The sequence below is a fragment of the Battus philenor genome, unplaced genomic scaffold (genome assembly GCF_028537555.1).
Source record: "Battus philenor isolate CCGP_79_NKW_IND1 unplaced genomic scaffold, ilBatPhil1.0.hap1 SCAF_14, whole genome shotgun sequence".
NCBI lineage: Eukaryota > Metazoa > Arthropoda > Insecta > Lepidoptera > Papilionidae > Battus > Battus philenor.
In genome coordinates, this window is record NW_027181676.1 from 8318384 (window position 1) to 8450872 (window position 132489).

At 32.3% G+C, this 132489-nt stretch overlaps 11 protein-coding genes across 21 annotated transcripts; 5 read left to right on the forward strand and 6 right to left on the reverse strand.

Moving 5' to 3' along the window:
* Positions 1 to 12733: 12733 nt before the first annotated feature.
* LOC137918530 (uncharacterized) lies at positions 12734 to 15376 on the reverse strand. Its single transcript, XM_068761351.1, is given in 4 exon segments — positions 12734 to 12799; positions 14201 to 14336; positions 14468 to 15287; positions 15290 to 15376. Coding segments are annotated over 4 exon segments (1065 nt in total). The 3' UTR covers positions 12734 to 12777.
* A 3878-nt stretch (positions 15377 to 19254) lies between these two features.
* On the reverse strand, positions 19255 to 22785 carry LOC137933773 (ribonuclease H2 subunit A). 2 transcript variants are annotated; one of them, XM_068777821.1, is made up of 5 exons: positions 22586 to 22785; positions 22260 to 22489; positions 21678 to 21821; positions 21026 to 21173; positions 19255 to 19743 (listed from the first exon to the last, which is right to left on the reverse strand). In XM_068777821.1, the coding sequence occupies exons 1-5, from the start codon at positions 22728 to 22730 to the stop codon at positions 19469 to 19471; spliced, it is 942 nt and encodes a 313-aa protein (XP_068633922.1). In that variant the 5' UTR covers positions 22731 to 22785; the 3' UTR covers positions 19255 to 19468. The 2 variants fall into 2 exon arrangements, with proteins under 2 accessions (XP_068633922.1, XP_068633924.1); XM_068777823.1 differs by lacking the exon at positions 21678 to 21821.
* A 756-nt stretch (positions 22786 to 23541) lies between these two features.
* On the forward strand, positions 23542 to 33185 carry LOC137933774 (protein FRA10AC1). The gene is made up of 5 exons (XM_068777824.1): positions 23542 to 23655; positions 26452 to 26736; positions 31054 to 31213; positions 31886 to 32116; positions 33115 to 33185. Exons 2-5 carry the CDS (start codon positions 26464 to 26466, stop codon positions 33183 to 33185), a joined length of 735 nt encoding a protein of 244 aa, XP_068633925.1. The 5' UTR covers positions 23542 to 23655; positions 26452 to 26463.
* LOC137933772 (zinc finger protein 596-like) lies at positions 23674 to 26331 on the forward strand. The gene has a single exon (XM_068777820.1). The coding sequence runs from the start codon at positions 23757 to 23759 to the stop codon at positions 24729 to 24731; it is 975 nt and encodes a 324-aa protein (XP_068633921.1). The 5' UTR covers positions 23674 to 23756; the 3' UTR covers positions 24732 to 26331.
* Positions 33186 to 33226: 41 nt separating the features above from the next.
* Nt5b (5' nucleotidase B) lies at positions 33227 to 61995 on the reverse strand. Of its 4 annotated transcripts, none has more exons than XM_068777672.1 (13): positions 61812 to 61995; positions 61051 to 61273; positions 45562 to 45635; positions 45252 to 45369; positions 44893 to 44988; positions 44658 to 44804; positions 44280 to 44556; positions 39796 to 39970; positions 38615 to 38837; positions 36895 to 37042; positions 36115 to 36269; positions 35161 to 35254; positions 33227 to 34454 (listed from the first exon to the last, which is right to left on the reverse strand). In XM_068777672.1, exons 2-13 carry the CDS (start codon positions 61239 to 61241, stop codon positions 34341 to 34343), a joined length of 1812 nt encoding a protein of 603 aa, XP_068633773.1. In that variant the 5' UTR covers positions 61242 to 61273; positions 61812 to 61995; the 3' UTR covers positions 33227 to 34340. The 4 variants fall into 4 exon arrangements, with proteins under 4 accessions (XP_068633773.1, XP_068633775.1, XP_068633774.1 ...); XM_068777674.1 differs by lacking the exons at positions 61051 to 61273; positions 61812 to 61995 and adding exons at positions 52684 to 52924; positions 53955 to 54029; XM_068777673.1 differs by lacking the exons at positions 61051 to 61273; positions 61812 to 61995 and adding exons at positions 52684 to 52924; positions 53941 to 54022.
* Positions 61996 to 62584: 589 nt separating this feature from the next.
* On the forward strand, positions 62585 to 65898 carry LOC137933671 (BRISC complex subunit FAM175B-like). Of its 2 annotated transcripts, XM_068777677.1 has the most exons (4): positions 62585 to 62643; positions 62754 to 62843; positions 62930 to 63913; positions 64803 to 65898. In XM_068777677.1, exons 2-4 carry the CDS (start codon positions 62760 to 62762, stop codon positions 64908 to 64910), a joined length of 1176 nt encoding a protein of 391 aa, XP_068633778.1. In that variant the 5' UTR covers positions 62585 to 62643; positions 62754 to 62759; the 3' UTR covers positions 64911 to 65898. The 2 variants fall into 2 exon arrangements, with proteins under 2 accessions (XP_068633778.1, XP_068633777.1); XM_068777676.1 differs by having other exon boundaries at positions 62632 to 62843.
* Positions 65899 to 69445: 3547 nt separating this feature from the next.
* HPS1 (Hermansky-Pudlak syndrome 1 protein) lies at positions 69446 to 81169 on the reverse strand. Its single transcript, XM_068777851.1, has 11 exons — positions 80938 to 81169; positions 80685 to 80831; positions 79843 to 79955; positions 78712 to 78933; positions 78131 to 78261; positions 76659 to 76794; positions 75648 to 75771; positions 73996 to 74276; positions 73206 to 73353; positions 71220 to 71419; positions 69446 to 69912 (listed from the first exon to the last, which is right to left on the reverse strand). The coding sequence occupies exons 1-11, from the start codon at positions 81031 to 81033 to the stop codon at positions 69735 to 69737; spliced, it is 1776 nt and encodes a 591-aa protein (XP_068633952.1). The 5' UTR covers positions 81034 to 81169; the 3' UTR covers positions 69446 to 69734.
* A 716-nt stretch (positions 81170 to 81885) lies between these two features.
* Positions 81886 to 83764, forward strand: Dhod (dihydroorotate dehydrogenase 2). Its single transcript, XM_068777670.1, has 5 exons — positions 81886 to 81985; positions 82057 to 82266; positions 82338 to 82732; positions 82803 to 83140; positions 83476 to 83764. Exons 1-5 carry the CDS (start codon positions 81962 to 81964, stop codon positions 83685 to 83687), a joined length of 1179 nt encoding a protein of 392 aa, XP_068633771.1. The 5' UTR covers positions 81886 to 81961; the 3' UTR covers positions 83688 to 83764.
* Positions 82103 to 85298, reverse strand: LOC137933819 (ATP synthase subunit s, mitochondrial). 2 transcript variants are annotated; one of them, XM_068777880.1, is made up of 4 exons: positions 85211 to 85298; positions 84964 to 85144; positions 83967 to 84230; positions 82103 to 83800 (listed from the first exon to the last, which is right to left on the reverse strand). In XM_068777880.1, exons 1-4 carry the CDS (start codon positions 85220 to 85222, stop codon positions 83778 to 83780), a joined length of 480 nt encoding a protein of 159 aa, XP_068633981.1. In that variant the 5' UTR covers positions 85223 to 85298; the 3' UTR covers positions 82103 to 83777. The 2 variants fall into 2 exon arrangements, with proteins under 2 accessions (XP_068633981.1, XP_068633980.1); XM_068777879.1 differs by having other exon boundaries at positions 82105 to 83800; positions 84850 to 85144.
* Positions 85299 to 86159: 861 nt separating this feature from the next.
* Positions 86160 to 89167, forward strand: LOC137933700 (ras-related protein Rab-4B-like). The gene is made up of 4 exons (XM_068777723.1): positions 86160 to 86319; positions 86390 to 86470; positions 86557 to 86889; positions 87255 to 89167. Exons 1-4 carry the CDS (start codon positions 86304 to 86306, stop codon positions 87467 to 87469), a joined length of 645 nt encoding a protein of 214 aa, XP_068633824.1. The 5' UTR covers positions 86160 to 86303; the 3' UTR covers positions 87470 to 89167.
* Positions 89168 to 90042: 875 nt separating this feature from the next.
* Positions 90043 to 116965, reverse strand: Hex-A (Hexokinase A). Of its 5 annotated transcripts, none has more exons than XM_068761386.1 (9): positions 116514 to 116965; positions 102470 to 102632; positions 102086 to 102267; positions 101835 to 102008; positions 100597 to 100696; positions 99871 to 100060; positions 98872 to 99077; positions 97343 to 97569; positions 90043 to 92901 (listed from the first exon to the last, which is right to left on the reverse strand). In XM_068761386.1, the coding sequence occupies exons 1-9, from the start codon at positions 116538 to 116540 to the stop codon at positions 92812 to 92814; spliced, it is 1359 nt and encodes a 452-aa protein (XP_068617487.1). In that variant the 5' UTR covers positions 116541 to 116965; the 3' UTR covers positions 90043 to 92811. The 5 variants fall into 5 exon arrangements, with proteins under 5 accessions (XP_068617487.1, XP_068617485.1, XP_068617483.1 ...); XM_068761384.1 differs by lacking the exons at positions 100597 to 100696; positions 116514 to 116965 and adding exons at positions 101421 to 101520; positions 115836 to 115903; XM_068761382.1 differs by lacking the exon at positions 116514 to 116965 and adding an exon at positions 115836 to 115899.
* Between the last annotated feature and the right edge of the window lie 15524 nt (positions 116966 to 132489).

The window sequence follows — 132489 nt, forward strand, 5'->3', positions numbered from 1 at the left end:
ATTAAAAAAATTCCATCGCTAATAGTTATAATTGTAGGAATGTTTATTATGACAAAAGTAACCTTTAATACACTTAAGTTCTGATAAAAATCAGTATGTCGAGCATGTTAGTCGATAACCCATATCAAACAATTAATTGTCATAAGGACAATTATATCACAGACTCTATTCACCGAATATAAAATGAATACAAACACACACACACGTATATATCTTTATATGTATATCAATCGTGTTCAATAATACGATACTTTGTTCCAAGGATTGCAAATAACCATTGTAAGAGTTCGTTGTTAATTACTAATTTGCTTACTCTTTGGATAAGTGTAACATCATTTAACAGTCACAATAATTAATTACTTCCAATCAAACTGATATTTTTATGTTCATCCAGAACAATTCACTTGTTGTCACAACTAAAATTCCACGGTATATATGATAATAAAACGCTACAGTGGGACATGATCAATCAGAGAAGAAGGAACCTTTTCCTTATAATCGTTTCGATGGTGATCGTGGTACTAGTGGAGGGCTTGTGTTTTAATGTGTTGGTTGTCGCCCCATGCGTTGCGAAACTCAACCCCTTTCAATGTTGTGACCTTTATCGTCTGGTTCTGTACTCGGACTGACATGATAGCATTAATATATAAACACTTCAACATTTCGATATACTGATAACCAACTGGGCATCGCTAGAGCAACTCAAGCACTGCACATGTTGCGACCCAATGAAAAGTTTTCTTACGGTCTACAAATTAGGCATAACGGAAAGTTGTAGCCTTGGGTTGTCTTAGTTGCTATAAATAGCCTTTTCGGAAACTGATTTGCCCACAAGGCAGGAACAAAGTTATCAAACCTGCGTTTGTGACAATTCGCGATGACCATTGAAAATAGGTTATAAATGTGGCTCTGAAGCTTTATGGTTTCTTTGATTCTTTAATAAGGTTTTATAATCTTTCTTGAAGAATAACACTCGCTTCTATTCTACGCTGCTATTGAAGACTTTTGAATGACTTTCAATAGTAGTGTTCCGCTCGCTTTCAAAAGTTAATGTTATATGCTAAATGTTATCCCATCATTACTCGACATCTTGTTATTTTTTAAGTTGTTTGATCATCCTAATCTTGTACAGACTCGTGGCAGGGATATCTTTGGTATAATTTCGAGACAGCTTGGCTTTTGAGTATTGGGCCATGCTGACAAGAGGCTTAGAAACCGATGTATACGTACAATTGCCCATACAATCTTTGGGCCTCTTTTGGCACCCCTGCTTTGATTGACTATAATATATGAAGTAATTAATAATTATATGGATTAAATACATGCCTTTGATGGCGTCAACCGCAATTACATATTGGGCAGCATGCTGATGCTTGGAGTACCGAGCGAGATAGGTTGTTTGATAAATGCGACTATGCGGGACCCTCACCGTAGATTTTTACGGTGGCTATCCAAAATGAGCACTCTGGACCTTTCTGCATATACTTTAGAGTAAAACAGGGAGATGCCCTCTGGACAGTTATCTTTAACCCACTGCAGGAGGCCATCACACGAAGACTCAATCTCAACGATTTATAAATTATAACACATCCCAAATATCTGCATAGACGTAGGACGTAGTAATAACAAGCCGATCCAAGCAAAGCCTGATTAACCACGGAATATCGCTGAAATCTGAGTCGGCCAAGTTTGGGTTACAGATGAATACTACTAAAATCAAATACCTGGCAACTAGCCGCCTGCCCATAGTAAAAAAAACATCTTCATGGGAAAGAATGAGATAAAGGATGTGACCCAGTTTCGATACCTAGAATGTAATCTAAACACCCAGAACACCATGGAGGAGGAGATCATGGCTCGCATAGCCGCTGGAAACAGATATTTCTACACATGTGAGACTACCGTATACAGTAAGCTGTTAACTACCAAGTCTAAGCTAGCCATTTATAAAACCATAATCCGCCCAGTTGTAACCTAAGCTGGTCAAACCTGGACAACGACACAGAAAGACGAAATAAAATCACCAATGTTCGAGAGGAAAATCTTAAAAACTATTATATTTTCGAGCCGGCACGACAAGATAACGGTGTGTACCATGGAAGGATGAGTGACGATTTGATACAAAATTAAACGATTATCAGGTTCTGCTAGTCACAAAGGCCACTTCGAAAGAATGAACTACACCAGGGCTGCTAATACCTGCTCTAAGTGCGCATCGCAAAAAAAAAGACTCAGAAGAAGACCTAGGAAGAAGTGGCTGGAATGACTAGAGGAAAATCTCAGGAGTATCGGAAGGAAGATTTCTTGGTAAACAACAGCAAAAGATAGAGCGAGATGGAAGTGGATCGTGGAGGAGGCCAAGACTTATAAAGGGTTGTAGCGCCGTAGAAAGGAAAAGAAGAAGGTATTAAATATTGTTTTACGGTTAATCATTGTCCAATAATTTGAATGGTATACGTAAATTTGTGGCGATCTTTGGGAAAGGCCGGGCAGTAGACATCTATCGGCTCTATCGGTCTTTTGGCGGATGTTTTGATGCATACATGATTGTAACCTGTTTTGTGTTTAATAAATATGTAATAATTAAGTTTTATTCCTTACATGAGGGGAGATTAAACAATCAATTGTTATATTATTAGGTAATTTAACATGTTCATAATAGCCAATAAGAAAATAACTAATTATTGCAGTCATTAATCTGTAATAATATTTAAATGCGTGGAAATTATTTCTCAAAGTAGGGACAAAGAAGATCCTGTATTTTTAATCTATGCGTCTTCGTATCCACGTTTATCTAAGACAGGCCTCGCAGTTATCATTTTGTTGAAAGTACGATTACTCCTTGTCAGTTGTCTAACAAACAAATAACCTTCTCGTTCCACCGGTTGCTTATATAGGATGCATTAATAACGATTTCTTGCATCGGTCGGGCGAAACACATCCTTCCGAAAAAAATTATCGAGATCCCTTCGACGTCTGACTTTGCTAAACTTTATATAATCATTTTTCATCATTTTTCTAATAACACAATTGTAATTGAACAATTCTTAAATATTTTCTTTACATTTTATATTATTGCAGTAGTTTGCGGAACACGATTAATAATTAACAACTTAATTATCGAAACGCAAAATTACAGACGTCATAAAAGTGTGTGAAACAGTAGCCCAGTTTTAAAGCGTGTAATATCCTCAAAACATTTTGCTAACTACAGACTGTTAAGAATGTGTCAAGTAACTTGAGACTATTACAGATTTGCGTACATTTTGTAATAATAATATTTCTAAAACACATAATGCGATTAAATCTTTTATACACCATCGATTGAAGAGACATATAAGACATACGAGACATAAACGACAAATATCGCAAAAGTATTAATTTAGTTTATTCAAAGGATATCGTATCAATAAAATTTGCTTAACTTATTTCTATGAATTACCCATACCTCTTTAATATTAATAATATTATATCATTAGTATTGAACCAAGATGCATACAACACCCGACATATGATTTGGCCGTAAAAAATTTCTTTCGTCGAAATATCTTTATCAAAATAAGTTTTAATGAACACAATCGACTTTAACTGCTCTATATCCATAGCATGTGGTGCCATAAAAATAATACTCTTAAATAAATACAAACAAAATTGCTCTAAATAAAATGCTGGGTGCATTATTATTTCGCACAGATAAAACACTATTAGTAGGTTACATCACATTACTAAAATACTATAACTTATTAAAACAAGATTATAAATTGTTTTTATGTTTCAAGAGAAATAACAAACACGGTGCTGCATATTGATTTTCTAAATCCTTAAACAGTGCGATAAAACCATATTAGTTCTTTTACTATGAACGTAACGACATTCTTGTAATGTTTTACTAAATTTTACTAAATATTTTATTTGCCGTTCAAAAGAAAAAAAATTCACTATACTCATAAAAGTTCATGTATGTGTTGTGTTTGCGCGAATAAGTTGTCTATTGGTTAATTTATATCGAATGAATAAGTTTTTGTCTTACTCTATTGTTTGTTTATGTAGTTCACCACGAATTACAAATCGCAGTAAATATTCAATTTACTGCGATTTGTGTACACTTTATGTGAAGCGGTTATATCGGCCCCTTCACCATTGTTCGTCCAATTTCATAGTATTTTGCAATTTTTTGCTATTGTCAGCCGAACTATATGAATCAAATATTTCGGTGGCAATATCTACTTATCTCTTTTCTATTCTAATACTATAGTTGTATGGAAGAAATTGTCTCGTGTGATAAGACTTTTCATTGTACTTTTTCTTTGCTATTATGCAACTGTGTATATATTCTGTACTGTGTACAATAAAGAGTAGTTAATTAGATTAAAAACTCATAGCTAGATGAGAGAGAACGAAATGCCATTAAGTGATGCTTAGGAGTATTACTTTGCTATTTTTCACAAATAACGTGGTTCGATTTTAATGTGGGAAATGTATTTTTAAAAAAAATCACTACGGTAAATAAGTATGTAAATTAGGGAGAAATAATAATGTGTACCAAAATTAGCGACTACCGGCATCCGAGCGATGGCCGACCCATATTTTTTTCTTCCTAAGCGAACGGAATCCAACAGTTTTAGTTGGCACAATGCCAGGAAAGACAACGTTCCCTTTCATGGATGAATCAATGTTTTTAATTGCCATACAGATTTATTTTTTATTTAACAAAGACCTATATGCATGCATATTATAAGATTATGCTTTATATTTGTAATTTAGCGTACTACACATTTACAAAAGTGTTAAGGTTAAAATTATAAAAAGATCCAAAAAAATTTACCAAATATATGCTTGTAGTTCGTCCTCGTATGATCAAACATGAATTGGCTTTTGTTGGTAAAATTTTAAATATAACTTTTCACTTATAATTCACACACAATTTTTCATATTTTATTGAACAATATCCTTACTTTCGAGTACAATAAAGTAAACTTGGTAGCAAGACAATGTTATTACAATTAAGTTAAAGTCTCACTCAAATATAAAACACGTTTTTAAACACACAAAATCAAACAACTACGTGAACAGCGTTCGCGTAAACCAATGAATTTTATAAAATTGCCACATTGATAAAACGATAAGGAGATAAAGATAGGCGAAGATGTTTATTTTCACGTTATATCAAATCCAATGTACTTAAAAAGTCGGTCGGTACGTTCCATGAATCATCCTTGCGTTAATTTAGAGATTTAATAAACTTGACCGATTACAGACAACTGTTCTTTGATTTAATGAACAAGGCTCTTTATTTTAAATGAACCATTTACATCGCTAATTAAAGATTTCACTAGATACCTAAACAAAGATAGGAACAAAGAACAAAGAGAAAATCTGTTTTAGATGCCTAAAATTGTAGAAAAGAAAATATTGTTTTTGTACATAATATTTGTCCATAACGAATTGAATGCACGAAAACTGGAAAACTAAAAGAAATGTTGTCTGTGTAAATTACGATGTAAAGCCTTTACACCGTCTCCTTTTATTACATAGGTAGACAATAATTATTTATTCATTATTTATCTATCTCCATGAATGAATGTTTCGCCACTACTACGAAAAGTTTGTTATTGGCGCTTCGCTGAGCATGTAGGTCTAATGCTTTAACACTTTTATCCAAAATAGCTGGGAACCCCCTTTCTCTTTAATAAATTTTTATATGAGACTCACTCAATTATCAAGAAATGCTTTAAACTCAGTAATGAATGAATATAAAATAATAATAAAAAAAATTCTCACACTTTCATCGTGATCATATAATAAAGCTTTTAATGAAGAATTTAAATTTAATGGTACCCATATAATATAAGACAAATTCTAGACAATCACAAATTAGTATAACAAAAATTATTTCAAATCAGGATCTTTTTTAATTCAGCAATCATATAATATTTAGTAAATAAAGTACTATGTACTTACATCTGTTATATTGGCGGCCATAATATAAATAACTCCACAATCACATCCACGGAAAACTATATTAATGGAATATCACTGAACTGTAAGGTGGGTCGACTAGTTTAGTTGTCGCTAAAGGGCCGGGCACACTCGTGCGGGATCTCTGGACGCGATGGCCGAGGTGCGTCAGCAAACACGTGTGGCAGCACCACGTGCGAACTCCGGAGTGAGGTGGCGCGTTCCAGACCACTGCTCCTGCACTTGACTCATCGCCAGACTAGCCCATTCTGCTACAATGGGTTAAATAGAACATCCACGTTCACCAAGGCTTTAAAAGTTATGTATTACTTTAATAGGAATGATGTAAGTTACACCTCTTTTGACGATTCAAATTAAAAATATATTTCAAATAGACATTTACACGCACTTTTAAATAGTCAATTTATTTTAATAACAGAAAGATGCTAAAAAAAGATGAGTGTAGTCAGTTCGTGAGTAAGCTACTATCGGCTCGAAATGCTGATCGTTGTTTCCACGAACTCATGTCAAAGAAGCTGTAACATCCCGCTTGGCTGTCAGCGTCGACTTCATCAGAAATAATGGGTTGCTGATCTGTTGAGAAGAATTGGCCAGAATCTGAATAGGTTCTCTTTTAAAGTAAATTTTATCATTTTTTGTTTACATTATAATATCATCCCAATTTTTCAAATTGCAATTAGTCAAATTAAAAGTTTTATTAAAATAGCAAAAACATTGAATGATAATTTTTCTTTTATTAACAGTCTCCGTAATAATATGAAATTATATGTCATAAAAACTTAGAATCGTATATTTAAAAAAAATATATTTAAATTTATTGATAGTATTTAATGTCCGAAAACTCGCTCTCTGTCTATCGTATTATATATCTTATCGAAGTAGTTAGTATTAGTTACATAAAATTATCTTCGCCGTATTTTAGTTGACTGTTTAAAATAAACAAATTCTATGCACGGTTTTTAAGAGCGCTATATATAATGTTAGATGAATTAACTCAGTTTACTTTGCAGCGTTAACTAGAGATTGTATAAACCTGCAGCCTAACTCTATGTATATTTTATTTCAAATAGCACTAAATGTTCGCTCATTTACTAAGCAAAGGGAGACAATATTTCCTTAGTGTTACATCCAAACTTTTCTTCGATATTAGTATTAGTAATGAACAATCTTACGAAAGAGATTTTACTAGAGATTGTCTTTTAATAGCAAACTTGATTAAAAGAGAATATCATTTCAACTGTAAAAGTCCACTGCTAAACATAGACTACCACTAGCGATTTCCAATAGGACAGGTTGCAAGCGGTCTGCATCCTTACATTAACAATTTTTACACTTGTGAGATATATAATGCAAAAATGTTAAAAATGAACTTTCACTAATTTTGTTTAAGCAAAATTTCAGAAAATATAGCCTTGTTTAAAATAGGTCTATGTTTAAAAAACCACTAATAAGTGAAAGATAAAGCTTTAGGTTGTATACAGAGGCGATTTCACGTTCCATTTAAAAACTTCCTTCCTCGCTGTGTTAATTGTTATTTATCAGTATTTATTTGTGTCGGCAACTAGAGGGCATTGTGCGTGGCTGCAGGCGTGACAATAGTTTCCGCTAAGGTCATTGTCGTGCAACTTCGATATTGCTGTGCTGTTGTCCTTTACATGTCTTAAAAATACCAAAGCAGTTACACTAAAAGCTTTAAAATTATGCGCAAATAATTAGAGAGTAGTTACCCTATTCAAGTCGAAATGTCCACATTTTCTGAGACGTCTACGAAAAATATTGTAAACAATAATCTATACGGAATGCTACCTACTAACCTGTTGACTAACAATAAAACCCATATATTGTTTCCCAGGCGATAAATATGTGTATTTGAATTGTATAAATAAATGTATAATTAAACTTACTCCTGTTTTAGATACGACGAATTAAGAACGGCTTTTCTGTGTAACGGTATATTCTTTAACAGTAACGGTTTAAGAAAATAAGGAATAATCGTGTGCACTTGACTTTACAGTTGATCTTAATAAGGGATGAGAATCACACTGGCTGGATGATACTAGTCTAACTGGAACCGGTAACCATTGACGACTTTATAATAACAGTCTTATATCTGTCGATGTAACTGATTAAATAAATTCTATAAAAGAGCCGCATGCATCTCTTCACGAAAAAGTAATAGCCATGTAAAACTCGACATCCATTATTGATATGATACATCTTAATAGATACAAGATAGTTTTTATTTGGTTACTACATCTTAACACGCCTGCTTTGGTCATTAGACTTTGGAGAGGCTATGCCGCTAAACTAATTACATACAAAATTCGGTACAAGGAGGAATTATATATTAGGTACATATAATCTGGATGGTTATATGTGCAAAAATTTTAAAAAGCGATTAAAGTGAATGCATTGTTTATTTGACAGCAAAAACTTTAAATCTTTTATACCTATTTCCAAACAACCTCTATAATGTAATAACTCTGTAATATATTACATCTATTAATTTTTTTCCATTAGATTGAGACAGTGCAATTATTTCTGGCCGTTTAAAGTTTGCACGGACAGATCGCAAACAATAATTCATTTTAATATGTTGAATTCAGCATTTTCAAACCGCTTTTTCTTACTAGATGTTTATTTCTAAAATCATTTTTCTTTAGAAAGTATGTACCACTTATTGGTTGAAAGAAAATTAAATATATATTGATATTTTTAAAGCTGTTACACCTATATTTAAACATCGTACAAAAGTTGAATCTTTATTTGTAACAAAGTTACTGCAATGTAGGTTTGTTTTTTTGGCGTTCAAAACTGTAAAAAATAATAATTTCTCGTAGTTATTAATTATATGACAACAGTTAGTTCGGCAAGAGTTGATTGCTAACATAATAGCGGAATAATTTATGAAGGTCTTTATTGGAATACCGATGTGTTATTTAAAACCTTTCGATATTTCTTTTGTGACTATCATTCAAGTCTACGGTCAATGTCCTATAATTTTGGAACATTTTCAAATAGTTTATAAACATTGGAAAAATGTCGTTACATCAAGAAAGAAAATAAACTCGTAAGCATTTGGCGTCAAGAGAACATTTTATCGCGTGTTCTTTTTTTAGCGAAATTCACATATTTATAACACATTATTAGGTCAAGAACTTGGCATCTCACTGCTTTACATTTTGATACAAATAATTTATGAGGAAAATTTTAAATAGCTATTAACGTTGATTAAAAATTAAATTTTTTGTATAACTGAACTCTTTCTCCTCATATTTAGTCTAAAATCATATTAAGGTCTAAATATAAATTAAGACTAGAATTTAGAATGAGGAATACTATATCTTGGGAAGAATAACATAATTTATGCAATTTTTTTTTTTAAGATTGTTTTTAAATCTGACCAGCCGTAGATCTGAAATTGATTGTGTAATTTTATTGCACATATTGTGTACACCTTCTACTATATTTAAGTTTTGAAGACGAAACTAGGAATATACACCTTATTTTATTTCTTGTATTAACACCTTGTCTATACCACTTTTATGGATGTTTTTGCGGACAAACAAAACATAATTATAGATTTATTGCGATGCATTCGTAAGAACACCGGCTTTATTAACATCTCGCAAAGAACCTCGAGCTCCCATGCAATAAATGGCCCCATTTTTGCTCTTTTTTGAATTACAAACATTGACTAAATTTCTGCCGCGATGCCTCAGAGTAGTAAGTCATAAGACAATACGCTATGAATAGAGCCAAAATAGGCGAGTCTGGCTGTATCAGCGCCTGTAAACTGTCTGACTTTTTGGACAGCGTAAACAGCTGAGCTCTGTCTACTGGCAAAGGAAGACGGATGGGCCTCTCATTGAGTCACCCGTGGATCCCTGAAGGACTTTGGGACCCTTTGCTTCGGATAAACTTTGACTTAAACTCATTAGTTCAGTTCTTAATCAGACGTATATTAGTTCATAGTAATTAATTATTCAAACGCAACGCATTTCCTGTTCTTGCAGCAAATTGTTTTCGACGTTGTACATGATGCAAACTCAATTTTACTGTTTCACCAATGCCATTTAAAAAAAAATGAAGCTAGTTTCGTTATAGATGTTTTATTTATTTTAATTAATATTTAAGCTTCTTACTTTTTAAATAATACTAATACAAAAACTTAAAACATGCTGCATATTTATTACTATTGCATTTGGGAAATCGCAGCGAAAAGAGTTGAATGCTCTTTAAACAACAAAAATAACGTTAATAAATTGTTTAAAGTCAAATATATCACAGATAAAGCTTTAGGTTTTAACCAGGAAATAATCATCCTTCCAAAATCGTGTACTGCCCGCTGCCTGTGTTCCTCAATTGTCTAAATTGGCTTAAATTATCCCAAAGAGGGACATAATGCTATGTATATGTACATCGTTTTTATAATAACAGGGATAACGTCTCGCTATAGTTTGAGAGCATTTGTTTTTCAATTTTTCTAGGAAATATATTTAGAGTAACTATTATTCGCCTTACTTATTAATTGGTGTCTAGACTGAAGATATATTTAGATAAAGGTTCATATCGGTGTTGCAATTAAGAGGAATGATATGAACTTCAGTCACCTTTACAGACATTGTTAATTATGAAATTATTTTTGTCCAGGAGCAGAAGAGTAAATTTCTTAAAAACTTTCGTCTTTTTTATTACAATATTCAAAGAGAAAGTTGGTGTTTTGTTAAAATACTTTTTTCATTATTATATCAAGGTAAAGATTGTTAATTTAATATTAAATAGTCTTTCCAATATATAATAAATATTTTTTGATTTCATATCACAAGAATTACAATTCTACACACAAATTGTATAAAAAATTAACACTACTAAAACAAACATTACACTAAAGACGGGCTGTGTTTAGTGTAATGTTTATTTTCTCGTACAGTGAATTTGATTTAGCATTATATTTTGGGCTGGTGTGTTAATTTAGTCAGTAACAAAAGAAAATTTAAAAAATGCAATAGCTTATTACCAAACATTATTTTATAAATAAGCTACGACTTACAAATAAGTCTACTAACACATTTACTGATTCGACTAGCCACCACTACTCGGCGGTTGAAATAGTCGCGACGATAGCATCTATAAGATAATACATAGTAACATATAGATATCCAAAAAGGAAATAAGTTTGTAATGGAAACAAAATTATATTAGTAACCCTCTCCCGCTCGAAATTTATCGAAAACATTCGATCACGAATAAAGCATAATATAGCCCAGTGGGTTTGCAAGTTATAGTGGCAGAACAGGTGGATTGATGGGATCTTAAGGTTTAGAAGTGGAGACCAGCACGTTCCGTTCCAACAACTTTAACAACGTCGCTTCTAAACGATTCTATTGGAAATATAGAGAGAGGCTACATCCAACAGTGGACATCCTTTAGCTGAAATGATAATGATCATATAGAAAATTCCTGAACATTTTTAAACACAACATAACCGCTTCTAAATATTCCAAAAATACCCAAGTCATAAGTAAATAAAGGAAGGCATTGAATTTTTGATTATCCAAAATTTTATTCAACAGTTACGCATCAAAATTATATTTTGTTTTGCTTTTGACAAAATATGAACAATACTATATTTTCCTAGTATTATCAAAAGTTAGTAAAAAATTACAAAATTTATTAAAAAATTAATAAATCTTATTATTTTACTTAGGTATTTTTCTATTGGTTCTCGTCATCGTCTATCAAACAGCTTCGTCTCACACAAAGATTTTTTTTTTCGATTACCGCCATGTGTTTATTATCAATGTAAGAAATAATTTATTCTTATTTGAGAAAAAAAATCATAGCATACGGCTTAACGAATCGGGTAGTATTATATGTGATACGGCCAAAGCAAAGATTCCCAAAAAGCCTCCGAGCTATTTACTAGCTATTACGCATTCCGTGTTTTTAACCCTAAACTAGCGATATCTGTATCTATCAATAAGGCATCAAAGTAAAAAGGAAAATAATCGAATTAATCTCTAAAAAATAAAAAGAAGACTGGTGAGTAAAAACATTTAAAACAAAAGATTAAATCTATTAAGAAGAATGAAGTATGAAATATGGCTAATCGTCTTCCTTTAAGCATGTTTTTAGTAAACCGTGTCACTATCCTTCAGCCTAATTTTAGATTTGTTTATAAGTAAAAAAACAAAATATAAAAGTCGAAGGATCGATTCATTAGTATGTACAGAAGGTCGCTTACGGGACCGTGTGTAGCATTGTTAGCTTCGAGGCCTCGGTCTTTGATCACCAAAGTGATAGAGGGAAAGTCGCATTTCACTAAAAGAGTGAAACTTCTTAATTTTATGTACGCATGTTTAATGCTCACGTAACTAGACAATGCGTAGATTAGAATTCAAATGGTATTGTCGTTTTACATTTAATTGTTACCATTTCGTAATAGAAGTAATTTGAGACACACATTTCCTTTAACTTATAATATTAAATTTACTGTAAATGAAAGCAGTAGTTATTAGATACTTAAAATAACAAGACAGTCAAAGGCATTGTGTAAATCATTGGTGCCGTAATGAAAATATCGAAGAATTTTTACCTTCAGCAATAAATACCAAACCTGTATTATGAATAGGTTTTTTTTTTCACTAACAAGTAAAAAAAAACGAATTATAATAATTATGTTCTTATATTTATCTAAAACTTATAAGCTTCGTTAAATACAAATAAATAGTGTAATAAATAGCTTTGTTTTGTACACTTATGTCAAATGGCACTAAATGAATAGGAGAAACCGTTCTAATCTTCAGCTGCATTTATTCTGGAAATAAAATAAAACAAATAAATAAAATTGATTATACATAGTATGATTAAAAGCTACTGTGATACAAAGATTTTGTTTTGTATGGAATATGCAGGTTTTAAAAATAAATTTAAACATTTTGTTTCTTAGTTTTTACATTACGATTGTCTGTAACATTTATATTATGTACAATAATATATAGAACTTAAAATCGATTAACACTTATTAGCAATCTATCGAGAAAGATGATTTGTTGTCCATAGTAGTGTAACGCCTCAAAATTCAAAGGCCGTCTCGCGTTAGGTTGGTTGGATCAAGTGAAAGCTCATAAGGAATCACTTATGAATCTATGCTTACGACATATCTCAGTGAAAGATGACAAGACACTGTAAAGGCCGTGACCCTCACGGCTCTGCCAAGAGCAAGCGACTATGTTGTTCCATGTACCACGGGATAGATATACCTGACTATCGATGTAAAAGAAGAGGTTTAAACAAACAAATTCACCCAATTTTTTATACCGTAGATTTCTATCTAACACTAGATAAAGAGGAGGTTCCTAAAAAAAGCCGCCAAAATTCGTGTAAGAAATACAAATGACCTGAGGTATAGTCTCATATCCCCTGATTTCAAAAAATCGTTTAGGACCAAAAAACTTAATATTTTCGCAAATAAAACTGTGAAATCCATATTACAAAAGTATTTATAAAAAAAATGTCATTTTTATTACTAATAAAATTAAAATTATTTTACAGTGAAAATTCAAAATCCGTGAGTACATAACTAATGAAATTGAATAAAAATCTATTTTGCAACTATTGATCGCAACTTGATAAAAAGCGTGCACGTTTATTTCGGACTGGACCCAAAATGCTATCATCAATAGATACGTCAGATATACGTTAGATGCAGAACTGTTGGGCTTAAAGAATTTATTTCATTATTAACGGTCGCTGTAGGTTTTTGTTATTATAAAGTCTGTCTTATGACTCTTTTTTTGGTTTCGCAAATTGATTACATAATTCTTGATATTCTGGGATGTATAAAACACCAAACATAACATGACATTGCATTTTTAACATACGTTTCAAGTTAATTTTTAAAAAATTAAGGAATTCGTACAAAAATGTATTTTTCGGAGAACTGCGTTATTTCAGTCTCGTAAAAAAATTCCATACAGAAAAAAAATTGGGTGCACACAACATAAGTCATAAAAAACGACCGACGGTACAAGGAATCTCAATTCTCCATGTTTCAATTATCTATGTAATTCTCAACTTCAATCACAATTTTATAGTTATTTAATGACAACGTGACATGTGCAAAGGTATTAGTAAACTCAATGCTGTTTGAATTGTAGCTTTTATAACAAAGCGCACATGTTTCCTAAGGGTATTGTAAGATGATTCTCAATCGTACCTGAAGTAAGGTTGAAATTCATAGATATCATCTATAACTCTCCGTACGCGACACGTGACGCTGCAGTCCGGCTGCTGTCGCGCGTATACTGCTATCGCTCGCTCCAACAACTTGTGCGCCGAAGTAATTTCAGCAACTATCATGTAAACAAATATAAAGCATTAGTTAGAAAGGAGACAATTTATATCAAAAGTATAGTATAAATTGTTATATCGGTACTGTTTGAGTGATTGCAATAAATAGACGATAGAAATAATTTTGATATACCTTTCTTATGTCCAAACTGGCGGTCCTCGTCGTCATTGGTATTGCCACTTGCCCCGTCGTCTTTCTTAAAAGATATTAGTTTCGGTATAACGAGCAACATGCACACCACGGCGATCATGGTAACGATCTTCTTGAATATAAGGAATTTGAGCATCAGCTTGGCGATGGTCAGGATATCCAATTTCAAAGACAATTTGTCAAGAAAACCAAGACCCGGCGCTGTGTAGGGAATACCGTAGGAAGGTTTTAAAGGCGGTCCGTAAATTGGGGGAAGGGGTTTATGAACAGGAGGTCCGTAAGAGTATGATGGTGGTCCATAAGTCGGTGCAGGAGGATACGGTCCCCCAGTGTGTGTCGGCGGACCATAGCTTGACGATGGTGGCCCATAACTTGATGAAGGAGGTCCGTAGCTAGAGGAAGGTGGCCCGTAAGTGTTCGAAGGAGCACTATACGTGATATCTGACTCGAACTTGACGGGCGGTCCATAGTTGGACGGCGGCGAGTAGCTGTTAGATGCTGTAGGTGCAGAGTAACTCGATCCCGGAGAACTAAAACTGCTACTGTCACTGCTAGAATAAGGAGGAGAATAATCGTACACGGACTGATAACTGTCGTCGCGATTTGTTATCTTTTTCTCGCCATCCTTTGCCGTTATAATGATTACACCCTGTTTTGATTTTTCCGCTTCGACACGAGACTTCGAATACGCATCTAGATATGTATCTGCTTTAGATTTACTTGTTGCATTAGCAACGGGCCCTACAATAGCTGCCGCGCACGCACTTAAACATAATATCGACAAACTCAATCGAACTGCTGCCATTTTTCTGTTATTCCTTGAGCTACCGTCCGAAAGAAGTTGTCTCCATCGATCGCGAGTGACGAATGACAAACAGCGACGACTCCCATTCAGTTTTCACTTTTGACTTACCGTAAAAGAACCTAAATATGATAATGAAACACAATTAAATTCTCCAAGTGACCCCGTGCGCGTTCCGCATTGCTCATGGTAAGTAGGTGCCTCGCACCGCAACGTGCATGCTAATGGACCTCGGAGACACGCGCCCGCCTCAGCGATCCACCTTATTGGATGAGCTCCATAAAGACTAACTATTTGTCATCAAATTAAACCTTTATTAGATCGTTATTTGTTTGTGAAAGTTGTACGCCAAGTAATACGTTCAATAGAGAGTGTGAAACGATTGATTTTTAAAGTAAGAGTACATCAGACCAGACCAGATTAATCCAATATTTCTAATATCTGAAGCTAACGGAAATTTAATATGTAAAGCAACGGACACCCGATTTCGCAAACCGTCCAAATATTCTGTACTGGAAATACGCCAATCTAATGAAATTATTCACACAATTTATAAATAAAAGACGACACTAGCATAAATGCATTTAAATCGTAATTTCTACTACTCAGTAATGCATTTTCACTTCCTTCGTGAGCTGAGATTGCTAATATATCAAATAACTACGTTTAGTGACATAATGTTATTTCTCATTTGGAAACATTAAAAAACACCTTTTGTAAAATATACAAAATATACATTTACAAAATATTTCTTTTTTCTTTCGTAATACATTCGTTTCGATTAAATCATCATGCAGTAATAAACTTACATCCTAAGTTTAAATTCTTATCCTTGTGTTAATATTTTGAGAGTTCGTTGCTACCACGTTAAGTACTACTCCAAATAGTTAAATAATAATAAGTAACAACTAACCAATGGATTCCAGAATCCTGTACTACGAACGTATCCAACATTCAATATAAACTCTTATAGCCGATTGATGACATATTTTATTGCTAAAATTATTTTTACTCAAAAAAGGAAGTAGTCGTCGTTTCAGCCTTTCGACACCCACTGCAAAGCAAAGGCTTCTCCAAAAAATATCTATAGAGGTATATATCACAATCGCAACGCTTGTCAAGCCGGTTGGCGATCGCGGTGTGGTATTACTGTACGTAGAGGACACTGCTGCCCATTCCTTGGAAACTTTTTTGGAAACAGTGGCAATCGTATATAATTAATGCAAAAAGTGTGGATTATATAAGATTGAATCCCGGGAATCAAACCCGCAACCTACGATCGCACTTCTATCCTCTACGGCTTTGCTACTAAAAAAAATTTTAAGTATATATAAATAAATAAATAAACAATGTATTCTTCCAGCGCCACACAATAAATTCACAAAGCTCTTATTTCTATTCTAGTCTCGTCTATTTTTACTTTATTAGTACACTAATGTTTCACAACGAAACGTTTCCGCTACTTTCGTATGCGGAATTCCGAATTTAACAACAACATAAAGATCAATGGCTAAGTTAAACATCTTTTAAACTATTAACGCTATTTTATATTATGTAATGAGTGACAAAATTGTAATATGCATGATGAAAATGAAATTAGATTAATAGCCTATTACTTAAATTAAGTTTTGTCACATAGCCTTGTTAAGTCTTAAATCTTTTTTGAGGATATTGTAAATAGTGAACAAACTGGCATCGTAATGCATGTAACGAATTGTCTGGTTTAAACGACGTAACAATTAAGATTGAAACGACGTTAATTGAAGAAGAAACGTTATTTGGTTTTAAAGTGGACGTATATTTTTTTTTCAAAATTTGTCAAGCACTATATAATACATACAGGTGATACGAGTACATTAAATGTAACTAGTTGTTGGTGTCAAATACAACTTTTTATATGCTTTTGATTTTTTGTGTCAGTTTTGCAATTAAACAAAACGAACATGTTAACAGTCCTTTTTTTCTTCTTTTCTATTTCAAGCCAATGCGAACTTAATCCATGCTGTTCCAAGTTGATTTGACATTTTTTATTTATTGTGCAGAAGTTTTACGTAGTATTTTACGCGGAGTTTCGTATCATCTTTCGAGGGGGTATTTTGACAGAACTCATCGGCACATAAGGCTAAGAATACTACTAGACCTCATACAAATTTGAGGAGTCTGAAATCATTTAGAAAAGCAGTGATCGAAGTTGTGATGAATATGTTGCGTGCCGCGGACGATGAGCGGGAGGCACAGACTAAAGGAATTTGTCAATAATAGAGAGACAGACACTTTGAATAAATTGTAACTCGATCTTATATTGATACATATGTAAAGGCAAATGCATATATTTGTCTTTTTACTAACTATCGCGTACAATGTATACATCGTATATTCGTTTCTTGTCCTGTTTAAGGTTGTTTGTAAGAAATTGTCTCGAGTGATAAGACCGCTCCATTGTACTAATGTTACTCGAATTATAAAAGAGTATTAAAAATGTGTAAATATACTTTGTGAATAATTTAATATCACCATTACCCTTTGAAAATTAACCTTGGAAAAAACATCGAGAAATATGTACATCCACTAACCTGCGCTAGGCAGGCGGGGGTCGCCGTGAACCCCGTCCGTCTCGTTTCTCGCGTTTTGTCACCGGTGTGTTGCGCTTTCAATAAGAACGTAAGAAGAAAAGCCCAGGGCCTCTCTTCTCAGCTGTGTCATTAAAGACCCACCTTAAGAGTTAAGGTATCTAGGGGTCTGAACTCGGAGGTAACCAGAACGATATATTTGGCGCTGTTGGAACCGATCATTTAGTACGAAGCGAGTGTATGGGCGCACACGGTTAAGAAAGCTGCTAATCCCCAGGCAGTTAGGCGCAGCCCAGCGGGGCCTCGCACAAATAATTGTGTGGACCCACTGGATCGCGTATTGCACTCGGCCCTGATACTTGCCGGGCTGCTTCCTCTGGAAGCGGGTCCAAGAAGCAGCCCTTTTATTTGAGATTAAAAAAAGCTATTCCCGGCGGATAGTAGGGGACTGGGCAGCTACTAGAGACTTCCACACCCGTCTGGACAGCTTGGTGTGGAATTCTCCTACCTGGAGGTTGGTTAGAAAGCGGCCCGACTTGTCGCAGCTTTCGATCTTGTGATGTACACACATGGATTCTCTTAGGGAATGCAATAGGTGGTATGTGGAAGGCGAGACGGCTTCGACGAGAAAATTTTTCCCTACACGTCGAGGTCTACGACACATTGCGTTCCCGGGGCACGGGGATTCTCAGAGTACCTTTATAGGTTTAAGCTTAGGGAGAGTCCCTCGTGCACATTATGCGAAATGGAACTAAAAGAGAGGGAGAGAAGTAACACTGTCGCCTCCCTGATGAAAGATAGAGAACACCGTCATATCTTAAAATATTGTAACAGAATTCTAAAGGTGACTAATAAAAATAAAAGTTAATAAAGTAAAATGCAATAAGAAAAATAAACAAAAATAGAAATACGTATGGGAACAAATTGTAACCAACTCTGATATCAAAGAATATTGTGAAGAAAGAGAGGCGACGTGTAAGGACTGTGAATGAAAGAAAATGTAAATGAAAAACAATGATTAAAAATAATTTGTAAAAGACCCCTCTCTCAACAATAAGAGGGTGGGAACTAGAGGCCCAAAAAAAAATTATTAAGAAAACACTGCACTGGTCCTTGCGAGTAAATTTTGGTTCTCTCTCCGGATCCTCTAGAGGTGACTTGCTACGAAATGTGCTAATCAAGGTTTCTTTGAAATAATTAAATAAATAAATATATTATTACAGAGATTTAATAAATAAAACAGTGGACGTTTTTATCTTAATTTTTATTTATTTCTAACACTCTCTTAGCATTATTTACTATCAGATACTTGGATGTATATCAACCAACGGTTTAAGAATTACTAATTATGAAACGTAATTTTGTCTCAAAAAAATTTAAAATTCTAGAGCGGGAACTATACTTGTTTATGTGCGTTGGAACACTGAAAATAATTCATTTTATTAATATATTTGTTAGTAACTGATCAAAGATGCCACAAAGATCTATAGTAAAATATGCACAACTACATTTAGTCAATTGGCAGAATATGCCTTGTTTTATAAAAAATCATGGCATGGATTACAGTCACCATCTCAATAAAAATTAATATAACTTAATCTTAATATCACATCACTCAAAAGCATTTGTCATTGAGATCTGTCTTTCCTCAAAAAACTTGTGTCTTTTTCTTGATTTTTTCTCTTCTTTTGGCGAAAAGAAAGTAGTGATGGATTTTGTTCCTGCGGCCTTCTTATTCGGACTGGCTTCATCGGTTTCTTCAAAGGTACACATTGCAGCCTTCTCTTGAAGCATATTCTCTGCAGTGGACCAACTAAACCTTACAAGCAATGGATATCCGAATACATTGTCTATTTGCTCACGAATAAACTTCTTTGTCAATGGATCTGTAAAAAAATCATTGTTACATTTTGTCATTACAGTCACCAAAAAAAAAATTAAATTGAAAATGCTTTGACGGATACATGCATGTACCATGGCAATTTTGATATAAGTATTAATATAAAGCACTATTTTATCATACTACTATTACGATTATGAATATGTAAATGTTTAATTATATGACTTATATAATCATTAATTCACTCTATTTCCTACTTTCAATCTTATGTAGTGATCAATTGTGTATATCAAGAGAAAAATGGCAGAAGAACCCAATTCAAAAAATAATGACAATCATCAACTCAAAAGAAAAGTATTGGAGGGTGCTTAACTGAGAAAAGTAACAAACTGGGGTGGGTTTGTAATCAATGTCAAATTTATTTTTATTTATATAAGGTAATAATAATAATTAGATTTTAAATTTAACCATTCTCAAGTAGTACTAACACTTAAATGTACATGCTGTATTAAGAACACACTAATTTGTTTCTGATATTTGTTTAAATTTATTGCATGGTAATTCTAATACAAATATACAAGCCACAGAGAGGCATGATGGGTATTTTACTAGGAGATTCAAGTAGAATCAGTGGACACGCAGGCTTGTTAAGGTCATCCGGGGAAGCTGAATGTGGCCTTTGTATGCTGCTATGGAATTTATAGGCATATTCAGGAGTGGACATCCTACAATAAAATGACAGGTGAGTTTATTGTCAAATCATACACAGTGCAACAAACATCGCTATTTTTAGTGCTAACTAAGGAAGGTTCCAAAATTTGATGTTGAAGAAAAATGTTACACATATTAACAAGCAAGATGCACCAACTATTCCACTCCCTAACAACTCAAGATTAAGACCAGCATCTCTGCTAGGTATTACCTAAGAGTCCGAATTATATTAGCAACATGGTCTGATCAAGTGAACTCTACATTCCTACTATGGAATGAAATGGTTAATATGAGAATAGCTTGTCATTGATTCAGTCTAGGTGTTCTTGATGGACACAAATGTTAGAAATTAAGTAAAGACTGAAAAGAAGAAACTTTTTACTAAAATTCTTCAGGTATGAGGTATAAACAGTCCTCTTCTACAGTAACAATAATCATCCCACATTGCGCTTCCCATCGGCGGCCGAGTCCGCCTCGCACGCGTTCATGTGGGGGTTGACAAGAGAGGCTTGTGTTGCTCCCAACCACCAAGTAGACCTCGCTTCGCTAACCTGAATACTTCCCAACTTTTATGAAGCCTTAATTTTATTTATTATATTATTTTAACACCTATTTACCTCCAGGGTATCCACTACCAAACTGTGTACTATCCATATCCAATCCTTCCTTGAAATTCCATACTTTGAGTGCATGATCTCTTGTCACTTTTGCAACAATACTGGCTGCTGACACAATTGGATATATGGAGTCAGCTTTTTTTGCAACCTTTAACATAATATTTATTTGCAAATATGCTATAAAATGGTAAATTTTTGTTATTTTTGAACTAAGTTTTACTACCAAATAGTAAAATTAAACAACTTCATTACTGAGCCATTGTTCTTATAAAAACCATAAAGGCTGTTGATTGAAAAATTGTGACAATATGTGTAAAAACCAGAAACTTTTTTTTATTTTTAATAATTATTGCAAACCATTATTATGACTAGTAGAGATTGTGCTCAAAAATATTTTCAGCTTCACAGGCTTCAGGTTGCAATCTTGTCTTGTCTCAATGGGTTAGTTTCTTCAACTACAAAGCTCTCATTTTACATTAGGGCAGATGGCACGGCACCAAAAGCACTTAAGCCTTACTTTTTAACTGAGCACAAGAGTGTCCTTTGGGTCATTATTTGTGAAAAGTAAGCCTTTCTATTCATTTCACTGGAATCCTTATAACTAGAAAGATGGTAAATGTTACACAGCATAATAAATTAAGACTGAACTTACTGTAACTTTAATATCAGGGAATATCTCCGAAAGCCTTGCTTGGTACTTTTCTGGTGGGCCAACTGTATCTACATAAATTTCTGCCACATTAACTCCTTCTTGGAGTACCTTTTTTATGAGGCCTATTGCTGAACTCATTGATACCTAACAAAATATTTCATAAAAATTGTAGACTTCAATAATGATGTATATTGGCATTTTTCAATTATCTTTAATTATGAGTGTGAATGTGGAAGTGGTTGTAGGTGTGAGAGCAGGTTTGGGTATGAGTGTGGGTATGGGTGTAGCATGAGTGTATGTGGAGGTGTGGGTGTGTATTATACATATTACAACTTAAAATATTCAAGTTAAAAAGTAATAAATTGTCAATATTAATTCAAAAAATTATTGGTGAATTTTTATTTTCTAATGTGGTTATTATACATAAATAATTGCAATATAATTCTAACGATCTCCTGTTATTGATTAACCACCACAATGAAGAATAAAAATGATATACTTTATAATTAATGTTTCTATATTTTTCTAAAGTAAAAATATTTCTTAAAAAAAACCTTGTTAAGGTTAATATTATAGTCATACCTCATTTAAAGAATGTTTAGCTCTTCTATACATAGAGTTTGATATATATTTAGGTGATATAATTTCTGCATTCCAACCAACATTTGAAAGTGATTCTTCATCAGTTAACATTTTTGTAAAAATTTCATCTCGTTTTTCTTCTGTCAAAGCTTTGGAATCAGCACATCCTAAAGTTTGGAGTATAGTTTCGTTGCTTAAGGGACAATAAGCAATTCCATACACCATAGGGCCTGGGAAAGAAAGTGAAAAATATCATTACTATTGTTACTTTAACTGATTAATTTGTTGCATCTCATTATTTTTTTAAACTAAAATTATTAACTTACCTAAAACAGGCCCCCGGCCAGCTTCATCTACTCCAAGTCTACAAGGTTCTGTTTTACAAATAGAAGGAATTTCCGAACAAGTATAGAAATTCGTAGTGTTATCCTTGGACCTAAGATAATCTTGTAAAGAATTTAACGAATACATAACGACTGTAACGAAGGTGATTTAATGACTTTATAAAACCCGCGAAATTCATCAATAACACGATCACGGTTGTATCATTACACAGATGACAACTTGACAACCAACCATAATAAAGAACAGTTTCGTATGTTGTTCAAAAATTAGTTTTTAATATCTAGGTTTGAACAGACTCAAAATAAATATAATACAAATTTAAATAATATAATTGATACGAGATCGTACTTTACATTACTTTATATTAATATAAATGGATAGATTTTAGAAGATTTTACAAAACTTATTTTAAAAGAATATGATGCATTTACTTTAATTGTACTTGTGTATAAATCTATTCAAATTGTAAATAAAGTTTTGCTACCTAGATTAAAATAATGGATTTGAAGAAAGAAAGCATTTGAATGTTAATTACTGAAAATAAAGAGAAGCGGAAATAAAGAGGTAAATTAAATCTTTTCTAAGCGTAACTTATTTATTAACTAAAGATTTCTTAAGATTTCTTTCATTTCTAAGTAGTTAGTTATCTTTGAATTTATATTCTCCATAACGATTTCTATAGAATATTATGTCAAGTTTATATAGACTTGAATACGCTAATACAAATGAATATTAACTAATAATAAAGCACATCATTAATTTATTATATTTGTTTAAATTCAAATAAAAGAGCCCGAAAATTATTTAATTACATTTTCTAACGACATAATTATGTTAATTAATAACGGTTAAACAAACTTAGAGGACTTTTAAGCGCCATAAGCGCTGCAAAACATTTTGAAGCTTCAATACATTTTCAAATTCAATGACAAAGACGCATCCATAAACAGCAGTGCAGTGCAGTGTATAGCATAATATTTTTAGATGTAGAAAATAAGTGACATCTGCATATTTATTTAAACCTAAGTTGTATATATCGTGCATATAAAAGGTAATATTATTATTATTTTTATTATCACTTTAAATCGTATTCATCATTAACTGTAGTAATATCTGAAAACTCGTTTGTAGGTTAGAGTAGTGCGATATAATATGCAGAACAACCCCCAGGAGCTTTCATGGCAGGCGATCCAGACTATTGTTGGGGTTAAACTACCACCAAATGTTTTACGATTTGATGATATTGGATTCCATTTAGTCAATAATTCGGTTTCTAGCGCCGAAGATTCTGACTCGGATGTGGAAATTGTTGAAAATGATTGGGAGTCTGACAACAACGTATCTTCTAAGCCTGAAAACTCGGACAATGAAAAGGCATCTCCAGACAGAGAACAAAGCGTATCGCCCGTACTTCATCTCGTAGAGCCTGATAATAATAATTCGAGTAAAATTACATTAGATTACAGAGACTATTTAGTGAAAATGGATACCAAAGATAATCTGGATAGAGACCAAATAACGCAACCGCAAATGGATGATGCTGATAGTTCCAATGGAAATGTTATGTCAATTGAGAACTACCTGGAAGTTACTCTGTCAACCGACTCTGAGGCTAGTCATACCTGTAATCAATGTAACCAGATGTTTTCCAGTGAACAATTACTCTCTTCACATGAATGTAGTGCAAGACCCACCGAAGAAAAAAAATACCCATGTCATGTGTGTTCAGAAAAATTTCCTAGTTACTGGGAACTTAGAAAGCACATCAATAGTCATTTCCCTGGAATGCTAGACTCAAAATCTAGCTTTTGTCACCTCTGTCAAAAAGATTACACCAAGACAGGTTTCATGAACCACTTACGAAAGCACACAGGGGAGAGACCATTTGTTTGTGAACTTTGCCATAAAGCATTTTCACAATCAAGCTCTCTCTCTATACACATGAAGTTTCATTTAAATGTGCGTAAACATGCTTGCACTGTTTGTGAGAAAAAGTTTGTAACTAAGAGTGAACTCTCCCGTCACATGACAGTACACACTAAACAGAAGTCTTATTATTGTGGGGTGTGCGATAAAGCTTTTACTCGCTCTGATAACATGAAGAAACATGAGAAAACACATGGTTGACAAATTGTCTCAAGTTTCTTATTTAATGTTAACAGTATCACACACCACAGAACTATGCATTTATGACACATTGAAATTGTTGCTGCTCCATCCTTGAATGTATATTACTCAAACTGTTGTGTGTGTTACTCTTATCATGGAGCTGTTGTTTCCGATTCTCTAATTGCCAAAAAGTTTTAGTCATATGATTTTTTATGAAAATTTTCATTGTTTTATACCAAAATTAAAGGTTTGATCATCTAGTTCATAATTTAGTCATTATAGTGTGTTAATGTGAGTGTTTCACTCATGGTGTGCCGCTGAAGTTGCTTTTGAGTTAAGGAATTTATTTATGCGATATATAAATGCATGTTTGGGATACATCTAATGTTAGTTAATGCCTTCACGGGTGCTTTAGTATAGTCACACATATCTCAACAAAAGTTGCCTTCTAGATATGATAAAGTGGATTATTATCTTGTGAATATAGGTCAATTGTCCAAAGATTCTTATAGCCTTGTTTGATGAAGAAATTGGGGCTTTCACATTTGACACAAACTTACACTAAAGCAAATAATTGTTCCTGCTTTTCTAAAGAGCTTTAATATAAATATTTATATATATTTTTGTAAACCTTTACTTCAAGGTAAATGAATGCCAAGTGACCTTTTGCCAAATTTTAGATAAGTATTTGAAGTGATTCTTGAAAACTACTTTGTAACCAAAGCAATAATTTCTTATGTGCCTAATCATTGTTTTATAACTGCAACAAATACCAAATAATTTTCTAGATTTTAGAAATTGCATAGATGTTAATTTAGACATACCAAATTGGAATTTTAGTCAGTAATTTAATGTTTACAATAATTATTATTATGCTAGCTCTATTTCATAGCACCAAAATTATTTCCTGTCTAATGGTCTCATAAGCAGAGTATAGTTTAGCCATTTTGAACAACTAGTATACCTTTAAGTGTAGTTAGTAATATAGACAATTCAATTAAACAGATTGATTTATGATCAAAACATCACAAATGTGTAATGGTGACAATTTAATTTTTTTATAGTAAGTTTTAGAGAAATAATAGTTAATAATAAATGACAAAGTCAAATATTTACTATCATTCTGTATACAAATGTTAAAAATTGCATGATTTTAATTGTGTAATATTTTAATACAAACAATTTTTATCATTATATAATGTAAATTTAATTTAAAGTTGACATATTATGGCTATTAAACCAAAGTTGTATTTATTGGCAGTACCACAAAAAGAAAATAAAAAGCTGTTTGTCAAAACCACAATATTTTATGACAAGTTTTATATACTTAGGAGTTTTATATACTTAGGCAATAACAACATTTTATTATATTTATTATATATTTAAACATTTAGAGGTTTAGCTGCATGACCTGTTTGTAGAATTAAGTATTTAGATTGAGCCAAATAAAAAATACACAAAAATCTACAAGACTGACATTAATATTCAGAGTAGATATTAACTTGTGCACAAAGAAAACCTTATATTTATTGAACCCATAAATGTAAAACTGCAATTATTTATCAAAAATGCACCTTGTTATAAACTCATCATGACAATTAGAATAAGACCCTTTTAATACGAATATTGAACTGTTTTATGAAAGAAATGTAATTGTCGATTTTATTAAAGAGTTGTTTGTTGCAAGCCATCTTTTATTTATTTTGTAACTAAATAGGTTATTTTCCCTTTGTTCTAGGTTACGCTAACGATGTCGGCCAGGTTGCGTAATCTTAATCCATATGAATTACATAAGCATTTAGTTAATATATATTGTTTGAATAAAAAAGGCTCCACTGCGAATCTTAAACGCGACAGTTCCAGAGATCGCACTGACCTTGACATCATCAGAGAAAACCACAAATTCCTTTGGGAGGATGAAGATACAGCTGATACTTGGGAGAAGCAACTAGCTAAAAAATATTACGATAAACTCTTTAAAGAGTATTGTATCTGTGATTTAAGCAGGTTTAAAGAAAACAAAGTAAGTCCGATATCTCTGTTTATGGTAGAACGATTGCTAGTGCAGAGGTAATGTTCACCACAAATACGTAGGTTGTTAATCAGCAAGTTTATCGCGGATCCATACACGAGTAATAATAACGGTCATTTCTAAATACGCACTGGTACTATTTTCATTCAAATAATGCGACATTGGAGATGAAATTTATGTTCGTAACGGTCTCCCCTAAGCGGAGGTTAAGCTGGGGAGGTTCCCTCGTGGAATTCAATTAAGTTTTTTTTTGCGTTTGAGACCTTCCTTTGTATTATATTCTGGGGTGTGTAACAATATAACCATAGTGCCTTTTTAGGCTAAATATAGCCCCTGTGCGTTCACCCGCACCGTTACGTAGTTACAAGAGCACATCTGCCTTAATCTATTCATATCATGGTATTTTGTATCAAAGACAAAATTGTGGCAGCGTTACATTAAAGTTAGCGTTATATTAAGGTACTGATTACCAAACCAGAATTGTATTGGGGAAATCTAAATAATCGAGGAAACGTAGTCAAAAGTATATATATTATTCAAAGCATAGGTGAAAATAATGCGAAAGACTAATTAAATAGATTGGCCATAGTAAACGTTAAAACGAATAAAATATCACTTTTCAAATTGGGAATGTCAATCGAATTAGAAAATGTTTTCTCTTTTCGGAGCCAGTGTGTCCAAAATATTTTTGTAGTATTAAAATTGAATAGGGTAATAAAGAAAACCGAACTGCAGTAATAGCATTACACAAGTAAGAGCCAAATGCAATTTTTGAAACGCACACGTCCGCTTGGTATTAGTCGAATGTTTGTATACCAGTCTATTAATAAGAATAGTGAAACCTCTGTGTGAGACAGAAAAAGATCTAACCTTCTACGTAGTATTCGTACAACAAAGACGTGGAAGAAAAAAAATCGAAATAATTTCTTTTCGAGCGCAAACCATTTTATTTTGAGAAATTATATTGTGCCTAGAACTATGACACGTATTTTTAGAGACAACTTGGGACTTGCAACCTATAGGAGACGCACTGGTTTTATTACCTAACTATCTATATCATTTAGCTAAAAATTTTTAAATGTATAGGTAAGTACTGTTTCAACGAGCAGATTGACCGAGTTGTCTAAAGTTCTACAGAAGCTTCCCTTTTAGTCATTTAATTATGTGGGCATATTACCTCTCTAGGATTGATTGACTGTGCCGTATTTTTGTAAAAATAAGGTGACAAAATAACTTCACATGTGTATAAAAATAGATTTGTGAGAATGTGGTTGAGCATCCTAACAATACAATGTTCTATAACCAATTCCATCAGTAGCATTCAGCACCAGATTATAAAACTCAATTTATTTAGGCGTGGTCGAAAAACTAGCGTTTCAGTGTTATATATAGATGAAGTCTTCAGGGACTATTTTGGATCTTAATCTGCTGGATTATAATTCATGAACAGTTTCAGAGAGAATGGCATGCTCTAAACTCCATGATAATTTGAAGTCCCTGAAACAATCCATAACATTGGCAGTGAAGAATTTTCCCATTTAGAGAGAACATGGCTATTCATAACTGGCTTCAAAACTTTATTCAAATCAGTGGAGATCATTTTAAACGAGCTTCATGTATTGTTAATCTGTTAATATTACAAGTCTTGTGGTTCCAACTTGAGGACCCTTTGGCACCAAACGCCGTTACATACATTTTTATGAAGCGAAAATATTATTAACCACAGTCATTTTCATGTTATATTAATTTTCACTAGGAACGAAGTATGGAAATTTTGATGTTTAATTGATGACTTATTTTTGAAACAAAATTATCTTAAAATTCTGGCCATACGGTTATAATGAAAAATGAACAAAATATTGGTTTTAAATTTCTAATCTGTCATTTTTATATGATTGTGCATTGTATTTTCTTACTTTCCCGCCAATATATGATAAAATATTTTGTTAAAATGGAGCGGGGTGATAAAGAGATACAATTTGTAAATCCTCCATACTCTTGGTATCGTTGTACCGGGCTTTTGATTGGAGCAAAAACCTTCTGCGACAGATAAGACCGCGCCGTCCACGTAGTGTTTGTATGAAAAAGGCGATCGAAGCAGTAATGGAAATAATTCGAAGAAATCCAGTGCGCAAGGAAAAGCCAAAGATATTATCTCGGGAGACGAAGCTAGCTCCAAGCATCATGTCGCGTATTTTAAAATATGACTTTCGACTTGCAGCCTGTAAGAAACGCACTGGTATTTCTAAAACGATAATTTAAAGAAGAATAAGGAAGGGAATAAAATCAAAACAATTGCTTAAGCGATACGCACAAATAAATGTGTTTACGGATGAGAAAATTTTCGCAATTGAATAATATTATAACAAAGAAAATCACTGTATTTATACTGTAAGCTCTAAAGAAGTGTCCCAGTTAGCCAACAGAGTACAGCGCGGACATTATCCGACTTCAGTGATGTTTGGTGGGATGTTAGTTATGAAAATGACAGCCATATTTTTGAAAAAATCAAATGGTATCAAAACATATACACATGTATATCAAAGTACCATTTTTGCGAAGGTTTTTAAGCCACATAACAACACCATGTTCAATAACCAAGAATGGTCCTATCAACAAGGCTCGGCGCTGCGTCCACACAATCTTGATTAGAACGTTCCGGACTTTAACAAAGCTGAAAATTGGTCTTCATCTAATCCTTATCTTAATCCAATGGACTATTATTTATAATGTTTTAAACAGTAGGGCGTGCTCTAAACGCTATGCTAGTCCAGAGCCTCTAAAACAATTCATACGATTGGTAATGAAGAATTTTACTGTAGAAAGAATGCGTGATGCTTTTGATAATTGACCTAAAAGTTTAAATGACTGTATTTCACCCAATGGAGATCACTTCGAATGAGCCTTATATATTTTAATGTATTCAACTTACACAGTTATAATTATAAATTTTACGTGTAATAAAAATGTTGTTATTCTTTGAAACAATGTTTAATAACTATATATATTTTTTATTATTATAATTTTTGGTAAGCTACAAAGTTTAATACACTTTTAAACAGACGTGTGAACTAATAATATACTTATTAACTAATAATAATCAATTTCTATGGTTAACAAATATGCTAGAGATAAAATATATCAACGCGTTTCTTATAAGAATAGTTTCGTAAAATGTATTGTAAAGGAATAATGGGGAGATGACTAAAAATAAAATAATATTTTTTGAAACGACTGCAATTAACTGTTTCGAAAATCGTATGTCTTCCTTAAAAATATATATAAATTGCAACTACTTAATAATATTATAATAAAACATAGGTAGTCCAAAGTTTTTGTACATGTATATTTCACTTCTTTCATGTAGATCTAACTTGATTGCTTTTTCCGTCTCTTTACTAACGATTGGCCTACCAGAGCATGTCTGAAATATCAGACATTCTCTGGTAATTATAAAGTAATATGGACGTCAAATATGACGTCTATATTACTTTAATTAAAGCGTTGGACCCACCTGGCAGTTGCATTTTGTATTGAGTTTATAAATAGTACCGTTGTTTGTCCGTCCGCTCCGCTTATTCCAGTTGGTGAAATTATCTCTTCTCCGCCTTAATTTTGAAATGCTAGAGGACTAATGGAACTTGCTAAACACAGAACTGCCATAGATTTTTTTAAAGCGTTTATCCTTTAAGAGTAGAATTATAAACTACAACGTATATATGCTCTAAACACGGTTCACAAACAACGTAGCCCAGCGGCTTGCCATGTTGGAGCGGCCGTTGATAAGCCACATACACACAAAGAACGAATAACCGCAGGTACCAGAGTAGAACATCTTTACGTCCCTACAAGGTGTCAAGGAAAAGGCCAGTCAATGGCCAGTCGACGTCCTTCGGTTGAAATAGTGATTTACAATTACAATTTAATCAAATAAAGAAGACATATTATCTCTTTACCTCAAAATTATAAACAAAGCTGCGGTATCAAGTATGTATACCCTTTGGCATTCACAGCTGCACTGGGCTCAAGATGTTAAGAAGTCAGTTAAGGCCTTTAGTCTACCTTTATAATAACTAAGCTTAATTACTAACTTTCCGATTCACTGGACTACATTCATCAATTACTTACGTTAGTCTACGAATTTCTTTATTACTGATTAGATCTCGTAGAGAAATCCGCATTATGATTTGTGTTATTATTCAAGGTATTCTGCTTGACAATGTCTTGATAACATTAGGGTAACGTATCACAGGTACAAATCTGTGAAAGGCACTAAATGTTTAATTTATTTATAAATTTTATTATAAGGTAGCATTGCGTTGGCGTGTTGAACGAGAAGTGGTGTTAGGCAAAGGGCAGTTCCAGTGCGGCTCGAAGCAGTGCTCTCACGATCAAGATCTTAAGTCCTGGGAGGTCAACTTCGCTTATGTAGAAGGAAATGAAAAGAAAAACGCCCTTGTTAAACTTCGTAAGTTTAATGTAACGACCCACTATAAGTTCTGTTATTACAGGGCACGAGAACATGTTTACATACCTACGAAAGTTATTTTTAAATATAATGATATAATAAATAAAATTATCCCACATAATATATTTAATAAGTTTCAATACAACTTCAGTTTAAAAGCTAACATTTTTTATGTAGATTATTACAGTAACACTTTTTTTACGTTAGAGAAATAAACTGAACTCGCTCTCATACACGATCTGTGCCCATCATTATTGCATGGCAGAGCTTGGGAAGCGTTTTTTGTACACACTTACATTCTTGCCAGTGGCTGCCTTTCACGTAGCCCTGGTCTTGGAATAAATAAAAGGAAGGGAAAGCGCTTCTTGACGGATCGCACTTCTCTCGGCTTCACTTTACTTGGCGAATGGAACCTCGAATCTGTCACCCAGAGGTCAAGGGACAAACAAAACTTGCACGTACAAGTTTCCTTATAACTCGGACATAATTTTTGGTATTGTGTCCTATCATATATCGATCGTAAAGAATGATTATTTTACATTGCCTTTCCGCCATCTCATCTGCCGTCGGGAAATTTAGGGGGCAATTAAAGCCTGTTAATCAATAAATTTAATTTAAGTTGATGTTATTTTTAAAAGTAAATTAATAAATAATAATTGGGATCTATTTCAGGTTTGTGTCCGGAATGTTCCGAAAAATTGAATTACAAGTCAAAGAAACGTGAAGTTAAGCGATTGAAAAAGGGGGACAAAAAGAAGAAAAAGAAAGTTAAGAATGACCATGACGAACACGCTAACAGCAGTAACGAAAGTTCACCCGCTTATGAAAATCCACCAGAGCCAAGCACTTCTCAAGTATCGCAACCAGCGGAAAAAAACAGTGATGAATCCTTATGGAAAAAAGGTTAGTTACACAGATATCGTATTTTTGGCTTATTGAGGCGTTGTGAAAAACGAAAAGATACCTATGAATAAAATAGTAATTTATTGACTTCAATTTACTTTAACATTTAAGATACAAGACTAGAGTAATTTAGCTCAGACATTGTGACATATAGAGACGTGATAAAAAAAACGGAAATGTTAAATGTATTTGTAAAAACAAAGGCACAGACACTAATGCTTGTAGAATATAGATTCAATAAATAAAAAAAAGTGTTGGCTTATTAAAGAAGCACTTTTGATCCGAAAAATATCAGGAGGGCGAGTAAAATGAATAACTACGTCTGAGTATGCGCAAGAAAACTTAAAAAATGATTCTTTTTATTAATTATTTACCTATTAATGTATCACTGAAATCGCCCCTGTAAATTAGCGAAAAATTAATTTAGGCGAATATCCATCTGCATATCTAGACATTCGCTTAATAAATGACTACGTTTGTGCTGTCTAGATATCTTTTAAGATGCTACATTTTTATGGAAGAAAATGTTCATTTCTTAACGGAAGCGGCAAAGCCCCATAGGGGACACTAAAGTTTTTCTATTGACCCGATTCCATTGTTGGCTCAAAGAAGACGTTGTATGCAAGCCGCTTCCTGCCGGTGCTATTAGAAATGTTTATGTACCGCGTCCGCGTATGGGCGTCTTACGGCGACGCAGGCCACGCAAAGCGGGCGGGGTATAGCTGGTTATAGGAAAAATAGTCATAAAGATAAAAAAGGGGGCGATAGAATGCTTTGTTCTTCTAGAGCGCCCCTTGATTGCATAAAAGATTGGGAATCTATGATTTAGATTTTTTACAACAGAAGCTTGTGGTGTTACGCGCTGTTGTGTAGGAATTGTCTGATTAAATGCGTTACATACACCTCGCAATTTTATAAAGCCAAAAGGATATTAACATTTTAGTATTTATCAGAGCTAATAGATGGTGCGCGGACATTAATATCACAAATCTTTATAGGTGTACAAGAGGCCGAAGAAAAGACGCGTGAAGAAGAATTCGAAGAGTACTTAGAGGATTTGCTTCTTTGAGTTGTATAAAATAAAAGAATTTACTTTTTAACTGTGTTTATTTCATTTTTCACTTTACATTAAATATTTTGTGTGACGCGATAAAAATTATACAAAAATCACTCCCGATAAAATCACATAGTTTCGTTAACACTAAAGAATAACTATCAACAGTACTTTGAACCTAAAGTTGTACATCCATATTTATACTGAATAATAAAGTATATAGTAATCAACTTAATAACATTCGCACAAATTATTTAAAGTTATTATCTTGGACAAAAACATACTTATGTGAAAATGTTAAATGCAAAATATATTACGAATGCATATTTCTGCCTTTTCAATGCGGTAAACGTTAGTTAACTCAATAAAACAATTTAAAAGAACATTCAATAAAATAATATTTTTAACAAAATCAATACGCGTAATACAATTTTGTAAACTAGACTTAAACGATATGTAATTTGACAAAATTGTTTTTTTAAACAATAAATGGTTAAGTGCAATTAACATTAATAAAAACATAGAAAATTAATAACAAGTCTCTAATAAGCAGCGTAAATAATATTTTACTTTTTAATAAAATTAACCTGTTGTACTATATTCGCCGGACAGTTTCTTTGACTTAGATAAAAAAAAACTTTTTTTTATTCGCTTTATTGTGTTTCTGGATTTCGTACATTAATAATAAGATTTTAAATAAAACAGATTTTTCTTTCTAGTGGATTAAATGTCACATTTTGCATGGTCATTTTGCCAGCAATGTAACAGGACAGGACTAACTATTAAGTTGTGCAGTTGCTGATATTAACTCTGTCCAACGAATACAGTTTAGTAATGTCAAACGCGTTATTGAACAGGGCTACTCTTGAATTTTCCTTTTACGGTCTAAAATTCCTTACAACATTGTTTTGCAACTGCTCGACGTAACATTTACGGAATTAAAAATTTAAATACGGAAACACCTAAGCACTTACATATAGTAACAGCGTATATATCTTGGTATAAATAAAATTCGTTTCATAAACATTATTTAAAATCTAGGCCTTAATAGCAAATAACAACGACTACTAAACTGCTATAAAGGGCGTAGTCCTAAATTACACAGTCTGCTAGTGCCCTGTTAAGATGAATTTTAATGCGAATTAATTATTTGTTTTATATTCGTGAAGTTTATTTGTTTTGTCCTGATTTCGACACGTCTTCATCGTCGGAACAATCTTCGTCGTGTGTGTGTGTCAGCTGTCGCGGAGTCTCGGGCCGTACGTGCGGTACCGATTGTTGAGCCTGGGAATCGTGTAATTTTATATTTATCAACAAATAGCTACATGGCTTCCAAATTGAAGTGGCAGGCAACAAAGCACGGAACAGATGGCCTCTGGAGCCTTTAGGTCCTGGAGACCAAGAACCGGCAAGGGCAGCACAAGGCACTGGATGTTGGAAGTTTCCAGCCGGTCTTACTGGAAAACTATAGGATAGGCCAATGTCTAGCAGTGGACGCCTTACAGTTGAAATGATAATACAGATGTCAATGACAAAATTCGCTAATTTAATTCGCAGGACAGGCTTCACCTAAACATTGCCACGATGATTATGTCCTCGGTCCACCTAGTAAGGGTCCACCAACGCCACGTCTACTACTTTAAGGGTTACTGCAATTAACATGAAACGTAGCTGATTTCATTAATTACATTTTTTTCTAAGAAAATAGGGAGATGGCTTTAATGAAATACTAACACGTATATAAAAATGGTTCGCCAAACGCGATCCGCACACGGGACAAATTCAATTTTTCAATGTTTGTTAATGTTTATAAAACAAATGTGCTGATAAAGAAAAAAATAACCATGAAAATGTTAAAAACAATGCTTATTTTTCCATAAACTGCACGAACTCGAAAATCCGTTGCGCTATTTCGGTTACTTTCTTTCATCTATGTATCTACACGTTCTTCATTCGATACACTCAAAAAGTTCTTAACCAATTTTGTTACCTTCACATCAGGAAGTTCAGGCGTTCCTTGAGCATCTTCAGTGAGTTCTTCAGACAAAGCGGTGAAAGGTCGTTGCGCACTGGGATGTCTGGAACTAGAATACACCGTGTAATGAGTCTTACGCTGCCAACTCTGATAAACACATAATTGATGACGGCGTGAAAGAATGTTTTTATTCATTGAGATGATGCGTTTTAGCAATGTAAAGAAAGTTGGAACATAATTTATTTCAGGTTCCCTCCTGGAATGACGGAACTACAATTCGTTGGACTGTTATTATTATTAATTATAATTTTTACATTATTAATAACTTTTGAAAGTAATTTCTCTACAACTTCGAAAAGCGTTAGCACTGGAAGAAGTGTAGGGAGAATTTGTAAATCAAATATATGAGAGTTGATGTAAATAACAAAACAATATAATATAGTGGTACTGTAACCGCTGCACCGTATGTTAGGAAAGCGCTGCGTCCTTTGACGGTGAACTGACAGAACCGAGATGTCGATATTCCTCCGCCTCGCCGCGCGCATACCTAAGGCGCGGTACATCGGTTTCGGTATCACTAGTATAAAATAGATAATTTTGCTCATATATGTTAATTCTATAAATTATTTACACTTAATATATTACTTGACATTAAAATATAAATATATAAAATGCATTGTAATTACTGGAAAGAAATAATTCCCAATATTATGTAATTTATGCTGTTGATTAGTTTTATAGACTTTAATTATGCAAAGATACATTATAAGAAGTTGGTTTTGCAAATCGAAATAAGAATTGATATTTGGTTTTCTTTTTGTATATTCTATGTGATTTGAGTTGATCATCATGTTCTGATGTGATAGATTTTCTACTGTGATAAAGGTTTTAGTGATAGATATTCTGTTGTGATGGATGTACTGGTGATAGATGTTCTGATGTGATAGCTGTCATGTGGTGGTGGCTAACCGATCGATGGTGGGAGTGTCGACGGTGAAGCGCTGCTCGTGCGCGACGGTAGACTCGTGCGGCATGAGCATGGCGGGCGCGCGGAACATGTAGCAGAACGGGTAGTACATCAGGTTGAGGAACGACGCCGCGTACAGATCCGCGTACCTGACCACCTGCACACACACATCCACACACTATTTGATAAAGTACTACATTTGATGAGCAATGTAAAGTATTGCTTAAGGTTTAGTTCAGCTTATAAACGCCTATTGTCCATAACACGGGCCTGTTAAACCAGTACAATTTAATTTTTAATCAAAATACAATCAAGCTTAAAACATTAGGACGCTAAATTATCAAAACCGTTTCAGCCGTTGGACGTCAAAAAATTTTCAATTATCCTGATTGCCTGCAGCTTACATCCAGCACTTTATCATAATCATATCGTTGTCAATAGTATTATAAGGAGAAAAGAGCGGATGGTGTTTTTCAAAAAAGAGATGAAATATTACAAACACATTACATTACAGTTGCACAAAGTTATTTGTCGTATCATATGAAAATAGTTTTATTATAATTACTTAAGTACCAAAAGAGGTCAACTCGTTGTGCCGAAATTTATTTTAAAATCTAATTCATCTACCCCAATATGTATATGAAACGATAGCCACGAGAATAGTACAAGTTTCCTGAAGTTTAATAAAGTAAAATAGACATGAATTTGACAATGTAAAGGAAATTTTCTGACATCCCTTACTTTGATTTATGTTATAGTATATAAGTAATAACATGACGAACTTGTGACGAAAAGAATGTTTGTCGTGATCCCGAGCGGAACAGGGAGCCCAGCATGCCGTACGCGAGATCCATTTTGTGAGTGACGTCGCGTATAGATGTCCGCAGCTTTGAAATGTCCGGCTTCTCCTTTGTGCTTGAATCCAAATCTCTGTTGAAGATGAATAAAATAATACAGATTAAAATTGTGTTCATTTAACCGCACTTTTATAAATGAACGAAGAGATGATTTTATTAGACGACAGTAATTGTAAAAAAATTTAAAATGGGTTTATATGAAAATTACTCGCAAACCTTTGGTCGTTGCCAACTTTTTTGAACGGTTTGCAAATAATAATTTACGATATTTTTTAAATTTAGAACAAAGAAATGTTTAATAACGCCAATATAGTCATCCGTGCATGTTATAGCTTGCTTTACAATAAGCTTATTTAGTAACGTATACAACACAGTGATGTAATAAGCGACATTTAAATAGCACAAAAGATTCCGTTGACGTCACGTGTAATGAACCGTATCATGGAATAAAACAAACATCGACATCCTGAGGTCATGCACTACGGGCAGTTATCTCACTAATACGCGCTATGAAAAGCAAATTTTAACTCGACGCTTAAAAACTTTAAAATTGTCAATCTTGAAATAATTAAATGAATCAAATATGGCTATCGCTTTTATTACAAAATTAGCTATTCCCAGTCTGCTTCAATGAACACGCCTTTCCCCCGTTGCCCGCGGAATTTCGTAAAATCTGTTCTTAGCTGATTTCTACTCGGCGAAAGGAACGTTCTTCCAGAATTTCAAATCTCTGAGCCTTGTGGTTCTCAGGTTTTCGAAATCATAAATATAGATAAAAATGTGTGTAAATGTATTATTTAAATTATATTAAACAAATTTTAATATTAATTTTGAATTTAACTTCGAATTTATAATAATCAATACTCAAAACAAATACTAATCTCACTCAAACTCATTGTAAACCTTTCGAAGACAATTTCTCCAGTTTTTCTAAATCAATATTTTAAGTATTTTTTGGTAATAAACGTAAACATATTAAGTATTTATGTTAAAAAACTTGAAACTCTATGACTTTTAAATTATAATTAATTATATTATTATCCTCATAGAAAGAGAACTATTTGACAGGAACGAAATTGAACTCCTCTCTAATGAATTACTCAACCTTAAAAATCTGAGAAGAGCCAGACACACATACTACTACGTTTTCAATATGCAGTTTTATATATTATAAATCAAATCTCAAACGCGATCATTTCATACGATAGATTATTTTTTTGTTCTTACTACGTATTTATTCTACCCATACTCGTATACTATGCTAACATGTTGGAGGTCAAATAAATTATACTAAAAGTTGTTATTGCGAGGTGTTAAAAACTTGTTTTTGCATATTAACTTTTACTAACCAGTCTGAATTAACGCGTAATAGTTGTCTGTGCTGTATTTTAAGTTATTTTTAGACGAACATCTATCTATGTAATAATAACGTGGGAAATAATTACATTACACAACAACTTAAAAAAAAAGATTTAATTTTATTAAAGATTAAACTAAATACAAAAATCTGCCCTAAAAATAGAACATTTAAAAAAATACCTGATGTATTATTGTCATTTATCAATGACAATATTATATCAGGTGCAGGCAGATGTTTACAAATGATGTAGAGTAATTATTTTGGTAATAATAACAAATTACTCACTTATACATATCTCCCAACTGAACGTCCAGGTTTTGCAGCTGAGCGAACAGCTGGCATTTGTCTGTCCAAACATGCAACTCTTGCACCAGCTCTGGAACGATCAGGAATGTTCTCCAGCCTCCGATCTTCTTCGATTTGAGTATGTCGCCGAATATGTGATCACCAATGTATAGAACGTCTTTGCCCTTAGCTCCAATTAATTCGGTGAACACGTCGCATGAACCTTTACAAAAAAAAGGAGTTAATTTTATAAAATGATAATTAAAATAGTTAAATCTTTGCACAGAGAACTTAAAACTAAGATGTGTGTTATTCTCATCATACTCGTATCATTAATAATTTAAATATATAGAAACAAATATTAGGATTTACCACGATGTCGAGTTATTTGTTTATTTTTAGACAGGCCAATAACATAACACATACATGCTTTTTAGTTCCACACAACTTTATACAAATTTAAATTTTGCCTGTAGTAGGCGTACATAGCACTGACCACAACAAATCTAGCCTTTAATTAAAAGTAATAAATTCATACATAAAACTCTCTTAATGTATAAATAGTAATAAACAAAATACAAGTAATCGACTTCAAACAAATATTTGCTTTAAATTTTAAAAGTGATAAAATATTATTAATTCTATGTTTACTGTAGTAAAAAAAAACCTCAAATAAATTCCTAATCTACTGAAGTAAAAGGATTTAAGTCTCTCTATTTCTTGTTTTTAATTTATTTTTTAAATAGGACATTAGACATCAGTTTTGCTCATCTAGTCAAGTCATTGATGTGCCAAACTGTGATTACTGATTACTTGCTATCCAGCAAAAGCTATCCTTAATGTAATAATAACTTGAATCAAGTCGCAACTAAATATCCCAAAAACTTTTTGACTGCTTGACTGATCTGCGCTGTCATATACAAATCACTTAACTAAATTACCTTTTCTCCTTTAAATCGCATCTTCTCATCAATGAATTGTTTTGGAACATTCGAATGTTCTAACACAACTCATTGATATAGAAATAAGTATAAATATTTCTCTTATTTATAATAAAAATTATTGACCACTTGTCGAGAAAACTATTTCCGTTACATAAAACTATTACGTTTGACGAGCGATTCTACATGAAGTATGGTGATGAAATTTATTGAGTGTTCTTTAATTTCAAATAGTTTTACCTCCAGAATACACGAGTCCTTCGTGAAGTGGTCCGACGTGATGACCCATCTTCAAAGCACCAGTCAGTTTGTCCACTTGTCGTAGTGTGGTACCCTCTCCGAAGAACAATGGCTTTTTCGCGTCCACGACAATATAGTCAAAATACGTTTTCCAGTTTCTATGAGGATCGCTAGGCTACAAAAATTATATTTTTTATCGTTACTTTAATTAACAATTGAAAAATGCACTTTTAAGTGTCGTAAGATGAATTAAGTCGCTTAAACTCGGTACATCGAACCTACGATGATCAATTCATATCTATCTATGCTATACACTTATTTTTAAGAGCTAACCAAGTACTTAGTCCCGACGATATATCTGGCAGCAAAATAATAGACTTGAAATTTGGTAGGAATATTCTTACACTGAGTAAAGGTCGGCTAAGATTCTTCTTCTACTTTTAGACGCCCACTGTAAGGCTTAGGTCTTCCTCAAAAGCGGTCACGATGACCGGCAAAGCGCTGCCCGCATCCAGCGACTTACTGTCACCTTAACTATGTCGCCAGTCCACCTAGCGGGGGGCCTGCCCACGCCCCGTCTACCAGGTCGTGATCGCCGCTCAAGAATCTTTCTGCCCCAACGGCCGACGGCCGTTAGACGAGCGATGTACTCCACCTACAGCCACTTCATATGAGCAATCGTTCGAGCTACGTCGGTGACGACCCGGGTTGAGATAGCGTGAGGATAAAAAATGTATATAGCTCTTATGGATTATACCTAACTTGGCCGGAATATTTTATTAGCATGTTAAATATTAACAATAAAGAGAATGAATTCTATGAAAGTACATACACCCACACATGGCAGTGTATTATATATTACGTCATTAATAATACATAATTTAAGCGTAAAAGCCAAACGAATAATCATTTACGAGACACTTCGAAAATATAACGCTAGAATGTTTCACATCATAGTAATTATCAAAAGTTTCTCACGATTTTTTATACAAAAATATTCGATATGATAATTAATAATATGAGCATGTTTTTATTTTTAAAAGTATCGAATATTTAAAATTATACGAATTTAAATGAAATTATTTAAATAAATGTTTGTAATGAGTTTCAACTTTGATATTTTACTTAGGAATGTAAATGTGATATTTTTGTAATGTTACAGATCCAAGTACTTTTTTTTTAAATGAACTTGTTAAAATAAATATATGATAATTTAGAGACATTCTGTGTATGAGTGTATATATATATGCAGGGTGTATATATATATTAATATATATACCGTACACGGCTGTCTAAAGTTACAAACTTTATGAACTGCTCTCGGGTTGGGAATCAGAATGCTAAATGCATTTTAAGTAAGAGACAAACCAAGGTTACATCTCTAGAACTTTGGACGCAGATGGAGGTATCCATGGAGCATCCGCCTTAGCAACTTAAGAGCTTGACATTCCCCTAATCCGGTGTTTGGAGTTATTTACCAGTCAGTGCCAAGGATTCTGAGGGTGCCCCAAGCTTATTTAAATTAAAGAGTATAAGCCTGAGCGAAATTCGCGCTTCACAATTACAAACCTGTCTTACTAAAGCTAACGAGCAATTCGTATTAATTCGTGATAAAAGATAAGGCAGACAGTTTCTAATAAAACCTATTAATTTCATAATAACAAGTTTCTTAAATAATTTTATTAATCCAACTAATTATCATCGATTTCGTTAGCAAACCGGTTAGCAATACCACAACGATAACGCGACATTCCAAACCCACTTTGTTTCAAAACATAAACCCACGCTCGCTAAATAAACATGCAACTACCAATCGATTACAGACAGACAAAGTTAATAAATTAAACACCTACTTCCCGAGCGAAACTCAACTGTTATTGACCTGAATTACTGGGAAATGGAGATAACCTAACTTTCTATACTTGAAATGAATCATCGGTATGAAGAATAATTCATGTAATACAATGAAGGTAGAAATCCGCAGACGAACGAAAGTAACTAATATAGCGCCGCGAATTGGCTAGACGCTGGGTTGGAAATCTATAGGGGATACCTATGTCCAGCTGTGTACGACCTACGGTTTAAATTGATGATGTACATCATAATAGAAAAAAGAAAAAAACAAATCAATTATAAAACCTTATATTACCCTATTTTGATATTTCTGTCAACGCTCTACGTATTTATAGCCCTGCCGAGTTTGAAAAGGCAGAGCAATGAAGCAGCTTTTCTCTGCTCTCCTTACTAAGATCGTTACAATATATACTTGACCAAACTGCGAGAAAGGCTACAACTTAGATCGCTTGGCAAACGCTCCAAGGAATGACTGAGTTGCAAGTGTCCCTGCGTAGGAACTTCAGCTAGAGCTGTCACAACACGTTTAATCGTTTTGATGTGCATATTTATTTTTTCGCTTCATTTATCCAAACTGTGATCTAACTTAAAGGAACTTAAGATAATAGCGAACAACAATAAGGGCTAAAATAGGAATTTGCGTGCTTATTGGTGATCGCGTTATTTCAAATTTACGTAAAAAGAGATTTTTTTACAAAGCACCGATAGTATACTACTCAAAAGTGTTTAATAGAAATATTAATCGCCTGATTCGACGGACCTTGCGGAAGTCCATCCTAAGTAAGAAAAGGACCAATATTTAGCCACTTCCGCACATGCAGTGGTAGTCGTGCAACAAAGTGCACCTTTCAAAAGTGCCGATTGTGAAAAACCGAAATGCCAAACACAGAGATATCAGACTCTGTGTTTGGCACTAATCGGTGTATCGTAACTCGAGGGGTGAAACACGTGTTTAGTGATTTGACGGTGGCGGTTCTGTGATTCGTATTGTTTGCCGCATACGCATTTGTCAATGGGCTGGCGGGCGGTGCACTTTATTGCACGACTACCACTGCATGTGCGGAAGTGGCTAAATATTGGTCCTTTTCTTAAATCGGATATTCGTATTGATATTTTAGTAAATTTGAAACGTTGGCTTATTGTGGAAAGCACTTACTTTACAAAGCACCTAAAAGTACCAGAGCATATAACAGTCAAGTAAACTTTAATATTAGTTAATTGTGTTAGTGTATCCATTATTAATTTGTTGAAGCCGACTCTATAAATTTAAACTCGATAATTAACTTGCATCAGCTTTGCACTAGTTTAATATGCGACTCTGCTTACGACGTTAAGATATATCAATTAAGTTTACAGCCAATGCTTGGTTTACCGACACGGATTGTATTCTAAGAAGGTAAGCGTAGGGTTTGCATCCGGCGAGAGATAAGTGACGGTAATAAGAAATACGTTGTTTACTCAATAAATTATTCTGATAGTGGTGCAACTTTGTCATGAACCGTACGTAGGTATAGGCAAACCTTAAGGAAAATTCTTTTTTTCTCTTTTATAAGCCGCGTTTGTATAATTTTTCTAATTTAATTTTCTACCAATATAATGAATTAAACATCACTTTAGTATGAACCATATAATTAGACCAACCGTATATTTATTCAAACACGTGTAGAGTAAACAGGATTAGCAAAAAAAATATTTACGTGGTTCAGCAGTTGCAAATTTTTCAAAGATATTTTAATGAAATTATATGCTAAACGTTAACACATATATACATATATATATACTTGTCAATGATTACGCATAACTATAACCCATAATAGACAAAATGTACAAATAGTTTAACGGCCGTCGTGAACCGGTTTATTAGCCTTTCTCGGACAATTTGGACGTTTTACAAGCATGACGCACGGCTGCCTCGTAAACAACTACTTGCTATAACGTCTCACAAAACATTAATGGCTGTTCAAATTGAAATTATTTTCAAAGGCTGTTTTTATTTTCCTAAAATATCTCAACAATTAATTAAAAACATTAATTAAACATAGATATTTTAATTTCTCCACGACTAAAAGATCTAAACTCTTGCAAGGTCTTTGAGACACCGCACTAAATCTCGACAAATTTTAGGAAAAAAACGATCGCAATTATTATTGAACCTTAAACCTTTGTTGTTATGTTTACTGAATCTGCTATAAAATTGGAAAATAAGGAAAAAGTTTCAGTGATTCAGGCAAATTTCGAGTTCTCGACTGATATTTTTAAGCTTAGTTTTAGTAAATCTAACGCTTGGCTGTTTTACAGTATAATTAGAGTTTTGAGCAGTGATTATCAGTATTAGAGCCTATATATATACAGTATAATCAGAAAAGTTATACACATTGCCAAGTAATATACTATATATATACCCAGATTACGCGGTGACATACAATGAATAAAAAAAAGATTGCCTAAACTCATTATGAGGAGCCGGACCACGAAGGCGATGCACTAGATGTAGAAAGGAAATTAGAACTACTGTAGATGTTTTACATTTTGTCAGATTTTAGCGTTGCTTTCAATTTAATAATCGTTTGACAATGAGTTCATCGAGATTGCAACTGTTTGCGAGGTGTATAAATATGTAAATGGTTTACCTGGGCGCCGTGCGGGAAATCGAACAAGTAATTCATGATTTTATCTGTAAAATTATAGTCGCTGTTGGTAAGTAAAAATAGCTTTGCTCCACTCTCTCTTATTCTGGACAAGAACATTGGCAGCCTCTCATCTTTCTTCAGATATAAATCAAGGTTTTCTATAGTTTTTGACTTGAGATTTCCATGTATATGTACATAGTCTACCGCACTTCGCACATCTTGGAATATTGACCTGAACGACATGGCTAGATCCCCACATCTAACCCCTGTCTTCTCTCTGTAATCAAAAGGCGCGAAGAAATATTATAAAACGATACTATCAATCAGATAACAGTTACAATTTTTAAATTTATTTTGTCTAGCTATAAAGGCGCGTACCTTGTATACTGCGGCGAGTTTGTAAAGAAATCAATCAGACAAGCTATTAAATACGTTTCTGGTAAATTAAACAATGTGTTTAACACGTAAACTCTTGACTCGTCGAGGGTCAAGAACTTATTCGGATACAACTCGTAAACCTGCGAACTGAAAACAACAAATAAAATTAGTTTTACGAACATCATTATAAAGAAAGAAATATAAAAAAATGGAAAGAATTGAGAATTTCACGTACTGTTTTAAGAATTCAAATCCATGCACACAGACGAGAATATTACCATAAGCATCTACTTTCAGTAAGTTTCCATACAAAGTGTCGAACCATAGGCCTCTGAAATAAACATTAGAGAATAACGATATTCAGTTTAATAACAAGCCATTATAAAAAAAATATTCAAAATTATAGAACGGCTATACTTTTTACAAACTATTAATATAAAATGTTTTTAACAGCACAAAACCAATTTTGACCACCAATAATTTTATATCTATTTTTACAATAACGTTATATTTAGAAAATTAATAATATTTAACTGTCAAATAAGACACAATAACCTTCGTCGTGTTTGTGTAATGCATATAAAATATACTAACCTGACAGGAAAAGAAGGATCGTATTCGAATTCTAATATTTCACGTGGATATCCCAAATCCACTAATCTCTCCTTGGTTAAATTAAAACCTAATGTTTCATATTGTGGCGATTTGTATTCTGAAAACAATATAAGTAAAGTTGTTAAAAAATATGAAAAATAAATTGAGCATATAAACAATTTTGAACGATAATTTGCAGACTATATTATTATACCATACGAAAAGAGTATATAAAATGTAGTCGTTTCATATGAAATATGTACATGTTATAGAAAAAAAATAGATCCGGTGCCAAATATTGCTTACGTACCAGCCAACGTATAGTCCATATCAAAACCGTAAAACTTCACATTTTCCAAGTGCAACGACCTGTTCACGAATATTCTGTAACAAAGAAAAATATACCTGTATTTATATCCGAATATGGACACATAGTAGTGTGACAGTTTCATTTTAAAATTAATTATTGTAATTCATTGAAAGATTTTAATGGCGTTGACAATTTCGCTATTCCAGTTTATTATTTTTTTAATTTTATTTCTCTGTCGTATAAATTCTAACGTTTAATTAAAAATAATATTCAATAACGTTTTGCGAAGTAAATTTAGATCATTCGCGTGTCACAGCAGTGTATTAAAAAACTGAGTCGGAACAATACTCTCGTTTCGGGTTTCAAGTGTAGGTCAAGACGTTTATATTTTGGGTCAAGTCTATGAATCTTATACTAAACGTTCAAGTAGCCATTTCCATTCCAGACTAAAGTTTAATTTTTAGTATTTTTTGTAGGTATCCATTATTTTAAAATTAAGCAGTTTCAACTTGTGCGGCTATGTTGTAATTCTTAATTGATTGATTGAAGTACGAAGTATCTTGCAACATTAAAAAACGAATAAACTAAAGCAGACCTCTAACATACATCTAAGTCTTTTTTACACGGTAGACACGTTCCTTAGAAAAGCGTGCAACTAAATCACGTAAAAAATACACGTCACAAATGCAAAATTTGGCTACATGTTCCACAATTTTTAAATATCATGTAAGATGATGAAACTCTAGATATTTACCCAAAAAAAAACGTGCAAAGGAAATAATATTGAATTCCATATTACGTAGGGATAAAACAAAAACATTTTTTTTATAATAAAGTTAAAATGTACATTAATTTTCAAAGTTCAATACGTAACTACAAAAAATACAAAAGTATAAATTCAAATTATGAATATAAATCAGTTTTGTAACTATTCTTCGCTACTCGACAAGCGTGCACTTTTAAACTGTTGAGTTTGAAGAACTTCCTATTCCTTCAATTGTATTTTTTGCGGCATAAATTTCTGAAAGCACTGCTAAAATTATATTTTTTTTAGGAAATCATGCTAGAACTAAAACTTCATGTAAAAAGTGTATTTATTCTTATTAGTGAAACAGCGTTATCTTAAAATCGTGTAAAGAAAGAGTTGGGTGTACTTTTGGCTTATATTGCCAAAAAGGGCAAAATAAATAGTGTAACAATCCCAAGGTGACCTGTGGATTATAAATGCCAATCTGAAAACAATAATTGGCAATGCCAAAACAAATATTGGGGAGTTTTACACACGAAATTAACTGTTTACTTCACTCCCGTTTAATTATTTGCTGCACCCTAATAGTAAACTAAATCTAGCCTCGTTTACAACCCAATAGATTTTATATTATACCATAAAGTAACGAAACGGAAATTGTTATCAACTCAAATATTAAAAAATATATCTAACCGAAAAGCCATATTTACGTTCTTCACTACAAAATATGAAATAGTATATTTTAATTAGTGTACGCAAATTCGACAATATCTTTATTTGAATAGGCATTTACACGCCACTTTGGAATCGTCAATTACTTTAAGATTATAAGTAATAAGCTACCGGCGACTCGGAATGCGGACCTGCTGCGAATAGCCGGCCGGTTGAACTTGCTCTTTTTAAATTAAAATTAACAATTATTGATGTATACATTATTATATCAACCATCTAAATAAATTAACAAACCCAGTTCCAGAAATTTCGATAAAATTATTCAGCTTCTAGCTATTGTTCCCTTCATCCCAATATATAATAGGTATTTATGTTCTATCGCCATCCTTCAATATCTCTATATGACCCCAACCTCTTTCAATGTTTAAACTTATTAAGTTATATAGATGACAACAATACATTAATCAATTGTTGCATTCATTTCATAAAATGAGGATAAATTTTATTATGCGCATATAAATAGTAATAATAATCGACGGTCTTGTTTAAATCGCAACAGTTGACCTCAACATCGTAAATAAACATCATAAATATATATTCGCGGCAAATTTCACTCGTTTTAATTCAAGGTTTTTTCAAAACTGCGCCTTTATAAATATCTGCCTTAAACCTAATTTTATATTTCAAGCGTAAAAAATTTATTGTGATAAAAATGTTATATACAATTTTAAAACTAAAAACTTGTTATATGCACGTTTATACTTATATTAATAGAACAAAAACTGACTGTGTTTGGAAAATCTAATTAAAAATTGAAGAATAATCAATGATAAAGCAAACAAACACTTAAAAGGAGGGATCATAATAAGACGTGGTTAACTGAAAAAAATATCAAAGTAGAAAAAGTTATGATTGCATTGTATCTTAAAATATTACTTGAATAAAAACAATGTTTACAACAACATAAACTTAAATACTGCTATGTACATAAAAGGGTTGATAAAAAATATGGTTAAAATTTATCAGTACATAACGCTTTCATTCTACAGCTGTATAAATTCAGACTACGTCATTACTATTTGAAGATTATTATACACCCGCAAAAACAGCCGATGTATTTACTGCAACTGAATTTGTAACACCCCGAAATATCTTATGTCGCGTTACATTATTTTAAATATCATAACCGTCCATCACTAAAATATATACAAAATGTTTGGTCATAGGTGTAAAAGGTTTAAACGAGTGAATGTACAGCACACTTTTCAGGAAAAAGCTTTTACACCTATCTCCAAATACGTAAAATTACTTTTTATTATTGAAATGCGACAGGCGAATAACACCTGCTATTACAGTTGATATATATTAAACAATAATTAAACATATTATATAATAATCCGAATTGTGAAAACAATTTGACTTTTGGATAAGGTGTACCATACATAAATTGACAGAAAGGAGCTAGCTATACATTCAGCTCTTTAAAGCTTTTACACCTATTTCCAATCACTGTGTGGAAATAATTCAGTAAAAGCAACTTTTTATTAATAAAACCATTGAAACATTAAACAAAATGTTCAAGAAGAACACCAACTTAATAAAGATGTAATAGTAATTTCAATCCAACCTTATATTACAAGCATTTTATATTTAAACATATTTTTAAAAAAAAATATTAATATCCAGAACAAATCAAACACATTTCTATTTCGTACTGTCTCTATATAAAACTAAGTAGTTTGAAAAGGATTTATTATATACTACTATTATACACTTTTCAGTGAGCTCCGTGAGTAAAACTTATTTTTGTAATAAAAATTGTTATTCAGCGAAAGAAACTTGCGTTTAATTGATGAGACAGGATTTCATCACTATTTGGGACGTCTAAATCTGTAACTTTGATTGGTCATGATTACACTAACAATAGAAGCATAGTCCGTTCCGTTAGTCAGCTGTCAATCCCCTTTCTGGTCCCCACCTCGCCGCGCTTACCTAAGGCGCGGTACAGCGGTTTCGGGGGCACTTAAATGGAATTGCTAGAATTCTTATATCATTCAAGACATTTAAGTTTTAATTACAATAAGGCCATCTGGATAAGTTTAATTTGAGCTATGACTAGCTGCCTTAACAGACTTCGTACTGTCAAAAGTTGATGAGAGTGAGCCTGGAAATACTCAAGTCTTCTTCATGCAAGGAATATACAAGGAATCCTTATCAGTTACGGCCATAATTTCACTGTTAGGCCACCGGAGATTGTCATTAGTGTGGGTTTGAATTGTCTTAAGTAGTAAAGTGGTCATTGTGTGAATTAATTATGTTATTGTTACGAGACGTGACAATGAAAGTTTTTGCAATTCCGAAAATTAAGCCGAGCATAAAATTTATGGATGATTATTTTGTTTCATAATCTTCTTGCATCTGCAACATTGCAAAGATTGTCAAAGGTATCTTTTCCACTTTTCGAACGCTGCCATTTTTTGGTATCTTGTAACTTTATTTTACGTAGTTTTTATTTTATTACGAAGTAATCAAAAGTAACAATGTGAAAAATCGTCAAAGGGTCATCCTTCTTACAGTCACGCAAGAATTAAGACCCCGCACACCTGCCATAGTCAGATACTGGTTTGTTCCTTTAGCCGATTATACTGCCGCTGTGATCTGATTTAGGAGAACTCGCCGCGTGAACGATGTTCTCTAACTTTTTCCAAAACATCAAACAATTTAATAGCAACATACCCCTCTGTAGTTTTTGTTGCCTGTCCGACAATTTTGTCGGAAAGAAGCGATAATCTTTTTCTTAACGCTTCTTCTACTGTAATTCCTCTAACGGAAACCCATTGCGAAAATTGTCCCTCAGTTTAAGGATCTTAACAATAAATCAAGTTTAGTCTTGTCAGACTAAATTTTGTACCACACAACTTTCCTGTAAGTTTCAGTACTCGCTGTTTAAGGTCATAATATGTGTTTATACTGACGCTCAATACTTAAGATGCCGCCAAATTGAGAGAACAAACGACAGAATGATGTGATGTTTATGGAAAGATATATTTGTTATGCGATCAGTTTTAAAAGTTTCAGTGTCGCCAACGTACCGAACCTAGTACAACTTATAAATATTACATGTTTTCAAAAAATAACTGAAACCTATTTAAAATAAGTTTTATACAAACAATATGAACTAAAACAAATCTTTATATTTATTTTTAAATTCTTTAATGGTACGGTTATTGTCAAAATTTATCATTAGATTTTTACTTACCTAGACATAAATTAAGTACGCATATATTTTTATTCATGTATTAGTCACTTCATGTGGTTTGCCATTGATACTTAGTGGTTTGTAATAAGATAATACCTATTAAATTACGTTACGTGAAAACTGTTATTTTTACAATAATTATCAGCTCTAATAAAAGCCTAAAGTACTGGATAACAATATTTAAATAAAAAACATTAACGAAAATTGGTATTGGTACGCGTTACGTAAAGAAACGTTTCGCACAATATGACGACGTTAATTTTAGCAATTGTTGGAAAGTTTTATAATAAATATAGCATCATAAAATCAAAACTATATAAGTAAAGGCAGCGTACTTTCGGGGTGGCCTGTGCCTTACAGTGGGCGTCTATCGGCTGACATGATGTTGATGGTAAAAGGTAACGATGTAACACATACTATATTTTTTAAACCTTACAGATGTTTTTCTTTATAAAAATTGAAGCTAATATTAGAAATTACTAAAAAGATAAGTAGTTTCAAATCTTTCAGGATGAAATAACGATTGACGTGAGACAATAATAAAAACGCGGACAACTTGGAAATCAATTAGAAATTTATGCAAATTATGTACTCGTGACCTCATTGCATCCTAAAGAGTTATGTCGTAGTGCAAGAAAGTGAAACTTATGACATAAGCATTATCACAATCTTTGTTTGCATATGGTTAGAACAAAAACAAAGCTAAAAAATTTTAGAATAACAACAGCACGCTCTAACAAATCATAAAATCCATTTCGAATGTACACAAAAACATAAATAAACTATAATGTTAGATATTGCCAATTTATCCCCATCATCAACATTTTATCGGTAAGACGTCCACTACTGGACATCCATAGGCCTTTTCCAAAGATTTCCAAGGACGAGTAAAAAGGGGTCTGCGTCCAACGGCGTCCTATGCTAAGCTTGCCGGTTCATGGCAACGACTCCAGAGAGACCAAAAGGCCTCAGCGCCTATACGTTCTGCGCGTCATATGACCTGCCAACTGCCATTTTACCTTGTTAATCCTCTGGGCTATATTGTCTATTTACGAATTTTTGTATTATATAAAGCATATAAAAAGAATTTAATTCCTATTTTATTTCGCATTTAACCAATTTTCAGCTATTATCGATCCTCATGAACAAATAAAGTTGCTATCATAGTTTTGTAATAAAATAACGTAAACTGAATATACACCCAGATTTTTTTATAGCACACCCTATCTACTAAATAAATTAGAAGAAAAATGAAACGGAAAAAAAAAATCGTCAAACCAAAACCAAAGGCAATCTCTCGTGAGATTAATCAATGTTAATATATAATAGTATCACAAACATTTTATTACGTATCTCTCGACGCACTACATACTATCGGAAGACCATACAAGTAGTAGTACCTTTTATCTAAATTTAATTTTTAAATAAAGAACGTATAAAGGCGAAAGATCGGTGCCAAATATTTATTGAACAAAGATATTTCATGACATTATCGGGAAATACGTAGTAGTTAACACTTGTTATAACAGTCATGAGAAATTTTTAATATTGTAAAACATTGAAATGAAACCTTATAACTGGATTAATAACAAATTTAATGACAAGGATCATGAACTTCAAAACAATGCTTATTAGTTTTTTTACACACCAAACATGACTCATTGATATACATTGTTTCAACATCTCGAGTACATTTATCCAACTTGCAACAAAGACCCGAGGAGCTTGTAAATAAGCAAAGATTTGTTTGTAAACACAATTATTCTTAGAATATTCGAAATAGCCATTTAACGCTGTTATTGAATGTAAATAAATGTCATTGAGACCGCATGTCGGGTCAGGTGATAATCCAGATATAGACCTTGGCGCCGGTGGTTACGTCCCGATTAATAACAATATTTGACAGTAAGATGTACAACCCAGAGACATCTCAGACATCAGCCGTAGATAAACGTAATTCGATGCCAAGTGCACGGAATACAGCTCCAGTAACGTTGCTCCAGTCGAGTCACTGTTGCAAACATTGGAAGAATTCTGTCCGTCTATATATATACTACAAATATTTACTAATAATTTAGCACATCAAAACCTTCATCTCCGTCGTTTTCCACGCGACATTTTATTGTTTGGCTTTGATGCGGTTAGTTGATACTTGGATGCACGAGTTTAGCACTGCGTAAATGTAACATCTTATATTTTGATTCGTTTACGAAGACTGTAGTACAAAGGGATCACATAAAATCAGTCGACCTCTTAATTAACCCTTAGTTAATATTATTTTCAATAAAAATCAAGCATTTATTTACCAGCGTCAGTACGCAGAGTACGTAGTCGTAGAGTACATGAATCAGCGCTTAAATATTTATTTAACGAGTCATCATTATTTTGGCAAAGTATTAAAAGGTGTACAACATAATAATAAGATCATTCGAAGACAACTTACTCATTAGGAGCCGCCGTATATCTGTCGCCTTTCCCATAAGAAGATCCATTTATTACTGTATAATCATTCAATACTAATTCAACTTTACCATTCGCCATGGCCCCTTGATATCTCATGGTACGTTTGACGCATAAAAAGTTATTTCATTTACAAAAACAATAACACTATAGCTTCCAATCAGACACACTTATAAACCAATATATAAAAAAGTCTTTAAAAACACCACTGCAATTGTTTGCTGCTGTAAAAACGAAATCTAATGTAAATAAACCTCATGATGGAATGTTGCTCATAGACATATCGGTAAATTGCCGGAAGCGTTTGAGTGTGGATATCCTTGACAATAACAAGGTTAAAAATAACACTCTAAAATGTAGAGACGTGTGTAATTTGACTGCGATTGGTACGCTACATGCATAATCCTTTGTTACGCTTAAGTTTGGACTAAACAACACTGAAGTTGACGGAATGTGAAAAGTTACATACAAAAGTGTAGGTAGATAGTTATGAATGAAATTATATACGGGAGAGATGCAGGATAGCCGCGACCGGGGGAGCGTTACTAGGAGACTGACTAATCGATAATATTTCCCCAGACTACAGGCAATATGTTTCCGCTCATCTATAAATTTTTAAGACCCTTCCTTACGCTATACAATATTTTACTGCAATTATCATAATTAGTGTTTTTAACTGTTAAAATATACGAAAACAAAACTTTTCCAAAACATTAAGGTCGCACATAGATTTAATTTCGTAACATGTTATAATTTTTAGATGATATAAAAGATTAAATCTATGTAGTTTCATTAAAAATAATACATGTATACTAGAAGTTCATGAATTTACAATAAGTGTTACAACGCGTAGTTGCATAAAAGAACATCAATATTGTGTGAATATATTGAGGGATATATATAGATATATTATGACTCACAATAACAATTTGAAATAAATATTTTAGTACATATTGAAATCACAACACTGCAGTGAAATGGGCAACGCGTGATCAATTATTTCACACGCAATTCAATAAATTCAATTAAGAACACTTATATCTTGACAATAACCGTTGTCGCAACAATCACATTCACATTACGCCTGCATCAGTTCGTCCAAAACGTAACTAAAAAGGATATAGCAAAGGATAACCTTGTTACGACAAAGAGGATTTCGTAATGTTATGACGAATTTATCGAGAATCGCGATATGGGATGTTTCCACTAATAAATTTGGAAGTTAAGGAAACGTGAATACGTGTGCCTAGTTACTGTTATCTAGATCGTCATCGATAATGAATTAGCGGGCACTGACGTCGACCGGTCGTGTCGGTCGGACGCGGACGCGTACACTGAGACCGAACGCATGCCGTGGCCACGATAGCTGCAAACACTTCCCCCGCGACCGACTGCGAACAGCTGATTCATTCGATCACAGCCACTACACATTGTTTAAAACAAGTCTCGTTTTCATTACACTTTATGTTTTATAAACAATATGAAATACTTTACGCGTGCATAAATATATATTGTTATTTCTCGTGCACTGTTAATTTAAATGTCCCTTAAAAGGTGCTATTTTATAAATTGAATATAAAGATTCCTATGATCCCCAAACGAAAATTGTTTTTGTAAGTAAATAGATAACCATAGCGACCTAAGTGACATTTGCATCATTTTGAGAAAATTAGGGATCTGTTTTCTGATAAGTGATGTCTTTTGCTAAAGTAAGAGTCATACATATGAAAACGGTATTATATTTACACATTTGTATCAGTTATTTGTATTCAGTATTTGTATCAGTGTGGCTTGATGAGCTTTTTGGAATTTCATCTGTTCATTTAGTCCGTAAATCATATTTTAACAAAACCATCACTCGTTCGCTACTGTTCTCACTAAAATATTTATTTAAATGGAGAAAAGGAAATCTGTTACCTAGTGCGTTCATTGCAGATCTTCTTTAAGCTAGAGTCTTAGCTAGAGTTGCGACAAATCTCTACGCATTCAATGATTTTTCTATTTCATTTATATATATATATATATATATATATATATATATATATATATATATATATATATATATATATATATACATTTCAATATTACATACATTTAATATTATCCATAAGAGCATATTATTCAATAGGACAATCATTTTAACATAAAATAATTTAGAGAAAGATTTGCACAGGACGTTCCTATGAGATCGAATCAGCAATGGCAAGTATGTCAGTGGGTGCGCTGCATAGTGCGTAGAATAGATGGCATCTGTGGTCTTTAGTACTAGAGTGAATACTTTTTTATTGAATCTATATACCACAGACAATATTTTTCGTGCCTTAATTTTACAAAAACAAATTAATATTTCCATATTTTGTTTTGTACACGTTCTTGTGTATCAATGTGTTTCTTAAAATTTAGAGTCTAAACTAAGTTACTCTATAGTCTACTCTTCTTGAACTATTTCCTACCTTAAATCTGAACTATTTTGAAATAAATTAAACTAAACAATTCTTTTCAATTTATTGCCCTTCACAACTTTTTTCATAACACCCTAGCAATGTCTAGTTTTAACATTTTTTTTTTACAATTCGTATTCTCGTCCCTACTCCATATCGCAGTCCTCAGATTTTTTTATGGCCCCCGTTTTTGAGGGCCTCTCACACTTCCTCTGTCTTCGATACACAGGGTTATTATTACAATAATAATTTCTTCACAGAATTCTATTATTTACATCCTAATCATTCTTCCATCTTAATATCTATTATTCTTTCTGCTTTTATTTCTCGCACATTCTTTCATCCTCTTCAATTCGTTCCGTTCATTCCTCACCTCACTTTCATCGCCGTCCCTCCCACCTAATTTTAGAGGTGTTACATTTTCCGCATTACTTTATTTTTGTCACTTTCTAATACATTTTTAATTTCATCTCATCCTCAGGATGTACACCAGTATCTGTGACGTGGTTACCGATTTCGCCACATCTAGAATCTTGCGATCGCATCTTGAGTCTTATCCGTGTAGAATAAAAATACGTACATAAGTAGACAGACGAATACGTTAAGATTATCCGAAGACGCTGGATAAAAAAGTTTTTAACCGGTCTAATTAGAAGTCTATGAGGGAGGGCCAAGTCCAGCAATGGATGTCCTACGGCTGATGATGAGGATGATGTAATAAAATATCCTAGTACAAATACATGTCGATATCAGTTCAATCGAAGTTAATTCAACCATCGTCTGAAATTAACAATAACTTATCGGCTTTGCAATTATTTAGTTAAAAAAGCAATACTGTCTACGTTTAAAGACGAATCATTTAGATGAAACGGTTATCGTGTATTTATAGACATTTTTAACGACAAAACGATAAACTACAATTTAAATGAAGTAAATTGTAGTTTATCACTTTGTCGTTTAGTGTTTTATATGACGTAAAAAAGAAACAAGACTCGATTTTATTACATCAGGTTGCTTAATCAAATTGCGGCGCTACACTAAGTATTAATTTAAAAAATGAATCGCAACACGGGTTATACGCGTATACAAGAACTCATAATTTCAAGTGAAATTACAACATCCCTAGTAAGAGTTTCCACAAACCTGAAGTCTAAATTAGCAGTACGTAAAATGTTACACAATAACTATTCATGTGATAATTTAAGTCTACATAATCAAGCTAATTTATCCACACTATATTACAATTTAATAATATTCCTTTTTAATTTAAAGAATGTTTGATAGATTGCATTTTATTGCATAACTATCACTGACGGTAGTGAGATCTTGTTTATCATGAGTATTTAACCCTTTTCTTGATAATGTATCTGTAGAGATGTATCAGAATTTAAAAAAATAGTGGCATCAATTTTGAACGCAAAGTAATTATTTGTATGTGAATGTTTAGGTAATTTCTTATTTTTCGAACGCTTGTTCAGTTTTTTCTATTGGCATCCTTGGGTCTTAAAAGTCAAATGGTATGAATATTAATATAATATTAAAAAAATCTGCCAGCTTGGCCACACTGGACTTACTCCGAGATACTAAAACCCCACGGTGAAATAAATAATAGCTATAGTAAAGTCTATTCATTACAATTGGAAATACAATAGAGGTCATCTTTTACCGTCAACGCTGTTCTAGCCATCGTTTTCATCTATGGACAGCAAGCAAGGGCCATGTCGCTAAATATAAAACTGATCACCGGCTATCGGTATCTATTTTCACACCAAGAAGTCGGAAGAAATACATGCACAGGTGACTTCCCACGGTCACTTCGAGACATCGATACGCGTTTACATTGCTAGACTATGATTTTACTTGATGTTATAATTCTTATTCTTTTTTATTTCTTTCTCACTGCTCCACGGTTGCTTATGAGGTGACACGTATACAAATTAATTTATAATTAATTTCTAGTCTTAAAATCTTTCAGGAAAATTTGGAATTAAGTGTTGTAATATATGAGAATTTCTTATTTTATTACTATAACAGGATATTAATATCCCGTTAGTAATTATATATATATATATATATATATATATATATATATATATATATATATATATATATAACTCGAAGAATTGCTCATCAGTAGTCATCTGAAGAACAAGACACGTCACTCGTGTAACCAACGGATGTTGGGGTGGAAAGATTGTCGTTTAGTGACCACGAGCCGGTCGAAGCGGCGAGGGTACGCCCTGGGTAAACTGACAATATAGTCATGGTCGCGGGTAGTCACTTATTGCAGACAGCGCAAGACCATTGTGGCGAATTTGGAGGAGGCCTTGTATTGCAGTGGGCGTCTATCGGCTGATATGATGATGAAGGTGATATATATAAACACGTTAGATATCTCACTAATAATAATTTTTGTCTTAACCCTTGCGATGACCTCACTGTTACCACTTTTGATCGAGTTATAATAATTTCACTACAACATTGAATTTTAACTATGCAAAAATTAATAGCAGAGGTGCCTATGAAATATTCCAAAGAGCAAACATGAACGATACTTAACGCTGATAAGGCGAGTTTGTTCAGTAAATCTTGCTTCACCTTAATTAGTCTTTTCAGTGTCGCACTTGGGTAAATGCGAATATCTGAGATAGGATTGTTTATTGTTCGTAGCGTAGGCAGACAAAGTGGTAATGATTTAGCCACGGTTATCAATAATAAATGATAAGTTGTTTTTTACTTTATGTAGAATGTTCAATTGTGCCGTTTTACTGGAGAAGCCAATCTATCCAAAAATATCGCTAATTTTGCATCACTTTTAGAAGATATAAGTTAAGAATGATGAGATGAGATATAGAACTTTTCAATAATAATTAACATAATATGACATGTTTATTAAATTTAAATATAAATAATTTAAGTAATATATATATATATATATATATATATATATTATCAGAAAACTACGCCAATTAATTTTTATATTGCCTTATCGCTGCCTAGCACCTCGCATAAAACGAGAGTCGTTTAAAAAATAACTCACCTGTGTGCAAGATCTCTCTTATCGAACCACGTACTGTGCATTGTGGTAAAGGACTCCGCGAAACTGTCCAATTCCACTTCACTCTTGTCGCTTTTTACTAATGGCTTATCTACGCCAACTATCGACTTGTCGGGTATTTCTACGGCTTCATTGCCAGCTAAAAATGTCACAACAGGCTTTCGTTTGGAGGTAGAATTTGCGCGTGCGCGTATTTCATCAGGTCTCAATGACGGCGACAGGGGATACGCGCTTTCGAACGCGTCTGGCATTTTAACGGCTAAATATAAATTTTAAAATAGAATACAGCAAAAAGTTTACTATTTGGCTCGAATTCTCGGACGATACTGAATATTTAACAATAACGATTGCAATCCATGTAAAAACTTACTCATTGACCCCAGCGTAACGATAACCCTTTGACCGCTCACGCTGACGTAAACATCTAAGCATACTGCTGTTATCATCGAACCAAATATATAATTACGCTTTCTATCTCTTCATATCATTTTTCGATGATTATTTAAGCACAAAATTCTATTTTTTGTATTGCATGTATTTATTGCACCATATAAAGCTATTTATACCGGTGTTAATATACAACTTAAATCAATATTGCCTAACAAATGATATCGTCACTTGTGAGACAATATTGACAAACAGCGTATTAAGTAATAAAATACTAATTATTGTTAATTGCTATATAGCATGTCTCAAACCTAATTGACAATTTCACAATCACCCATCGAGCCATGGAGAGGGCTATGGTTGGGATTTTTCTGTGTGATTACGACAAAGCAGCAAGCGGAGCAAAAGACGTCCACTCACAAGACAGACAGACGAGCCGTTAATGTTATCAAAGATGCTGAATGTAGACTACTTCAAATCAAACTAGTCCTGGAATTTATGCGGAAACCCATTTCATCCTGGCAGTGCACAGCCTTTTGCTGAAATTATGAGGATGAAACTAATAGTCTATCTGCTAAAGACATATTATACATTATTCAAATACTTTTTATATTTCTATAATAAGCATTGACACATGGAAGTCTTTCGTATCAAAATAGGCAACATCATCCGAAAACTGATGACATGACTTATATTGATTTGCTCAATATAGTTTGATAAGGATTTAATTATTACGAAATATAATAAAAGATAACAATTTATCGTATTGATTTTCATCACAGGTTGTTAAATATAATAATTGTTCCTTATTGTTTTGAAAAATAATAATGTTATTTAATAAACGAGTAACTAAGAAGAGATTATTAAAAGATTTGTAAGTTTATTTCTATGTTAGCATCATAGATATTCCTATTAAATGTTACCAATGTAACTATTTATGTAGCAAAAACGGTTGAATAATACTAATGATCTATTTTAACCCTCTCTCTATTAGCTAGATAAATGATTCCAATCAAATCAACATATTTAAATACTGTAATGCATGTATTAATGTTTATATAATAAACATCAAGGACAATAATATCTCTCTGTATCTACTAATGACTGAATACACTAAAATAACCAGATAAGAAATACCGGCAATGAGAAGCCTTGTCTAAAATGTGTGAAGTCTGTTTAGGCCACCAATCTGAATACTGAGCGTTGAGGCTATGGCAAATCTTCCATACTAAGAAATCCAGGTCCGTTCCAATTTTTCTACATAAAAGAAAATTATCCCAGTAAGTTGATCAACATGCTTGGAAACTAATGGAATAGTTGAAACTAAATATAGTTAATTTTTACATTAGATATTTCCATTTTCCTCATTTATTAATAACAAGCTGTTCCCTGTTCTTTTCTTGTGGTCTACATTTGTGGGTATAATTCTATAAAATACATTTTTTGTAATTTTTGGCACACCAAAATATTTGTGATGTGAAAAATTCATATTACTTCATTACACCCCATCAATATCCTTGCAGGTATTTTGTAATCCATTTTAGTTGACATATTCTTCAATGGCGAAATGAATATTTTTACCATATTACAAATCTCTAAGCCTTAGAAAAGGATTGGACTCCCAGGTCAGTGAAGTAGAAATAAATTGGTCACATGTTTTTAGAAATATTTGAAATTTTGACAGTAACATTTTTATTCCAAAAAATTCATAAGGAACTATGATATTTATTATCCGACTATGATTGGCGGCAAATTAGACTGGGTTATAGTGCCTACATAAATTTTCTCTTGTTAACCTACACCCCATTAAAATGCAGTTTTAATAAAATTTAATTGCTTAATATGCTTATGCACTACTAAGCAAGTACAAATTGAGTTTAGACTTAAAGATATTTTACAACTAAAATGTTTTTATTTCTCTAAAATGAACATACATGCATAATCATAATTATTCCTTGTTTAATATTAGAACACCTTAAACAATTTTTAGGTGACAATGATTAGCCTAATGCCCCAGTATGTGATATTTACTACAAATTGTACTTAAAATATGTTAACTGCAGAAGATGCAGTTTAATTTTTTTTTCTTGTTTATTTTTTTTTAAATATAGTCTTATTAACAGATGTTGAATATTTAGATGTTGCCTACAATTATTTTCCACCAAAAATTATGAAAGTGGCTTTAATAAACCACTAAAAGATAAATGAATAGAAACATTTATATGGAGTCCCTACTTGTATATTGGTGTTATCTGTTGTAGCACTTACACATAAAGATATTGTTAATCTCAATTGTGCTTTACTTTCCAATTCTCTACTTTTCTTAAGTAAATATGATAAAGATAAACTTTAAAAGACTTTTTGGTACAGTTCATCATTAGGATTAATTTCTTTTGTCCATATTTACAATTATAGTCAATTGTAAATATGGAAACAAAAAAGTAAAAAAAAAAAAAGTACTTACCTGTGTTCAACTCTTCTATAATATTTTTTGGAGAAAACTTGACTTTCTTGTGATACATACAAGTTTTTTCTTACACAAGTTTCCATTTCTTTACAAGTTTGATTCATACTCATTGGTAATAATGACTTTCTTAAACAATGTCTTTTTTGGGTACTTTGCAACCTCAGGAGAATTCCTAAGAGTTTATACATGCACTATTGACTATTATATGCTTATAATGTATCTGAAACAAACATTACTCTTTCAAATTTAACACCATTCATAACTAATCCTATAATTTCGTTAATAAATTAGGCTTACTTTTTTAGATAATTAGAGATAATATTTATAAATAAATAAACTGTCTTTATGTAAACTATTGAATCTAGAAAACATTAGTTTACAGGGTGACCCCTGGAAGTTGTTTTCTAGATAAAATTACAAACATACATATATGCATAATGTTATTTGCTGCTCTATTAATCTAAGAAGTCGTCATTGATAACATTAGTATAAAATTATTTTTATATTGAAGAAAAGAAAATGCTAAAGTAAAATATTGGAAAAAAAGCGTCACGTATACAATAGTATTTTTCAAATTCGATAGAACCCACAAAGACAGCCAAATTAATGTTTATATTTATATATAGAAAAGGGAATAAAATTCCTTGGAAAAACAATCTTGTATAATAGTTCTAATTTATAATTTTCAAAGCACTAAATATAGATTTTGTTTTAAATGAGTCATTGACAAAAACGAAATTCAAAAAAAATAATCTCACCAATAAAATTGCAGTTTACTTGTAATATCATTTCACGTTGCAGAATAAATAAAACACTGCCTCTGCTGTGCAACTTCAACTAAACTGCACTTAATTATCTATCAGCAAAACTAATTATAACAATTAAATAATCTTCTAAGATAAAATCCCACCACCTAATGGTTATGAAAACTATGCGTGAAAAACGAGCCGCAACTAGTGATGTAGGTATGATTATTTGACTTTTCTATACGTCATATTATACCAGAGTTAAAAATATTTCATTGGTAAGTCATAACGTCGTAAGAGATCGTTTACATAGGGATAAAATGTCAAGTCGAATAGTTTACGCACTTGTTAAAGTATTGCTTACCAATTATTTTGAATTAACAGCATTCCTGCCTTCTTTAAAATGTTACAATATTATTATATCAAAGAACTGCAATGGATAATTATAGGCATAAGTTTTTATAGTCGTAACGACGAAAGTCGTTTTAGCTGTTAAGATAATGTACGTATATTTTTAAGACTTAACAGTAACAAAAACTAGATAATTTATTCACATTATTATTAGCATATTTCCTTCTGATTTGAATGTTATCGACACCATAGGCTTGGCGACTTTTTTAGCTTCTCTCTTATACCTGTAGATTACTGAAACAAATATTTTATTTATCACATTAGTCCTTAGATTAAAAAAAAATCCAATTTCATCAAAATATTATATACATTCAATTCTTTCCTAATTTTTTTTTACAAAATACCGTTACATGGCAGTATGCTGAGCAGTTTCATCCAACACTATTTATTAACTTCTTTGACTCAACTGCTATGACGTTTCTTCAGTTTTGGGGTAATGGATTGTTTTGTATTATACCATAGTTAAAAATTACTACTGTTTTCAAAATTATTTGAAATAATTCTCAACCGTAATATTTATGGTAAATTTAATGTTTTTTGTAGTATCTAATGGCTTATACAGAAAAGGTATCCCTTAATGGCACCGCTCTTTCGTTCTTGTTATACGAGTGTGTTAATTCAGTGAATAGTCAGGTATGTTATAAAAACTAGTGCTTTTAACATATATGTATGTTTGTTAAGTTTAAATTTTAAGAAAACTATTAAATTTTTGATTTCAGGAAGGTTTTCTAATTGGTAATGTCACCTCAGAAATTACTAATCACATATCAGATTCCCAAAATGACAGTGCTCGACTTGACACGCAAATATTTATTAGAACTGTGCTTCCGTTGCCATCGGTCGCCTTATTTTATTTCCCCACGGGCAAAATAAAGGAAAATATTTTGTCAGAACTACTATCAAATACAGCAAGTGAAATTGTTGGTTGGTATAAATATAGAAAAAATAGTAGCATTAAGCCAACTTTTAGGGATAAGTTAATATCTAAAGGACTACAAAAGTACTTTGAAAAATTTCATGGAAGGAAAAATTTTGTCACTTGCAATTTATCATCAAGAACTTCCTCAGCTGGCTCAACACATACTTTTACATACAGGTTTGGAAAGATCAATTGTTTCGATATGTATGAATATGTTGAGGATGTTACAGCAAATTTAGGTGAAAAGTTAACAGGATATAAAAAAGCTCACAAAGTTTCGCCGCATAGCATATTCAATAAAATTGTCAATGAAAGTAATGTACAGAATAATAACACAAATGATGCAATACTACGCATTCAGGAGGCAGTTGATGTTAAACTCATTAAAGAAGCCAAGCTTGCTGCTAAAAATGAAAGCACTATCAGGGAATTAGAAGCAGAGATAAAACAAATGACTGCAATTTTAGGTGATAAACACATGGTAGACTTACAAGCTTCTTACAATAAAATAATTGAAGCCAAGTTAATCAACAGAGAAGTTGAGATGGCTGAAGCTTGTGTAGACGCCATAAAATCCCCACCGAGCATGGACATATTGAGCATTCCAAATATATTCATTAACAGCAACAATCTGTCTGATAGTGAAAATTCAGTACAATTGATTGAAAATGAAGCAAAAGATAGAAGTCCAAGTCCTATTATGGTACCATCAACCTCGACAAAAATGCCAAATCTCAATTATGCAGCTGCCCTGAAGAAAAGCTCTGATGTCTCTTCAACCAGTGTAAGTTGTTATAAAAAAAATTATAATAATAATTTTTAACTGAATTATGAAGATATATCTAATCTAATAATTTATATTTAAAAATTTGATGGCAATTTCTTTTATGTACAATTTGTATATTACCCTAGGACCAGCTAGCACAGTATAAGATCATCTACAAAATCATCTGTCCACATTTTGTAGGTTTCGATAGAAGATGACTGAAATGATGATGATTTCTAACTAAAAGTCACTGCAATTGCTTGCTATAAAATGACAACATAAAATAAAACTAACATTATGTTTAATAAGCATGTTTTGAAAAGTTTTTAGAAATAATCAACAAATTGTACAATAAACTACACTACATATTTTTTTAATTTAAAATCACTACTCAAGACCAAATAATTCTTAATTTTTGATATACCTGTATATTTTTACTTATTAACCACTAAAGTGCTTAAAGGCACATGGCTCATGAAAAAACTTCACACACTAAAACACTGTCACAAAAGTTAATGCTGTAGACGATTTATTAGCACATCTTAATCTGTTGAGTGGTTTATTTAACAAATGTTTATATTCCATGCCACTAATGGCTCACTCGGTGTTTAGCACTAATCGGTGTAACAACTCCTGAAGATGCCCCGTGGAGGGGTGAAACACGTGTTGGGTGAATTTACGGTGGCGGTTGTGTAGTTGGCATTGTCTGTCGCATGCGCATTTACGAGCGGGCTGGCGGGCGGTGCACTTTCATGCACGACAACCACTGCATATGTGGAAGTGGCTAGATATTGGTCCTTTCTTATTTAATAACCTATTAGTATTTAGTGAAATAATTTATAAATTCTTAATGCAATAAATCATACTGTTTGTAATTGGTATATACAAAATGTATTTTTTGTTACAGAAAACAAATGATTTCCAAGATCTTATTAAATTTGATGTTGAAGATAAGCCAAAACCAATTTTCATTGACAATGTAAAATGTTTGGATGACAGTTCTACGGAGTATTAGGTGCCTTAATTTTTCAGGATTCCTTGTTACCATAAAAATTGTGTAGAACAAATAAGTTTTTTTCTTTCATTTTGTGACTTAATAATTTTAACTTTACTTACAAATAAGTGTTACTTTGTTTTTAGTGATTAAGTTTAACTAATGGCTTAATATTTTTTCATGACATTACACTCCCTGGTGCTGTTGTGTGATCTGTATGTTGTTTTCCAAAAAAGAATAATAATTAGTGATACATGAATAGTGGTAGAATTTTGAAAAATCGTCACTATTTTTGAGACAAAATGTACATAATCTCAAGTTTCAGAGTAAAGATGAGAGAATATTAGCTTATATACATAATTACTTTTGAATTCATAAAGTTAAATGTTCCTCAAAATTGTGACCTTCTTTCCATGATTACCTATCATTGAAAAAAAAAAGCTTTTCTGTAATAATATTTGACATCTTGAACTTATAAATCGATTTCATTGACTAGAATCATCATCATGATTACAGAGTTAATAACATTTCTTAGAATAGGTCAATAGTCCTTAAGGCTATCTTGTACAGATTATTTTTGTAATAAATTCAACTATGTAAATACATATTCTATTATTTTCCATTATTTCATAGCAATAAAGAGATGTACATGCATATGAAGTCCTTGTATATAGGTTTAATTAACAAATACACCAACATCACTATCTCTATTCTTGTAACCTTTGTAAATGAAAATATTATATGTCGCTCATTCATAAGAATATTTTTAAAAACAGCCAGTTTAAAAATAAAGTTTTTTTTTTATTTAAAAAATTAGTATTAATTAGCCACACATTATTAGTTCTTTTTTGTAATTGCGGTATAATAAATAAATCATTTTACTGATGGTATGACTGTACATTTCCAATTTTATGCTGTATTTCAAAAGATCCTTTAATACAGTGTTTCCCCACGCTGGGCCTACGACCCACAAGGGGGCAATTATAAAGTCGATTGAACACGAGTTTAACACTTACTTAATATAAAAATTATGTATGTTACATAGAGGGGCATTAGAATGTATAGTGATAATAAGGGTGGGTTTTCATGTATCACTTGTCTGCAAGGATTAGAGAATTGGTCTTGCATTTATGTTGATTGTGTCTATATACTATATGATTTTTATTTAATTAGTATTATGGTATGTTCGTACATTGAATCCTGTGTTTTTTTAACTTGCAGTCGAACATAGCCTACAAGTATTCAAAGAAAATCAATAAACAAAGTGTGATATTACATTTTCCGCTATCTTTTTTAAAAAAAATAGTAGCTACATGTACTACTGTGATCAAAAAGTATGATGAAATTGTTATTTAAAACCAACAAGGGCAACGCAATGGAGACCTCTGATGCTTCTGGTTGTCGGAGACTTTTTTTTGCCAAAAACTCGACTAATATCGTTCTGTCACTATCGTATTCGCCTAGTTTGGCTCCGTGCGACTTCCGTCTATTCGGCAAATTCAAAATGACAACGATTGAGGAGTTAAAAACAAGATCAAAGAAGGTTTGTAGGCTATACCCGAAAAAGACGACTATTCCGAGTGTTTCGAAGACTGGAAAAAGCATTAGCAAAGTGCGTTCTGTTTGAAGGGGATGAAATTGATTTGGAAAAATGAATGAAAAAATTAAATTTTATAAAAAAAAACAGCTTGCATATTGATCACCACCCGTCGCTAAATTTCTTTACACATTATTGATGATTTGTAAATGTTATATTAGTAAGTAATAGCGTAGTATTTTCGACTGTAGTTCATAATCTTGAGGCAGGTATTTTTAACCCTTATTTATTTACACTTAGGCGGAATTATCGCTCGATCTGTAAATGGCTTATCGGTTTGTAAATGTTATGTTAGTAAGTAACAGCGCATTACTTTCGAATTGTATTTCATCTTGAGGCAGGTTTTGTTAAAACTTATTTATCTTCTCAAATCTTATCGCTCGACGCGATCTTTACTAGACGACCTTTGGATGGAGAGGAGAGACATGGAGGAGAGGGCAGTTTAGAGCGAACATACATTACTATACAAACATATATGAATATATATGTATACACATTAACCTTATACTTGCTCTCGTCAGTTACACTATTGGCAAGACATAGAGTAAATTTGTTCCACATTTTTTCTCTCGAACGTGTTTAACAGGGGGTAACAAGTCCGGTCATGAGGAACCTCCGTAGCGATATAAATCCGATGTGGCTTACCCTAAACGGCCGTTGAGCCCACTGTGGAGGTGAACAGTTGGGTGCGTCTTCTTCTGCAGTGGTAGAATTGCTAAGGAAGAGAAGTTTGTTACCCGCTGATCTTCGTACCCTCTGCTACTAAACGGGGTCGCACCGCGGATGCGATTTGGATGGGGAGGGAGGATATTGGTGGAGCCAAAGACTAGATACGCCATAAGGTTTGAGTAGAGCTTATACTAATGAGAGCCCACGCTCTCCACGTGATGAAGCCAATAAGTCTAGTTTTTTGAGAGAAGAATATATTCTTTTCCGGGCCGCTGCTGGCGGAGCTCTAGATGAAAAGGGATCCTGGGTCCCCTACTGACCGATGAAATTTATTAATAGTATAGAAATATCATTCAACTTTTACATCTGTTATCAACTATCATAAAAATATTATCCAACAACACATATTATGATAGTTTAATTACCCCTCATGCCACAAAAGCTATAAAGTTTGTTATCCAGAAATTGACGGCACATTTTGTTCAAACGCCAAAACTCATAAATTGCGCTAAAAATAATTTGTGAAATCAAACACGGTTGTCAATATCACACAGTATATTTAACTTAATCTTAAAAACAAAACTGTCAAATTGAGATCTTTAAAATACAAAGACTTATTTAAACAGGTAACATAAACTTGGGTAAAACTTTTGTCATAAAATAAGTTCATAATTATATATATCTAGTCTTACAATTTGCTTAATGAAACAAAGTTCATAATTGTATTGAAATAAGGTTATTTCGATAAAAGGCGCATGTCCGCCACAGTAACACAGCTAGGAAATTAATCAGTCTTGTAATAATATGAGGAATGACTACAGAAACACAATTTTTTAGAAAAGAAAACTCTAAAAAGCAATAAAAGAATTCATGTAAACATAATTAGGTATGACTTTTTTTTATTCTTATATAGTGATCATAAGAAATATTCTTAAAAGCCTTATTGGTCTTACCATAGTTTGGATATTTGAGTACATATTTCCCTAATTTTAAGTAATAGCATTGGTATATAGTACTCAAATTAGTAAATGTTGTTAATTTATCTATTACAGTGCTACCAAAACCGCTGTACCGCGCCTAGGGAAAGCTGACCCCTCCGTTATGTGCCCACGTCGCTGCGCTTTCAGTAACACAATAAGAACTAACTGAAGCCGCCTCCATTACTTCTAAACTAAATACAATTTTAGCCAAATGCATTATCCAAACTCTTGTCATAACTTTGAATGCAAAAGTATTTAATTTTGAACTTGTAAACTTAGAGATATATTAAAAGTTATCAATTACATAAAGAAATTTAAAAAAAGTCTGTTTTTTTCCTTTTCTTTAAATTTCATCAATTGGATATTTAACAAGAATTCAAAATTATGCTATATAGTTGTTTGATTATCATATTTATGAAAAACCACAAATCATGACATAAAAACTTACAAAAAGATATCAATGTATTAAACGGATGATAAATTATGCATATCCCTAAACTTAATAAACTCAATGCTAAGAAAAAAAAAAACAATGTATAAAACAAAATATAAGAAAATTATTAACAGCTTGTTAAATAATATTACAATACTTACATACTTTCTATACATGCTACGTAATAATGGGGTTGTTTAAATTAGAAGTTCTGTAACAATTGGCTGACTGTCGTTCATGATTTGATGATTACATGGATATTTTTAAAAAACACATAGGAGCTTAACAATATAAACAAATATATATCAAATTTTAACAATTCAAATACGACATGATCGCTTTTAAAAAAACATTGTAGGTTACTATAGGTTTAGGATATTTTCCCATCAAAATATCTTCACATTGTGTTTGTAACGCTGTAAATCGAGAATGGATACATTTTACCATGTAATATTAATAGTAGTTCTATGCAGTTCTTTTTAATTATTATGAATATGTTTAAATCATGCTATCCTATTTGACGAATTTATTGTGTAACCAATTAACGAAGAGAGATAATTAAATCTATTTTTATTTAAACATCCATTACTGCATGTATATTTTATTTCCTGATTAAAAATGTTTATTCGAAACTACTCCTTTTGACAAATTAATATATATTCCAAAAATGAACCATGCTAATTAGCTTATGAAACAGTTATTTTCAAACTATTATGGTTGATAATTTTCTAATTTTTTTTTATTTGACGCAAAAATCTCTTTTATACAGCATATGAGGTGTGGAGGAAAATGTGCACAAATATATTCACAGATTATCGTTTACTATATAATGGTTGAGTGTATAATATTATTTCATAGCATTTGTGTTTGAGAAATATTTTGCGCTAGAGCAAATTATTATTACGTATGGTAACACTACAGGACGTCAATAAAATAAAAATAATTCCGCTGTGCTGTGAGCGGATCTCTTGGTGCATTCGGAATATTCCTGACATTTCTCGGCAGCATATGTCTGCTCGGCCAAGTTACGTGAAGTAGGCAATAACACTAAGCAAAGTTTACGTATTAACAATTCTATATAAAATTAAAAACGAATACTACTTTTATAAATACTTATTCTTTTAGATAACCAGTTATTCATGTAATATTGAAAGTTCCTAAAATATTTATAGCAATTCTGTGGCCACTGCTGGATTGTCGCCGGCGAGCTCGTGAACTGAATGGGCCAGTCTACGAGCCTGTTGCACTGCGGTAGAAGCCGGTAGCAAACCAAGATGGATGCAGATTAACTCCTTTATACTAACACCTTGGCTGTCGTTGGGAAAAGCTAGTTCCAGGAGTTGCCTGAAAAGAGTGGTCGCATTAAATCTAAAGGTCATATACATTGCGAAGTGAGTGGTCATGTCAACGATTTTGCGAACATGCTGCATGGTGGGTGAACGCGCGATCTTTAGCGATAGCCTGCTGGCTGGCAACCGCCTAGGTACCGCAGCTCGGGTACTTGCCTGCTCAGCAATAGGTACATGCTAAATAATATCCACTGCAGCCGGGTATAGTTTAGGCTAGATTCCGTGATGGGAATCGAAAAGTAAGCGTATTTATAACTCCGGTACCATATCCGGATAATATGAGAGTGTGCCAGCTTATCTGGCCTCCCGAGCGAGGATTGGTCGTTAGTGCGTAGGTGTCGGTGACGTAGGGGAAGTGAGTGTGCCTTACAACTCCATCACCCGCTTGGTAGTGCGTACGAGCATATTATATAGTTGTGGAAAGGAAAAACTGCTTAATATTGCTGCGAAATGTTGTGTATCTGGCATACCCTGTGCTTTGTAAACATGGAGTCTGTGGGATGAACGCTTCTAAAGTCCGTTAAGAATACATAAAACGTTATTGTCAGCTAATCTTGCCACGCCTCATAAACGTGATAGGTACGTCGTTTGTAATTAGTTGCAATCAAAAATACTTGAAAATGCTTTTAAGTGGTCACTGTGAACATAACTTATTAGGAATTTACTAATAAAGCATGATCATTCACAGAATTTTTAACGTGAACGGCTTCTTTATTAAATGCTATTCTCTTTCACACTCTTGAACTTTTTCAACTCTCACTCAAAGTCTTAATGATATCTGAAGACAAACTAAAGTACTCAGACATTGCCCTGCGGATTGACAAATTGAAAAGGCAATCGACAAGCCATTTAGCGCCACAAAAAAGACAAGAATGTGAACCACGCATTGGCAGGCCGAGTGTAGAGCGTCTACGCACAAGGTGCACAGACGAACTTGTTATAGTCTTCGGAAGACAATGAATGAAGGTCCTATTGGAAATCTAGTGTTGAGGTCTATATCCAACAGTGAACGTCCGACGGTTTAAATGATGATGATTATTACTTCATCATCATAGTGTCAGCTGTTAGACGCCCAATTCGTAATATTTACATCTACCAAAGATCGCCTCGACGACCTTTCCCGCGACCTTGACTATGTCGTCAGTTCACTTTGTGGGGGGGGCCTACCTACACCGCGTCTACTGGGGCGAGGTCGCCACTCTAGATCCTGATAATGATTACTTAACAGAATATAGTAAAGTAACTCTTACTCGAGTAATTGAGGTTATATAAATACTTTTGTATATGACATGGAAAGATTACTTGTAGAAGGCGCCACGAAGGTCGCCGGGTGGTGGCAGAGCGCGAGCAGCGGCGGGGTGCGGTGGACGCGCAGGTCGCAGGGCTACGCCTCTTTTCTCCCACCACTGCACGGCGCACGCATGTAATGCCCCGCGACGCCACGTAGCCGCGCCATATCCCTCGCGGAATGAACTCATCGCCCGACGAACAATTGCACGAACCTATAAAAACGCAGCTATAAAACACTTCGCTTTTATTGAAACAATAAAAAAATATTTATTGCTTTGAATAAGCTTTATCACTTTCGTCCAAGTAAAGACATTAAAAGAACAATTCTATGTTCTTTATTATTCTTTATTCAATCATTGAATATTTTTGTCTATCAGGTTTGTTGAGCTTACAACTCTTCTACATTTCTAAAATAGGGAAGACTCATATTAATGTGTAAATAGTAAGTAAGTAAGTAAGTGTAAATACACGTATTATATGCGTACTATCAAAAAGTTTTAGTAAGCGCATGATATGGGAAAGGGTTCTTTTATTTATGCTTGACTAGATGTCCGCCATTCACTATCTGTATAATATGAATATTATGTACACATCTTAAGTTTTCGGGACAAATTAGGAAAATTTGAAAAGTGTAAATCGTAAAACATTGATAATACTATTTAAATATGTGTTTACACATAGACTACCGCCGGGTTCTGAATGTTGATTATACCGAAAAGTCAAAAAACCATTAGTATTTTCATGCAAACTACAATTTCTGCGTCACTATCATGTCATGTGATAATCAACACGATACCACCGCACGTATGTTTATATTCTATATGATCTTTCAACGATAATATTCTTTATTGCCTGTAAATCAAGCATTTTGTACCGAATGTATGTAAGGTCACTATAGCATCTGAAAAAGACTTCTTCACAGGGCGACCGTTTGCATTCATTTTCTAAATTACTATACAAATATAAATATATTTATTGTGTTATTTTCTGTCCTTATAACCTACCTTTTAACCAGTATTAAAAGTGAAATTTATGAAAAATATATTGGAAAAACACAACTGCAATCCGTGTATAGTGATCTGACAATATAGGCTACAATATAAAAGGAAGACATAACCCTTTAAAATGAGTTCCCTAAGCTAATAAGGCATAGCATTAAGCATTTCAGAACAGCGTAAATGAAATTTTTATATTTAAGAAAATTGCATATAACCTTATTAATAATAAGCATCATCAAGTAAAAATCTAATGGTGTATGGAATGTAATTGTGTAAGAGGACGTTCGCATAATAACTGACCTAATTGTGCCAAAGAAAGGTACCTATAACATATACCTCTATTATTATAACATAAAACACTTTTATACGAAGAACGTCAAGTGTAAAATAGAACATTACAAGTGTTGCTTTACTTATTAATAAAAATAAAGCATCTATAACGCAAGTTAATATTAAAAAAATCTTTTTAGTTTCTAAGTTATGGTTTAGAGCAGTGATTCCCAAAGCCCTGGTAGACCCCAGAGGTCCATGGAAAAGTTGACGGGAGTATATGTTAGCGAGAAAATAGTGGTTCAAATACTGATATATTTTCGGTAGTGAAGAACTAAAATGTCAGCTTAAGTCCTATTAATGTAAGCAGATAACACTTTAAGAAGCTTAGCGACTGTTGCTTGTACAAACTTGCATATCCTATACTTATTACGTGTCGAGACTTGCAAAGTATCGCTCCCGTCCGCAATGGTTGCTAATGGTCAAAATATGAGTTTTGATGTGTGTGCTTGCAATCTTGCATTAAGTTATTTTGAACATTCATCAACATAATTACGAATACCAGGATAATAATGCATATTTCCATAATAAAATATAATCTTTACATTGCTTTTTTGAATATACCTGCAGGGGTCAACGTTGAAAGTGGTTCAAAACATAAAAAGTTTAGGAACTTCAAGTTTAGAGGGCTAATAGCTATCAATAATTACATTAATACAAAAAATCTCACCGTTTCCGGCGTAAGCATATCCGCGCAGTCGGCCATATCGGGCGCCAGGAATCTCCCCGTGGCTCTGTCTACGTATATAAAGTGCACGAGTCCCGGAAACTCTTCGAGATACTTGTGCAGTGTTAGGGAACACGTATCTGTTCCGCCCGTGCACTCACAACCCACATTAAGCAAATAATTGATTAAGTCGCTTTGAATGGTCCAATGAGATATTTTTATTAAACTGTAGAAAATAATTTCCACACACATTTAAAACATGAAGAAGAAAGAAAAAAAGTTTCACAAGCGATTTGTCCCGGCCACTGCCACTTCAGAAGAGAACTGTTTTTGGACATGGGTCGGTGACCATAGTTCTTATGCGGTACTATTTCTTCTTATTTCTGATTAAATCTCGCAGCGAAAATTCGAGCATAGCTCTCTGGTTGACTTTGAGTCTTTATGAGGCCCACCGTAAGCGACCACGTTTCGGATTCGTAAGTTATCACCGCACCTTCAAGTCAAAGACCTTCGTAATCAGGTATTGCGGTATTTTGTTTCGATGTTTCGGAGCTTTGCCAACGTTACTCATCCGAGTTGAATTCGGCGAGTGACTGGCAGGTAAATACGGCTTGGATTGGTCTAGGTGGACCGACAAAATAGTTAAGATCGCGGGAAGTCGCTGGATGCAGACAGTGCAATACCGATCATCGTAGCGAATCTTGGGTTAGGCTTATGCCTTGCAGTGGGAGTCTAAGCTGAAGAGAAGGAGTACAATGAACACATAAAAACTGGCGTATAATTAAAAGGATATGATCCCAAGCTGAAGTATCGCATTGCTTTCACGCGTAGGAACTCTATGTGGGGCGCTAGTAACACAGTCAAATCTTTGAGCGGTTGGTTCATTTTCAAGCTCGGTATATCTGGCTTGAGCAGTTCAATGACAACGTCAAGTGCGGTGTGCATGGCGGTTGCAGTTGTCTCCGGTGTCAGCGGCGTCGTGGTAGTGCAGGACTTGCGCAACTCTAACATACGGCTGGTAAGACGAGCGCATATGCTTGCATTTGCTTTGTTTTTACGAAGAGCGTCTGTTGTCTGAAAAACAAAAATATTTATTTTAAATTCGCTAAGTTGTGTGTTGTTTAAGAGACGATTTTGTTTTCGACCATTTTGTGACTATTTGCGTAAGTCATGAGAATGCAAAATTTTAATTTGATAGAAACAAGAATTATTAATAAACTTGCCAATTCAATGTAGACGAAGGTCTTTGACTTGCGTGTGTTGCCGGTGATGACTTATTGTTTTAAGGTCGTTTACGATGATAAATAGACAAAAAATAAAAATAACTAATTTATTTATTCGACATTGGAACTTTTAACAGAAATCTTATTGATCGTCAACTTTTTTTAATCTATTTTATTTTTGACTCTACCCTGTATTGGAAGGTGTTATAGTTGTGGAGAAGAAGCAGTAATAAACTCCACAAAAATACATCTTTTAAAAAGTTTAACAATAGTGATTTATGAATCATCAATCGACATAATTGTCAAGGAGGCATTCGTTTATTGAATTCTATGCCTAATCCGTCAATTAACTTTTAATATACGTTTTGAATTATATAAAAAGTAGTCCATTAATGTTTTGCGGGATTTTATTAAAAATCCGGTGGGCCATATAAGGAAGCTCAAGCTCAGCCAGAGAGCAGCGGAGAGAAATATAATGGGCTTTGCTCAAAGCTACGCCCTGATATCCTCTCTGAAAATATGAGATCAGCTGCATAACCCAGGTCACCAATATAGCCGTATGAAGCGTCAGTGGGCACGGCAAATCCCTCGTACAGATGACGGCCGTTGGGACCGAAAAGTTTTTGAGAGGCGACCACGAATCAGTGGACGCGGCGTGGTTTGTCCCTCCACTAAGACTCAATACATAATCAAGGACTTCACACACAGAAGGACAAGGAGAGATCGCTGGAGGCAGGTACCGCACGATCGATCTATTCCTAGTGGACGTTTAATAGCTAAAATGGTCACTTAAGTCACTTTTATATTTGATTACATACATTCGGAATTCTTATTATTAATTAATATTAGTCGAATTATCTTATGAAAATGTTTTATTTGCAATTCATGATCTGTACTGTCTAATTAAGCTGGAATAACTGTAAACATGCAGCTATAACAGTCATCATTATAAATAATCAGACATGCTAAGTTATGTACAGTATTTACAAACGTATACGAATCACAGTTTACTGTCAAAAATATTTGTTCACTTCTTAAAACTGACACAAATAAAATGAGTAACATCAACAGAATTAGTAACAGCCAAGGAGAGAGCCCTTCGTGGGGGCATTTGAACCTTTTCATTGCATGGAGCTCTGCCAGGAGCCTTCGAGCTTCGCTAACTTAAAAGAGGTCTTAGGCTAGGCGCCCACTGCGGCATTAAGTCTTATAAAAAATAGACCTTTTTAAGCGCGACTTCTAAGCCGTCCAGTGTACTTGGCACCATCTCTAAATTTCTCTGCAGCAAAAGCCTCTCTAAATTAGACAGTATCTGGGTAGACATGTGCGCAGCGACACCAATGTCTCTGCAACAGTAATAAAAATTCAACGTAAAGTTATCTATTTCATTAAAACGCTTCAAAGCTGAATTTTTAACCTATAATTTATTTATATATTTATTTATTTACACTTTTTTGTACACCATAGACAATTAATAGAAGAAAGTAAAAAGAAACAATTCATATGGTACAAGAGGCGCTCGAGGCGATCTCTACCAAACAACCTTTGGATGGAGATGATAAACATATATATCCTATAACAATTTAAGTATGAAATTAACTGAGATAACATATTATACATATTCAAGTAAATTGGCTTGTTATATAAGGAACTGTGTGATGATGCACAAGCTAATGTAATTATAAAAATTGTAATATGTTTAATAATAAAATATATACAAAGTACAACAATACATAGGATTGCTAAATAGAAGTGCCAAAGAGTACTGGTGAAGCATATATATGTACACACACACACACACACACACATATATATATAGATATATAGAGAGGCCGTATATATATATAGAGAGAGAGAGACATGGAGAGACACAATATGTGTGAAAAATGCAAGTTATGTTATTTATGCAGCAGTGCCAGTGGTACGAAATACGGTTTTGTCACTTAAGACTAACTATGTCTAACTGACAACCTTTTGGTTGGAAATGATAGAAAAGATTATAATTACTTATTATTATTCACCGAAGATATTATATACTTAACTAAATATTTTAGTAACAATTAACTTTAAATTATTGTAAATATCAGTATTTGAAAAAACACATCTTTAATAAATTAACTGACTAATACTTTTTAGTATCTATATAATAAGCAAGCAACAAAATTACTAGCATTTGTTCATAAACAGACCAACCAAGTGTTTTGGTAACCTACATAGTAATAATAACAATTACCTCATTTCCATGTCAATCAAAACAACAAACACAATACGCGGTGCCACCTCCGTAATATGCAAGGAGTGTGGCGCGCATGGTACTGCAGCAGGCCCGGCACAGAGATGCACTATAGCACTATTCTCCTCTGACAACCCTTAAAATTATATTGCAATATTATTTAATTATTACATACAATTGTTGGCACCAAACTACATATATTGTAAGATAATATAATGATTTATTTGAATAATTATCCACAGAGAACCATTTACAGTGATATCGTGTGTGTCATAAAAAAAATGCCTAGAGCCCAAATTGACAGAAACTAGAATCAGATTGAACTCTTTTATAAAGATATCTTTCAACTTAAAGCTATGAGATGAGCCCCCACTTAACTCAGCTGGGTTTTGTTTTTTGTGATCACTTTTACAATATCTAATAGAAAAATCACCTTTTATTTTATCGAAAATTCTGTAACTGAATTCTTATATATATATATATATATAATATATAATTCAGAAATAATAACATTAAGTAATACTATAAAAGTAAAGGTTTTTCTGAAGGAATTGACAGACATGTATGAGCCATCTTATAGAATAGATTTCTCCTATTTTCAAGAACATTAAAAAAGGTACTAATTTAGAACTTACTGTCCCTGGATACAAATTTACCTAACATATACAACTATGGTGAAAAGGACAAACTAGTCAATAAAATAATAGGACCAAAATAATTTTGAATTTGTATGTGGTGGAGGTTGGAGCGAGAGGTATAGTGGCACAATCTCTATAACCTGCTGAAGGATTTAGGCCTGTCAAAGAATATTACATCAGCTCATTTTTGGAACAGGGTTCCTAAGCAACATTGGTTAGATAATTTAAAATTTGGTTAGGTAGTGTGAAGAGTAGAGAGGCAGTAGAGGAACAACAATGTATTACAAAGAGGCCTTTCTGAATCTGCCTCCATCCTAAAGGCAGTATACACCCCTTGCTTGCAATGTGATGGACCCAGAACCCACACAATTCATTTATGAAATGGAGAAATGTTCCATCTTCCTTAACACTGCTTTACCTTTATCCCTCTTGGAGGCAAATCGCGTGCACAAATTTAGGTTTGATTCCAAGAAGACTTTCACTTGATGATCAAGAACCACTAACTAAGATGTATTCCGAATTCTAATGCAAAGATAAAACTTCTTCTTTCATCCATTGATAAACCATCAATCACATAGTAGGAAGAGGAGCTCGATATAGTGCTCAGGGCTGAAGACTTGCGTTTGTTACGCCACTAATTGAATTTTAATTACAAGGTGTTGACCTTCACTGCACAGACTTTTTTCCCTGCCTAACCAATTAAAATATTTTTTTCCAGAAAGCTAGACTTTGATCTTGACCAGTTAAACTTCTTAAGCAGGTTATAGAGGTGTCATTGTAGTAGCTGAGAGGTATACCTCTCACAACGTTTTTGTCAAATTCAAAGAAACCTACATGGTAACCAAGAATTAGATCCAATATCTTCCACATTAGATTTGTTGGCACCCCTCCAATATTCTTGAGCCGCAATACATTGAATGCTAAGTAATATAAGATCTGGTGGTGTTAAATCTTCACTGCCACGGCTAAAAAAAAGTTAAATAATTTTTTTTTAATTTTATTAACTTACTACTTAACTTACATGTTGACATATTTTTCTAAAAATCATTTCCTTATTTCATCTCCGTAAGTCACAGCTTCACAAAGCATTAAAAATTAGAAAGGAATTTGATAAGCATCTGCACATGTATTTTTTTATTTGGGCAAACATGTATTTCTATCCCATTTATCATTATCATCACCATTTCGGCTTCAGGATATCCACAGCTAGACTTAAGCCTCCCCATAGATTTCCAACAGGATCTGTAGTCCATCATCTTCCAAAGACCTTAGCAAGAACACCAGTTCTTAATGGATGTCTGGACTACAGCTCAGAACTTTCAGACCAGTGAATAACTTGATATAAAAATAATGTCTGTATAATTCCTAAGAGCTTAGCTTCGTATAAAGGTAAAGATTTAATTAGCTAAACATACCTTGAATATAATGCAAGCATCTTATCACCTACAAAGATCATAAGATGAAAATGGTGATATGAAGAGCATTTAATTTCTTTTGAGATTGATTTTAAAGCATTGAGTGCTGTAGTAGTGGCGCCACTCTCTCCTATTATACCACTAGCACCAGGTATAGAGTCACCTTTAACTCGGCTTTCTAATAACACAGATAACCAATCCTGGTATACAAGGGAATGTAACCTAAAGATAAAAAAAAGAAATTTAAAAAAATTCAATAAGATATTGTTTTCAGTTGTCTGGGTTTCCAATAAATCAATGTAGGACGAAATTAATTTACTGCAGGTAATAGGTACCTAATTCATTAATATATAAGTTTAAGCATGAGCCATCTTTTAATCACACTTTCCAACATTACATAGCACATTTGTTTATAGAGATCGGTTAAGGTTGGATGAAATAATCATTTTAATAGAATGATAGAAATAATATCACAGAATACTTAAAATTATTACTATTTTGGATAGCAGTAACTTTAAAAATATGACAGCTTTTTTAAATTAATTTTCTTGGATCAAACATTGCCTGCATTATTTAATGTTTTTAGCTTAACATTTATTTGTGGGATACTATGTATAAAATCATTACCAAAATGAATCATTACTAAATTCTAATGTTTAAGTGTTGCCTTTTTGAAAAGCACTTGTATCAAATAAATCTCAGGATGTTGATGATGATAGACAAGCATGACAAATAACTCTGCCCGTTTGTGTGAGTGAGACACATTCAATATAGATCCTTTTGTCTATCATCTTTTTTTTTTGAAGATTCCATTATATTTTAAACTAAAATAACTTAAGATAAATATGCATCCAATGCTAATTCCTGATCATAAAGAAAAATGGAATCAAATTAAATACTTTAGTAAAATAATTAATATAATTTTTTAAAATTGTAATATTGTGCACAATATTTCTTTATTTGTACACTTAGGTGTATGGTTAAGTGTATTTTCATAGTAGTACTGACATATTCTTATATTAGTACTGACTTAAATTATTTCAGATTACCACTTATTCAACAGGATGCATATATACCGGGAGCTTATTATAATTTTACAGAAAATTAAACAGTTAGACATAAAAAACTTACAAATCTATATTTTGTCCACAAATATGCTGTACTAGAGTTTTACAATCCAACAACTCCCTATGAGCGTCATCAACATTATCTTTCGTGATTATCATAAACACATGATCAAGAAACTGAAATGCATAATAAAATCAAATTTTTAGATTAAAATTTTGCTGTTAAATATAAAATTATACAGTTTACAATCATAATAAGTTTACTTAACATAGCTCTAGGATTAAGATTTCGAAGCCAAAGATCTTCATTAACAGCAACAAACATTAAATATGAATGGAAATTGTTACCAATAATGTTGCAAGAAAGTTTTAAGTGATGCAAGTCTTAAAAAGGTTTTAAAATTACATATAAATCCATTCCATCAATACAAAAATCTTTGTATATGAATGAGTAGTTTAAACAAATCATAATAGACAATTACTACAAATAGATAGGATATGTTTACATATGAGTTACTTATTAGTTGGTTACAACCTAGGCATCCATTTTCACAGCCAAGAAGTTACGAGCAAGGAACACTCTCTTTAGATAGGTGCCATTAGTAGTTAAAATGCAAGATATAATGAGATATTTCTCTTAAATAGACCAACACAAATGTTGCATTGTACAGAATTTTGTAGAAAGTAATGGTCATCATCATTGGTTCACATAATGGCGTACCCAGGCTGCATACTAGCTCATTGTCGCCACTCGAGGACCTTACATTCCAAAATTCGATGTCAATGTGTCAAAGTATCTATCATCAAGTGAAGGCCGTTAGTTTGATTTTTTGGTAACTAAAAACCACTAAAGGAAGTTCATATTATGGAACTTTAGATCCAAAAGAAACTGAAGTTTTTACCTACCTCATCAAATACAATAACTGTGTTATCTTTACACTGCATAGAGGAATAAGTATTGCCAAATTGTGCAGCCATTACACGCTGGGAGGTAATAATTGGTGAAAGTAGTTGGGCTACATTGTAACTATCCGTAATGTTCCCATCAGAGCTCTGAAAGTTCCAATAACCAGTAGTAAAGACAAACACACTTTTTCACAAAAAAGATAATACTTGAAAGTTTTCAGATCTTATTTAAGTCTTTCATAAATTAAATCACCTGTTCATTTAATGATTTCATGCGCTGAAGAAATGATTCGTCCCATTTTGAAAATAATAAGTTGTTTACACTGTCAAATATCAATGTCGCCTTCATTATGTTAAATTCGAGTAGAAGCTATATTCAATATCTTAGTACTGTTATTTAAATAAGTAAATATTATATTTAACAACAGAGGAAGTTATTCCTTGATATTTTATAATTCTTGTAAAAATTTAATCATGAAGTACTACCAGTATTCATTCTTCATACAATTCACTATTTTGACAATTACAGCTATTGACTAATATTGTAGACAGTGCTGTACTCATCGCAAATGTCAAAGTTTACGTAATACATTTTTACTATAACGTAAATACTTCCTTAAAAATAAAATGCGAATTATTAGCAAGATCGTTTAAATGTAAACATCAAGACTTAGCATATTTTTTTATTTCTCTGACGTTATGTATTTGGTAGAAAAGAAAATTATGAACAGTGCATTAGAGAAAAAAAATCAGTAACGAAGAAATAAAAGTTATGTAATATACGATAAGATTGAGGAAAGAGTCATCGATCAGTACTTGTAATTTAAAAAAAATATATAAATACATCGGTAACTTTATTTATTTAATTAGCTTTAAGTAAAATTAATTGATAGAAGTCAACTCTGATTTGCAAGCCCAAAAAGATATTTTTCTTTAAATTTATACTCATAATTATTAATTTAGCGATATTACGTGTGATTAAATATTTAAAGAATATTTTCATTACCGACCAACGATATAATCGATTAGATACTATTTAGATATTTTCGTTTTAGTTCTAAGCATCACCACTTCTAAATTTAGTGTTGATGACAAATTATTTAAAATATTTATTCATTCTGTGTATTAACATAGAATGTGATTTTGAAGACATCATTAAGGATTACATATCATCCTCGTTGGTTGTAGTAATAGACAGTTTTTGTGTTAATAAATAGTTTTTGACATATTGTTAAGAATGTCAATTTTAAAAACTTTTTAATTTCAAAAGTAAAAACATGAGTCAAAAACAAAACGCTATTGTATGTATATTTTATTAATTATAAGAATTTAAAAATGAATACAAAGTTTACTATTTTTTCTCATATTACAGAAGAAACTAAAATCAATATGTTATTTAACTTTGGGAGGTTCAATTTCTTACCAATTCATTTATTTCAAAAAAGATTTCAATGGATATTATGAAAATGTACTTCAACCTTTAAGTCAGCGGCTTAGTCCAGAATTAGCACACAAAGTAGGTGTTTCAGCAATAAAATACGGATTATTTCCTTCTGAAGGTTATGACGATCCTCATGTTTTGGTATGTATTTATTACGATTTTTATTAAAAAAATAATGTCAGTGGCATCTAATTTAATTTACAATCTTTCAGAAAACTAAATTTTTAAGTTATGAACTCAGTAATCCGGTAGGAATAGCTGCAGGGTTTGATAAACATGGCGATGCTGTAGTAGGCTTAAGGAATTTAGGATTTTCTGTAGTGGAAATCGGTTCAGTAACACCAGAACCACAACCAGGCAATCCAAAGCCAAGAGTATTTCGGTTACATGAAGACAGAGCAGTAATAAACAGATATGGTTTTAACAGCGAAGGACATAATGCAGTTTACAGCAAAATTCAAGATTTAGATAAAACTCTCTTGAACAATGGATTATTAGGTATTAATTTAGGAAAGAATAAAGTTTCTGAGGATGCAATTAGAGACTATGTTTTAGGAATAAACAAGTTTATTAACATTGCTGATTATTTTGTCATCAACGTGAGCAGGTAAGGAGAGTGTTTATGCACAATTTTGAATTGTAGATTAGTATTCAAGAAATTATAATCTTTGTTCTAGCCCTAACACTCCTGGATTACGGACGCTTCAAAGTAAAAATGAATTAAAAAATCTTCTTGAAGAAATTAATAGAACAAGAAAAGCTTTGGCCTCCAAAAATAATCCTCCATTATTTCTAAAACTTGCTCCCGATCTAAGCTTAGAAGAGATGAAAGATATTGTATCTGTCATTACTCAGAAGGATTCTGAAGTACAAGGCCTTATTATTTCAAACACAACTATTGATAAATCTTCACTTATCAATAAAAAATTTTCAAATGAAGCTGGTGGACTCAGTGGAAAACCACTAACTACAAAATCTACAGAAATGATCAGAACAATGTACAAATTAACTCAAGGTTTGTTAACCTTTAAATTAAATATATATGTAATATGCTTTTAATAATATTGTGCATAAGATTCCAGTACCATAAAATCCTTTATTGTGTTGTTTATAATTTAAAATTAGTGTCATGTTTAATGATGGACATATGGGCTGTTTTGTCTGCTGACCATTATTTGTGGTTATAATTAACCAAGTAAATTATGTATAAATATTTGTTATAAAAAATTATTTGAGAATGAGCATTTTTGTACTGGTTTAAGATTTCTTCATTAATTTTGTGTCAGACATTTAAGCTCTGAACATAGTTTTTTGTATTCTAATATGAATAATAAAAAGACCTTTTTTCAGGTAAAATTCCAATAATAGGAGTTGGTGGTATATTTAGTGGTCAGGATGCCTATGAAAAAATTTTGGCAGGGGCAAGCATAGTTCAAATATACACAGCTTTAATCTTCCATGGGCCACCTATAATTACCAAAATTAAATCAGAACTGGCAGAATTGTTAAAGAAGAATGGGTACAGTAGTGTCAATGAAGCTATTGGCAAAGGAGCACAATAATTTGTAGTTTTGATGTAATAAACTGTTGTTGTTAATACATATTTCTAATTTTTATATGTTGAAAGCTATTTTATTGATTTTCATGCCCTTTTAAGTTTGCACATCAAGTTCACCTGAAACAATTTATAAATTAAACTTGTAGTAATTAATAAAGTATAAGAACATTAATAATAATTAATTATATATAAATACAAAAATATAGATGAAGAGATTAATTTAATTTTATAGACTAATTGCAGAATAAAAATTTACAAAATAATTACACTTGGTATGCCTTACCTAGAACTTTACATTTAGGAAGTTCTGAACTTAAATATTGCTTACATCCTTGTAAATCTTTTACACTTATAAGATCATATAATATCAGTGTTTCAAGGTTTTTCAAAGCCGTTAATTCTTTTAAGCCAGAGTCGGTGACATTTACACATTTTGATACTTGTACGAAACCTAAGGCTTCTTTTCCATATTCCAGGCCTTTGAGAGCTCTGTTATCAATGTATTTATTCTCATGAAGAATAATTTTTTTCAACATTGTGCAACCATCTAAAATTTACATTAATATAATATAAAAGCAAAATTAATTGACTTATAAAGAGTATTGTATTCCCCAGAAAGAGTAGTTTAATACCAGAAAATACACAATTAATATTATTGGTTAAAAGAGTTATGCAAAACATCTATTTTGATTACATGCAGGCAAAATATTGGTGTATATGTGTTATTCGCGATTTTTTGAACTATTTCACAAAATTAAGTGTTAACTGAAGGTTTGAAGACCATTTGTTCTACCTGTGCGTTGTATTATTCAGACTTAAAACACCAACTTGTTTATTTAAACAATCTGTAAAGAATTGTAAGGCTCCAAACACTAATTTTATATGCGAAAAGAGATTACAGGTTTTGCACAAGAACTTGAGTTTAAAAATGTTCTCACTAGAAGAATTATGTGGAACTGGATGCAGTGGATGATTATATATATTAGTATTTAGTATATTATTACGATTGAAATTATAATTTTGGCTAGCGTTTACATCCTTTTTAAATCAATGTAAATGTAATTATATCTAACAATTGTTGACGTTCACGGTACAAACAAGAAAAAGTGCGCATTATATTAACTCTGTCTGGCGAATATAGATTAAAAAAACAATTATCAGTTTACGTAAGTGAGGAAACCCGTAATGTGATATAGAAGAATCAGTCCCATCAATTTCTAACAGCTTTGGGCTTTTGTGTTCTTCCGGTGGAAGTAGATTGTAATCTGTAAGTTTTTTACCGTCAGCCCATGTTACTTTACCACCGTTTCTTAACACCCATTCAGCACACGCTCGATCTGGGCCAACTGTTTTTATCCGTTCGGGGTCAGGTTTATTGAACATCATGTTTACATATTCCCAGAAAGATCTCGATTGTCCAATTTGAGGCGTAAATAGCTGACGATGACGAAGACCTACGATCTGAAAATAAAAAATATTTATGTCACAATATGAAGATATCGAAGCAGAGTAATATTTTTAACTTACATATCGCTGCATATTTTATTAGTTATAAATAATACTTTTGTTTTTACGTCGTTGGTCTTTCAATTCTGTGAACTATACTTTTTTTTGTCTATAACAACAGGCAAAGATTAATGTCTATACAGTCCTGTCTTGAGAGTTTTTACTTAATATTTACCGTTTTAATTGTTGTATATTATTTAAAAAAAATAGTAATGTACGTTAAATACATAAAAAGTTAGAATGCGTACATTAAACAATTATTAATTTATCTTAAGATTATTATTATTTTAAATGTGTGGGGTAGTAAGCATTAGAACGACTAAGCGACTTGTCAATCCAATGAATAAATAATTTAAAGTTCCCGAGATGAACCACCTGCGGCAGTCATCGTGTTCACTTATTATCTAATATATAAAATTCTCGTGTCACGGTGTTCGAACTTGAACTCATCTGACCGGCTTGACCGATTTTTACCAAATTCTATATGCGTATTCAGTAGGTCTGAGAATCGGCTACTATCTATTTTCCATACCCCTAAGTGATAAGGGTAGTCCACCCCTAAATAATTTTTATTTATTTTTTAGACAAATTTTTTAGTTTTTATTTTATTATGATACAGCATACAGAAATACATACAACCCTAAATTATCACCCCTCTACGATCAACCCTTATTTTTTATTTGTTAAATAAAAGATTTATTTTTTTGCAAAACAACGTTTGCGGGATCAGCTAGTAAAATATAAAAAATACATGTTTTAGTCTACTATATGTTTCGTTGCCTAGTAAACGCCTTTTTTTATATTCGAATTGCTTTTGAGTTACGGATCCGCGAGTTCTAAGTTTTATGAAGCCGTCATCCAACAACAAAAGAAAAAGAGATATTAATATAAAATTTTATGTTCTTGTGGTTTGCAATAATTATCTGTAAGTCTTGTGTAATATAATCTGTTTATGAAGATTTCATAAACAGTATCATATATTTTTGTTGTGCTAATGATACTATGTTTTCGAAGTTATTAATCGTTCTGGATTGTATTTGCATTATTTGTAACAATTAATTTATGACCATTGTGCAGTGTATGATTTTCTATAAATTTAAATAAAACAGTTACAATGTCTGAAACATACGGTTAGTATATTTATCTACAAGAATTGGTGCGTATTTGACCAGTATCGTTTATATGTGCATTTTGTTTCAGAATATTTGTTTAAATTTTTAGTAATAGGAAGTGCTGGCACTGGGAAGTCAAGCTTACTCAATAACTTTATCGGAAATAAATGTGAGTTTATATTCTTATTAATACTAGTTATTAAGATAAAAAAAATATGAATTTTATAATAATCAATATAAATGTGTAATTTTTAGTCAAGGAAGACAGATGCCATACTATCGGAGTTGAATTTGGATCAAAAATAGTGAATATAGGCGGCAAATCTACTAAGTTACAAATCTGGGATACAGCCGGACAAGAAAGGTTTCGATCTGTAACACGATCATATTACCGTGGAGCAGCTGGAGCTTTATTGGTATATGACATAACGTCGAGAGATTCTTTTAATGCTCTCGCTAATTGGCTAAGAGATGCACGAACTCTAGCTAGTCCAAATATAGTGATTCTTCTTGTTGGTAACAAAAAAGATATTGAAGAATCTCGAGAAGTGACATTCTCTGAAGCTAGTCAATTTGCACAGGAAAATGGTAAATCATGTTTTGCACTAATTAATTTTCTCACAATGTAAAACTTTGTTTAAATATGGCTCATAGCCAAATATTGGGCATATTATTATATTAGTTACTGATGATTTTGTCCTACTACATTTATTGAAATATAATTTTAGTTTTGCCAATTTTTTTCTCTTATTCATTTTGTGAATTTTGTTGTGTGTGTTGTGTCCCTGGGTATGGTACTCCCCAAGTAAACAAATACAATCTACTCATTATAAACATTGGTATACTAAAAAATGATTTTAGACAAAATTTGATTTAATTCTAAAATCCATTTTCCTGCATAATTATTGCTGGATTTGTTAATAAAATAGTTAATGTCAATGTTTTTATTACAGAGTTAATGTTTCTTGAGACAAGTGCTAAATCAGGAGAAAATGTTGAGGAAGCATTTTTAAAATGTTCTAAAACTATTCTTGCCAAGATTGAGACTGGAGAGTTAGATCCTGAGAGGATAGGTTCAGGAATACAATATGGAACTGGCACTACTAAAAGATTGACCACACCTAAGAAACCGGTGAAAACACCTTCTGACTGTGCTTGTTGGGTTTAGACATCTAGTCTTTTTATTTAAATTACGTTTGTGATATTCTTATAATGGCTAATCAATTATTTGGTAATAACACAAATTCTAAATGTGATCTAGTTCCTTTCTTTCACCTGGATATTAACAATGTCTTATTTTAGTTTTGTAATTCTGTTAACTGTTTATTAAACTGTTTGTTTTTGAACCATGACATCAACATATTGTCCTTTGTTATAAGATATTATGTTGAATTTTATTCAATAATATTTAGAAAATTTATGATTTTTAAGTTGAATATTGTAAATTAGATGTATGAGCATATAAGATGTGCACTCTCTAAGGACTGGCAAATGATCTAAGAATAGTTGTAAGTGTTTGTGATGCAGAATTATTTGCAGTAAGTTTTAATATAAGCATAACTTGTAATCTCTTTTGTTTCTTAAGCACATATTTTTATGTATAATTAAATTAGTTTGAAAATAAAAACTAAACCTCAAATAACATCTTATTTAACTAAATCACTGATAACTATTATTAGATAAACTGTATTCTATGATAGCTAACGAAATATGATATGTGATAATTCCTTTTTCCCTGCATGCATATGTATCTATATTATATAGGCTATCTGTAACGCCTAGATTAAAAATTATGTCAGGTTGCAATGTTAATGATGGTTTTACCATCCAAGTAAAGTCAAGTCAGAGCGATTTTTTTGATCCAGTTGTCAATGCTGAATTAGCCTTTGTATACTTATTCTGTAAACATATCTGCATTCTAACACTGTTGTTTTCGGTATCATTTGACTTCTTCAGATGCTACTTATCACTTATGTTTGTAAGTACAAGCAAATTTATCTGGAACCTATTGTCTTTTCACCAAATCCCATTGCAGCTGTATCAATACTAACAAATGTAATATGACCATACATATTTAATTGTAATTTTATTTGACCAAAAAAGTTAATGCATAATTTGTAAACATCCTTAGGTCAATTGTTACACAAGTTAATAAAGGCTTTTCAATAAATACATCATTATTTGTTGCGGACTATAACTTGAACACTTCCTGAACTAGGGAGCACTGTGTGTTCATTTTGATAAACCAGAGAAAAAGACTGGTTGAAAAATATGTGAGAAAGCTTTTAGATGTTTACAAGACAGTTTGAAAAAATGAATAATTCACTGGTAGCTTTATCAGACCAAGACGCAGTCATCTCAATTAGCATTAAATGATCAAGGCTTCATTAGAGAGCAGGCAAGCAAAGATGCTGTAACACTTACATTCCCATTGAGCCTCTTTTTAAATAAATGTCATTAGCCAATGTTGCCTATTTACTATGAAATTCTATACAAAAGTTGGGGCTCCCAGATTTATTAAAAAAATATTTGTTAAAAGGAAAATGTTTGGTACATTGCTAACATTATCACTTCTCTATGAGTACCAAATTTATAAATGAGAACATGAAGATCCCTACCATGAAACTGATCACTAGACATTACAGATGAGAATGCTAACGTACATCAATGTACTGGCATTAGAGCTGGAGGACACCGGGAGTGGCACTCATTCCCGACTGGAAAGGCAGTGTGCCTGCGCGGGCAGTGAGATTTTACAGCAAATGTCAGGGACACAGTTTACTTCTGATATCTCAAATCCAAAATTGACACTATCTCAGCAGAACAGCTTGTGTACCACAGATCCCCATGTTGCAGAAACAGTGGAAAAAAGATGTGTAGTTATTGTAATAAAGAATACCCGTCTTTTTCTAATCAAAGCATTGTTATTTATTATTAACTATTAGTATACACTTACCCATACATTGTTAATATTAACACATTCTTTATCTCCTTTTATATTGTTTTCAATAATGTAACTCACAATGAAAAAGTGAAGATGGTCTCTTTATTTTTCATTCATTCCTCTACCACTATTAATAGTTCAAATTAATTAAAAAAAATCTTTTTTTTAAATATTAAATGAGGCTAGTAGATTTGATTGCTGCAGGAAGTGTTTGGATCTCTTTATAAAACACTGAAGATATGAATTGAGTGTCATAAATAATTAAGCCAATAGATGATCTCCTCAATTAAGTTTCATAATTTGTCAGGTATACACTAGTTTCATTTTTAAAATAATATTGAATGAATACCAAGGTTGTGATTATTGTACCACAACTTCCTTCTACTTATATAACAAGGGCTTGATGGTGAATTTGGAGTGATCCACCACACCACAGGTGGGAAGATCCAGCTCATAAGATGTTTAAGCCCTAAACCAACTTTTGTAGAAATACACTAAGTGTTTCTGAAGATTTATAAAACAGCATCAAAGACAGTGTAACTCTTCGTTGCTTAAACAGGGAAGTTGTGATCACGGTGGATTTTTTTTTGCATCAAAAAATGACTTATTTAGCCAAGTTTCTTTTGTACTCATGAATTTGGAACTAAAAATCAATTTATTTAATATGCATTAACAAAGGAATGGATGCTGAACATTGTACAAGTGGCCCTAAAAAAGAATGATAGAGTACATAAAGCAATCAATATTCTTTATATATTATAATGTCGAAGCAAAAACATTTGAACAATAACAAACTAATTTTCATTTATTGGTGTTTATTGGTTTGTAAAAATTTGAGCAAAAACAAAAACATAAAACATTTTCACTTGTACATAAATGTTTAATTTAACAATAAGTATCTTTTTGTAAACCTAAATACAATAATAAAACGTTTAAGAGGTAAGAACAGACAAGAAAGGCGACAAACTGAAAAAAATTCGTCGAAAATGTTTAATAGTTATACCATATGAAACTAATTTTCGCTTAAACATTCTGCGTACAAGAAAAGTTTGAATGACTATTTTTAGTACCATATGACCTTGCCTAGCCTTATCCATACCTCTTTAAGTTTACATGTACTGTGGTGCATAATGAAAAAAATAATTTCTCCCTTGAGATTATTCATGTTATTTCCTTTGTAATATTCATATGAACATAATTATAATAAATAAAAATTGGTCTCAATGTGCTATGTATTTACTGGTAATATTAATCTGGCACATACATAAAGTAGAAACTATTGCTTTATACACAATTATATTAACACCATAAACTAAAACCAAGAAACATTTCATTGCATAGAATGCAATAACAAAATTATGAATACACGTATTTAACATAAAATGCACCTATTTTCATAACTAGGAACTATAATGGGTGTGATATATTGAATGTTTTATGCTGAAGCCAACTTTTACTAAAATAAAGAAAAATATCCTCTTCTACGTTATTCCGCTTGTACAGTTAGACAGATGATTGAAATTAAAATCTACATCAGAAATTATAAACATAGTACACTACAATTAAGGTTTACGTCAAAAATAATAAAATACAAAAGAAACTAAAATGTAAACAATTCTACAGTAAGTCCTAGTTCTATCACAGTAAAAATTCAAAACACGCACATAAGTCTTCTAAATTATTTTCGATTATTAATAAGCCTTGTTAAAGACATAGAAGATTGTATCCCATTTTCTATTTATTGAACGGTTAATTAAAATCTGATAATCAAAATCATAAAATTAATGATAAAAAATAAATCGATATCAAATAATTACATGAGTTAATGATCTTAACATGGAATGATCAACATAATGAACCTATAGAACGCGTACCTACTTTAAGCGAAAGATTACAACAGCGTCGCTGAGATTCTTGCGGGTATTGCTATCTCTACATTCGTTTAACGTGATCAAAGTCTAGGCAACTTCGTAAACAAACATTTTTTTTAGAAAATGGCATCATACAAATATATATCATCCAAATATCAAAAATTAGAAAGATGTTTTAATATTTTTCGTTACGAAATATAAACGTTTTAAAAATATTATTCACTGAAATAACTTTTGACTCATTGCTGAGGTGTTCTTTGTATGATTTGTATTCTCCAATAGTCTTAGTACTCTAATTTCGAATAATTAGTGTACGACTTTTTATAAAGGTGAAAAACGTTTATATATTTCTAAAACAGTGAATATCAAAGACAAAAATATAAAAATTAATTTTAAAGGTGTTCAATAAAATTTTGCAAGCAAATAAAAATATCCACCTGTTAACAGGGATAACAAATTGACTCACAATATTTCTTGTATCTCCTTCATTCAGGACATTTTATTAAGTATGTTGTTTTTTGTGACTAGACTAAACTAAGTTTTTATTTTAATAAGTACGCACGAAATTTGTATTAAATAATATGTCAAAAAAGGTTTTTGAAAATTGTAAATTTATGTTTAATTCGTTAGTCACATTAATTGTGGCTTTTTGCATCAAATATGAGTATCCCCTGGTTTTGTACATCAAATGCAACGACAAAAGCTTTATGATCATATTCGACGTGTGTGGAAGGCTCCAAAAGTCTAAGCCTCTTTCTACTTACCTTTTAAAAAAAATTATTGTTTGGACCGACCTATATTTTATTTAACTAAATACCTGGTGTAATTTTGAAATGAATTAAAAATTTAAAGATACACCATCTTGTGAAGGGCCAAAACTTTATAATTTCAAATTAACTTTTTATATATTTAATAAGCAGTACATCTTTTGCATTGCTGTTACTTTCTTCCCGTAAAATTTTCTAGCACTCAGAAAACGTAATACCTAACTAATAGCTAATATCTTACTAATTCATTTTTATAACAAAACGCTCCGAGGAGTTAGAATGCAGTTTATACTTGTATTCTGACAGTACAAAAGAACCACTTGTACATCCCAGACAAGCTTAATGTATTTGTAAAGCCATTTTTACATAGTATTTCAAATTTAGGCATTACACTACATTTTAAGTTTCGCTCACACGTCACCATTTAAAAGAATAAGTGCAAGTAATATCAATGAAAACTTAAGCCGCAGCAACTGACACTTATGAATGATTAAAACTTGAAGGTTAAATTTAAAAATAGAGGAATCTCAACTACGTTTAAAAACGTAATTGCCGATACCTGTTCGGCGGTATTAATAAATAATCATCCAATTTAATTAGTGTATATAATCTGTAAATTTATCAAATAAATAATTCTCTATTTAAAATACGATAAAATGTTTCCTATGACGTAATTAAATCCAGCAATGACTTTTCGCCATTTTATTTAGTCCATGTATGTTTGCTCATTAAGTAGTTAGCGGTTTAAAAATTTTCAACTTCCTATAAATTCTACATTGTACCAACCATGATAAGAAAAGAGAAAATCAAGTGGTCCTCTCAAAAAACGAAACTTAACAAATAATACAGATTTCATGACAAATTTTGTGGTTTAAATCAGACAAAAAGATTTATAATGGGCTATATGATACACTAAGGAGTGACTTGGTTACGCGACGGCCAGGCTTTGACGACAGGCCACGGCTGCAACTAACGCCGCTCCGCGGCCGCTGCCGTCTTCTGAGAGCATCAAGTCGAACTGGGGAAAGAAAAAACATAAAATTAACACAATTTATCACAAAAATGTTTTTTATTGACTTTAAAAATGTATGGCACATTATATAATTTAATCGTAATTATTACTGTCTGTTCTGCAGAATGCGCTGGATCAGCGATTCCCAAAGTGGTCTATATCGACCCCTAGGGGTCTATGACAACCTGCAAGGGGTCTACAGCAAAAAAAAATTTGGGGATAGATGAAATGAAAATGGGGGTCCACGATAGTGGATCTCAACACATACACTGATAGTACCTATTTACTTACATCATACTATCTTATAATATCAAAACATTCACATTATTTATAAAAGTATAAAATTTATTACATATGTTTAATAGAAAGAGGAGTAGTGAAAAGGGGGTTCAGCGCTGTTACCAATCTCCTAACGAAAAAAAGGAACAGACTGGACATCATTAGCCGAGGAGATTTAAGATTAACCCTTACAGAATTGACGCCAAATGTTGATAATTTATTATTAAAGTATCAGGTTCATCCTTCTCACTAAAAATGTTGAGTTATTGCTTATGTTATTTTATTTATAGTTTATTTTATGTTTATTTAATATCACGTATATTTTACATAACACACAAAATTTTATTTTGAGTAGTTTTAATTTAAAGTCAGTTAATAAATGTATAAATAAACATGTGTTTTTACTTTAAGTTTTTAACACTATACTTCAGTACAGTTAGAAATTTACAGGAAATCAAAATCAGGTAAGCAGGGGTCTACCCAACACAGGAAAACATGGCAAGGGGTCTACGACACAAAAAAGTTTGGGGAATTCTGCGCTGGAATATTGCTCCCTGTTTAGTAATGATTTTCATTGTTTTGTTGACTTTGATTCATTAAATTTTCTTAGTGAGATAGTTTCAAGGTAACAAATGTAACTAATTTTAGGTTTTTAAGTTTGTAATTTCTTACTGTCTTTAATTTCAAAAAGATCATGGAATATGTAACATTCTTGCATTTCTCTTTACATACACAAACTATATCGTCAATATATTTTTTATATACAGTGATGTAAAATCTAAATTGTGTTAAGATTTAGTTTTATTGTTATATTTGATTATAGGCAAAATAATTGTAACTACACTGTCTTTACTCTGCGGGCCCACTACGATAATATAGTTGGATGATTTTGATTAATAAATACATTGTTCATTGGTTTAAAGTAAAGCATATTACTTGTGCTCTAGCAAGGAAGACCTTCGCATAGTTAAAGTGTACATAGTGATAAGTTAAAGGTGTAATGAAAGCCTTAAAGCTTTTACACCTATTTCCAATTATCCTGTATAAAGTGATCACTCTGAATTCTATTGGTTTGCAACAGGCCAATAACTTTGCAATACAAAGTCATCAGGGATATTTAGTTAATCAAAATTAATTTAATTGTTAATTAAAAATCGCTATGTATGTAGTAATTCGAATCTTGTAAATGCTTTTCCAGACTATATTATCATTATTTTTTATTATTTCTGAAACCATCGATCTTTGAATAAGATGTACTATATGTTAATTTACAATATATAATTTATAATACTATAGCATTTACATCTATAGTCAATCATTAAAGATGAATATTATATGAATGTTGATTAATAATCAATGTTAATAAGAATTACCGGAAGGTTGCCCCAATTCAGATTTTTAAGTATAAATTTCAGTTATTAATATTTCTGTGTTTAATGATTTTATGGTTTACTAACTTGGCAAAAAAAATCTGAGTGAATAAAAGTGAAATAAAAGGTTAATATCTACAACAGTTATCTCAGCGAGAGTTAATTGTTTTATTGATTCAGGCATAAAGAGTGTGTTACTTTTATTAGATGATGTCTGTTTTAAAACTAGATTTACGGGTAATTTGACTAAAATCCGTATTTTTAATGGGTACATTAAAATACAAATATTTGTAAAACTTTTTAGATATATGCAATATCTTGTTCTTGTCTTACTCTTCCACAGGAGCCAACTGAGTGGGTTTCAGCTTTTGCCACCAATATTTGATCGACAATATTACACTTGCAATACAAAGTATTATTTCGTCTTGAAGGTCACCTTGTCAATTTAACTTAACAATGAAAAGTAGTAAAACAACTTAACTTAACAATGAAAAGTAAGTATTTCAGAGGTAAAGAAACCTTGTTATACCTTCCATTTCAGTGTATACAGGACTATTAGAAAAACTTGAAAAATCAATGAATCATAAACCCTAAGTAAAAATCAAAGATTTTAAAAAAAGCGTAAAGATAACATATAAAAAGAGTTTTCAAAATTTAAATACATAACAACATATTTAAACTATCTATTGTTTATCTGTCCCTGTAGACTTTATACTGTCCTAAATTATTGGCCTATCATCGCATTCAATGTTGTGTAATACAGGGATAATTTGATACCTATTTTAAAAAGGTATTAAAACTTTGAAGGTTTTTGCTGATAAACGGGAAATACCTTAAATAGATCAAAGTATAATAATCTCCTTTTTAAAGCTTTTACATTTATAATCATTCACCCTTGATAAAACTATTACCTATAGACTAGATTTCAACAAAACCAATTTTATTTCTCAATATTGCGTCATAGGAGGTGTGTCAAGCCAGTGAAGCGTATTCTCTCGGTATTAAAACATGTTTGTTATTAAGCGATAAATTTTGTTTTGTTTGCGTCACATTATCAAATGAACATTGAACGTCGCGTTCGAGAAAAAGGGGGCTTGGCTTCGAATCATTTATCACTAGAGATAACCAAGTTATTGAAATATATAAGACGTAATTTAACCCTTGTAGCATATGTTAATATAATCAAATTTTAATTGTATCTAAATGTAGTTCAATGTCACAAAATTAATTAAAAAATACGTATTACATACATATCAGTTGGTATGAAGTTTACATATATAAAACGAACGTTTGTAAATATGTGTTTAACTAAGAAAATATTTTGCAAATCACCATACATAGCTACATGCTGTGGTGCTTTCTGCACTTCTCAGCTAAAAATGAAAATGAATAAGTGCGTTATTACTGTTTTAATAAAATTTATAGATTATGATTTTAATAAATGCTTGCCTTTAAAATCTCAAAGAGTCTTTCTACTATATGTGTAATCCAGTAAACTCCTTAAGATAATACCTATTTAGATTTTGTCAGAACGAGATAGGAGTTTCGAATAATGTTATTGTTTCGGTTACCTATACATACATATATGAGGTTTCCACCCAGTCTGACCCATTACGATATCTCTGAAACCATAAAACTTAGAGATTTGAAATTTGTTTGGAATATTCTCTTGAGGACAAGACGATAAATTATTTTACAAATTTCTACTTGCAAGGTGGGTTAAGGGGTATTAATAAAGTTTGCAAAACAGGCAGGGAACAGCTTGTTATTTATAATCAAGCAGAATGAAGACTATTTTTTGGATATATATTATTAGAAACATTTATTTTAAATGGCTTTTTAAGTTCTGGGTATATAAATCAACTTAGCAATATTATTTTGTTATATATGGAAAAAATCGATTTGATGAGATTTCGTCTGCAAAGTGGGCTGAGTGCATTAATTAAGTTTGGGTAAATGGTGAGGTAAGCTTTTTGCTTTTTCTCTGATGATGTTAATGCTGTTAGCCTTAAGGCTTTTACATATTCGTCGGTTTTGAGTTCATGGAGCGGAAGGGTCCGTGAACTAGTTTTAAAAACTAGAAACTAAAAGCTGGTTGGCCGTCTACCAGTTGCACGGGGACGCTCACACGTTGCTAAGGCACTTCGCGGTAGAGCTTTGACGGGAAGTGTTCTTGAGGGTTAGGACGGCAGCGTGGACCACAGGCGGGCCAAAGAGGGATCCGGATCCAATCACGGTCCGCCCACGCTGTTCGCGGTTAGGGAGCGGGCGGCCGCTAACTAAAAACGGGTGTTGTGGCGTGGTGGGTGATGTTTCGTTCTGTTCTGTAGAACGCGACGACCTGTGTAAAGTGTTGCAGGTGCAGTGGTTGCTGGTGATGCCGAGTGGTTTGCGCTTGCAGTGTTGTGAGTGTCTGCAGGGGGTACGGTGCGGCGAGTGTTCTGTGGAAACCCTCTGATGGGCGTGAGGAGAACGTCTTTAGTACGTCTCTTGGTCTTTACTGAGATGCGGGGAGATTAGCGTCAGGCGCTGGCTATTAGAGGATTGGGATGTGCGGAGGCCGAGTCAAAGTAAGTTTTTGAGCAAGCCAGAAAGAACTCTTGGACCGTGGGGAATTTGAGGTTGCTGTGGAGGTCTACGTTGCGCTGGAACCATTCCGCCGCCGTTGCTATTCGGGTGAATGCGAGGAAAGCTAGTATTTTTATACATATATACAAGCCAACTGCGTAGTATCGCTTCGTAACGTCACGAAGAGAACCGTAATTATGTAAAAAGATCTTATTAAAATATATACTAACGTGCAGGCCGGGGTGTACAAGCTGAGCTATCTTTTCGCACATGAGCGTGTGGAAGTGTGGGTGGAAACGGTAGACGGAGCCGTCGATGCCAACGGTGACGCGCGGCTCCGCCATCTTGTTCAGCAGCGTGGCAATACCCGCCGACACCAGGTGTGCCGCCCGCCGCGACACGCACTCGCACACGTGCCTGACCGCCGCCATGTCAGCTTCCGTCGCGTGCGATAGTCCTGTAACAATAACATTACGCTCACGCAAGCTGCTTAATCTTTTGGGCTCTAAATACTACGCGACCAAAAAAGTCTGACGGTCAAAGTGAGACGAATTACTTTTATGCTAGATTAGACTAAGTATTTAAAGCGCAAACAGTAATAAATTACAGTATTTTCTTGCATGGAGATGAAGAATGTTTTTTTGTGTAATTATTACTAAACCTATAAAAAGAAACTATATAATATCTTCGATAATAATAAATTTCCAACTGTTTACACCGAAATTTTATATTAATTTCTCGGGGCCATTGTATAATGCACCTTCGGTTTAAATTAAAAAGCCTGGCGATTTCCCAATTCAGTGAAACAAATGATGTAACATTCGAGTCAAAGCTTTGGAAAGGTCTCCTGCTTAGTAACTGTTAAGAGATCTCGGTTAACAAATCCAGGGCTGTGTGTGAGCACACTGGGAAAGATAAACAAAATAGGATTGCACTTTTCCACTTCTAGACAACTAAATTGATGAATGAGCTGTAACTAGTTTTACTACAAATATTTAGGCTCTATTTTTACATTACAATTACATAACAAAATTTTACAATTAATTTGTAAAATTATCATAAGTTTTTAATGTATCTGTACTGCAAGGTGTTATAGATCAAGCACTCTGACACATCAAACCCAAATGTATAAATTTCAATAGGCAAATAGAGCTAATCCGTTATGAAAAAACAGTATTACCATTTTCAAAGATAGAAGATAGTTTATAGTATCCTAGTGTTTTAATTATATGCGGAACATTATGTTTATATATGCAAATTTAATATGTGTTGCTGTTTTTGCAAGTATGAAGAATTATAAATAAAAAAAAGTCATTTTTATATACATGTAAATGTTTGCTAATTGATATTTACAACGAGTCTAACAGTTACAAAAAAAAAAAAACTAATAATGATTTTACCAATTAGATGTAAAATCGCTAGTCTTGTGTATGTAATAGTAATCTTTAAAATTGTGCATAATTATGTATAGCTCTGTGTAGTTGTACACAATATGATATGAAGAAGTTAAGACCATGTGGACTATGATCTACCAACTGGTTAGAGTGATTCGAGTCAGTTACTGGACTATCCTACTATTTAAAAAAAACGGACAGAAGGGTATGGAAAAAACTTGTCATAGATTCTGCAAAGGCATTTCTAGCACAACCTTCAAAAATCAGAAAAATGATTGACATACTGTTAATTTTTCTTACCCCATGGTGCTAATTTCATTCCAAGTTAATTTTTTTTTAAATATATATAAACTAATATCACTAACCAAGTTCTTCAAGGACCTCCATGCAGCTGGTGTAATCGCCCAATTTGTCTGATTCTATTTCAGAAACGTATTTCGTGTAGAAGTTGCCTCTCTCGAACAGTAGATCAGAGCCATGACCACCAAATAACAGACCCATTCGAGTGAATTTGACGAGGGCTAGACGAACCAGTTCGCCCATGTACATGCCAGATATCATCTTCTCCTGTCTGCAAAATTATAAATCATATATACATAACAGAACATCTTGGCAACATAGGTTAAAATAATTTGCAGAATACAGAAATTTGTCAAGTAATGATTACGACAATTTTATATTAGAAGATAATGTTCGTATGTACAACACGAACATTATCATTACATCATGTGTGTGACGAATAATATGATGAAATATTCTCTTTAATTTAACGCTTGTCATGTATGTTCTGACATTGATAAAAAATTAAGGAGGTTCCGTATATATTTTTTGCGATTATCACTTAAAGCGATGAAAATGGTCAAAAAATGCACGCAGTAGAGTCTCGATAAAGGAAATAAGTATTTATTAAAAAAAGAAACAAATTGTGATTGTCATGAGATTTCAAATAAAAAGGTTTAACAGTTAAAGTGTATTACAAAAAAAAGTTTTCAGGTTATCTATGCAAATAAAAATATCTAGTAATCGTCAAATTTGACCATTTTTTTCTGCATGGTAGAAAGAATGTCAATAAATGCCAGAAAAATAGTAAAAACCACAATTTTCTTTTCTCAAACATTTGTCGTCTAACCAAACAAAAAGTTAGTGCTAGGTTTCGCAATGTATGGAACAGAAAACTAGTTTTTGTATGTAAAAGTGTCCATTCTGTAATAAGTTTCATTTATTTTTGTATGTTGGATCGCGACAGCCCCATAACTTTTGAAAATGCGAAGTCTGTTTCTGTCTGGGGTAGCTTTTTAATAAATATCAGATGAAAATGGAATATGAAATAAAAAATGGGACAATACTCTTTATGTTATACATACATTTGCTTTCCTGGATTAATAGAGTTGACGTCGACTTCCCGATCGAATTCTGTTCGGATAAAGTCTAAGGTACCGTCGTCTCCAAAAGCGCCCCATTCAGTGTTGATAAGTAACTCAGGCTTGCCGGGCTCTCCATCGAATAGATCGCAATTCTCAGTTTTCTCGACGTAGCATGCATTACTTCCCGTTCCTAATACGTAAAATTATTGAAAATCCTTTAGTCCACAAAATGTTAATTATATATTAAATACTTTAAAGGAAATTATTATCTAACCATACATAGCACATGCGATTAAAGTTATGGTGTGTTCATGATTGATAAATGTACTCTATTCAGCATTATTAGATGACATGTTTATTAACGATCTGTGCAAATTGGGAATCATCATGCAATTATCCATCATGGTGGTTTATAAAAGAAAGTTATATTCAATTAATTTCAATGAAAATAATTAATGATGATGTTTATAATCAATGATAATTGTAATTTTGATACATATGGCGTGATATTAATGAGAAATAATTCAGTTTAATTGCAATGAATTCACTGCTATTGGTTACTGAAAGTAGGCAGTAAATTATTAGTAAAAAAAAGGTGATATAAAAAAAAATTATGAAATATACAAATCACCAAATCCCATGAAACTACGTGATTGTCACCAAATCACTCAACAATTAAGCAAGCCAGCGACACAAACCAAAACGCCATAATCAATTATAACCTACCCACGATGAGTCCTATTTTGCAGTTGTGATTTTTCCACGCACACGACATCAATGTACCCGTAGTGTCATTGAGTATAGCGCAAATATCAATCTGTACGTCCTACAAGAGTGAGAAAACATGCAATTTTTAACAGAGAAATCATACCAGTGAGTGATAGACCCGCGATATGTTGTCGATGATTATAGAGGATTTCAACAGGCTAGCATATTATGTTCATTGAAATATACATTGTTTTATCAAAACATATTAATAGTTTCTATTATATCTTTTTATCTGTATTATAAATACATATTTTTTGGCCTTATCTAGAAGTAGCATGCTATTTTATTTGTTTATAGTTGGTATCATTAGTAAGAAGCGTTAACCATACAGATTTTATGCAATATACAGTATTTAGATATTTAAGGATATGGAATAATTAATAGAACTCCAAGTCATCATTATTAACATTGTTGTGACTATTAAAGCATACGTTTATGTTTCTGGCATTACATTTGCCGCATGATAAAATTAGCTGTCGCCATATTGTGGTGAAAGCTAAATAAAAAAAAATAAGATACTGAATTACCTATATTAACCATATTAAAAATAATAATAGCAATACATTTTCTGTGATAAATGTACATTAATCTCATTAAAATATTTTTAATTGTTTCAGCTGTAAACATTCAGTAATGCATTTACATGTAATAATATATGTCTGTTCAAAAATAAACATAATATGCTAAGGTTTAAGGTTATTGAAAGCCTCTATTGGCTCTCATGTCAGCTCCAAGATTCATGCCTTATAATGCTAAGAGAGCTGAAACCATCGTCAACTTACCGATTATAATTCCTATGCGACAATAGGGGTTTTTATGTGCACAGGACATAAGAGCCCCGGTTGCATCGTTTAGAATGCCCATCACGGACAACGAAAGGTCCTGTAAAAATTTGGCCCCTTATTTCCAAAAAAATATTTTTCACTTGGACAATAATGTATTTTTTCTTATTTTTTATTATTAATTATTTTTGCAGAGGAAATCTAAATTATTTCAAATATTCCAATATTGGTTAAGACCCAAAATATGTACTAGATAATAAGATAATGAATCACATTAACATATATATTAATTTTAATATATGAATAGATAATGTTTTAATTTAATAATATAGATAATAAATTATTTCCTAAAAAATATTAGTTTTTTATTACGTAACTATTATATATCTGAAAATAAAGCATTGGTTGACGTACCCCTCGTCTGGCTATAGCATCTTTGAGCCCTTGAACTACATCTTCCCCTACAACGCCACTACAGGAAAATCCTTTGGTCCAACGTTGAAGTATGCCCTTTGTAAGCCCTAGCTGTTTTAGCGGGAAGCTGAACGTGAAACCAAGCGCTAATCGCTCCTCGTACACATTGTGCTCCTAAAAATTAAAAATAGAATAATATTAAAATATGAAGACTAACTGTTATAATTTAAAAACCAAATAATTACACTTACCTTCATAAAATTAGCTAAACATTCGGCTATATGGTCAAAAAGAGCCACTCCCGTACCGGTCATGATATGATTAGGTATAGCGTAAATTTTAGATTGCATATCGAAGTGATTTTCGCCAAGGTTAATAATCAATACTCTAAAATTAGTACCTCCTAAATCTAACGCCAAAAATTTACCTCGCTCTGAAAAAAAAAATCATCGGTTGTATATATATACAGATAGCATATCTATTTATTTTTTTACTGTATTGCATTAACATAAACAGATCTCAACATTTTTTATACGTCAATTTGATCACATTGATTAGCTTGGCCAAGCAGGAAGCCGCATTAGTTTGTTGCGAGGCCAACGTGAAAATAATTTTGTAGCGTATGTAAAAATTACCTTTCCCATTCGGCAAATCCTGTATGTACGTTATCCAACATTTAACGATCGCTGAAGCATGTGTATCTTTACCGAGTCCTTTCAACAAATCGTTGTGTAATCTGCTCATTATCTCCCTGATCTGTTTATCTGATAGGTGAAACACCTCACACTCTTCACGAATCTGTAAAGTATTTATCCAATAAATTACAAAGAATATTGTGTTAATAATAAATTAAACAAAAATTTTTAATGATAAATATAAATGTACAATATCTTGAACAGCAATTGTAATAAATAATTTATTTAAAAGTCTGCGATTGCGTTTACAAATATTTAATTTTTTTACCCTTCGCGCATATCCATAATATGAATTATGTATGATAAACAGTCATTGTATTAACTATAACACGTCTAGCCAATTAAATTAAGCCGTTAAAAAACAATTTTTTCCAATTGTTACATACATTATGTAAGATTATAATTATGTGTAATGAAAGTATCCTAGCTTTAATTAAAATCTATTTTATAAAACAGCTTCTTAAATTCAACAATAGATATATTATGGAGGATAATATTTAAAAAGGGTTTTAAAGTGCAGTGTACATTGAACAAATTTTCAAAGGGAGTGCATCATCACTAACCACATCTTTTTATTTCTAATATCATTTGCCAGATATTTAAAAAGAATAAAAGCACAAATGATTCACTAAAAAAAAAGGAAATTGGATATTTCGAAAAATTCTTAAAACAAAATTACACTTTAAAAATATTCATGACGCAAAAGGCGTTTTGGGTAAACATATAATAATAACACACAACAAATAACAGTAACAGTTTAGTTTGTGTGTTATTATTTCTTTAAAATTAACTTATAAACTGGGCATAAAAGTCAAGGCGGTCCAAACAAATACAATTTCCGTGCGCGACTTAGCTATAGCGGGCAAACCGTCCATTATCGCGAACGAGTTCCACAAGGTCAAAGCGGTCATTACAAACTCTCTACTACTTTGGTTGCTTTCCCATCAATTCAGAACCGGCAAACACTAAGAAAACTTATATAACGTAAAATAATATAATGCCGTAATATGCTCACCTGAGGTAAATTATTCACCGCCATACCCATTTTTGTTTTTTGAAATAAATATATTTTCCGAGTTATTGTAAACCGAACGTAATGTCGTCTACAACACGACCAACTAAATCAACTATAAATTGAAGAATACGGTTACGACGGCGTTGACCGTCGAACGTGCTTCGAAATGAACTGACTAACGTGCACGTTTCATTCATGATAATAAACTATTGTTATCTCTTTCGTATGTGCCAATATGCTACACGCAAGAGGAGTATAGCCAGTATGCCTAGCAATATAAAAGAAAAATTACGACAACCGATACATTTGACAAGCCTTTTTTAAAATCCCAATAAGAAATTGATTTGTCCTACTAGATCTTTTTCGTGGATTATCAGTTTTTTGGTTTAGCCAGGGAGAGCAAAAAGCCGTTTATCTATACTTCCTCAGGCGTGCCTCTTTGTGTATGGACGTGATTGGCTGACGTGTGGGCTTGTTCGTGACGTCAGTTAAATTCCTCGAGTCGACGTCTTCTATATTTACAATTGCATTAGTGTGGCACCAAAGGGTAGTGTAATGAATTTAGACTGACGAAATGCACCAAATTAAATTGTAAAAATTAGCTTGACTTTTGAATTCAAAATAAATAAATTTCTTTAAAATTATGAATACTCATGTAAGAATTTATTTATGACAAGCTCGAGGTAACAAAAACATATTATAAACAAAAAAATTAAAGGCTTAAAATTATGGTAGATAGTGTTCTTATGTTAATTGAAAGTTATGCTGTGTATGATAAAAAAGCCTTTTAAAATGTACAACTCGGCACTTAGGCTGCGTGACCTTGTGTTTTTTTTATGCAATGTCAGTAAGATTTGTACATGTTATAGTGTATTGTCTTATTTATGACGTCTTTCAATTATGTATACAAAAAGATTTAAATTAAATAATTATTTTTCTATCATTAACATCAAGTAAAAAATATATTTTAGGATTAGTACTACTCTATAAAAAAACTGATTATTATGTTCCAGAAATAAAATGTGGCCACCCAGAGGACTATGTACCGAGTTTCGCTGCAAGATCGAATCAGCTTCAAGAATTGCTCGTCTATAGTGGCAGTGTGCGAGACACACCCTCCATGAAACCGATGGCTGTTAGAGCCGAAAGGTTCTCGTATGGCAAGCATGAGCCAGTAGATGCAGCTTGGTTAGGTCGACCTCGTTGCTGGATATGAGCAGCGCAATACCGGTCATCGTGATAATCTTTGGAGTGGCCTATGTCTGTCCTATGGTGTGTCTGTGCCTTGCAGTCTATCGGCTAACATGATGATTTCGACTATTCAGATTATCTATTCAGAATTCATCTTTACAATAATTAGTATTATTGGAACTACTGTGCATGTTTTATGATACGATATGCGAACGTAGTACAAAGTTCGACAGAACGCAATGAACTGTGACGCCAAGGCTGACCACTGGTATTAATTATTTCAAATATTGATTAGGTAGAGGTCTAATGTTAACCTTTACAGTTCTATGACATTACGATATAGAGTGAATAAAGAACACTTGCAAGATCAAATATGGTGATATAACAATTTATTTTTGTACGCCTCGTGTCAGGACTAACTGTTTTGAATATTTTCTTGGCATTGATTCTTATACGCCTTGTTTATTTCTGAATGTCACGTGATGGTTACGCGTAGAATGAAGAGAAAGCAAAAAAACTTAAATTCTTAGATATGGAAAATTTTTATATTATATATCAGTCATGGTTAAGTTTAGGATAGTACATTCAGGTGAAAATATTATAGAGCGGCAAACTATTTGATTCATTTCTATTATTCTATTATATTATTATTCATTTCAAAGCAAAATTAAATTTAAACACGCGGTTTAATCCCGCCTAACAAAAAGCTAGCTAGAAGCCATGTATTCCTAATCACAATTCTAATGTAGCTCTTATAATTAACAGAAAAAACAATTAATATATAAATGGCAGATTTCCTTGGAAGCAAATTGAATAAAATTTATCAAGAATCTAATATACATGACATAAATCCGATTATTAAAAATATTACAAATTAGACGACATAAAAAAGCAGACGTCCCCGAAATCAGGTGCAGACAGTTTTATCATAATTGGTTTGAAGTATTTTGATAAACCAGCAAATCGCTTTTTAGATACTGGTTCTTTCTGCACATTTACTGATAACACTATCTAATATAACGGATAATAAACTTTCCATTGCAATCTTTAAAAACATAGCAGAAGAAAATTGATGTACTATTACAACAAAATAATGTATTTTTTTTTAAATGTTCGTAATTTATAACAAAGAGATTTTTCACATAATCATAGACAATGTTTCAAACATTTATAAAATCAGGTTCATTCAACTCAAGTGGTAGGGTACTTTTTACGTTTAAAATTAAAACTTAGTTTATATGCGAATTTCGTAATTAAGTTTTTTAAACTTTATTAAATATTTTATTAAAATCATGTACAATCATGGTTAGCATGAATGTAACTAGTATTACTATGAATTAAAAATTTACAATTGTGGAACTTCTTTACGTCTACACGGCTTTTTAAATATTTGTACGACACAGATAATGAAGGCGTGTGTGTTACATTAAAAGACATATTTCGTTTGCTAAATTCGTGGCTAACAAATTATCAATTCGTGTGAATAACCAGTTAAATCCAGTTTTACCTCATTAAAATTTTGGACAAGTGTTACGTCAACCTTTGCACGTTTTATAAGCAACCTACGTCCGACATGATGTTTAAGTTTTGATTTATAGTTAACACATTTTAATACAAGAACATAAACAATTTTTTGTTTTTTAATCTCCTTTCACTGTTAATCTCCAGGATTTATAATACAATGGTGGTACTTATTACTGAAACAAATAAATTCTTACTTTTGTTTTATGACGTATTAGATTCCCGTACATTTATTATTGATTATTAACTTGAACCTCGAACTGAATAAGCATGAAATAGTCAAATTATAAGGTTAAATGAAGGTATGTAATAAATAATAAACAAATTCTAAAATAACTAACGTTCGAATTTTTCGTTATTTCCTTTTAATAAAGGGCATTAATTTCCCAAGTATAAATAGGAAAATGTATAAATAATGAACTTAAAAAATTATATTACTATATACTATAAGTTTTGTAGTTAATATACAGATGTTTTGTAAATATTGTACAATTATAAGTGTGTCTATCTACCGTCTAGTTGAGTATTCCTGTTGGAAACTTAACAATATGGTAAATATTTAACTGTCTGATACTTACGATGTCTCTTGCTTGACGCATATCGATTCGTCTTGTCAGTCGCGCAGACTGAGATAAAAAGTGATGAACGAGTAGCGTTGGCGTCCACAGGGTGCTGTCATAAATTCCACGGGGCACCGAGATACGGTAGATATCCGCGTACAGACAAATACCGGTATATCCGAGACCGTTTAGTCGTTCAGAAGTGAAAGGAACCTGATTAGCGTTCGGCGCGGCGCTGAGCACTTGTACTAGCAGAGGGTCACCTTGAGACGACGCGGTCGCGGCGCATGTGCACCACACCCTCTAGCGGTCTCCCCCCTAACTTCTTTGCTCCCCGCGTGCCTTTTGACGTCACGCCCGGCCCCCGACCGGCGCGCCGCATTTTTGCCGTTCACGTGATGCCCTTCACGCAATCCACATTAAAATAACGCAACAGCTGTGGACGCTTTATGAAATTCGATTCGATAAGTTTGTGAAATTCTATACCTGATATACTTAATAAATGACTAATAAGAAACATATCCGAAAATTTTACTTATTTTCTTAATCTTTTGGATTTGGTGGATATTTAGTGTAATAAACTTTATTTTCATTTAATTCACTTCATAATTTAAAATAATTATTTTTCTTAATTTAATATTAATAGATAATAATTAATTCTGTTTTGATGTGAAAATTTCGGTAATTTTTGCTCAACAAAATATATGAAAGAGCTTATAGATAAATTTCTGCGACAAAACAATTATATTTTTGATTTATAGATTTTAAAGATAGTCGTCATAAAATAAGCACCAAAATTTTATTTTTTGTATCATATTTGTTTAGTCCACAAAGGCTGAAGAGATATCTATGAGATTGTATTAAAGTGCATAGAGTAATCATCTAACGAATTTGTCCTAACACTAATCTAAATAGTTAATTGTCTATTACCCTCAAGGTTTTCTTCAAATGACCTCGAATTATGAAACATACCTCCTTTGTTTTACTTTCCTTCAATAGTGAGCAGTGTCGTGAATCAATAAGAAGCGCAGACACTTTCGATTACTTAAAATAAAAAATAAATTACTAGTCTTAATTAATTTAAGTACATATTAAATCATAACTGTTTTTTACTGTTGAGTCAAAAACTGTCTATACCGTTCAGACCATTGGGTTTCTATAGTAAAATTTCGTGTTGTAGGTAGCATATATAAATCGTCTGTTACATCTGTTACAATATTTTTACATAAATTTCTAATAAAATTCAAATAAAAAAAATTCAAATCACTTTCAATTTTTTTTTCAGAGATGGGTTTAGAACAATCTTTCTATTGTCATTAATTACGTATAATATTTAACTTATAATATCCACACGTTTATAGTATGCTTTGCTAATAATTACAAAATTAGTTAATGATTCTATTTATTTAATTCATATCAGGGACGATGAGTCAGCGTAGGCGCAGGTTTCTTAGAAAGCTCTGTTTACGTCGACGTGACGCCGAACATGTTCTCATGTTGGTTCTTTTGCGGGTTTCCTCAGTTCAGAATCGATTGCGAAAATCCGTGCATAGCATTTTGGGTGACCTTGAGCAGTCTCATAGTAGCCGAAATGCAGTCAATCAATTGTAGGCTTTTTTGCTAGACTCCTAAATATTTACATCAAGCACTTACACCTGCTGAATAATAACTCGTGAACTTTTACAGTGGTCCACTTCTTAAAATTTATTATAAGTGATATTGATTTTTCTCTACTCTCCTTACAATGTAGTTTAATCTAAAATATACGAAAACTTTATGATTTTTAATTTAACTCTTATTGATGTAAATAGAGTTATTAAAAAGGTTAAATGGCACGTTCGAGGTTTTACTATCTACATCTAAATTATGTCCAGATCATGTCGCATCCATTGAGAAATGTCATAATGTGTATAAATATTGTGATTGTGTTACACATCTTATTATCAATAATCAAGTGCATCAGTATTTTAATTGTTATACTTCTTAATTATACGATTTTATTGCATCCGGTTTTTAGTACGCCAATAATTTTATTAATAATTTTATTGTATTTTCTTTGTTATTTGCGCTTTTATAAATATTCTAGTAGTTTATGTTATATTAATTATTTGAAGCCTTATCTACACAACACTTTTAGGTTTTTTATCAAAAGAAAGATTTGCTGCATAGTACTAAAAGTATTAAAGTACGATAAGACCTAAAACGTTAGTCATAATGTTAAATGGAAAAAGTAAACGTCACTGTGACTCAGAATTAATAATGATCATTGGTTGTAAGCCTCTTTTGGAGGTAGGCTAGGTACAGACTTATTTCTATATATTTATTACGTTATTGTAGTTCGTATTGTAGCACCATCTGTTGAGTGAACTGCGCATCATTTTTTGGCACAAGAATCAAATGAAAACCGATAATAACTATTGTTTTATATATTGTTCTTTATATTAGATTATTCTCATTAATAACATTTTGTGATTAATAATTAACTGGCTTAAAATTATTTATTAATAAACAGGACAGCATTTATAACTAACTACTGAGGACTACAATTTTAATTAGAATTTTTTTAATTTACATTTCATTTTTTGTTTAAATTTTTTAAATTTTATATCAAAAAAGAGAAATAAATACGAATAGAAAAGATCATTTACTGCATCCGACGAATATTACGTTGTTGTGATTTGTTACTGTGCTATTAGCTAATGTGCACCGACCCCGAAAAGAATTAGATGCTGCCACACAAGAGCAGGAAGAACACCAGCATAAATCACCACACGGACTAGCTACGCCTATGCAAGAGGACCGCTATAAAGAAGAACTCTAAGAAAGAAGTAGACTTCAACATCAAGAGCTAAAGAGGCAGCTAAAACGACGGCAACAGCTACGAAACGAGGATTGCTCCTCCCAACATCGCCCGAAGGGACGGAGAAACGGTGTATCCGAGTCACATAGGCGCGCCACGTAATATCAAAGTGGTGCGCTAGAACGTGCAGAACTAGTAGGGGGCAAAAATTTTAATTTTAACATGCGGGCCTCCAATTCGCGAGTTCTGTGGCCGACGAAGTTATAACAGCCGTACAAGGCTAACAGAGCTAACATCTAACAGAAACTAGAAAGATTAGCAGATAAAAATAAAGAAAAACCAATAAAAAATTGAACTTTACGTTTGTTTTTTCTTTGTTTGTTTTCTCCAGTCGAACTTATTAACGATGTGGATTTTAAGATAACACATTAACAGAAATCGATGAATAATCACTAATCAATTTTCGTGTAAGTCGATAACAATTATTACTCATGGCTTTGTCTTGTATTGTTATTTTCGCAATGTATTTATTTTAAAAAAGAAAACTATTATTATATTTAGTAATTATTGCTGAGATAAACTAGTAGACCAGTGTCGTTTTTTTTTTATAAAATTATTCCATCAATAAAGTACAGGTGTATACGAGACTTTTACTACAACAATGATTTATATGAAATATTTCATTATTTTGTTGTATAAACATGTTTTTCTTCGAATTGACGAAGGCCCGCGGATTGGCAAGTAGAAGTGGTAGTGGGCAGCCCAAATAGCGCGCAGAATAGTCATTTGAGCCTTAAAAAGTAGAGACGAAGACCGGCAAACGGCCGAATAAGACATTCACCCCCGTAGTGGACAGATGACCTTGTTAATGTCGTCGTTAGACGCTAGATGCAATCGGATTGGAAATCTGTGGAGAATGCCCAGGTCTATAAGTGAGCGTCTTACGGCTTAAATGATGATTAGCATTGTTTTGATCTATTACAACATATATCACATTAACATTTAGATCAGAAGTGGTAAGTGTATTCGAGTCGAAAGCATATCCTGCTGGATAGCTAAAACAAGTGCAATATACTACTATCTAGTCCTAATAATTTTATCGTAATGATGTGAATGTTATCTTGTATAGTACGGTTTATCATTATCTGCGCACGGTAATATATAGCAGAATGATGGCGCAAAAATTTTTGTGTATATTAAAAAATAAACAGCCTTTTATCCACCAACTTTATTACGCTATGTAAAACAAGTATAGCTGTTGTTACATAATTAGAAATAGGATGCATGAAAGGTAATAATTATTCAGCAGTTGGGGACAATTGCCGCACTCGATTTTACAAAGTAGTTACTAATAAAATTACTGAGAAAATATTTATTTTATACAGCATCAAACGAATTCGTGCCGTGACATATTTGAACTTAATTTGTAGCAATGCATTATGAGCAGCCATAGAGACATTAGCATTGCCATAGAGACGTCCTGCTCGTGGCAAAATGTTGTTTAAAAATAATTAGCGAAGACGATCTAAATGTTAGTGAGTATGTGATATGAAATACACGCTAAGGATGACAAAACATTTCCTTTCGTCGTCATTATCAGTATGGCGACTGATAGACGCACACTGCAATGCTTTGTGGTGCCCGCGTCCAACAACTGCCCTCGACTTTGATTATGTTTCGGTCCACCTGGCGAGGGAGCCTACCAACGTATCGTCTTTCGGTTTGAAGTTGTCGCTCGACATTTTCTTTATAATCGCATAATACAATAATAACAACGGATAGAGCCATGGTAAAGTCTCCTTGGGCACTTTGAATAGGATTGCTAAACGCGTGCCGTTCAAAGTCTAAACTTCAGAGACCTTTAACCACAGTCAATCTAAGAAGCGTCCTCCCGAAAACCTTGGACTTTTGTGAATCAGTTGCTACTGTATGATAAGTAATATAACAAAGAAAATGTTTACGATTATTCTTTTATATATCCAGAGTGATTGGTTGCAGATATAAAGGTTTTAAAGAGGCGATGTATAGCTTCTTTGGTTTTTTATTTATTATTGTATGGTACACTAACTAAAAACGAAGAATTTTTTTAGAAAAAATAAATAGCTTGCTGACAATATAGTAACACGGAATTTTGTCAAAATTCGGATTACTACATATTATAATCTAAAGGATGGGCAGCACCGTCTTTTGCGTACCATAATACCACACTGCGATCGCCAACCTGCCTGCAAAGTGTGATGATTCCGGTATAGACCCTCACAGATAAGTTTGGTGGAGGCCTATGCGTTGCAGAGGGCGTCTATAGGTAGAAACGACCAAGACAACGACATATTAAAATTAATTATTGTTTAATATGTTTTTTTTTGCGCATTCCTACCTCTACCGTCAACTGTCAGGGCCTTTTCATATATAAGGTAAAATTTTTTTAGTTTGACTTTTTTGCATTTTCACTTATTCTTTTTATTGCTTAATATTCGTCCCTGTCGACTTTGTACTGTCAGAAGTAATCAGCCTGTCGCATTCCAATAGAGTTACAGAGTGAACGCTTCATACAGGGTTATTGGCAATAGATGTTAGAAGTTTTTAAGTTTTTTTTTTGATATATGAGTAGAGCATTCACCCCTTAAAAGCTTTTACACCTATAACTAACCATACGGTGTAAGAGATTTCCACCTGGGTACTGACTCATCACGATATCTCTGAAACCATAAGGTTTAAAAACTAGAAATTTAGTAAAAATTTTTACTTCTTGAAATAAAGATCAGCTAAGAATGCATTGTACGAAATTCCACCCGCAAAGCGGTTGATCGGTCGTTAATTTAAAAAAAATTGCATACATAAAATAGAATTAGCTTTTAAAGACTTGGGTAGAATATTTTTGGAGTAAGGAATTATAAAAATACACGCGCAAAAGGCAGCGTCGGGCACGCTAAGCGGGCGTAGGATGGTTCATATATATATATGTTATTCGATTCTATAAACCAAATGTGAGGAATTACCCGCTTGCTTTATCATGAGTAGGTGTGTCAGTACTTCCTTATCGCATGTGAATGAATCATGCTTTATATTAGTATGTATGTATATAGCTGTAGGACTGAATACAAAATATCCTGCCAGGATAAAATGTTTCATCCCATACAATAGGGAATTTGTGGAGATGGAACATTCTATAATTTTTTAAATAAACCTTTTAAAAGTAATTATATTTTGTAAATAACTTTTTCTGGAATGAATTCATTAATGTTAAATTATTATTTTATGCTGTTTGTTATTGGTCGCACGAGGATATTTTGTTTAGTAACATGTACGCAAAAGATTATATTTTTATCATACTAGTTAAAACGTTAAAACTGTTATTATATTTATTTTGTACGTATCGTATTTAATAAAGGAAACTATTTTATTATGAAATTATTTTTTATAATGAAATTTTATAAATTGTCGGATTTATATAGTGGTGATTTAGAAAATAACCGTGTCATTTTACCCTTAAATGAGTCTACAAGGTGACGTATTTTCACACGTGATGTTTTTAATTAGTGTGTTTATGTATGTATGTATATTATATGTTGTCACTTTATCGTTCAGTGTTTGAATGTTTAATGCAGCGGCATAATTCAGACGACTTAGTTTATATCTAGTTTGCTTAATTCATATTATAATTACAATTTTATTAACATACTTAAGGCGATAAGATTGAGAGGTGTACAAATGTTGCCCGCATGGATATATAAAAAAGAAGAAACAATAAGATAAATATTAAATCAAATGAATTTGTTTTAATAATAATCCATTTTTTCTTAAAGCTATTAAATCGTAAGTCGCGTACACTTGTCATTTTATCCCTCAAAGATAGCTACAGGAAGATAGGCAGCTTGGCTATTGCAATATAGTATCATGGTACGCAGAGGACGCTGCTGTCTATCCTTTCGAAACCTATGTGTGAGCAGTGCCACTCCTATGTAATTAATGCAAAAATTGTGAGTTCTATAACATTGCGTCCTGGAAATCGAACCCACGACTAACGATTGAAAATCTCAGTGCTCTATAGTTGGACTGCCGCGGCTTGTTGTGTTAACTAGTACGTGTTAAACTGATACGTGTTAATATTTTCAATAACGTAATCGATATATATTAGGTACCTATAAGTTGTCCAAGAACATAAGATTATATTTAGTCATAAATAAATAAATATAATCACGGTATTAAAAACCACGTACAAAATATGTTATAACATTGTTAAGAGTGAATACCCTTTTAAAGCTATAACTTCTATAACCAATTATCCTATATAAACTACAATTCATTAAACAATTCATGAAACTTTAAACGATGCTGTTATTGATAGTGCTCATAATTCAGAAAGCGAAATTGAGGAGTCTGAACATATTCAAGACATCCCTGTATCAACGGAAGATAATTATTTTTTATCTCGACATACTCAGAGAAATGGCCCGAAAGTGAAATAGTGTAAAGTACCACCATCGAACGCAGTAAGGACCCGAGCACAAAATATTATTTAACATTTACCTGGAGTATAAACATATCTGGAATCAACCCATTTGTCATACACAAAGCGAATACTGAGAAGACTTTGACATATACAAGACGTATTTTCTTGAAGAAAATAGCTGCGGCACTTGTGGAAGATCACCAAAAACGTCGCATACAACTACGTGCTGTACCAGCGACAACAAAAAGACGGCTCCAAGGCGGTTTATCAATCGACAGCTAAGCGCGGGCGCTGTTCATCATGTCCTAGAAAGAACGACAAAAAAGTGCCACCAAAATGTTTCAAGTGTCGTAAATTTATTTGTCAGCAACACCCAAGGATTTACTGCGTCGGATGCAGAACAGAAGATTCCGCTGATGAGGCTGAATAAACTTTATTTCTTAAGTTGATCTTGGCTATGCCAAAAAAATTAGTTTAAAGAGAGGTTTACTGTTTTTGTTTTTTTTTTTATATTTTTAATGTCATAGTAAGTATTTGTTTCTTAAAGTTAAGTATATTAAAGAACTTTATTAATTACTAAAGAAATCCATTAAGTTTTATTCCTTTTTGATACTCTTTTCTCAATATTTTTTTGGGGTCATTTAAGACCCCATGCGCCTAATTGAGTGATTTTCTTAATGCGCCTAATTAAGGGTTAAATAAGTAATTATTGTGTAGAATAAAACAAAATAACTTGCATAATTTTATACCTTTATCGAACACAAAATACACGTATAGATAGGTTTTATTATTTTAAATCCAAAAGCAGTCAGAGTAATATGTAACGGGCAAAGTAAGCTGTTCGTTTTGAAATAACAAAGCAATTTCCTCAAGCAATCGGGGGATTTACGGCCCTAGCGTACACGTGCGTAATGCACATTATAGACACACGACGTACGTACACGGAATAGGTTTTCCATTCTTCATAATGAAAAATTGGGATATACATTAAAACGTCGTAAAAAGACGGCGAACGAAAACAAACAAGTCAACGAATATTCAATTTTATAATAATGTAATTTGATAATATCAAGCGAATGAGAATGTTCGGCACTGTAGGTAAACCCCGAATCGAAAATAAACGTCTCGAGTGACGGTTCAAGCGGAAGTTTAATTCCCGAAGTTCTGGTACATCGTTATTCCATAGACTGTACATCTTAGCAACCAAGTGATCTTCGGCCGACCAGTCGAGTTAAATAAACCGTCAAGCTCGATATGTCCAAGACTACTCTTCCAAAAGAGCTTAGTTACATTCTATCGAGAATTGTTAAAGTTAATGATAAGAAAAATAATAAATGAATATGTCGAAACGTTTCTATTATTTTAAAGTAATTGAAAAGAAACGAAAGTCTGAGAGAAATAATCTCGATAGAATTTCATTCTTGTATATTAAAACAACCGAACTAAACTAGATTTAGACGTAAGTTTTTTTTTCATTGGTCAATTGAAGGCAAAAGCGATTTGAAAGTTTCAATAAAGCAACATAACAAACATCTCATTGACAGAATGTTACATACAATAAAAGACATCAAACATCGAACGAAACCAAATAATGAACTATATCGTTGGAGCACTATAAGTATTGCACATCAGTTTAAATTGTAATACTTGACTTCAATATTTACTCCAAAAAAATGGAACCGATGTTTTACAGTAACATTATAAAAAGCGTATTGATGAATGTTTAAAAATTTTTTTTAATTAAAATTACAGTTTGCTGTTCATACCTTTGAATTTAGATTTGATTTCTTGCACCGACGTTTCATGCATTTTAAACTAGGACAAATCCAAGATTGTCTGAACGATTCGCCATCCTATAAAAACGTGTATTCATGTCGTCTTAAATTGTTAGACTCCATTCTTTACAAATGTCACTCTGCATTGAATGATCAGTGGCTTACCTTTTTTAATTATGGAATAAAGGAAATAAATTGTTCTGCTTGTTGTTGCTTGAGAAAGCTTGTCTACATCGATTTTTTTAATATTTAAATCAAGTCATCTAAGTTTAAGATACGCAGTAACAATATTATCAAATATATTTTTGTCAGTAGATACACAATATCTTAAATTACAAGTTTATAATTATTAAAAAACTGTATAAATTCACATATATAAAAATAACTCGTATCCATAACATGTTTGGATACGAGGTATTTTTTTAAGTATATTAAATTTGTATTCTTTATAACAATATTGTACTCACAAAGCAACTACGTATTTAATAGTTATCTCTTTCACATTCTGTTTTATAAGATACTTTAAACAAAACATGATACATAATACATCCCGAACGTTTAGAAAAACAAGAAATAGTTATGTAATGCATACATAATGTCTTAGACATGAAAACTATATAATATGTGCAATTGCTATTATTGTTTTTATGTTACGTGTTTCAGGTTTACCTTGTTATTCACTATGTCCTTCGGCATCTTCGCAGTTCTTTTAAAAGCGTGGCTCGTTACACACTGTATCACAATCAAGAAAGATATGTCTCGAGTATTACGCCGACAAGTCTTTTCTATGAAGTCTCCACAATAAAATCCTTTATCTTTGCTGTTACCACAATATAATCTTTATCTAAATTGAGACCTGAATTGCCGCTGCGACCACACTGATATGAAGAATAAAATTTATAATTATTGTAATATACGTGAGGTCTTATTAAATAAAGAGGTTTTTATCCTCTTCGACAATAAATTAATTCACTTTTATGGATAGATAACATCGTTTTGTTCACATGTGGCGGTCTTTCAAGAACTGAATAGGAACTTTATCCATTAGATAATAAAGCAATCTACAAATGCTTTGGCGTATGCAAGAATAAATTTGGATGCTACCCAAGTACTCTGAGCTTATTTACTGTATAACATATATACATATACAAACACAAGGCATTCTTTATGAAGAACGTTACAAAAAATACTTTCAAAAATGTTTTCCGCACTATTTCTAGAGCACCGTACTTCTTTAATGTCAACACTGTAAGATAAAATAACTTTAAAATGTCTTACCGCTTCGAGCAATGGAAAACATGTGATCTATATAACTTCACTTGTTTTAACAAGGAAATGTTGGCTGTTATACTAATTAAAAGACGACCTTTGCCTAGAGGTCAGTTCCTAATACGATATGATATCACTAGAGCATCATTACATACATGAAACGATTAATTGCACGTTTTCTAGAAGATTATGTTCATCAATTAAATTCTGTGACAATCTTTTTATCTGCGTCGATTATAATTGAGCACAGTTAATAACCAATACGTAATTTATTAAAAAAAAACGCTAATAAATTTAAAATAACAAAAGCATTCAATTATTAAGAAAATAAATCACAAAAAAAGAATAAAACGTTTTTGTTAGAAAATAAATATTAAATAGTTTCATGTGTGCTAGAATTTTATATATTATTATGTGCTATTTTTAATCTGTTTTAATTAGGTAACTGCCATATAATTGAGATGAGAATGTATTCTTAGGCGTATGACCTATTTATAAAACTACTCAAACCTTCTAGAACAAAAAAACTCAAGTGATATCTCTCATAGACGGGTCTATTGAAGGAAAACGTCAACTATTTACGCTATTTTATTTTATTAAAATTTCTTTTGTTACTTTATACGAATAGTCTTATCTTATATTTACGTAATTTTCTACATCAACTGAATATTGTAGACGTTAAAATTAAAAACTTCTATGTAAGTGCAGTCACAAATTTTCAAACAACTGCATATAAAATGTTCTTTAATGACAATTTTTGTCTATTTTACTCATTATAGATAATATTTTTAGGCATTTTTTGTAAATTTTAATTAATACTAACAATTAATACTGAGGAACCAATCCACTTGTGGTGTAGTTCGCTATTATCTTCTTTCCACTGTATTACTAGAAGTTACCATTTAATTTATGGTATTGCAATAAACATTATTATATTTGCTCTTACTATCTAAATTCATTTATGACATAACCACTATATAAATTTATTTAGTGCAAATAGTATATCGTTCAATACCTACTGTGGAATTTTTTAAAAGTAAATTTGAAGAGGAGTTGTTAGTGTTAACGTTGTATGATCGATTTTAGAAATAAGAAAGATTTCAAATTTGTTTTCAAGCAATAGCGTCTTCTTTAATTTTGTTAACGTAAATTTGAATAATATTATTCCATATTAATTTTGTCAATAACTAATATTTTCTTCAGTGAGTAGTGGTAGCCAATGATAGAGCACTAAGATTTGCGATCGTAGGTTCGTGCATTAATTATGCAGGATTGCCATTGCTCACAAATTTCCAGAACAACCTTCCAGAGTATGAGTAGCAGAGTCCTTTGTGTACTGTACTGTGCCTGCCTATACCTTGTAGTGCGCGTCTAATGGTTGAAACGATGAAATATTCTTCTTTACGTTATTTGAAAAATTGTCTGAAAGTTTTCGTCCACAGGCTTTAACCCTTAAATAGATAATTTAAATGAATTTGACTGAACATACTTTTCACTATTCTGTATTCATCACAGAGTTTGTAACAGAAATGCACCAATTAAATCTTCGATTAGATAAAAATAAGGCTGTGTTTACATGCAACGTTTACACGATGCGGATTCTTATGTTATTTGACCTTGTTTACTCTACGACTTACTGTGTTTTGGACTGATTTCTTTAATTTGATCTGACGTGCTCTTATGTTCGGTTTGTTCTGTGACAAAAACAAGTTTCTCAGACTACGTTGGCGAGTCCACCGGAAAAGCTCCCAGGATTTAAATAAAAATTAAAGAAAACATATTAATTATTTCTTGGACACTTTTTACAAAGTAGACATGTGTAAACACATCTTTAAATTTCTATGAAATTATTACGTTCAATACAATTACCTATAACCTTTATTACAAAAATGTAATTAAAGTACGTCATATTTAACTTTATCCGATAAAGTATGAAGGCAATATTCCGTTAAATTCAAAATTATGCCAAAATGTGTTCATATTACAAGAAAAATCATGTTGTTTATAGTTTATTTGATATAGGTAAACGTTAGGAAAAGCGTAAAGAAAATCGTGCTCGCTTCAAAACACTTGTAACCTTAACAATGTAGACATAGTAAGCGTGGTTAACCGAAAGGTCTATTTTTCATTTAAACCTAGTATAAAAAAGAGAAAAATGTGGGTTATTCATTTTTAGCTATGCATTCAGTTTTTTTTTTCCCCAACGGATTTCGTAACGAAAAAAAATATTGGTCCGTTGAAGTTTTTTAATAATAAACGACGATTGTTAAAATATATTTTACGTTTCAAAAGACTACTGTTTCTAAAGACTTCAATCAGTGGCGTAGCTAGGGGGTGGCGAGCGGGGCGGCCGCACCAGGCACCACAAGCAGGGGGGGCACCAAAGTTGATAATAATTTTTTTGATTTTTTTTTAAATGATGATTAATGAAATGTTAAAAGAAAAATGAAAACCATAATTTAAAGTAAATAACATAAAAAGAATATCGAATTTTACTATTTTTGTGCTAAAAAAGTTGTTAAATAATATGAAGATTAAAAAAAAGTAAACCGTTACAAATAATAATATACACAGTGTTTAAGCTTTTCATTCGCAAAACACAAAGTGTTTTTTAAAAGGGCCCTAAATGACAAAATAATAAATTATTACATTATTGTAAGATTATTTAATGATAAATAGATTAAATAATCTTGCAATATTGTCAATAGAACATGAACTAGTCGACACTATTGATTTTGAAAATGTGATTATTGACTTTGCAGGCCAAAAAGCGAGGAATGATCGTTTTTAAATTTTCACAATAAATTTTATTGAGATTTTATGTTATTTTATATATATTTATTATTATTTTGAACCAAAAAAAAAAATATATTAACTACATTCTGTTCTGAATTTTGAAATTATTTAGACTCTTTAGGGGGGGGGGGGGCACCAAGCCCCAATCTGCCCCAGGCCCCAAATACCATAGCTACGCCACTGACTTCAATAATAACGCTATTATATTTTCGTTGAAATGATTTATGACAAATTATATTTTTTATTTTATTACATACATATACTAACCAAACACACCTTTTTTGTTATTTAGATGCGCTTAAATTTTATCTGTGGTTTATATGATTAAAGGAAATTGTGGTTTTACAAGCAATTTTTTTTTCTAAGAGAATAACTCTATGTGCCAAAAAAGTAGAAAAATTAACCCCTTTAGAAGAGCCGTTTCCATGGTCCTTGGTTGGTTCTACGGTTATCGATTTATTTGTCGATTAATTTCTATTTATAAATGTAGATGTTAAAATAAGTAAGTTATAGAACAAGATCATTCTTGTGATTCATGAACGAAGGTATTTGTGGTCAGCAATAAAGTGTCATGTTACTTGATGAGTGATGACGCTTTGTTTTAATGAAACGTGTCATGTTTTTTAACGGCGCTTATTCAGTTAAAGATAGTATTTCAAAAGGATCAGGTTCTATTATATTACTGCCTGATTAATCTATGTATAATTGGCAATAGTGTTTATCTCAATCGAAAACCTAACTATAGAGAATCTTGTACAAACGTATAATAATCATAATATTTGTGTATTGTGTTTCATCACTTTAGCCATAGGACGTCCACAGCTGGACACCGGCCTTCTCCGCAGTGTTGACCTTGTGAGCGGACATCCTGGGCTTGCCATTCCGTGGTCTTCACTCCACAACCTTAAGACCACAACGGGCTTTTTGTTTAGGCCACTTCAACTCACCAATAATGCTGAATTGTTGTACCCTGTATTTATTTTATTATTAAGCATATTATAAATCATTAGTTATAATAACAATAGCAGAAATAACATTATTACTTATACATTATTTTTTCCTATCTCGCCATATCACCTTTGTATTCAAATGTGTGTGGATATCGTTAAAACTAACCATTGAACGTCTGTGTTATTATTGTTTTGGTTTTATTTTATGTTTGTACCTTAATATTATAGTGTTAATTAATAAACATATAAACACATTAATCACACGTGGAGCAATAAATGTGATACTCAGCAATTGGCCAATTGGCCGCTTTCAACCGGTCCAATTGGAAACCTATGGGAGACCTATGGCCAGCAGTAGACGTCTAAGGCTGAAAGAATGATGATAATGAAAAGGCAGTCACACTGTGGGACACAAATTTATAACATCAACACTATATTTATTTAACCGGTAAATGATAAGATTAAAAATTGTTCGATTCATGTAACTTTCCCCTAATCCGTACCAGGTCTGCATTGTGTATTATCTCACTCTATGCGAGGAAATCTGTGAATCAAAAATGTGAACATTAAAATCTTTTATCAATCGTGTCTAGTTGATTTTTTAAAAAAAATACTTTCTGTATTGAATAAGTTTCCACACCTTTATCTTCTACATGTACTGCTTTGATTACGCTTTGTTATATCCTTTTTTATATATTGTTTCTGAAGACACGTAGATTCCCAGTTTTAAATTAGCCATGATAGATTTATATGACAGTGATTTTTATTTTGTACTTAATATTAGCCACTGTGATAATGAACAGTCCTAGGCATGTTTCTAACACAAATAGAAAATGCATCTAAACACAAGACAGCAAAGACAAAAAGGCAAATGCAGTCTGCAAGAGGCATTCGACAATTATAACCAAATCAGAGACGACTTATGCATATTATCCACACTAACTTAAAGTAAATTGCTTCATTATTCCATACATAATGCTTATATTGGCTTCTATTGTTTCTTATGTTGTCGTCGATGTTAGCCAGGAGGGCTTCAACAGAAGATCCTCGAATGGAAATAATAAAGGAATAAGTAAAAAAATAAATCTAATAAAAGTCCCATCCCTAAAAATGATAAAGGCACGAGAGGCCCCAAAAAAGGGACGTAAAAGGAAAAAACCGGGTATAGTTGATTTAACAAGAGTACAGATAAAACGAGGTCATTCTTGTAGCCTTATAAATAATGACGCATATATATTCTATATCGTTGTTTTCACTTCCAATGAAAGAAAGTATCCATCGTACCAATATCTATATAACATAATCTATAAGGTTTAACGTATTGCTGGCCAATTAGGCGATAATATTTTTTTTATTTTAAATCATTCTTGCGCGATAGAAATTAAAAATTCCAAATTTGAACGCGGATTCGAATTCGAAGGCGTCAATCATGTGACCGTTGTCATTGCATTGAATTGATTTTGAGGATCAAATACTTGTATGAGTGGTAGCTCACCTCCGTCTGCTATAAGGTGCTCGGGATATATTTCTCTCTCTAAACGCTAACATGTACGTAATAATAATGGGCTGTGGTCTGGAACTATGACATGCGAAATGTTTTATAGGTTCGACCTCGTCATGTAGTGACGGTACGATTTACCTATAATATCACTAGACTGTATCAGACGGATAACCATAAATTATGGTTCACTCTTTATTTAATAGTTTTCACATTGTACAACATGATCTTTAGTTCTTGTTATGCTTTGTCATGTGTATATATATTTACATTAAACAAAAGAAGAAATGTAATTTATTTTTTAAAAATTATCGTTAGAGTGTCCTTTACATTTTCAAATGATACTGAAGGTTTTCAAAAACACCTCGTTAAGTTTAACAATACTTTATATTAAGGTCACTTGATTATTTTGTTATCATTTAGGGTATATCGGGAGAAAAGTGTATGTGCGTATATCGGTATTGATAAACTTTTTTTTTAAAAGATATTGTTTTGGAGTTTCTTTCTGCTTATTCTCCACAATTATAACACATTGCGAAGCAGAGTTAAGAGTTAATATATTTTAAAAAAGTTGACGATCAATAAGAGTCGTGTATAAAATTCTAATGTTGAGTAAATTAATTTTATTTTTAATCTTTACCTTTAAACTGAACTGAGAACCGCCGCCGCAACCAAGCGGCACTGTCCTCAGTTTGCGTTACCGCCATCAGTTCTTCTGTATATATATTTGTAATAACGGTAATAGGTATAATAATGTAATAAATAATTTTGCCTCTAAGGTTATGTTAACACCGTGGCAAAAGTTTAGTTTCCAATTCGGTAATTTATGTAGTACATTTATAGAGGCCAGAGCCGAGGTTTCTGTAAGAGCTAAAACAATGTATTTTATAATTCATTTATATTTAAAGGATGACTAAAATATATTGTGAAGGTCGTAGAACCAAAAGTTAATGTCATGAACACATGAAGTTGATGACTGAAACTATATATATATATTATATATAGTTATAGTATATTCGTCAAATTAATAAATTGTAAATTAAGATATTCGGATATAATATAAATATTTAATTAAATGAAGCTTGAAGAGTTTCTAAAAAAAAGTAGCGATGTGTAAACGCGTCTTCAGATTTTTTGACAATTATTGCGATTAACTACAATCATTTGCCATATTAAGTTGATTGCGCAATATTAATTCTGACCTGTGAATATACGTAGCTACTGCATCCCTAAAGTAGAGTACAATAATACGCTCCAATGCAAGAAGTATTTTATAGTGAATAGGTTATTAATTATACCAATGTATTGTGTGTAATGTGTCCTTGTTCTTAAAGTAATAAAAAATGTATTGTTATTTTATTTCGCGACGAGTCATTGTTTCGATATAAAATAGTTTATCGATAACATGTAGATTGCATTGTTTTTCAACGTAAATGTTATATTACAATTGGTTTTGTTTCCATGTATTTTGCGAAAAATGATTGTCGATATAAATACGCAACATATATGGAATTAGTATTTTGTCGAAATCGTCAACAAAATTTGTAAAATAAAATTTCTTTTAGAAAATGTAAAAGTGATTTTTCATACATTTAATTAATCTCTTGGATATGTTTAAAAAGTAAGTATATTATCTATAGGCGAAAATTAAAAATAAGTATTTATAATTGACTTAAGATTATCGGTCTCTTTTTTATCTTACGTTGTTTGTTTATATATTACGTTGATTCTTCATCATCTAAAAATATGGAAATTTTTCATTAGTTTTTATCATTTGTAATGATTGTTAATAGATGTTATTATCAGTGAAAAGGCTTATATACAGTATTTAATTACTAGATACATTATTTTCCATATTTTCAGCTTAAACTTTAAGGCATCTTTATTGTTAATTGTTACATTTTATATACAAGTCTAATGTACATTAACATATGCAGAATACGCAAGATGTCTTATCGTTCTATGTGACGTGGAATAATTACATAGATGTTTTTTTTAACTTGAAGATTACTCTAGTGCACGTGTTTACGTTGTATGTATGTAAAGCGGTGATAACTATAGTAATGTGATAACATTAATGTAACGCGGTTAGAGTTTCCACGCCCTTAAAAAACGAGGACATTTGAGATTTCAAGTATGTTTAAAACACGCATATGCAAAATGGTTTTTAGCATAGTATTTATTTTATTTTGGTGCAAAATAAGATTGTTTTTTGCTCTCTCGAAAAGAATATCAGAAGTGCTCAATTTTAAAGAAACTAAAATTAGCTTGAGTTCCTTTGTAATGGCATCCTTTAATTTAAAGCTGCGCCCTAATCTGAGAAGTACCCGCGATAAACTCAGAAGGGTTTTTTTGTGGTCACAAAAAATTTACCTAATTTATGAAGCCTAGAAAAAGCTTTACTTATTATTGAACTTGCTTTACTTACTATTGAAATACTTATCTTGAACATCGCTTATTTATTAACCTATACTTCTTTTTTAATCATGCTGTTGGGGCTCTTTCGGAAGCCTGCTACTAATATCTAATATATTTTGTGACATTGCATGGCCACCGTGATTTAAGTCGCTTAAGATTCCCTAGAGAAGACATTCGCTGAGCGGACACGCATTATGCGTTTAGTTTTCTTTTACGAGAGTACTCGAGAAGACTGAACTTCGCCTTGACAGATTATTAAGGTTTGGCCTGTGTTATTTTGGGCCGCTGCGGATCGGTAACCGCACCGTAGGAGATCTTTCTGCAAGGTCGATAGACGACCTCGCTAAAGTCGTCGGAAGACATTGGATGCAGGCCTACTGTAACTGGTCTTATTGGAATTCTTTTGGGAGTCTCAGGTCCAGCAGTGGAAGTCTTACCGCTGAAATGATGATCGGAGCTTTTCGAAGATGGACTGTCATTGGTATTAAACGATTTCGATTCGTTCGAACACTTTAAAATAACAAAGGTACTTACATTTCGTACCAGATACAATGCAAAGAGTGGTGCTTTTTCATACTGTCTATGCTAGAAGGCGTAGGCTGGAGGCATTTAGAACATAAATGAACTTCATATCTTCATCTGTTAAGATATTGCAAAGGATGTATCGATTTAAAAGAGTGTTAAATCACACAATGAATGGTGCTTTGATTCGGTCATAGTATTGGTTTTGAATTGTATTTGGTCTGAGGCAGCCTATACACCTATATATAACGACATTACTTATTTAAGATAATCAAGAAAAAGTAGTTTACGATGTTCATAATGTAGAAAATATGATTGAATATGTAATAATCTAAATTAGTGATAGTATTTTCCGTTATTGCTACTTGAAAACCAATATATATTTTAAGAAAATGTTCAATTCTTATTCATAGCACCGTCTTAAATATCTATCAGATTATATAGAAATGTATTTTTAAATATATAATTCTTATTTTTCATTAAAAATTAGAAGTTATTTTACATTTGTCAGTCTACAATTTTTTACCACTAGTCCCTTACTTTCTATAGACTTTTACAATAAAATAGTATTGAATTTATCAAATAACAATAGTCTATTATAAAAAGAGAGCCGTCCATGGAATCTTTGTAGAATGGTTTCACTAAAGATACCTACGTAATAAAATACGCATTGATAGATAAACGTCTTAGCTGCGGCACTTTCCATCAAAATATTGAATGACGTCTTTGTTTAATTGGATAATAAATGGGATGATATGATAAAAATAAGACGCGCCGCGTATAAGAAATTTTGCAATAACGATATATCATTTTTTATCACAACAAATATAGTCACAAAAACTATTTTGTGATAAGGTTTAAAATGAACATGAAATCAACAATAGAATTATAACATATTTGTAGTACGCTAGTATAGTTCATCTATGTTTGTACAAATCACACAAAATAATTATTAACGCTACACTATATCTGTATTATTGTATTATGTACATGTATTATTCATTATAGTAAGTTCGAATACGGTATTGGTGCCTATGAAATGTTAAAAATTAAAATGGATAACTTAACAAAAGTATTTCTTCATTCGTTTAATACAAGACAAAACAAATATTTTTATGTTATTACCGGTTTTGTTAATTTTATATTCCACTATGTAAATTATTATAAGATACAATGCAAATAGGTTTAACAAATGTCAAAAAGAAAACCAGTTAATTTTTGGCATCGTGCAAAGGTTACAGTCTTATATCGAGATTCTATTGAGAGGAAATAATGTCAAAAAATAAATTTCACCATTCCACTAAATGAAATTAGAATGTCAGTAGCGACATCTATTGTTTAGTTGTACCATCAATAGATATGTAAGACTTACCGTGTATCAATTCCGTTATTACAGGCTTTTCTAAAGCTCAATAATGATCATGTACATTCGGATAATAGGGTCTCTAAAATGTCTTTTGTGGTGTTATTTGAAGAAAATCAGTAGTCTCTTTTTAAAAATTAGAACAGCTGTTAATTCATTTCTGTTCTAAAATCAATCGTCCGTCAATATTTACTCGATTATTATGATCCAAGGGTAGTTTTATCAAGTACCTGATTTAAAAACCATCATATAGCCTTTGCCAAACCCTCAACATGGGTATTAGTCTTTTAATTAATTTCATTCTAACCGTTGGAAAATTTATGTCGTTAGTGACATCTATTACTGTCTTGTTGCATTTTTACTTTACTACATCAATTTTAATGTAACATTATAAATAAGTCAACAATCAGAAATATTGCTATTATTATAACAATAAGAAGTAGTTCGATTCTAAATGTTAACTTTGTAGTTTATAATTATTTTGTTTATTGTTGGTTTTATTACTTTTGACGGATGGACAGTTGCCTTATTAGCATTTACGCGTTCTGCAAGTTTTAAGGAAAAGAACACAGATGGCGCTTAGCGTAAACCTCGTCTTTTATGCCAAATTTCGATTGTTTGGAATTATGAATCAACTCAGTTTAGAAAAAATTTGGCGCTCTTTTATCCCTAGTAATAATATTTGTTGCGTATAGATGTCGCTAATAAGAATATCAAATTGATAATTTTGTAGGACAATAAAGTAACCAAAATTTAACACCAATTTCAAATAGCTGCGATAAAGATCGGTTGCTATGTTAGGAATAAAGTAGAAAGGTATAGTGAAGCGCTGTTTTTTTTTCTTATCTGATACTTTTGAAGAGTAGAGATATATCCGGAAACTTAAAAAAAAGTTTCTCATAGATTTCTCAGTAAAATGAACTACTGAAGACTGAAAAAGTCGGCATTTACGAAGTTTATAAGGTTTTCAAACAACTTAAACAAATACTCTGTTCCTTCAGCGATCGTTTAATTCCGTTATGAGGGTGTGTATCAGAAATGCCTCGTAGTAAAAAAGTGTAGCGCTTATTTGCTTTAAAAATAACGATAATACGGTACTGAATAATTACAAATCTATTTCGTTATCATAAGTTGTTGTTGGAAACCAATTTCCAGAGAGCATTTAATATAATATATTGAATGTACACATAGAGGTAAGTTTTAAAGAAGACGATGGAATGTATCGGGTAGATTACAGACGGTATTACAGTGCTTCTAAAACCGCTGTTCTACGCCTTAGTTATGAGCACGACGGGACGGCGGGAGTATCGGCCGCTCCGTTCCGTCAGTTGGTTCCTTGGTGACAAAATATACTACTCAAAACAAAATAGGGCCCACCATCATTTTGCCCCTTAATTTATGTGTATACATGATTATTAAATTTTTAAGTATTAGTCGATGTTGAATTAGGGTTTTACACATTAAGTAAACACGAAATAACATCAGATCAGTACCGTGCATGCATGGTTCAGTAAAACGTTCTCCTTCTCTTCTCCACACACGTACACGTCTGTCATCGCTAAAAAACTTAACTTTACACTCGTCTGAAAAGAGTACTGTCCTCCAATTGTCCATGGTCCAGTCCAAATGCTCACGCGCAAACCTCAAACGTGTTGCCCGGTAAGCCCTTGTTAATTTTAAACGAATAACACGCATCCTAGAATGTTGCCTGTCCTCGTGGAGTCAATTCCGAATGGTTTGACCACTAACGCGTGTGCCAGTAGATTGCCTTAGCCGGGATTGCAAGGTCCGGGCGGTTGTCGTGCGGTCCCGGCCCGCAGTCAATCGAATGTACCGGTCTTCTTGAGCAGTTGTGGCTCGAATCCTTCCTGATCCAGGTCTTCTAGCCACACTACCTGTCTCCTGGAACCGCTCCCATACGTTTCGAATAGTTCGCCGTGACACACCAAGGCGAGATGCAACCGATCTTTGCGATTCTCCCTCTTGAAGCAAAAGAACTGCCCTTGTCAAAGTTTCCACATCCATATGACGACGAGAACCTGGCATTGTAATCGGGAATAATGCCGAAACGAAAAAAACACAGCTAAACAAAGTGTGATCAAGGTATTGCGCTTAAAGCAAGACTGAGAATACAAACGATTGAAAATTTAAGAAATGGATAAATTTAAGCACTTTTCTTTTTTGTCTACCTACTTGAAATCAACAAAAAAGTTAACTTTTAAAACATAATTATGAACTAATAAACATGTGTGCTAAAAGTAGTAGTACTTCATTTTGTCAATGATTAGTATATGAGTTATTTATAAACACGATTAGAGACAAAGTTGCGGTGGGCCCTATTTTGTTTTGAGTAGTTTATATAATAATACTTAAAGAACTCAATTTAAGTTTTTGAATATTTTGATTAATTATCTTAAGACTTAAACAATGGTTTACGGAATTTTGTAACTTTATCTTGTATGGCAGATTATAAAAGCTCCTTCAATTTAGATTGATATGCAATAGTTGCATTAGCAATTTGTCTCTTAAAAATAAGATTTCGTTCCATAGATAGATCAATATTCATAAAGAAATTGCAAAACTAATTTGCCGTTCATAAACCTTCACCAAGATATTTTCAAATAAAATGTCACGTTTCTAGTGCTTGTTAAAGCCTTATCAATGGGCCGTGAATTTAACTTTTCCCAAAGTCGATTTCAGTCAAATCTTCATCTTGCGATTCAAGCAATTCCTGAATGTCACTTGATCTGCCCATCGAGCCCATCTCGTCTTATTCCATTCGCGAGTTCGACTATGTTTTGCAGTCAAAATTTGAATTTGCACAGATTCTTCGTCATTTTGCGGAGTCACAGCAGGCCACACTATTTTTCTTTTTTATTAGTCCATTAGACGGCATTTATAAAGTATAATGGGTTGAATACCTACTGGAATCCTTTTATTATTATGAATGTACCTATTAGATTCGCGGGTGTAGGAATTGGGTCGCATTTTATTAATAGTGAAAACGCGAAAGAAGGTAGTGCGAATAATGAGCTTTTACTGTATTTCATTATTTATACGAAGAGACTGTCTTTAATACGTATTCATTAATACGCATAATAATGAGATAGGTAGAAATTGTCAAAAAAAGTCTTGAGTCGCTCATCATTTTTAGCCAAGAAATTATGAAGATGTCAAAAATAATTACAATCTTTGAAGATGAATAGGAAAATATTAGTAACAATAAATACTACCTTTTTAACAACATTTTTGTCATCCATTTTGCAACGGTCGACATTAGCACGCTATGTATGAAAAGGTAAATATTTTTTGTTAAAATAACACTGCATACTATTTTTATTTTTAAGTTATTTCAATTATATATGATAATAAACGGAAAAGTGTTTTGGATGCTTTCTTTAACTAATCTAGAAGTATTTTAGTGTCAAATACGTGTAAACTTTTTAATGTCAAATTATTGTTCGGTGTTCGAGTTCATGTCACATTCATGATCTCTGTTTTGAATTCGGTCATCGTCAGTGATTTTGCGGCTGCCGTTGCGTTAGGGTCGAAATAGTAAATTGACTGGCTCTCACGTTTCCTCGCTATAAAGAAGCAACGAATACTTGCTCGGGTGGTAGTTCACCTCTACCCGCTAATCGTGGATAAAGCGAACAGACGAGTGTGACGGATAACCACAAGCTCGTGCGAGAGAAGCGTCCAACAACACCTGCTTGGTGGCAAAGAGAATCCGAAACGCTCTTTATTAAATTATCCTATCGAAGAAGCATCAATTTTTAATTATAAATATATTTTCGATTAAAAATGCATTTGAATATTCGACCTTTTATAATCTGTTAATAATCCATTAATATTTATAATTATCAATATAGCTATATTTCATTTTACTTTTTTTTCTAGTATTAATATAAGAGCAAAATACATAATTTATATGTACTCTGGAATGTAGCAACGGCGTGGGAAGTTAAAGTTTATAGATAGTTAAATTAATTGAACTCGCTGTTACGTACTTGATACGTCGCCTTCGTACCATTCCATGGCCGTGTTGCCCACTGTGATCTACCGCAATATAAAAACGACTACAGATCATTGAGGTTAACTGGGACAGAAACCAATGGATGATTTGTAAATAGATTCAACTTTTTAAAAATAATTTTACTGTGTTAACCTTAACTAAGTTATGTTATGATATAATTATAAATATAGACGACCGATTATAGAAATAAATTTTGTGTATTGTAATGAACATGTCCGTTTATGTCGATTAAAAGATAGTAATGAATCATTATTGAATCTTGAATGAATGTTCATCAGAAGAAAGGTCGAATAATGTTCAGTTTCATCAAGTTATTTTTAGCTAACTTTTAGTTATAAATTAAGGAGGTGTCAGAAACAATTCCATGATGATGAATAACAAAATATTTATGACAATAAACTCAATAAGTTTTTTTAATAACATTTTTATCGCTCATTTTGCGACGGTCGAATTTACTAACTGTAACTCATATTGATAGCTAAATTAATAAATTATTTATTACTATTAGAATTTCCTGCTCTCAACAAGAATTCAGGATAGATTCTTCTAGTTAACTACATCTCCAGACTAGATGTGATACGTCGGTTTTAGAGAAACACCTTCGCTAATTAATATAATTTATAATAATTTTTATACCTAAAATAACATTTAATAATTTTGGTTATTGAGCTTTTGATTAATTAATATTATTTAACTTTTGATCTGAAATACTATTTAAAATAAAAAAACTTTATGAAATAATAAAACTATATGAAACAAAATATATAAAATTAAAACGAGGCGTTTTTTTTAAAAAAAAAATCACACACACATATACCATTAGATTTAACACTGGTGAAATACTCTCTTGAAGAAAAACAATCATCAAATGTCTTTGAGGGAGCCAAGGACAAATTATAGAATGAAGATTTGTATACAAGGGTACACAGCTTTATAATAAGTAGCTGAATAATTTGCAATAATCAACCGGGAGGCGGCAGTGAACGTTTTTCAGCTGGAATGATGAAGAATGTCAACAATGGTTCCACGTCATCGTGTCGAGTGCACGAGACTAAATCAAGTTACAGTTCAGTTATGTTTTTCTATCTTAATATAAGTGAAAATATTTCTCGTAAAAATAAAGTTTTTCGATCTAAATATTATGTGACAGTTGACGGGAACTACGGCGCAGGCTGTTTTATAATATTTTTCACCCAATTCAAAGACAACTAAGCAAGTCGATTAGTTGGAAGCTTAATAAGGGTGTAAGAGTCCTCGAAAGATACTTTAGCTTCAGCTGTTACACTATACATTCTTACTCCCTGAGTGGGACAGTCCATGCCTCGATTGGTGACTATTTTGGTTTTTCAGGAGAAAGAAAAGGAAAGCGCTGGAATGAATGGCGAAATCCAGCAACTATTTTGTCATTAATAACGGTTGTATACCTTTTTTATGGTGAGACGGCGTGTCTGGCGATTTATTCAACATGACGTAAATTTGAATGACACTGGTTTCATCAGATGTATAGAAACTATGTTGATTAGGTGACTAGTATGTATTTTTACTTATTAAAACTGTATAAAGTAGAAATCATGTAACATTCTAATCTTATTTATAAACGATATTTTTGTATTTAAAAATATTTAGTAATGTAAATAATTAGGATTCCATTCCATCCTGTTAGGAAAAAAACTGCAAGGCTAAATCAGGACTATAATTTATTTAAATCCAGGCTTCAGACATCGAATGGATTTATTCCTTTAGAATAACCTACTGAAAGGTATTAAGCTTTATATTAATGTTTTGGTAAATTG

Bases quoted from the DNA above. Each gene is read 5' to 3' on its own strand.
- LOC137933773 (XM_068777821.1), bottom strand. From the start codon at position 22,730: ATGTATTCGTTAAATTCTTTACAAGATTATCTTAGGTCCAAGGATAAC. The intron at 22,490-22,585 runs GTAAGTTAATAA...TTTCTTTCCCAG, and splicing joins TGGCCGGGGGCCTGTTTTAG to GCCCTATGGTGTATGGAATT. The intron at 19,744-21,025 runs GTAAATAGGTGT...ATTTTTTTACAG, and splicing joins TGGTAGTGGATACCCTGGAG to ATCCATTGACAAAGAAGTTT.
- LOC137933772 (XM_068777820.1), top strand. From the start codon at position 23,757: ATGCAGAACAACCCCCAGGAGCTTTCATGGCAGGCGATCCAGACTATT.
- LOC137933774 (XM_068777824.1), top strand. From the start codon at position 26,464: ATGTCGGCCAGGTTGCGTAATCTTAATCCATATGAATTACATAAGCAT. The intron at 26,737-31,053 runs GTAAGTCCGATA...TTTTATTATAAG, and splicing joins GCAGGTTTAAAGAAAACAAA to GTAGCATTGCGTTGGCGTGT. The intron at 31,214-31,885 runs GTAAGTTTAATG...GATCTATTTCAG, and splicing joins AAACGCCCTTGTTAAACTTC to GTTTGTGTCCGGAATGTTCC.
- Nt5b (XM_068777671.1), bottom strand. From the start codon at position 58,450: ATGCCAGACGCGTTCGAAAGCGCGTATCCCCTGTCGCCGTCATTGAGA. The intron at 39,971-44,279 runs GTAAACCATTTA...TAATTTTTGTAG, and splicing joins ATTTCCCGCACGGCGCCCAG to CCTAGCGATCCTCATAGAAA. The intron at 35,255-36,114 runs GTTAGCCACCAC...GGTGTATTCTAG, and splicing joins GACACTCCCACCATCGATCG to TTCCAGACATCCCAGTGCGC.
- LOC137933671 (XM_068777677.1), top strand. From the start codon at position 62,760: ATGGCTTATACAGAAAAGGTATCCCTTAATGGCACCGCTCTTTCGTTC. The intron at 62,844-62,929 runs GTATGTTATAAA...TTTTGATTTCAG, and splicing joins TTAATTCAGTGAATAGTCAG to GAAGGTTTTCTAATTGGTAA. The intron at 63,914-64,802 runs GTAAGTTGTTAT...TTTTTGTTACAG, and splicing joins CTGATGTCTCTTCAACCAGT to AAAACAAATGATTTCCAAGA.
- HPS1 (XM_068777851.1), bottom strand. From the start codon at position 81,033: ATGAAGGCGACATTGATATTTGACAGTGTAAACAACTTATTATTTTCA. The intron at 79,956-80,684 runs GTAGGTAAAAAC...TATGCATTTCAG, and splicing joins CAGTTATTGTATTTGATGAG to TTTCTTGATCATGTGTTTAT. The intron at 75,772-76,658 runs GTAATTGTTATT...TTACTGTTGCAG, and splicing joins TTGATTGACATGGAAATGAG to AGACATTGGTGTCGCTGCGC.
- Dhod (XM_068777670.1), top strand. From the start codon at position 81,962: ATGAGTCAAAAACAAAACGCTATT. The intron at 82,267-82,337 runs GTATGTATTTAT...ACAATCTTTCAG, and splicing joins ATGACGATCCTCATGTTTTG to AAAACTAAATTTTTAAGTTA. The intron at 83,141-83,475 runs GTTTGTTAACCT...ACCTTTTTTCAG, and splicing joins AATGTACAAATTAACTCAAG to GTAAAATTCCAATAATAGGA.
- LOC137933819 (XM_068777879.1), bottom strand. The intron at 84,231-84,849 runs GTAAACTGATAA...TGTAAATTTTAG, and splicing joins TTACGGGTTTCCTCACTTAC to ATGGTTGCACAATGTTGAAA. The intron at 83,801-83,966 runs GTAAGGCATACC...AAATTGTTTCAG, and splicing joins TCCTAAATGTAAAGTTCTAG to GTGAACTTGATGTGCAAACT.
- LOC137933700 (XM_068777723.1), top strand. The intron at 86,471-86,556 runs GTGAGTTTATAT...TGTAATTTTTAG, and splicing joins TAACTTTATCGGAAATAAAT to TCAAGGAAGACAGATGCCAT. The intron at 86,890-87,254 runs GTAAATCATGTT...TTTTTATTACAG, and splicing joins TCAATTTGCACAGGAAAATG to AGTTAATGTTTCTTGAGACA.
- Hex-A (XM_068761384.1), bottom strand. From the start codon at position 115,874: ATGAAACGTCGGTGCAAGAAATCAAATCTAAATTCAAAG. The intron at 101,521-101,834 runs GTACGTCAACCA...AAATTTTTACAG, and splicing joins ATGCTATAGCCAGACGAGGG to GACCTTTCGTTGTCCGTGAT. The intron at 100,061-101,420 runs GTAAGTTGACGA...TTTACGTATTAG, and splicing joins TCGCATAGGAATTATAATCG to GAACGGGAAGTAATGCATGC.